Below are 128,142 nucleotides of genomic sequence, written 5' to 3' on the forward strand. Positions count from 1 at the left end.
TTTACACGATTCACAGTAACCGATATATCGTTTTAGGTCTGCGTTCATTCGAGGCCAGTAATATCTTCTCTTAACCCTTTCAATACATTTTTCGAACCCAATGTGCATGCTTTCATCATGTTCCTGTTTCATTATTTGCTGCTGCATCGAATCAGGAACACACTCCTTCCATTCGAACCTATAATCTAATAAATCCGACCGCGCGGACACAAATTTGAATAGCTTCCCATTTTCGATTTTGAAATCCATATATTTTTCCGGTTGACGTTCCACCGCTTTGAATAATTTTGGATACCACCCATCTTTTCTCTCGACATCTACAGCTTCGACTGATCGCGACAACGCATCAGGGACAATATTGCCCTTGCCTTTTCGGTGCTTCACTTCCATGTCGTACTGTTGGAGTGTTATGCTCCACCTACTAAGTCGGGAAGAAGATCTCCATTTCGCTTTCATAATGAAAGACAACGCTGAAGAATCTGTCACCAGAGTGAAATGCGTTCCTTCTATGTAACATCTAAATTTTTCAATGCAGCGGAGGGCAGCTAACCCTTCCTTTTCCGCTGCATGATAATTCAATTCGGCTCCTTTAAATTTTTCCGAGTGATACGCGATTACTTTTTCTGTACCATCCTGAACTTGCGTGAGGACTCCCGCAAGAGCGTTGTCGCTTGCATCAGTCTGTACACAAAATGGTAATGTGAAATCGGGATTGACCATCACTGGCGCGGAAATCAAACGTTCCTTGATATCGTTAAAAGCCTGCTCTGCTGCACTGTTCCACTGTACCCTTTTTGGCTTATTTTTCAACAAATTTGTCAAAGGTACAGTGAGTTCACTAAAGTTTTCGATAAACCTGCGGTAGTAGTTTACCATACCGAGGAATCGCCTTAGAGATCTCACGGAATTCGGAACCTCATACCCCAAGATCGCTTGGACTCGATCTGGGTTAGGTCGAAGACCGTTTCGAGATAAAATGTAGCCTAGATATGGCAGTTCATGGCAGCAGAACTTTGATTTCTCCAGATTGATGCACAAATTAGCATCTTTCAATCGTTTGGCCAACTCCCTTAATTTCGCTAAGTGGTCATCAAAAGTGTTGCTGACCACTACAATGTCATCCAAATAGACAAAAATGGATGGTTCCAGCACTCCAAAACCCAATACTTGGTCCATAAGTTTGCTAAGAGTTGCTGGACTATTTATGAGACCGAATGGCAATCGCGTAAATTGGAATAAACCTTTACCTGGAATTGAGAATGCGGTATATTTTCGCGATTCTTCCATTAAAGGCACCTGCAGAAAAGCTTGAGTCAGATCGATTGTCGAAAGCATCCTGAATGGTCCTAACTGGCTGAGTATCCTGTTTTGGTGAGGGAGAGGGTATGCGTCCCTTTTTGTCCGCTCGTTAAGCGATCTAGCGTCGAGGCACAATCTTACCTCTTCGCTATTTCTTTTCTTAACTGGGACGACTGGCAATGACCAATCTGACCTTGAGGGTTCGATAATACCCTCTTCAAGCATGTTGTCCACTGTACGATGTATTTTCCTTTGTATTTCGGGACTCCAAGGATAAGGATTACGGACAGGTGGTGAATTTTGGTACTCTTCTTTGAGTTCAATTTTATGTGTCATGTAATTGGTTTTCCCAAACTTACCAGGTTTTGCGGTTAGAAATAGTGATTTGGTATCCTCTAACTGTCTTTGCTGTTCATTATTTATTTCTATTGCATTTTCTCCCTCTTGTCCAACAATTTCTCCTACTTCGCTGCTATTGATCGTGGGTTCAATTCTAAATTTCTCCCAAAAATCATAGCCCAAAATGCATTTTCTATTTAATTGTGGGGCAAACAATACCGGTAAGATTTTAGTTTTTCCATTGAATGTGATTGGTACATCAGCGCATCCAATCACTTCTAGGTTCTGGCCCGCAGCTGTTTTCAAATTGATATTCGTGGGTTTCAGTTTTAGTTTCAATGCTTGAACTATTTTCCTTCCACCTATCCCTAAAATGGTTCTTGAAGCACCACTATCCAATAATCCTATCACAGATATCCCCAACATTTCCACCTTTGCAAAGGGTCTGTTATCTTCCCTGACATTAATGAATGCAGTTACTATTTCTGCATTCTGATCTCTACACATGCTTACTTGTGAATAGCCATGTTGTCTTAGCTGTTTTGGTGGATCAGCTATTGAAAATTTGTGAGGACTTGAAAAGTTTGTTTTACGACTGCGTTGCCTCACTGGGCAGTCGGTTTGGTGTTTTTTGCTTGGCAGTAAGGGCACTCCTTTGTGATAAAACCTGGGAAACCACACACTTCACAAAAAACGTTCCTTTGCTTAGCGCAACTTTTGAAATAATGCCCATTTTCATGGCAATTGAAACAAATCCCTCCCCTCACCGGGATGTACGCTCGAACAATCCTTTGTAATGCACTTGTTCCACTTGGTCCTGGAACTGGACTCTTAGTCCTATAAGGATTGCTCGGATGCGTACTAGAATTGTAATAGTTTTTTGTACCAAATTTATTCTCCTGAACTTTAAAGTTCGATTGTGGTTTCCAAAGCTCTTTCTGGAAACGCTGCTCAAAATCCTGTCGTTTATTATCATTTTCTTTAATTTGTTCTTTATTAGACCGTTCTCTTTTTTGAAATCTATTTTCTTGATAATTTGAATTCTTTTCCTTCCTCATTTGCTCGATTTCTTCTGTTTTATGTACAAATCTATTTTCTCGTCTTTGATAATACTGCCAATTTATTGCATCAAATTTCTTGCCAAATTCTTTCATTTTAGGTATAGTGGTAATATTCGATGCAAACATGGCACAACCGTTTCTACTTCCTTATCTAACTCTTCATCAATGTTCATTTCAACCTCACTCGTATCACTCTCTACCTCTTCATTTGGATTAGCATTGTAATTTCCATCCGTATTTTCATTATCCGGTCCATCGTTCGAACTATTTTCTTCGATTTGCTGTCTCAAACTTTCATTGATCATCTTCAATTCGGCCTCTCTAACCTCTGCTAGATGAGAGGAAGTTGAGAAATAACCATTCAACATGCTCAAACATTCCCCAGCTATCACAGCTAGAGAGTTCAAATCCTCCTCTCCACAAGCCTGACTTTTTAGTCTTTCCATTCGTAGAAGAATATGAATCAACCTAGTTTTGTAGCTCTGCTCTGGCGCTCTTTTCCCTTTTCTAATTTCCAACGCGTTTTTAATACTGTAAATTTTATCTCTACAGCTCTCTAATTCACCCATCACTGAATCCGCAATAAAATCTAAAAAAACCTCTTTCTGATTTTTTTCTTCTTTCAGGTGTGTTCGCAGTGTTCTTTCCAGTTGATTACGCGACCCATTTACTGGAATCTTGCGTATCTTCAGTTCATATTCCAACTCATCTATTGTTAAGTGAGCGGCATTCATAGCTCGATATTGCGACACAAAATGAGACATCGCCATTTTTGAGGACTGCTTGCACAAAAGGACACCAGGACAATGAATAATACAGAATTTAAAAAAATAACACTTTTATTTCATACACAATTATACAATTTAAAAACACGATCAATGAAATACTGTTACAAATAGATTAAAAATTGTTGTAAATTTAAAAAAAAAATAGAATATTGAATTAATATTATTTTTGACTAGTATAAGTAAAGATTTTAAGCATTGTAATACAGGTACTTATGTTTTTGGTTTCAATTTTCTTTATAGTTTGGAAGAACTCACATTGACTTTTTTAAGAACGTTTTGCATTTAGAATAACTCCATTCGAAATGTAAAAATCTAGTTTTAATTTGTTTCACTTGATTGTTGGTAGTCACATTAATCTTTCGCGTTCACTCAAGCTCATTCCGAACCGAAAAATTGTACTCTTCTCGTCTCCACTAACCGTTCTGTTATGTTATAGCTCAATACTAGCTCTTGAAATAATGGGAATTTTCCCAGAGACTTCTGTATGAACCAATAACGAATCTCGAGTTTTTCCCTTGCACAAATAGTTTTGAAACTAATTTTTGTTGGGCGCCAAAGTGTAACTTCGGGTTTCGGTGCTCGGTGGCACACACGAAACTCCCTTTAAAAATGCCTCAGGGTCGGCATACGCTTTATTATTTGCTAGGGGAAAAACCTCGCGTTTGGCTACGTTGCCTTGCCACCCACTTCCTTAACCTACACTCACCTGGAAGCTGGGCTGCGACGACTCGATGTTCCGGTTGTAGAAGGGATAATAATAATTCGTCGTCTGTCGGGAAATCGCGAATTCCCGGAAAATTCCGCGAGCACTCGCGGATAACGCACGATCGCACCTTTTTTCTCCATCCTCTTAAACCTTGATCTCCTTCTTTTCACCAATCTTTTCACTGATCTTATTCGCGCGAACAATCGCCTTTTTTTCCACGCGCGAAATATCCTTTTTTTTCTCTTAAAACTCGACCGTTCCGTCCAAAGGTTTCTTTTCCAGTCCCCTTTATACCTTTTCAAGCCTGGTCGTCAACCTCTCGACCCGGTCATTACCCTCATGATCCCAGGTACAGGTCCGAATTCCCATTTTCGGACCTATCTAAATATTTGTCGCCCATGCCAGTGCCATCTGGTGGCGGGTGCTGGTATCACCGGTTAAGGGCCGTGTACCCAGTTGTGGCGGTGCAAGTGAGGCGTGAAGCGGTGGAAATTCACGCAACCCCACGCTTAGCTTTTTCCCGACGGTGATTCATCAAAATTCGCGAACTAAAACACGCTAATTTCGTGTGTCTCAAACGTTCACCTCCATGAACAGTCACATGTTGCTTTTGTGAAATTTTATTTATCGTTTCGTCGAATCCGATAACGATATCCTTGCAATTTTCTAGTAAACGAAGGATGCCATTCAAAAAATATGGCACAATACCGTATGCAATTTGGTACCATTCCACTGTCCGGAAATATATGTGCAAAGAGCTTAGCATTAGAGCACTAGAGTTTCATGGGATCTTGTCTGCCACTTGCTGAGGAAGATTGCCCAAATAAGCTCACGACCTCACTCGTGCGTGTATTCTGCGTTTCAGTGGAAATGGACTAATTACAGTCGCTTGAATTGTATCCACGACTGCGATTTTCGTTGAATCTTCTTTGGCAGCACCTATTCCGTCTGCTGGGAACTAGGGGTGGACTGTATGTAGGATGCGTTGATCCACTCTTGGACACAACGGGTGCGTGGAAGGAACCCTCGTGTTCCTCACGCCTTAATCGCCGGGTGGGAGCCCCAATGGCTCCGCTCCTGGCATGGAAAACTCTCTACATGCTCTGAAAAGAGCATTTTTACTCTTTCGGAAATGCTTGAAAAACTCTTCTTTACTTTATGGATTTTGGGTTTGAGTAGTGCGAGATGGAGACATGGGTTATGCTTTATTTACACTGCTTTCATTGTAATTATTCTCACTGAATTGTTTAAATACGTTAAAATTCACTCGCTGCTGCTGACGCAGTACAGCCGCTGATGCAATACTGCTTCTTCGTATTTTTCTTCTTCTGCCACTGCTGCTGACGTAACACTGGATCTGATGTAATGCTGTTGCGACGCAATATAGCTGCTGACGCAATGCTGCTTCTTATTCTTCTTGCTCTGCCATTGCTGCTGACATCATAATGCTGCTGGTTCAATGCTGCTGCTATTTATTCCGCTACTGTTGATGGTGTTCACTTTTCCTTGTTGCTTGTCACACGGTCGAGATAAAACTGAATGAAGTTCGCGGTTAGTGCATCGCCTTATATACCCTCATTTGGGCAAGTGCATCGCGACAAAACTAAAGTGGGCGTGGCTTACGGAGCGAATACTTTTCAGTGCGTTTTTCGGACTGAACAGCACCTATTTTCCTTTTTAATTATTTTTATTATTTTTGGTAATTGATTTCTTAATACTCACGTTTTTCAACAGCCTGAATTATAAATTAATCGAAAGAAATGGTGTAATTCTTTATGGTAGTGTTTGTTGGAAGATGAAAAATGAATCTTGCTCCGACTAGAGACTCTGACTGTAGACGGGACTCAAGTGTCGACGAAAATTCCGTTGGTTCTCTGATTGAAGATCATTGTATATAAAACATACAAGAGCACTACATTTAAATAACAATTGAAAACATTGATCCTTCTGATTTTTTCTGGTTTTAAATAAAAATTCCTGGTTTTACTAGTTTTCTTGCTTGAGTTTCCACCCTGAATGGTAAGACACTCATCGACTAATTTAATTCAAGAGATTACAACGTGATTACACAGTGAAAGTGAACTTAAATGAAGTGATTAAAAATAATTTTAAAAAGCGTAGCGTTCAGGATACTTGTCACCGAAAATTATGAATGTTTGGTTTCCTTGGTTTTCGTTTTTTACGTTGATTGGTGCCTTATGCAAATTTTCTATACAAAACTGTTCATTCGCCACATTAATTTGATGCAAGGTGCGGCTACTTGATGAGTTTCCCCAACACAGATTTCAATGGGCTTGGGGAAATCGGCATTGCGAAATAGATGCAAGATGCGGGTACTTTTGTACTCGCATGCGTTTCTGCAGACCGGAATGAGTTCCCCAACACAGACTTCAAAACCAGAGAATCTGGAGAAATCGGCATTGCATTTTACACTTGGGAATATGTGCAGACTTCAAATGCGGTATGAACACAATGCTTTGGCTCGGTTATTCATTACTGCATTGGAAGACATTCCTTTCCAATTTGCTGCGATAACGTCGATAACGTCGATTGAACAATATGCGTTCAACTTACATGTCAAAATCAAAACTGAGTGCTTGAAGTTCAACAAATCAAACAAATTTGCGGTTCAAGAAGTACGTACACTTGGGAGATGCAATAAATGCAGGGGGAAATGTAAGACACATTGATCGTTTAGCCATTCTTTCGTTGACATATTTTGTAAGTCCACGAGAAATGAATGAAATGAACAAGGCATCATGCCATACGGCTTGCAACAAAGAAAGTAATCTTTTCACAATATATGAATTGTACTAAATTGGGATTTGTTCGCATCTGAATTCGGAAATTGTTTCATTTAATCACTGGTTTAATCAATAATTTAATCAATACACTCAAATGTCTACTAAGCCAACGGTAGTCCTACGTCAACTTGCGGTTGTATTTTAGGTATAACCCATCCATAGTTTTTGATGTAGGATTACGTTTTTCCGGAACATATTTTTATCTATACTTTTAAAGTTAGTTAGTTTCAAAAATTAATTACCTATTTAAGTATTTGTAAGTAAGGGGTCTATCGCCCAAAACAGTTTGAGATCCCCTGCTTTAGACGATACGAGAAATTTTGAATGCTTTATCAAGACGCTGTTTTGTAATCACTTTTGTCTAAGCCTTTTCACATTGCTCAAATTAAGGCAACGAGAAGACTCACACACTTACAAAGGTGGGTGCGGTTGAAAGGGACATTTAGTTTTTAGCGCGATGAGTTTTATTCTTTAGCCCATAATATTGCCATCGCAAACTGACAGCATAAGCGGAACGGAGATGAAAAGATGGTGGCTCTACTCAATTAATACTTAGACTAGCCTCAAACTGTGATTCAAAAGTCTGAACTTGAGTCAGACTTCATTCACACCTTCTCCCAACTCATGTCCAATCAAATATTCGTTAAATGCGCTTCTTTTTGTTATTAATTTTGCCGGCACCAATCTAAGCTTTTCCATAGCATAGGTTATCACAAACTAAACATTATGTATGATATTGTTATTGTTATTGCCAGATCGAATTTAGAAAGAAAACCAAATGTGCCACCGAGAGATGTGTTGGTTAGGTTAGAACTTGATTACATGTACCAAATCTATGTTTTCCGTAAAACTATTGATCTTCGTGTAATTGTCCTTATATCCTTACAACCCTCTTTCTTCGCATATAATCGGTTCGCTTCTTAGCTTCTCAGCAAAAGTATCTACTCATGATACTGATCCTGTAAACGTGTTAATCATTTTTAATGAAAGTTTTATTGCTGTATCATTGTAACTTTCAGCATTCTGGCTGATTCGCCACTCGGACTACGTCTCTCCGTGTTTCCGTGTTTCGAGGTTCATATTTGGATTTTTGTTGTTGTTGTTGTTAACCTTTTTCTCCGAGCCATGTGCATTCTTACGATGTGCGAGTCAGTATGATGGTTTGTCAGATAAACATTTCCTGTGATGAGGGAAACCCTGTAGAGGTTTTACACGAAAGTAAGGTAATGTTCAGGTGTTCGAGGTTCCTTTGCGTGAACTTTTGTGTGTCTTTTGTTAGTCTTCGCTGGCTGCAATGAAGTGCCTATAACTTTGCATACAAATAATTCGTTTTCACCGTGAAGTGACGTTCATGATCAGACTCCTTGTCATTCACAAAGTAGCGGCATGTTTACACACTGACATTCTCAGTGTTTCCTGAAATGAAATTCCTTTTAGTTGTTCCACATTTTCAGGTACTCTTCAACTCCTATGTCGTCCATGTTTCTTTCTTAGAAATTTGTTTCCTGTAACCGTCAAATCGGTTAACCACGTTCGAAATGTGTTGGCATCTGAGACCGATTCAGCGTGTGCAATTTTGAAATGTCGACGTGTCGCAATCACTTTTTGTTTGTTCACGAAACCCCAATACTCAGCCGACCAAGCCTTCATTGTGACTGCACATGGGGCCACAAGACAAACACTGTAGCATGGACTCGTTCTTTCTAACCCAACCTTCTGTAATAATATGTGATTTTATAACCCTATTTCGTTTAATTTAAAGTATTCCCACATACATGAATACACCTTGACATAACCAATACCGCCATGCATTTGTCTTAGGGACAGTTTTATTATTGGCGATCTAACGTACAAATCTACACCTAGGCGGCGCTGCGGTAAAAGTGATGATGGTTTTAAATTTTGCCATGTGAGCTTATGGAAGGTTTGTAGATCTTTCCATAAATTACAATGTTATAATCATAAAAGATTATTTCATTACGATGAGTTTTTAAGAAATTTTATTCTGCGCATTTTTATATACGAGGGTCACTATTTATATTTCGGGAATTGCCAACACTGATGTCATGTGAGTCCATCTGACGGTTCCATCGTGAAGTTTGACATTTTTGACGATATACGTACTCAGAACATTTTGTCATACGGACGCTATTTGTTTATTTTATATTTAGTTGAAAGTTTGGTCTCGGCAAAAAAATGGAACTGAATCGTGAACATTTTCGTGCGATGATTTTTTACGACTTTCGACGTGGATTATCACAACAAGAGTGCGTCAATCAACTTAATTTAACTTTTGGCGATGAAACTCCATCAAAAACCACTGTGTATCGCTGGTATAGTGAATTCAATCGTGGTCGTAGTTCGCTGTCCGACGAGTTTCGTGAAGGTCGTCCAAAATCGACTGTAGTGCCAGAAAACATCGATGCTGTGCACGAAATGATTAAGCAAGATCGTCATGTAACCTATTGTGAGATTGAGGCATCCCTAAGCATTAGTTGCACTAGCATATATGCGATTTTACATGAACACTTAGTTGTGTGAAAATTATGTTCACGTTGGATCCCACATAATTTGACAATCGCTCAAAAAAAAGGCTCGTGTCGATTGGAATAAATGCTTTGAAAATTGGTTTAAGCGCATGCAAAAGTGTATCGATCATCGTGGCGAGTACTTTGAAAAATAATTAAAATATATTCGCAGCTTAACTATTTGTTTTTGTTCCTATTCCCGAAATATAAATAGTGACCCTCGTAAATGCTTTGAAAATTGGATTAAGCGCATGCAAAAGTGTATCGATCATCGTGGCGAGTACTTTGAAAAACAATAAAAATATATTCGTAGCTTAACTATTTGTTTTTGTTCCTATTCCCGAAATATAAATAGTGACCCTCGTATAACATGTTATTTTTTATCTCTTTCAGTAGTGAAAATTGTATAAATATTGACAATGGTTGAATCAAAGACGGAAATTCGAGAGCACCATCAAAAACAAGTAGAAAAATGCATGATTCTTGCATGTGAGAACTAGCTTGGAAAGTCCGGAAGTAAAACATACGTGATTTGTTATTCAATTTTAGGTTACCTTATCATCATTTTCTTAGTTCAAAAACAGAATCCAGATGTCTCATCGATCGTTTACGTTTTGCGTTAGATCGCCAATTGACGAATTTACGTTGGATTTACAACCAGATGGCGCAGCGAGTAAAATGAGGATGTTTTGTTTTTTTGGTATGAACTTCGTTCAAATTTTTTAGAAAAATCAGAATTTATCTTCAAATTTTCCGGTTTCATGTAACTTTCCACGCTGAAAAGGTTAGATTAATAATTACGACCTAATCGCGCTTTTCAGTGCGTAAAATAAACAAACACCCTCACTTTTGTAGTTCTGAGCCATGAGCTCTAAGGTGTCGCATGAACTGATTCAGCTTTGTGTAAATTCGTCAATTAGCTAGCGTAGTTAAGCAGCGTCACTCCACACCATGAATATTGGCGATCTAACGCAAAACGTAAACGATCGGTGGGACATCTGGATTTTGTTTTTGTACTAAGAAAATGATGCTAATGTAACCTAAAACTCAAAAACAAATCATGTATATTTTACTTCCGGGCTTTCCAAGGTGACCAAGGTGACAAGGTAATGTGAATGCGTTAAACTTCTATTTAATCATAAATGAATAAGGTTTTATTTTTAAAAAGCTGAAATAATTATTGTATGAAAAAAAACATGAAATAAACAAAACTATGACTATCAAAAAAAAAAAAAAGGTAGTTCTTACATGCAGGAATCGTACATTTTTCTACTTGTGTTTGATTGTGCTTTCGAATTTCCTTCTTTAATTCAACCATTGTCAACATTTTTATAGTTTTCACTACTGAAAGAGGTAAATAAATAACATGTTATATAGAAAATTGCGCAGAATTAAATTTCTTACAAACTAATCGCAATCAAATAATCTTTTATGATTATAACATTGTAATTTATGGAAAGAACTACAAACCTTCCATAAGCTTACATGGCAAAATTTAAAACCATCATCACTTTCACCGCAGCGCCGCCTAGGTGTATATTTGTACGTTAGATCGCCAATACTCTTTTGTGATGTAGAAGTGAAATAAAATCAACTCTTTAAACATGGTGTCAGAAGTGAAACGTTTCGAATCGTAGAAAATCGTTAATGCTACTTCTGAATTGGAATTGAACTGGTGAAGAACAAATAACATTTGTTTGGATTTCGTTGCGACGTGCAACAGAAAGCGGAAAACTAGTTTTGCATACAAGCAAATCAGAGGAGGAAAATGGCGTCCGGATTCGATCATCGTCTGCCGCAGCCACTGGATTATGTAAATCTAGCGAAGGAGTGGCCTCGCTGGAAACAGTTGTTTATTATCTATCTCCGGGCCAACACCAAAATGAAGGAAACCGAAGCAAGTAAGATCGCTACATCGCTACAACAAAATGAAGGAAACCGAAGCAAGTAAGATCGCTACATTCTTATGGATGATTGGCCCCGCGGTGTGGAAATTTTCAATTCGCTTTTTCCTAACAATGGAAGTATGGAGAGCATGTTCGGATTGGAGGAGAATGATGCCGCTGCGGGTGATGATGGTGAAAATGGTGCCGATGAAATTTTTGAAGACGCTCAAAATCAAGCAGCCACACACACTCTCGCAGAGATAATCGCGGCGTTTGACGAGTACTGTCTCCCACGTAAGAATATTGCAATGGAGGCCTTCAAGCCCCGGGCAAGGGGATATGATCCGCGAGTCAAGATGTGCTACAAATTTAGCTGTCATTGCCAAACCTATCAAATTACTCGGCGAACTCAAGGCAAATCTATGGAACAAGGTGCGCACATTCGCTAACTAAAAAAAGAATTGTTTTTTGAAAAAAAAATTTATGTGAAATGTAATGATCATGATGATCACAAGGGTCTGAATGATAATATAAAACGTAGAACCCTAGGTTGATCATGCGTGCTATTGAATATTTGATTAGTTTTTTTTAGTATATCTTTGCAAAATAACATCTCCAACGCTCATCATCAAACATCATTTCCGTAAAAATCTAATCCACAATTTATACTATGCAGCACCATTCACAGAATGACAATCGAAAATTCGAACCGGATCAGTTGTGTGACGACATCACTCGAAACGAAACAAATTTTTAGCTTTACTTTTCAGCCGAAGAACACAGCTATCACCGCACTAAAATACCTTCTTTACATCTGGCTTAAAACGCACGTAAACGTAAACGTCATATTTAACTCGAAACAATCGTTAAATTCGTGAAAATTTAAAGAAGGTAGTTTTGAAATCTTATAAATAGTATGTAGATTTTTAAGTTATTCGATTACTTAAAACACGTAGTCCTGACGCTTACTTAGCCATTTGGTTGTATATTTCCAAATATTTTACAACACAATAATCACAAAAACTCACCATTATAATATAAAATCAGCATCAAACACAATTTCAGTTTCATATTATTTCACAATTTTCGAGGAAACGTATTACTCTATTACATAGAATACATATTGAATACAGAAAAGTAAATTTTCATTCATTATTTTTTGTTCTAGAAGTGTGTTAATTTCGTCCTTAATTTCGTTTTCCAAATGGCGCAAATCATTATGGTGCCTTCAACGCAAAGACAATAAATGAAACGCTTGCAGCGTAAAACGTAATGAATATAATGAATATAGCAATGAGTATTTCATAAAGTATCAGTATATTCCACAAATTGTGCTCAATCGTCTTAATTTACTTTTGTGTATTTTTTAAATGGCTGCAGAAAACCACTTCACATTTTGACCCACCTGGTAGTATGTTAAGTGCCTTGTTTTACACCAGCTTGAGAGTTTGGCAGTTCTCGCGAGTGACAGTGGTCGCAAATTGCATTTGCGACCCGGACATGTTTGACGCTGTCAAATCCTATGTGCTAGTATACGGATGCCCTCAGGCTGGAGGCCTTCAAATACAATTCCATTGCGCAGAAAGAGAAGCAAACTTTTGCGGAGTTCGAGACTGAGTTGAGAACGCAAGTTCAATATTGCGAATTTAGTTGCGCTACCTGTCAAACATCCTACAGCGATCGTATGCTGCGAGATAGAATCATCATTGAGATTCAGGATAAGAAGCTGCAACTCAAACTTCTGGATGGCAGAGACGACCCTTTATCAAAGATCATCGAGTCATGCAAGATTTTCGAAGCCGCATCCGAGAATAAACAGCTACTGGATCGGAAGAGTAATTTTTTGGAAGTAAAGGTGGTTTCGAAGGAGCAAATTGATTCGAGTGCCAAGACCGTGGATGCAGTAGCACGTAATCGTCGCTAGAATTGTGGAAGGCCGTACAATCAAAATCATCGGAGGAATTGCCCGGCATCGACTGCTGTGTGCCATTCGTGTGGAGAAATTGGCCACTACAGCAAGTGTTGCCGCAAGAAGACAACGAAGCAGCCAGGAAGTCATCAACAGTCATCGAAGTCAACTGGAAGGAATGATAAAACGATACATACGGTGAACTGGAATGACGCTGGTAAGTTGTCAGTTTTAGGTCAGGTAGACAATGTATGCGAGGCTGAAAGTAACAAAGATATTATGAATTTTTATAGAGTGAATTCCAATTCCGTGTGTGGTCGCTTTGATGAATCCCGTCCGTGGAGAAAAGTTTTTCATATCGATGGCGAAGCAGTTAAGTTCAAACTAGACACACGTTCTGATGTTAATTGTATTCCCATACAGATTGTTAGGAAATTGTGTCTTCCACTTGATGATGTCCGGAATGCCAAGATTCTTGATTACAGTACGAATGAAATAAAAATCCATGGAAAGGTGAAGCTGGTTTGTGTCGATTCTGTCAGTGATCATTCGTATGGGGCTTCATTTCTTGTCGTTGACAATTCTTTTGAACCTTTGCTTGGTTAACAGTCGTGTATTGAAATTGAGTTAATCAAACGTCTCAGCGCAATAGAAAGTCATTCGGAGTTCCCAAAGAAAAGTAAAGCGTTTATAGAATGCTTCCATGGAATTTTCGAGGGATTAGGAAATTTTCCTGGGAAATGTTCGATTGTTTTGAAAGAGAACTCTGCTCCGTCGTTGCACTACAGAAAGTGAATTCCATTAGCACTACATGATCGATTGAAATTGGAACTAGAACATTTGGTGGAACAAGGCGTGATTTCTATTGTGGACTATCCAACAGACTGGGTCAGCAATATGCAGTTAGTGGAAAAATCGAACGGAAAATTACACATCTGTTTAGATCCTAAGTCTCTTAACAGGTGCATAAAACGTGAACATTTCCTGATTCTAACTCAAGAAGATTTGCTCAGTCGCTTGGCAGGAAAACATGTCTTTTCGGTTCTTGACTTAAGTAGTGGCTTCTGGCAAATGGAGTTGGATCGTAAAAGTTCGGATTTAACTACATTCATGGCACCTTTCGGGAAATATAGATGGAATCGTGTTCCATTCGGTTTGAATAATGCACCAGAAATGTTTCAACGACGGATGGTGCAAATTTTTGGCGATATTCCGGGCGTTGTAGTTTATTTCGAAGATGTGTTAATCTCGGGCAAAGATGAAATTGAGCATGACAGAGCCCTAGCTGAAGTCATTAAGCGAGCTCAAATCAACAACGTTAAGTTCAATGCTGCTAAACTACAGTACCGCCAAGCCAAAGTTACATTCATGGGAAGTGTCATTGACTCTGGGAGGACGAATCCCATCGATAAAGACATTCGGACAATCACGTGTATGCCTAAGCCTTCGTGCATTCCAGATGTTGCTAGATTGTTGGGCCTTCTGAAGTATCTAGCCAAATACATTCCAAACTTGTCGAAACGAACACTCAATTTGCGTAAACTAACTCATCATGGTGCCAAATGGGAGTGGAATGAAGAGCATGATACGGAATTAAAGGATTTGCTCTCATCCATTAGTTCTACACCAACCCTGGCGATATATGATCCAAGTAAAGCTTGCATTGTTCAGACGGATAGTTCTAAAGATGGACTTGGATGTGTTTTATTGCAAGACCATGAACCCGTAGCATATGCATCACGAACTCTGACAAATTGTGAGCAAAAATGGGCTCAGATTGAAAAAATTATAGGAGGTTGTGTCCAAGATACGACCGCATTGTTGACGTAGAACTACGCTGTTATTTTATATAAGTCGCTTGTTTATACCTTCGGATATTATTCTATAATGCTGTGAAATTTTCGAAACAACTGCTTAGTAGAATAATCTTCGAAATGGTTTTTGATTGTAGAATCGATTGACGATAATTGATTGATGATTCATTCTTGCCCTCGCAAAACAATACACTAGCTGATCGTATGTCGCAATTTATTTCATGTCAATGCATTGAAAATTTACCTCGAACGTTATTCCGGTGGCCTTTTTCGCAATTGACATAGTCTCGGCTACAGTCGATTATATACATGTTGCACCAGCACCATTATTCCACATCTCATAACTACATCAATATATCTTTGGCACCGAGTGGAAACAACAACAATGACAACACTTACAAGTATCAAATATCATGCTACATGTTATTTAGTATTGCCTCAAAGCAATCGCACCTCTAGGCATCGTTCGTACAACGTAAACCAAGCGCCAAACAAGCGTTCGCCATAGCATGCATACAGAACCATACATTAGTGGCTTGAAGCTACTAGGAATACAATACTTTTGTTAATATTACTGACCTCAAAAAAAGTTGCATTACTTTCTCATGCTCGAGAAAAGCGCAGCTGTCACCCTTAGTGGAGGAATTTTTGCTACTGGTAAGCGAAACCTAATCACATACAAAACACCAGAACAACATTTACTTTTTTGGTGCCTAAACAAGCGAAATAAACTTCTTTCGTTAATATCAACAACCTCGAAAACAGTAGCAATGCTTCATTATGATCAATATTAGCGCAAATGCAATCCTAGTTGAAGGCAGTTTTGCGACTGGCACTCGAACCTAAATAACTCATAACATTCCAGTAAGACATTCAAGATGCTTGGTATTCCCCAAACATTTTTGACGTAGGACTACGTCTTTCATTTCTATACTGGGGTGTAAGTTCAAAGTTTCGAAAACAAAAGCGTTACGCCGGAGAACGAGATTTTGAGCGTTAATAGCTCCTAAGCAATTGAACTAAATGGTATGATAACCACTTCATTCGAAAGATAAAATGTCTACGTGTTATATGCTTGTTACTTTTTGATCCAAAAACTTGTTTCAATAGCCTAAAATTGCTTTCAAAACAGGCTATTCAAATTACACCAATCGGTATATAAGCGAGTGCTGCTCGGAAATCCACTCAGTTATGATTGTGCAACGATTGAGGTACGATCGCTGGAATGGATGGATGTTTCCCTAACACAGACTTCAAAACCATGGCGCCTATGGTAATCCGCATAGCAAATTAGATGCAAGCAGCAAGAACATTTGTACTCGTTTGCGTTTTTGCAAATTGGAATGTGGAATCATGAAGCCTGGGGAAATTGGCATTGCAAAATAGATGCGAGCAGCGGGTACATTTGTGCTCGTTTACGCTTCTTCAAATTGGAATGTTTTTCTAACACAGACTTCAGAATCATGAAGCCTGGGGAATTTTTTTTTTTATCCAAAATATATATTTTTATTAAGGCTCATATGGCGTCAGCCTAACGGGGCTGGGAGTTCAATATTTCGACAATGTTTGCTTACAACTATGTTAGTAATATGTAACCGATTAGCCTGGGGAAATTGGCATTGCAAAATAGATGCAAGCTGCGGTTACTTTTGTACTCGCTTGCGTTTCTGCAAATTGAAATGTGTTTTCGCAATGCAGATTCCCAAACCAGGAAGTTTGGAAAATCGGCATAGTAGATACATTCAAGTCTGCAATACTTCTATACTCCCATGTATTTTTACACTCCGGAATTCGTTTTGATAACACGGTCTACAAAAACGGGTACAAATGCAACGCTTTGGCTCAATTCTTCAAGACTTCAAGACATTCAAGACAACGGCCATATCGTACCCAATGAGGAACATCCGAGGTGGGATTATTGCTAATTATACTATTGATTATTGATACTATTGAAATACTATTGATTACTAAGTCAACGGCAGTCCTACGTCAACCTTGCGGTTATATCATAGGTATAACCCACCCTTAGTTTTTTGGAGCATAACCTTAAAGCCTGCTTCGCCATAACGTCAGTTTAATGCATTGATGCAATCTCAAAGGCACCAAGCCGTTAACATTTTTGACCGACGCGCCGAAATCGCCTATTTTGCTGTTATTCGATGCGGTGTAACACTCGCGAAGGCTCGGTTCAGTGCGAGCGCTTTTCACTACACCAACATCGCGTGCATCATTAGATGACGCTTGCCTCGAAATTTCATTGCTCCTGGCAATGCGTTCGATTTTTGCAGGGCTAGAGCCTGCCTTTCTCTTCTTCTTGCTCATCACACACTACGCGAAACTTCCAATTTATGACGCGGGAAGAAAAACACACGATACGAATAACGAATAACGAACAGAAAAAGCAAACGACGATATCCAAGTTGGATTACCACTGGTGGGGTCCAATCTTAGATCGAAGCGCAGCGAAAGCAAAGTGAACTGGATTGCTCAACAGTCCGATGCCGAATGAAAGTTTGTCTCAGCAAGATCCACTGTTTATACTCAAGGCAAATATTCCCCTTCATTCTTCTACTTTTCATTTGTTCACGGCGACTTCAAATCCTACGATTTCCCCTTCGTTGGTCGTCGATAATGTGGTATCCTAGATTTAATGTGTAAATCAGCTATTAGAGTGTGTTGAATACTACATTGAGATGATAATATATATTGGTTTTTGAGCATTTAATAGTGCTGTGTGTCTTGTATGTCGGAATATCACATTGGCGATCCTGCCATACAAGATTCGCTGGATAGGAGAATTAATTCAATCAAATTCTCCGACTGGTGAGTGATAGAAAGAGAAATATAAATAATGTTTTTATTTCTGGCTTAGACGGATGAGCAGATGGAACCAACGAGATATATATCCAGGTGGAGTGGTAGGCGATGTGTATTACTATTGGTAAACAAAATATGATGTCCTAATTATGTATGAATTCTATATGGATAAATGGAATTCTATAAAACGGAGCAATGTTCAAGGTACTCACGGTTTTATAACCCTTCGCCTACTGCTCAGTGGAAACTAGGATCTACAGGGTCGTAAATAAGAACAAAGGTACATCACTCACACTTATACATATTATTCTGTCAGATGTAATTCACATAGGATCTGGCAACAATCCTGATCCGAACAAGGAGGTTGAAACTGCGAGCGGATTAAGGTTTCTAATGCTCAAAGGCCACAGGGTCAACTGTTCTATGCCGAACCGCACAGTGAGGGAGGCATGAAGACACCTTTCGTGTCCGAAAAACGCAACAAATAGTGAAATGTAGTGATTTTTCAACACCATGAACGGTTTCAAACTATTCTCATTATTAACATCTTTACTTGGAACAACAAACAACAATATAATAATCTTTTGGAATAAGTTAACTATCCTATATAAGGTTCTTCTGTATACTTATTTTAAATCTAAATGTGACGTCACATGCTTCTACTTGCGGTTTTATGAAGTTTATCTAGGAATGTTAATGCCATTTAAGGGAAGAAAGAAGAGAGGAAGTTCCTGAATCAACACATTTTGACACAAAACACGAATCGCCCACAAACGATCCTAAGAAACCCAGTTTGTCTGAAGGTGCATTACCAGATAACAGAGAATCTATCGCTAAGGGCTTTGACACGTGGCAGATCAGGAGACCCCAGAGATTCCTTAATGTGATCAATGAAGCTGATGAATAAAAAAGATCATTCTTGTACGGTGCTTTCTAGTATCGTCATTTTTAATGTGAGGGGAGGATGTGGTATCCTAGATTTAATGTGTAAATCAACTATTAGAGTGTGTTGAATACTACATTGAGATGATAATATATATTGGTTTTTGAGCATTTAATAGTGCTGTGTGTCTTGTATGTCGGAATATCACAGATAAGTTGCTCGTTATTGACAGCTCTGTTCGGGAAAGCACACAAATGGACAGAACAAATGTATGGAAAAAAGGAAACGCCTACAGTTTTCTTAAATTTTAACCATTTACAAACCAGGGGATTCTAATGTATAGCATATTAAACAAATCTTAGGGAATTTCCGATTCGTTTAGTATGTAAATCGCTAAAATCCGTTCGCGGCAAAAATAGTTATTAACGTTAACATTATTTCATAAAAACGTGACCTGTTTTCTGATTTGGCACCCTTAATGAAAGACGTAGTTCTACGTCAAAAGCGCTTCTTGCCGCAGTTTTCGCTTGCCAACGGTTTCACCACTTCTTATACGGACGTGAGTTTACGGTTCAGTCGGACCATAAACCTCTTGAGACGAGGTTTGATGATGTCACACCTCGGTTGCAGCGTATGTTTTTGATTCTACTCAAGTATCCTGGGTTATCAATCTTGTATACGCCTGGGAAAAGAATACCTGTCGCTGATTGTCTTTCTCGAGCTCCGTTACCAGAAGTCGATGAATCAAATGCTGAACTTGAAAATGTTTTCCACTCGTTGACAAGAAATGCCTGTATGTCAAAGGAAAATTATGATCGATATTTGCAAGCTCTCGTCTCAGATGAACGTTACATGCGCATAGTAAAGTATGTCGAACAAGGTTGGCCTTCGTTTCATAAGCTCGATGATCTCAGTCAGCTTTTCTATAAGTATCAAGATGAGATGCATTATGAAAATGGTTTGTTGTTCAAAAATCATCGTTTGGTTGTACCTACTGCTCTACAAAGGCTGATTTGTAAATGGTTACATGCCGCACATCTAGGCATCGAGAAAACGCTCTCCAAGGCTAGGACACAATTCTTTTGGCCTGGAATGACTAATGACTTAAAGGAACTGGTTTCTTCTTGTACAATATGTGAGAAGTTGCGGCGTAACAACTGCAAAAAACCTCTGGTGCAGGATAATATTTCAGAGTATCCGTTTCAAAGAGTTTCAACTGATATCTATGAGTATGGTGGATATGATTGGTTGGTAGTAATAAATGCTTATTCTGGATTCATTTGTTCTGATCAATTGCAAGATAAGACCATTGCTAGTGTATGTAAATTGTTCGACAAGATGTTCAATTGCTATGGATATCCGACTCTTATTCGAAGTGACAACGTACCGTTTAATTCCCTCGAATCCGAAAGATACGCGAACAGAAATAACATCAAATTCGAATTCTCTAGTCCTCGTTATCTGCAAAGCAATGGTTTGCTGAAAAGGCGGTGGCTTTTGGCTATAGCCAAAATACTGAAACGATGTTATGAAGTTGGAGAGGTTGAACAGTTCCAATATCGACTGCTTGAATATAACACGACACCTGTCGCCAGCATGAAGCTTTCCCCTAGTCAGTTGTTTTTTGGAAGGCAAATTAAAACACGCTTACCTATGAATGAAACGCTTTTGATTCGAGAGTCGCTTGATGAACGTGTGGTACGAGAAAGAATATCAAAGAAACGAGAGTTGCAAAAAGAATACTACGATCGCTCTGCTAAGAAACTCCCACTATTGAAAGTTGGAGAACGAGTTCTGTTTAAGAAAAATTCTAAGGAATGGCATTATGGGCAAATTGTACGTGATGTCAAAGGTAGCTCTTTTGTGGTTAGAGACAATTTTGAAAATCACTTTCGCCGAAATCGCAGGTTTATAACCCAAACCACTAATAATGAATTGAATACCAGTGAGTTACTTACTGAAGATGAACTTCCGAAACAACAACATCTGCCTGTACCAAGTCCTTCGAATCACAATCATTCTAAATCGAATGGTGGTCCTTCGGAGATCTCAGTTTCGGGTAAGACATCAGCTAATCCCCGTTCCCGTGATAATTTTGGTGTGCTAGATGACTCGTTCCCTAGTGGTGAAGTTACAGCTAGACCTTCAAGTTCCTCTACACAAAATCTTCATGATTCATTACAGTCTCATCAGTCTTCTCAAGACGCTTTGTCCCCTGTAGTTTCCCCTCGTGTAACACGTTCAGATCGTACAGTTATTCCTCCAAAACGCTACGGTGAATGGGTAGTTTAGTAGTTTACTAACCCCGAGTTGGCCGCGGGTTAACGGTCCCCAAATGCTAACCATAGGCTAAGTTTCAGCAAACAAAAAAGAAAGCCTGTAATAATATGTGATTTTATAACCCTATTTCGTTTAATTTAAAGTATTCCCACATACATGAATACACCTTGACATAACCAATACCGCCATGCATTTGTCTTAAGGACAGTTTTATTATTAGCTAGCGTAGTTAAGCAGCGTCACTCCACACCATGAATATACTCTTTTGTGATGTACACCAGTTCGGAAGTGAAATAAAATCAACTCTTTAAACACCTTCCCTGCCATCACCCTATGAAATCAAAGAGTTCTTTTTGAACCACCTAGTACAAAGGCACAGCTACATCCCATTACAGTACATTCTATAGACAATGAGGTATCTTGACTGTACGATTCACTATTTATGATTTGAGGGGGACTATAAACGCAATAAATTATTTTTTGTTAATTTTAAAATAATCATCATGAAAACGATAAGCCGCATGATTAACATTAAACTTTGTTTCTAAAATATGATTGAAAACTCTATTGACGAATTTACGCCAGAATTGCCACCAGATGGCGCAGCGAGTAAAATGATGATGTTTTGGTTTTTGGTATTGAATTGGTTGATTTGTTTTGAAAAATCAGAAATTTTCTGCAAATTTTCCGGATTCAAGTTTTCTTTCTACGTTGAAAATCATCATTTTACATTGTTTCATTCATAACATATGACGAATGATTCGGTACAAGTGTTATAATTTACATTTTTTCACTAGGCAAACGATGGGTGACATTTGTTGCGCTTCAAATATTGCAGATCCTTCTCGTATCGGCCGAAAGGAATCCCCTGCATAATCAATTATATCAACCAACTTGATATGATATCGATTGCATCGTCATTATTCACAGTTTAAGCTTTTGAAAAATGTCGGGAAGTTAGTACTCATAACCTATGTTCATTATCAAACATAAACTTTTCGAAGATTATCTATGGCTTTGGTCCAATCGGGTGCTGATACCATTGTAAATAGACAAAAATATAATTTTCTTACCACTTACTGATGATATTGATTGGCTAAAATGATCTTAAATAGAAATTAATGAAAATTATCACGACCGAATCGCAAGTTGGAGTTGGAGTTTTGTATATTTACGATGGTTTCAACACGCGATTTGACTAAAGTCATAGATAATCTTCGAAAATTTTAAGTTTGATAATGCATACCGGTTATTGATACTATGGATAATTGCGATGAAATCGATATCATATCAAATTGTATGATATGATTGATAATGTAGGGGCCGATACGAGAAGGATTTGCTGTATTTTTAGCGCAAAACACCCTATTTATCGTTAACTTAGTTAACGTTAACCACTGAAAAGCAAGATTCGGTGGTGATTAACATTTTATTTCAATTTAGATTCATTTCAGCCATTGAATGTCGTCAGTATATGGTAAGAAAGTTGGAGTTTCGTATATTTACGATGGTTTCAACACGCGATTTGACCAAAGTCATAGATAATCTTCGAAAATTTTATGTTTGATAATGCATACCGGTTATTGATACTATGGATAATTGCGATGAAATCGATATCATATCAAATTGGCCGATATCATTGATTATGAAGGGGCCGATACGAGGAGGATTTGCAGTATTTTTAGCGCAAAACACTCTATTCATCGTTTACATAGTTGAAAAATAATAAAGTTATGATACTTATACCAAGCCATTCCTCGCAATACACATAGCACATTGTAAAATCATGATTTTCTAACCTTTTCAACGTGGAAAGAATACATGAAACAGGGAAATTTGAAGATAAATTCTTATTTTTCCAGAAAACTTGAACGAATTTCATACCAAAAAAACAGGAAGTGGGTTATATCTATGGTATAACCGCAAGGGTGACGTAGGACTATCGTTGATTTAGAGATCATTTGTTTGAAGTTGAATCTAAATCCATCCTGAATGAATGAATAAATAAATATTTGGGTGACTTCAAAAACGAGAGTGTTACGTTGGAGACTCAAGGTTTTATGCATCCAATATTGGATACAAAAAACCTTGTTCTGAAGAATAATCTTCAGAAGCTTTCCTGCTAACTGCACTTGATTGACAAATCACAAAACCAAATGTATGTGGTCGCAGTATTATATGGATAGAAAATATTAAAATAAACTCGCTTGAATGTAATTTTCAATTCCAAGGGGAACTGGCAGATTATTTTTCAGCAACGATCATTTCTTTCCAGGTTTCCTCTCGATAACCAGCAAACGAAAAAAGTTGCGCACGTGTATGTGTGTGTGTGTGGCGGCTGCTTCTATGTCTTCCCGAGGAACCGTATTTCGATGCTGATACTCTCTTGGTCACGAGAGTATCAGCATCGGCTTTTCTGCGCTCCCTCACAGTTAAAACAAACTGATTGCATTTCAGGTCAGGTCAGGCCAGGTAATGAATCCCTCGATCCCTCGCGGTTCAGCTCGTTCAGTAACGATGTTGTCTTGTCGATGTCCTCAGGCGTCGTGCACAAATTACGTAACGCTAAAAATCCGAATTCTGAACCACCTCTCCCCCCCCCCCTTTCGTAACGCAATTTCCTATCTCTAATAAACAGAAAGTAACGCAACATCTACCCCCTCCCCCCTTATCATGTTACGTAATTTGTGCACGACGCCTCACGAAAAATGAATCGGTTTCACCACCACAATATCATTTCAGTATGCTTTTCGTGCGTGATTGAATCGAGAGAAGGTGTGGTTTACGATGGCAATTTGGAAGGCAAACTAGAGGAGAATGAACTCTCTGAATATGAAAATTTCGGCGACTGAGCAATAATCGATTGAAAATTATATAATTTTCGCGATACGAAACATTTTCCGTTTTTCAGGTTATGCATCCAATATTGGATACGAAAATATCCTACTGATGGGAAAGAATAATCTTCAGAAGCTTTCCAGCTAATTACACTTGATTGAAAAATTACGAAATCAAATGTATTTGGTCGCTGTGTTCGCCAAAACATTAAAATAAACTCTTTCGCATGGATGTATTCTTCAATTCCCAGGGAACTGGCAGATTATTTTTCAGCAACGATTAGATCGTTCCGGAATTTTCTCGATGCTGTATGGCATCCACACGAAAATTCTCGTTTCAGTTTGGCCTGTAAAAACTTTTCTAAACTCTAATCCATCAAATTTGGAGCCCTGAAAAGGGCCGTTGATATCTGATAGTCATTCGGTGGTAAGGCACACGAAGTCAGCTCGGATAAGCGCACCAGTAGCAGGATAGGTGGAGAAGCCACATCGCTATCGACCGGGAACTTTGCGTGAAATTCATCGCTATCGGAAGTCGACCGAATTGCTGATCCGCAAGCTACCTTTGCAGCATTTGGTTCGTGGAATTGCTCAGGACTTCAAAACCGACTTGCGCTTCCAAAGTTCCGCGGCTATGACGCTGCAGGAGGCTTATTCGAAGATACCAATTTGTGTGCTATCCATGCAAAACGCGTCACATCATGCCCAAGGACATCCAGCTGGCCCATCGTATCCGAGGAGAGCGTGCTATATTAGCTTAGCATATAATCAACGGCCCTTTTCAGGGCTCCAAATTTGATGGATTAGAGTACAGAAAAGTTTTTTACAGGCCGAACTGAAAGGAGCATTTAGCGAAAATCGTGGTTTCGATAATAATTCGTTACCGGTAGGTGCCATGGATATGGATTTCTTAATGAAGAATATGAAATACATGAGATGATGTAGTGAATATATCCCCATATCGAAGAAATCACTTTGGTGAAACTGCATTATAAAATTATTTGTGTACGAATGCCGCAATCGATAGTCGACTCTAATTTGCGCTGGGTAATTTCCTCGGAGGACTCGATTCCTCCTTTGAGCATTAATAATCTCTTTCTGGCAAAACGATGTGGTATTAATCACATTATTTGAATGATAGAATGAAGAAGTTTTCTGCCAATTTCCTTCAACCTCCAAACGTATCTTTCTCCCGTTTGTCGTTTTCGCGTTCGCTAATCCTTTCTCACAACACCCATTTCTAGTTTGAGAAATTGTTGAGTAAACATTGTTTGCCAGTGCGCGTAGGGCGGGAATTCCTAAAGATTCATTGCACCTCTAATAAATTGCCGAAAGACGTAGTCTTACGTTGATCGCACTTGATTGAAAAAATCAAAAACGAAATGTATTTGGTCGCAGCATTATATGAGTAGAAAGCAAATAATCGCTCGAAAATGACTTGATTTTCGCGATGTGAAACATTTTCCGTTTTTCATGTTATGCATCCAATATTGGATACGAAAATTTCCACTGATGGGGAAAAAAATATTCAGAAGCTTTCCTGTTAATTGCGATTGATTGAAAAATAACAAAACCAAATGTATTTAGTTGCAGTGTTATATGGATAGTAAACATTAAAATAAACTATTTCGCATGAATGTATTTTTCAATTCCCAGGGGAACTGGCAGATTATTTTTCAGCAACGATGATAGCAACGAGAATTCCGCGCGTGTGTGTGTGTGTGGTGGCTGCTCCGATGTTTCAAGCGGAACCGTGGCATCACTCTCCTCCTGATGGATTCCCTTTTGGCCTTAGGTGCACAAACAGGCTCTTGGTGACACCGTTCATCACCGCTTTCATGATAAACGAAATTAGCTTTACAACAACAGCGACAACATGCTCCAATCGCTGTTCAATCATAACTGAGTGGGTTTACGAGCGGCGCTCGCTTATATACCGATTTTTGATTTCAATAGCCTGTTTTGAAAGCAATTTTAAGACTATTGAAACAAGTTTTTGGATGAAAAAGTAACAAGTATATGACGCGTAGACATTTTATCTTTCAAATGAAGTGTTTATCATACCATTTCGTTCAGTTGTTTAAGAGCTATTAACGCTCAAAATCTCGGTCTCCGGCGTAACGCTTTCGTTCTCGAAACTTTGGTTTTACACCCCGGTATAGAAATGAAAGACGTAGTCCTACGTCAAAAACAAAACATCCTCATTTTACTCGCTGCGCCATCTGGTTGTAAAATCAACGTAAATTCGTCAATTGCAACACGTTTTATCGTTTGAATTTTAAGTACAACCTTACAGCGCAATACGCTTTTCACTCTTAGATGGCGCGCAGAAATATACTTTTGGCTCAAATTATTTTTCGACTACACTGCAGGATCCCTTCGTATCAGGAGCGTTACTAGTGGTTCTTGATATTGTAAACAAAACAACCTGACCGGCTGCTATCCGATAGGAGGAAACCCTACAGATTCACAAGATGACTTCGAAAGTATTTTTAAACAACATTTCATCCTTCTCCGCAAGGCAAGCTTTTTTCGTGAAATTTGGTATGTTGAATTCCTGCGAATTGAGAAAGGAGAGGAATTTCAAGATATATTTTTTGCAGTTCCGTTCTTGACATTTTCCTCGAAACCACCAACGGAGAAACCGCTTAGTCCTAGGATGGAGCAGTTCCAGAAGAAGTTGCGCGAGAAGACTCCTATTGGGAAATTGGATGAAATAGTTGGTAAACATCCGTACCAGGAAAAGGAACCGCTTGAGCCATGGCCCAATAACACAAATCCGAATACCGGTGAGGTTGGAGGACCTCGAGGACCAGAACCAACGAGATACGGTGATTGGGAACGCAAGGGAAGGGTTTCTGATTTCTAGAACAAAGCAATAAGTATAACTAACAGATGTTTACAGAATTATTTAGGTATAGCCAATAAATTTCAGAAACATTTCGATTAAAGAACTATTATGCTATTATAGCAAGCTATTATGCAACTATAATTGACAATTGAGATGCTAAAATTTTAGGAATACGCGTCTAATAAAACAAAAATCTTCATGAACAAACCGTTTCCCGATTATATCTATTTGCATAACGTCTAACGTGACTTTGAATTTTAGAAGCCAGAGTATTTTGAGACGTGTATTTATATTGGTTCTACGAACTTAAGCTCTGTTTACCACTTCGATTCCTAATAACACGTGCAATGTCTTAAACGCTACTAACGTAATATCGATTTTTTATGCTAGGTATGAAACCATGTGGTTCTCAATGCTAGCCAAATAAGTTGGCTGCGCTTCAACTTAGGGTGAATACATTCACGGAATTGACCAAGCAAAAGTTTAAACGATCGATGAATAATTAGAAATCACGTAATATCTGGTATCTGGCATATCCGGTCAATATTTTCTATCCAACCAAATTCCGGATAGTGACCTTCTATCAATAATTTCTCATTAACAAAAGATAAATCATATTTTTTTTCAAAATAAATTTTTTATTAATTCATAACATTAGTTCAATAACACTATTCCTTTTATTAACTCATTTTTCGTTATCACATTCACGTTTTCTTATTAAGCGCACGTTCAAGGGTCCAATCGCAGAACTGTTCATTTTATAATCTACCTTTTAAAATTACCTTTTACTATGAAATTCCTATTACTTCTACCAAAACTCATCATTATATCAGATTATTTTCAGACACAATTCTCGTTCAAGATTTTTCAACCACTTGCAAATAACATGTTTCTCCGAAATCGAATCGAATCGAATAAAGTGCGATTCACATACAACATCCACGTCACGTTGCGTCAATTATTCTTCCAAGCAGTTCTTATGCAAACATTCACATACACCGGCAACGACAATTTCGACTTGCCGTTGCTGGTGTATGTGAATGCCACAATAGGAATTGCATGGAAGAATAATTGACGCAAAGTGACGTGACGGAACGTGACGTGGATGTTGTATGTGAATCGCGCTTAAATGGTTGAAACAGAAAATATGATAGAATGAAGACAGCCCTAAATCGGACAATTCCAGTCTCGAGTTTTTCCCTTATCAACACATTTGGTGATCCATTTTATTTATATAGATAGAAGAAGATATAGGAGTGCGATGTCATATTAAAATCCATTTCCACTTTCGAACAAAAATCAATTTCGTTAACGCAAACATCACATTGGACTAACTACGCTTGTCACTATGTAACTGTAGAACATATGCGAATTGAGTTTCCCTTAAATCCCTAAAACCTCTACATGCCAAGTGTCTATTTACTAAGCCAGTGGTTTTCAACCTTTTCTGCTCCATTCCCCCCTTTACAAAAATTAATCCCATTGCTTATTTTGTAAGAAAGTCTGTAGCATATTAGTAAAATAATGAATGAATACAAACAGCTGTCAAGTTATATTCGCAAAAAATATGATTTTGTACTTGTATCTGATTACAAAAAAGTTATATAAAGTCAGTATGGCATCTGCGTCTGGATGATTTCCGCCAAAATCGTAATTCTTGAGCACGTTTTCGAAAAGCACACCTCATGTCATCTTCGATATCCACTCTGTTACGATGTTTTCTTTCCATCAGCAGCATCGTAGGAAATCCAGACTCACATAAATACTACACACAAGACAACAACACTCGTAACGCTTAATTCGCATATCAGGACGAGAATCGATCATTTGCATATCAATGAGTTTGTTCTGAAATTGATCCGAAACTTTCGTCACTGCCAGTCGAAAGGGGAATTCAAACCATGTCCAAATCTTGTTCTTTGATATAAGGAAAATATATGGGATGTAAAAACATAGTGAATAAAATAAATAAAATGTTTCAAGTTTAACTTGTTGTACAAAATCTTGACAAATGCTGTACAATTTCCTTTTCAATGGTGTTCTGTACTGTTTCGTCGTCTGTTCCATCATCATTCTCCGACGAAAGTCTTTCAAACATTGTTAAGTTGTTCAATCGAACATTACATTCCCGATTTGAAAATGTTTGCCGAGGACCGCAAATTTTAGCGTTTCCAATAAAGTTTTTGTGGCAATTTTTGTTAATTATTGTCAAATTCAAAGCGAAGTAAATGTGCAATAGTCCCTTGCAGAATTCCCCCTTTTAAATGACCAAATTCCCCACTTGGGGGGAATTACCCACTGGTTGAAAATCACTGTACTAGACTTTCCGAGATCTCGGGAGCTGTCTGTAACAAATGAGCGAGGCAGAAGGCAGCCGAGCGAGCACACTTCCTGTGCGCTTTAATTTCGAGAGACGAGTATCGATTTTTTCTTCCTAACACTCTTCCATGTGCAAGCGATGAGACCGGGCTTTAGCACGCGAGCTTGGGATTGGCTCTTTCTCTTCTCTTACTTAAAATTTTGTGATCCGTTCAGGAATGCCTTGTCGCGTTTCGATGCGAACGATACACATGTGTTGTGTTCACGAAGAAATGCTCGTGCATTAGTACTCGCGAGACTTTCCCGTGTAACTGCCTCAAAGTGACATTTGGTTAGGCTTTCTGAGATCTTGCACAGCACGTAGATGAGACAATATGATATGCCCTATTCAGCCTCGTATCACCAAATCATTGCGAGCTGTGTGCAACAAATGAATGAATTGATTGGATGACTTTAGCAGCGATATTTTTGCGAAACAGTTCTCGCGTAACTTTTGAAAAGGTCCTATGTAACAAATGTAAACAAATCGAATTAATGGATGCACGCTATTAGTTTTCAATCATTGAATGTATTACAAAAACAATAGTTCACGTATCTATCTTCTTCATCTTTTTGTCGCCGATACAAAAAATATCCAATGTACAGATTCGAATTTTAAGCACCCGGCTGTTACTTCGGACGCCACTTTCCTCCGACGGCCGAAACGTCCGAAGTAACAAAGCAGTCAATACAACTCGCAGTCGTACTTCGGTCGTTTTGGAATTTGTTTCTTACAGGTGTTGTTATCGATTTCAGTGCAATTCAACTAGTGATAACAATAATAATCAGTCTTTAGAACGAAATGCTGATATTTGGATTGTTGTTTATTAGTTAGTTTCAAATTTTTATAGTGCAACGCAATATGTCTATAATCTAAGGAACTGGAGTTCCCTAGATGCTTGCTATGAAGGCAAGACTTTTCGCTCGTCCTCTCTCGAGCGCTTCGTGATTAATCTAGGGAACTTATTTCCCTAGATGTCGGCAATTGAGGCCTGAGAATCACGGTTTAAATTTATTAAAGCCAGGGATCTATTTCCCTGGACTTGGTTGGTCTCTTATGGGCTAAGCCCCTTTGCGTGAACAAATCCCGGCTAGGGCAGCCACAAAACTTCAACCTCTTCCGGCTCCAGTGCGGTCCGGTGAAGCGAAGCAAATGGTCTGCTTTTCGGATTGGGATTTGTTCCTTTTGGTTATACCTTTTATAGCGTGGCGCCTGGTTGCCAACGCTTGGGTGTATCCGGATTCTGATGCGTGACGCCTGGTTGTCAACGCTTGGTGGATTTTCGGATCACGAATTGAACTTTGAACTACGAACTTTGATTTTGAACTAACGAATTAGACTTCTGATTTGAACTGTTTGATTTGAACTGTTTGATTTGAATTTTGAAATGGACTCAACAATTGGACTGACTTCATTCCGTCCTGACTTAGACTATATATACAATTTTTAAGGGAGAGAACAATCTCCCTTTCCTATTCTCACAGATAACCAACCACGTGGTTATCTGCCCTCGAATTTCTCAGCGTGGGATTTTTCCCAGCTGTTTCCTACTCAGATAGCCGAAACACATCGGTTATCTGTATTTACCACATGGAACCTTTTCCACTTGTTTGTGGCCCTATGCTTCTCCCGTCATTCGCGCTTATCTCTGGTGCGCCGAAGAGGACGGGTCCTAAACAAATTAGTGCGCTTCGCGCATGTTTACGCCTATCGTAAAACATATGCCTGATTATTTTCCCGCCTGTTCTGTGCGGTCCTAATCTAATCTACCAGCGTGAGAATTTCTGTTTCTCTTCCTCCACTACGCCACCGCGTAGAGTCCCAAACAAACATATGCCCTAAATTGCGTGCGTCATAATTTTACGCCGCTTATCGCTTAAACGCATGCGTTTAGCGTCCTATTTGGTCTTCGGTCCTTCGCTCTCAAGCGATAAGGCGCGAGACCATGCGGTTAGCAATTAGGTTTTGACTCCCACATGGGAATCTAAATAAACGCTGTGGTTTACACGCCTTTTCCTTTTTCGGCCCTTCGCACATTTCATGCGATAAGGCACAAACCTAACTTTGCTAATTGCCGTCATTAAATATTTATTTTTGTCTGGCTCCCGGTCTGGGCCGCACTTGATCAAACTAGCACCCCTTGGGTGGCCCGGTGCTCTCGCTTGGGTCTTATCTAAACTCATAAGGCTCGGATGTAAAAACATCTGGCACGGTAATCTTGTTGGAAGCTAAAGACGGAAGAGAAACAGTCCCTTTTCGCTGGTATTGATTTTTATTTGCGCCTGTTGCGCTTATCTCATACAGACCCAGGCTGAGTCAAAACAGATGCTCGCCTGAATCTGTTTACAAATAAATTTGTTCTTCTCTATAATTGCCAAATGCGCTACAATATCAAAATTTACATTGCGCCTGGAAGCGCTCCTATCTTTTTATTATTTTCAATTTTACTGGGTCCGTAACATTCCGGCCCTGATAAATCAACTAGATTTATAAATTCTGGAACGGACCCTATGCTATCTGTATCTTATGTATAGAGTTGTTACATTATTTCGGAAGTTTCAATTTATTTTACATTGATCCTTATAACCTAACAAAGTTTCAAATCACTTTATTATCTTCTTCGGCATTCGCCTGATCCCAATGGATGTCCCTTCAATGCTTGGTCCTTGGAAACTTCCTTCATATTGACTCTGGTACGAGTTATCTTCATTGACTGCAACTTTCGGATATTAGACAGCTTGTCCTCCTCAATGCTTAGTCCTAGGCTCTGGCACGAGCTTACTTCAGTTGGCTGCTCTTCTTTCGGATATTGGTGCTCTGGTAGTGAGCACTGATATCTTTTCCTTGGTGGTTAACTTAATTTGGTTGACCTCTGCGATTGTTGTCCATTGCTCTGGCTTCGAGCTCCGACATCCTCATGGGAATACTTGATAGGCGTACCTTCTTTAGGTTACGGTACGCAAAAAGGATCAATATTATCGTGATTAATCCTGCAATTGACGATACTCCGATCCAGATATGGTGATGCTTGATTTTCGGAGAGTCGTTCATCTCCGTGTTCTCTTGTAGATTTTTATAAGGGTTGATGGACCATGGCGTGGTTGTTTTTACTGTTGTTTTGGCTTCTATTTCTAAGCTGACGTCGATATGGCTCCGAGGTTTAAAATATGTCAGCATTCTTTTGCTGTTTCCGTTTAAGGTTGCGTATATTGTTCCGTTCTTTGTCTGCATTCTGCAGTCTGGTGTCATTTCTACGATTGCTGCTTCGTACGGTGGAGATATTATGGAGTTCTCGCAGCTTATGATTATTGTACTTGGTTTGCTTGTATAGTAAACCACTGAGTTTGGCGTTGGCAATCTTTTCAAGATCGTGTAGTTATCGGGCATCCGATGAACTGCGCATTTTGGCCTTGTATTTTTATTCGTTAGTGTCGCAGATACACAATCCGGAACTTTGAAGATTTGCGGTTGACTTATTATCGTATGACTTTGATTCAGTGGTGCCATGTCGTTTGTGGGGTAGAAATATTCTCCATGATCGTTGATAGCTATGTATGGTTTCTCCACCATAATTTGAGTTCTATTGATGGGATCAGGAATGGCCGTTACTTCGAACACTTCGAAACTTTCCTTGCTGATTAGGATTGTTGTCATGACCACTATTATAGTATCATTAACTGTTTGATACTCGTACTTAGTCGCTAATGGGTGATCTAGTATTGCGTATCCAGCTGGTAGTTGATTGGTAATATTTACGTGTATTTCGTGTAACTCCTGCTTGCTTAACGGGTACGAGCGCAATGTTCTATACTTCGTAAGTATCTCGTCTATAGTTTCGCGGGCTAACAAAGCTACCTCCATTGCTTTCCTTAAGGATATTTGTACTCGATCTTCTGCATAGTTTTTCTTCACGTATTCTAGACCCTCATGAAGTGCTGAGATCTTGGTTGAAAACGTGTTTCCCATTTCTAACGCCCTGTTGTTCATGATGTCGATGGAATGGGTAATTTTATGTATTCTTTCGTCCTCATTAATACGCATGGCTTCGATCTCATCATCAACATCGCTGCTTCCAAATAGAATATCTTTCAGGAACCCAAATATTCCTTTACTTCGGCGTACTCTCATGGATCGTTGCACTTCATTACGTGCGTTGATGGCTTGGCGTTGCAGTGACTCGAATAATTGGTCCAAATTTTCATCCTGCCTTATTCTTTTCATTTTTTGGAAAGTTATGAACAAGCTGTCATGTATGTTATTTATGGTCTTGACGTCTTCTGGGGAACGTACCTTGGTATTTAATTTGGTTTCCCATGTTCCTTTTTTTATTATGCAGGTACTTAAATGGCTGAATATTAGTCCACTCTCTTCTATGGGCTTTATTTGCAGGGTATTACCGAATGACAGTATGGCTGCGACAGTAAGTATTGTTGTAGCGATTTTGGAGGCTGGCTTTATTTTCCTTTTCCGTGAAGGCTTAGTAGTTGATTTTTTTAATTCATCTTTCCCCAATTCGGGAAATTCATGTTTACGTGTTTCCTTTTTGTGGTTTTAGGGATATTCGCCTTGCTTGTCGATGATAAAACTGCCGTTGTTGGATTTACTTCTCTTCTGTTTATTTTCACCACGTTACTTATTGGCTTCTGTTGTATACCTCTCGGAGTGTCTATCTCTACCTGACGTAGTTGGTTATTTGTTGTAGCAATTACTTTCCCTTTTAGCCATTTGCCTGGAGGGGCTTCGTCGTCTGGGGTTAAGACGAAGTCGTTGATGTTTATCGGATCGGCCTTTCGTGTGAGCTTGTCACGCTTTACCAGGGTAAGCAAATATTTATTTTTCCACTGGTACCAAAACGTTGAATGTTGGGTAGTCTCCCGCGTGACCTAGCAAACGGTGAAATGGTGTTAATATTTCAGCTTCCATTCGGGAGATGGGTATTTGTGTCAATGGTCGAGAGTTAATTATATACTCTGCCCTTGATAATGCGGCTTGAGCACTTAATGCTGACATTCTTTGCTTAAATACTTTTGCTAGCGATGATTTAATTATCTCGCCTAGCTCTCCATATTCTAATGATGTGGACGCATTAGTTTGCCAGAATAACTCTTTTCTTCTGGCTTCCCCATTCTTCATTCTTCCGTCGATCTCCGTCAACATTGTTCGTAATGCTTGTTCTGAATCGGTGAACGCCGTTTCATTGGAACTTTGAAGACTAAAGAGCCTCCCTCCTTGTTGATGAATCTTATCTAGGATAGCCATGAAGGTATTGAAATTGAAGCTTGCGGCCATCTTGAGTTGAACAGCCGTGGTTTTGACGCAAAAAATTATTGCACACCATCTTTTTTCAGTTCTTCCTTCTTCCGTTACTTCGAACGGTCCAAAATAGAAAATCTCGCATTTAGCGAACGGATGAAGCTGATGATCGTTGTTAATTGGTGTCGCAGTTTCTTGCAGATCTCGTTGTACGTTAATCAGTATAGATTTGATATTTGGAATCCAATATGTTTTTTGTAATTCCCTTATGGTGGCCTTTTCGTCGTGCTGAAGATGCTTGTACATTGCCTTTACTATTTTAAGTACGAGTTGGTGTTTTTGGGGCAGTATTATCGGATTTTTATTATCCTTACTCCTGCTTCTTATTATTCCGGCTTCATCTAGAAAAGGTTTGTAACTGGATAGAATTCCTGTCTTTATAATCTCTGCCTTACGGAGTACTTCCAACTCCGTCGAGAAGGATGTTGATTGAATCTTCTTATATAATTCGGTTTCAGCTTGTGGATGACTTTGTACTTGCAATGCCGAACAGGAGCTGAGAATTTTCCATGAATCCATTTCTTCATTTGTCTCCGCAATTGTTTGTGTCGGTACGGTGTCTTGATGGATCATGATGTGTCCGCAGTCCTCTGATGTTGAAATGTTTCCGAACATAAACCAGCCTAGTTTGGTACGAATGGCGATTGGTTCGTCTTCTTTTCTCATTCGCCTCTCGAATGGAACTAAAAGGTGACTATGACTTAACCCTATCAATATGGTGGGGCGTACATCTGTATAGCTTGTTAAGGGTAGGCTTTCCAGGTATGGGTATCTTTTCTCCATTGTCTCTTTTATAAATGTTTGTTTGGGTAGTTGAAGATTTTTTATGGTTCTTACTCCCTTCAATACATATTCTCTTTGATTGACGCCGCTGATTCGTACCTGGACTCTACGGCTATTTTCCTCGTCCCTGGTTACGTTCTGCGTCCACTTAAGCTTTAATGGATCAACCCTTCCGTTGAGCTCTAGCTTGTTCGCTGTCTCCTCGTCTATGAGCGAGAGCGATGACCCTGCATCCAGAAATGCGAAAGTCTCTATTATTTTTTCTCCGTTTCTTAACTTAACGGGAACTATTTGATAGAGTACACTTGTCCTTGTAAGTTGCTGATGACTGTGTACTTCTCCATCTATTTGATTGCTTGGGCTATCTTGCCCTTCCGATTGATTTGTATCATTTGTATTTCTCTCTTGAGATTTATGAATTAATGGATGATGTTTATAGTTACATCCATTAACTCCGCATCTTTTTGCTCTTTTGCAATCTCGCATCACGTGATTTGTGAATGCAAGGCAGCTCAAGCATACCTTTGCCTTAAAGGCTAATTCATTTCGCTTTTCAGGCTTCATAGCCTTAAATCTGGTGCATTCGAGGAGTTTGTGGTTTCCCCGACATGCTTCACAATTGCGTTTTATTATTGTCGATCTATTTTCCTGATGCGTATTTACGTTAAATCGACGCTCAGGCCTCGTGTCTCGCGGCTGCGATCTGTTAATTTCTCGCGGCTGCGGTCTGCTTGTTTCTCGCGGCTGCGGCCTGCTGGTGCCATTCAGCAGTCTATTGGTTCTCGAATGAGGCTTCAGCCACTCATTGAGATCAGCTAAAGTCTTTGCCCCGTCGTACATTTCTTCAGTCCACTTCACCTGTAGACCGTAGGGCATTTTCCTTATGATCTCTTCCACCAATCGGTGGTCAATCAGGAATTCTTCTCTATCCATAAGAGAAACATTACAGACGAGATTATCCAGTGCTTCGGATATCTCGGTAATCAAATTCCGACTCTCCCTTTTGATATTGGTGAGTTCGGCTAGTAGTTCTTTATAGACTAGTTCGGGTCTTCCGAAATTATCTTCTAGTCTATCAATTATTTGGTCCATATTATTTGGATCCATCATTAACTGTCGGACGCTCCTCTCTGCGTTCCCGTACAGCACTGTTTGCAGGCGATTCAAATTTTCAAGCCTGTTAAATTGACCTTGTTTTGTGGTCTCATCAAAGGCTTTTTTAAATTTCGGCCATTCTCTTGCCGCACCTCCAAATCTTGGCAAGCTCATCAATGCCTGCCGCTTCAGATAGACAGTCCATTCTGGCTCTGCCTCCTGATCTTGACCTTCGTTACTTTCATTCATTTTTGGAATCTGCGTTCCTAAATTTACTGTCCTCACGGACTTCACCAGAGCTTCCATCGCTGCTCTGTTCTCTTGCAAAATTTCTTGCAAACTATTTCCGGAAACTGATTGTCTGACTTTGACTTTCAGTTCCATCATTTCCCTTTCTGTGCTCATGCACTTAGGGCATACCCACCTTTCATCTTTCTTGGGTAGGTATGTGAGTCCCACACATGAAATGTGGAACCACCGATCGCATTCATCGCATGCGACCATGTCCTCTTTCTTGTCTTTGTCCGTACACAGACGGCAGTGCCCATTAGGGTTGGCTTTATATGCATATGTAGCCATTTTAATTAACGTGATTCCTTCTTGAATACACGTGAGTTCAATTCAGATCTTTTTTGAGTGCTTAAATTTTCAAGTCTTATCTCTTTCTTATAAACGTGATTCCCTTTTGAATGCACGTGTGTTCAAATCAATTTCTATGAGTGCTTGAGTTCCAAGTCTTATCTCCTCTTACAACGTGATTCCCGTTTGAATACACGTGAGTTCAATTTCACTCTCTGGCGCGAGAGTTCAAATTTCAATTCTTGACTTCTTAGTCTTTTCAAAAAGGCGTGATTCTGAGCCTCCCGATTTACTCCTCTTGCGCGAGGGATCGTGGTTCTTGTCTTGGCGAAGGTGTGAGTTTTAAATCTCCTCTCTGGAGCCACCAAAATATAATCTAAGGAACTGGAGTTCCCTAGATGCTTGCTATGAAGGCAAGACTTTTCGCTCGTCCTCTCTCGAGCGCTTCGTGATTAATCTAGGGAACTTATTTCCCTAGATGTCGGCAATTGAGGCCTGAGAATCACGGTTTAAATTTATTAAAGCCAGGGATCTATTTCCCTGGACTTGGTTGGTCTCTTATGGGCTAAGCCCCTTTGCGTGAACAAATCCCGGCTAGGGCAGCCACAAAACTTCAACCTCTTCCGGCTCCAGTGCGGTCCGGTGAAGCGAAGCAAATGGTCTGCTTTTCGGATTGGGATTTGTTCCTTTTGGTTATACCTTTTATAGCGTGGCGCCTGGTTGCCAACGCTTGGGTGTATCCGGATTCTGATGCGTGACGCCTGGTTGTCAACGCTTGGTGGATTTTCGGATCACGAATTGAACTTTGAACTACGAACTTTGATTTTGAACTAACGAATTAGACTTCTGATTTGAACTGTTTGATTTGAACTGTTTGATTTGAATTTTGAAATGGACTCAACAATTGGACTGACTTCATTCCGTCCTGACTTAGACTATATATACAATTTTTAAGGGAGAGAACAATCTCCCTTTCCTATTCTCACAGATAACCAACCACGTGGTTATCTGCCCTCGAATTTCTCAGCGTGGGATTTTTCCCAGCTGTTTCCTACTCAGATAGCCGAAACACATCGGTTATCTGTATTTACCACATGGAACCTTTTCCACTTGTTTGTGGCCCTATGCTTCTCCCGTCATTCGCGCTTATCTCTGGTGCGCCGAAGAGGACGGGTCCTAAACAAATTAGTGCGCTTCGCGCATGTTTACGCCTATCGTAAAACATATGCCTGATTATTTTCCCGCCTGTTCTGTGCGGTCCTAATCTAATCTACCAGCGTGAGAATTTCTGTTTCTCTTCCTCCACTACGCCACCGCGTAGAGTCCCAAACAAACATATGCCCTAAATTGCGTGCGTCATAATTTTACGCCGCTTATCGCTTAAACGCATGCGTTTAGCGTCCTATTTGGTCTTCGGTCCTTCGCTCTCAAGCGATAAGGCGCGAGACCATGCGGTTAGCAATTAGGTTTTGACTCCCACATGGGAATCTAAATAAACGCTGTGGTTTACACGCCTTTTCCTTTTTCGGCCCTTCGCACATTTCATGCGATAAGGCACAAACCTAACTTTGCTAATTGCCGTCATTAAATATTTATTTTTGTCTGGCTCCCGGTCTGGGCCGCACTTGATCAAACTAGCACCCCTTGGGTGGCCCGGTGCTCTCGCTTGGGTCTTATCTAAACTCATAAGGCTCGGATGTAAAAACATCTGGCACGGTAATCTTGTTGGAAGCTAAAGACGGAAGAGAAACAGTCCCTTTTCGCTGGTATTGATTTTTATTTGCGCCTGTTGCGCTTATCTCATACAGACCCAGGCTGAGTCAAAACAGATGCTCGCCTGAATCTGTTTACAAATAAATTTGTTCTTCTCTATAATTGCCAAATGCGCTACAATATCAAAATTTACATTGCGCCTGGAAGCGCTCCTATCTTTTTATTATTTTCAATTTTACTGGGTCCGTAACAATGTCCAATGTGCAAACACGGGCAGTCAAAACGTCCAATGTAACATTTTTCGCTCCGAGGCTTCAACCTTAATCTCAAATCACGGAACAATAGTTACGATTGGTTTTACGGAGTTATTCTTGACAGCTAGTGGTGAAAACAGTGATAAAGATTGATAGCTTTTAAGACAATTCGCGAAATAATGTTCGGGTCTTCAACTACGTTTTTCTCGAGTTGGCGAAAATGTTACATTGGACCTTTTCAAAAGTTACGCGAGAGTTCATCATCACTAATTGTTCTACGTGCCATATTACGAAGATTCAAATTTTAACACCAGAAACACAACTTCCCCCGACAGCACCAGATGTACCTGCGAAGCAACAGAAGAACCGAAGTTCCGATATTTTAATACAATTTATTTCACATAATCGATGAAAATTTTCCTGCGGTTTACAATACATTGGTTAGGTTAGGATATCAACAACAGCCTACTAGAAAAATTCTGATTCCTGTGTTCTACTGATTGCTCGGTTAGTTAGGATACGATCCCTTAGTAAGGTCCGACCGAGCTTTTGCGAGCTGGTAGACTGTCGTGAAATTACGCTTTTTTCTCTACGATTATTTCTCATGTCATTTAAAGTTTACGATGGTTTTTAAGACAATCGGATTTTAGTACATATGTTGGAACATGGAAAAGTGCCGTCGACCATCGCAATTTAAAATTTTATTATCGAGCCGCGTAAGTAAACAGTTCTCTATAGCAACGGAATCAACCGTTCGAAGAAAATTAAGAATTTTGGGCAACTTTTGGTTGCATGCACATATAATTCATATTATGATAGACTGCGACTAGAAGAAGCCGATTTGTTTGGGTTGACAGTTGCATCATGACTAGGTGACAGCGTATTTGTGATTTGTCCCACGCGCAAATGTCGTGAAAATACATTTCAATCACCGTGGGAGTTACCCGGTGGGCCAAGAAAAGAGTCTTAGACCGGAAAAAGAAAGAACGACTATCCGCGGAGGTGACCAGAGGTCGTCCGAGGTTAGCTCGGATTCCGAGGGTTTTCGCTGCCATCAAAAGGAAGATTCGGTCGAATCCAGTGCGTTCAGTGAGGAAAAATTGCGAAGGAACACGGGATCAACGAATTTACAACACGGAAGATCGTGAAGGACGATTGCGAGGTGAGGTCGAGGACACGGAAAAAACTCACATGATTACCAACCGCATCCGGCATGAAGCCCGAGATAATCGCGCTAAAATTTATCGATAGTGGATCGGGATGACTGCGCTGGATTTCGTCGATAGCGGATCAGGTTGAACGCGCTGGCTTTCGTTTTTAACGGATCGAGATGACCGCGCTGGATTTTGGGAAAGAGGATATGTGGTGCTACAAGCTTATAATCATAATCGTTCCAATGACGCCTGCTATGTTTTATTGAAGCATCCCACCTTGTATGCCTTGTATGCTAAAATTTATCGATAGTGGATCGGGATGACTGCGCTGGATTTCGTCGATAGCGGATCAGGTTGAACGCGCTGGCTTTCGTTTTTAACGGATCGAGATGACCGCGCTGGATTTTGGGAAAGAGGATATGTGGTGCTACAAGCTTATAATCATAATCGTTCCAATGACGCCTGCTATGTTTTATTGAAGCATCCCACCTTGTATGCAAATACTTGGTGCGTTACTATCTTCGAGATCGCACAGTCGGTTGCGCCGCACCAAGCAGAACCCAATCTCATACATGCAGCAGTATAAGAGGAAGCGATACAGTGTCACAGAGCGTGGTGGGTGATTCCTCGGTTCTCGGAGCTACACAACACCCAAGATGGTCAATTGAGGTCAATTGTGGCTGCAGCCTGGTCTGAACTAAGACGTACCAAATGTTTTGTGGTACCATCAATTTGGACATCGTATATGATGTTGTTGAACCGGAATCGCAGAGTCACAAGCGATGGCAATCTGCATGCTTACCGCTGACGGTGGCGTGGGCAAGTTTCGTTTGATGTAGACGCCTTTTTCTAATTTTTAATTAAAGTATTGTTTTATATTAGTCTTACTCATACAATTCAAAGCAGAATTTATAATTATGACTAAATGGACCAAAACAATATCAAAACTAGAAAAACTACCCAATTTCCGCCATGTTTTTCACATTTAACAAACTCTCAAGACTCAAAAGATGCTCTTCAAAACTTCAAAACTCAAAAGATAAATCTTCTCGAGCTCGTCGCCATCGATTACAACGCTACTACTAAGAGGGATTCTGTGATGATCAGCTCCTCCTGCTAACATGTATTTGAACTCAGCCCAAACAACCCTGCTTCGTGTTTTAGTCGAGTATACAAGTGTACAACCGCCGCATATGTTCTTCCAATTATGTCCACGACATCATCGAAGCAGATGAACTGGTTGGACTTGTTGAAAATCGTAGCTCGCATGTTGAAGCTCGCTCTCCGCATAACATCTTCCGGCGCAACGTTGAAGAGCAGACAGAAGAGACCATCGCCTTGTTGAATTCCTCTGTAAACCTCAAACGATTCAGACAGCTCCTTGATATTCGCACCACACGCCGTTCATAGTTGCCTGAAATTTGTCAACTTTCGGAGAAAGCCGGGTTCGTTCATGATTTTCCATAGTTGTCGTCGGTCAATTGTATTATATGCAACTTCGAAGTCGATGGAGCTGTGGTGCGTAGGGACATGACACTCGTCGCACTTTCCAGGATCAGCCACAATCTAAAAATCTGGTCCATCGCCGAGCAACCGGGCATGAATCCGGTAGGATAGCTCCCAAAAATCTGCCTACCATTGGCGAAAGACGACGAAAGAGGATCTGGAGTAGAATTTCATATGCACCATTCAAGATCGTGATTGCATGGTAGGTCTCACAATCCAGCTTGTCCCTTTTTTATAGATAGAGCAGATTGTCCCTTCTTCCCACTTCTCCGGTAGCAGTTACGGATTTAAAGTCTTGTCGTCTCCTGTTATCGACTCGGGTATAAAATAAGAGGTAAAGCATAAGGTGACTTCAAGAATAAAGCGAATGACTTTTTTATCTCACATCACTCGGGGTACAATACAGGGCTTATATTAATTACTAGTGACCTCTAGTTTTCATAGTCAAAACCGATTTTGGCTCACTATTTCATGCATTGCAAAACACATGTCAAAATCGTACTCTACTTTACCATTGCCTCCATCCTTCAAAATTAGCGAAGTGCGCCGGATTACTTTGTACTGTGGATATAGGTGTTAGTGCCTTCGCGCACCCCATCGCAGTCATCGTACGTAGCACGTGAAATGAAAGTTAAAATAGTTGCTTCATTAGTCAAAAGAGGCAAGGAAATAACTCAGAAACTAACAACTAGACCAAAAAAGGTCGGCCTCTGTTGTGTTCTGAGTCTGTTCAAAACTAGTAAATTGTGATTTTTGCGAGGAAAATCGCGAGTGGCACAGTGCACAGCAAAAACAAAAGAGAATTCTTGTCAAAAAAGGCCGTCATTTCCCACAACGAGCGAAAACTGGAATAAGGACGAGAAATCGTAAGACTAAATCATTCACGTTGTACGTATCCGTAAATTAAAAAAAAAATATTTCATTGAATATAGCCAGTAGTTGAAAGCTAGTTTAACACGGCTCTATGCTGTCCTTTCCAAATAGTGTGAATCTGGCCTTCAGAATCATAATTATTGACAACGTAGCAAGTTAGAGCTCAACCAAAAAGTAGCAGCTATCGCAGTACTTGACAACTCAAGACTTCGCTAACCATTGGAAAGGTAGGCATTCGGATGATCCCGTATTTTCGATTTCTTATCCTAGTGGCAGAATGGAAATTGCATAAGACAGCTCGCATTAATTGCCGTGGTTTTCCTCTAACGAAAGGGAAGGTGAAACTAGTTTTTTTTGTTCGAAGTTTACCTTCGCCTCCACTTCATAATCTTTCTATCCTGTGTTGCAGTATTGGTTGTAAACTGCGTCTTAAGCCGAGTTTCAATTTTAGCAGATATGAATCGAATTGTTAGGTTGGAATTTAAAATTTGCAGCGTTAACGTGTCAAGTAGACAGTTCAGCAGCAGAAGCAAAAAAAATTACCTGTTCAGGAAGTAGGCCGCGATGTGCTTGGTAGTAGGTCACATCACATCATTTGTATAATTGTGGAATATAAGTTATATTAACAGATTCGATCGATCATTACTCGTGACATATTTTTAGTTCGATATTATAGCATAGCTGACGCGTGGCTAATGTGATAAAATGCATTCCTTTCACCTTTATGTTAGCAATGACCGTGACCTTGTTCATCGTGTTCCAACCGAACAATTCCTGGTTTAGGACATTTTTCCCGGTACTTCGATGTTTGCCGTTTTGTTTACATTCACACACTTATGATTAAGTTTTATGGAGAGTCCCATATTATAAGTGCAGGATATTATATTTCCCAAAACGGCACGGCTGAAGTCATACCTTGTCATTCGTGAATTCAGATCATATACCCGAATATAAACTAGGGATGGTCCTACAGGAAGTAGAAGACTTTCTACGTTGCCACGCTTCGATTTTGGCAACATAAAATTTTGAGTGTTGCCAAAACGGGCAATGTATTTGTAAATATTTGATATTTAAAATTCTCGATTTGAATAAAAAAATAAGACGGTCCCACACGTAAGCATTTTTTTTTCAAATGCGACGTACAAGCAGAGTTGGCAACCTTCCATTTGGACATTGTCAGATATTGTCGAAACAGCCAAAGGCAAACATTCTCCAGTTTCGTTTGAATTTTTACAGTTTTACACAATTTTTCAATTCTCTTGTAATTTTCATGTTTTTACTCCCCCAAATTATATTCTTTTCTCCCAATTATAAGCATCCTATCTCGCCCCACTCACATCGAAGACTTTTATAACGTTTATCGTCTTTCTCTATCTACAGTGTGCAAAAAATAGTTTATCCACCCCCAATGAGAAAATAGATTTCTTCCAAAAACTCACCAGAAAATTAAAACACGATTAGTTGTTGTTCAGTTTATTATTATTCATGTAAAAACAAAGCCAATTCATGTTAGTTAAAAATAAAAAAAACAAATTCTCTTGCATTTGAGACATGTTTAAAAAGGTAAAAAATAACGCTAAAAAAATATACACCCCTCCGGCTCTCATGGTTTTAGTATTTCATGTGACCACCTCCTGCTTGGTATCGTCGTAGTATCGACTTAACAAGCTTAGCAATTGTTTCCGGGGTGATTTTGTTCCATTTAGTTGAGATTACCTGCCGAAATTGCTGAATGCTTGTTGGTTTTTGCTCCTGGAACCGAATTTTCAAAATAGACCGGAGATGCTCAGTCGGATTAAGGTCGGGAGACTTGGTTGGCCATTCCATAACTTCGATATGCTTTAGCTTTTGCGCAGACTCTGATAGTTTTCGCTTCAAAACGTCCTTGGTCATGATTCCATTGATGAACTGAAGTTCTCCAACACCGGATGTAGCCATAGATCCCCACACTATGACCTGCATAAAAAAATCAATGTCATGCTCAGTTGGTTGAAAATCAATGTTGGTAAAGTGACTCACCATCGCCATGCTTGACTGTAGGCCGAAAACACTCTTTTTTTCCAAACTTTCACCGGTTTGCCGCCATTTTCTAGTGATATTATCAGATCCAAATAGCATTATCTTCTTCTCGTCTGACCAAATCACGTTATTCCAGTCATCACTGGACCATGAAATGTAGTCCTGGGCTCACTTGAATCTTTTTTGATATTTTTGCGGACAACCATGGCTTCTTAAGTGCTACTCTACCCTTACGACTTTTCTTATGAAGACGATTTCGTACGGATTGTTATGTCAGTTGAATGAAAAAACGCTTTTAATCTGTTTCGCAGTTTTCGGAGCTGATAGTCCCCGATCAAGCTCAACCTTCTTCACGATAGCTCTGTCAATTCGGCCAGGTGTTTCTGAAAGACGGCCCGATCGTGAGATAGAATCACGCTTTTTATTCATCTGCACGATTCTAGCGACCTGATCTCTGTGAAGCTGGACAGTATCGGCAATATCATGATAGCTTCTGTCAGTTTCATGATGTTCAATAATCAAATTTCGGATGCTGATCGATATTTGTGCTTTTTTGGACATTTTGCAACAAATAACTTCCAATTATGAATACGAAACTGAAATTTTAAGCGCGAAATCTTCAAGAGCACTAAATGACAGCTAGACACAATGTTTACATTCGAGAAAGTGGCAGAATACACACAAAAACTCTGTAAAACACGTAAATCGTGCTTCACTTTTATTGACATTCGCGCGTTCGAGAAGGCGCACTTGGCAAAAAGTCTTCGACAAAAAGACGGGTGGGTAATGTTGGGGACATAACCGGAGAGACGTAGGACTACACCAAGGGGTGTCCATTATTCGAATATCATGGAGCACAGATCCCAGAATGAGCAACTTTTCATGTACAAAATTACAGAAAAAAATCAAAGGATAAAATAAAACCTCAGCACTCAGCAAACACTCAAACGTTTAGATTGAAATACGAAAAAATTAAAAATTGTCGCGTTTCTGAGACGAACCAGCCCAGGAGGCTGAAAGTCTCAGAAATGAAAATAAAAAAAAAAATTGTCGTGCAAATGTCGTGCGGTGCAAATGTTGCAGGGGTTATTGTTCAGCCGGCAACAAACACATACTTGATGGCAAGCATATCGTAATAGGAATTTACCGTCTGGTATCGTGATATAATTGGGCTTTGCACTCCTCATGAATAACTGTGTTTTACTAGTCAAGTCCTTCATTTGATACCCATATTGATGGGGCTTTGAGAAAATATGTAATCCGCCATTTTGTAACGGTCGCCATCTTGGATTTTCAAGATCATGAAACACACAGTTTTCTAATGACTGCAGAGATAAAGGTGTGTTCCAAATTTCTGATCAACCGGTCAACAGGAAAGGGGTCAAATTTCAATTAATGTACGACGCCATAGACAAACATGTTACATACAAACACTCAAATATATCACAGCTAAATAAAACCGTTTAAAAACTCCAGCATTCTATCAAATCGAGCGAGATTAGCCTCTCCTTCAACCGGCGCGACGCTTCCACCGCTTTCAACACACTTCGATAGGCTCTCCTGCTCCAAATCCCATAGAAACTCCTGTCTCTCACCCTTGCGGTATCGCACCGCATACATCGCCTGCAAATGCAGCGACTTCTCTTATGCTGAAAATCGATCTCAAGATAGCGTCTTTCCTGCTTGGCGTCCGATGATAGAATGTGGTCAAGCCCCACCATCGCTCACTTTATATAGCCATACAGTTAACGTTGTAGCGACCGCCTATATTTATTTATAATCTCTTTTTTGTCTCCCTCCTTCACCTTGTCCATACGTTTCGCCCGTACCCGTGGTTGCTTGTAATGAATAGCTGTTTGCTGCGGGAGCGCAGAAAGTAGGGAATTCTTCCTTCCGATTTTTCATCAATTTGAACTTTCTGTGAACTGAAGAACCGTAATGTGTAGCATATAAACACTTGCTGAGGTTATTTCCGATCAATGTGTGTATTTGGAACCAAAATCCAATCATTAATCGAGGAGGTATTAGCGTTCAAAAACTGAACACTTTTTCACACCGAAATACTGAAATGGGCCCCTATATTGAAAGGTTAGACGTAGTCCTACGTCAAAATTAATAATGGGCCTGACCACGACGCCACTTCACGGTGAAAACGAAATGAATTCTATGTAACCTTGCATACAATTTATTTCGTGTTCACTGTGCAGTGGCTTTCGTGATGGAGCCCGATACTACTTACTGTCATGTTTTTGTGGAAGAGTACCTTGATAATGATCAGGCAAACTCGTTTGTAACACCACCTATGATCAGTCCCAATATCGTGGATGCATCATCCAGTAAGCTGAAGCAGTCTACAGATCCTGGACATGATGGCATTCCCTCCATTATTTTGAAGAAGTGCTCGACAAGCTTGTCTCAAATACTATGTATTTTATTGAATACATAGCATTCAATGTGACATCTTTTCAAAAATATGGAAGAATTCCTTAATTTTTCCTGTTTTCAAGAAGACTTGTAAAAAGGATGTTCGAATTGTGCTGGATTGCATTTCTCATTACTGTTTCATTCATAGTCAAAGAGCAACATTCCTAATCATTCCCAATCGATCCACATCAACGAATTTGATCGTTACACATCTTTAATTACCCTGGCTCTACAGTCGCATCAACAAATCGATGCAATATATACTGACTTTTCAGCAGTTTTCGATACCACCAATCACCAGATAACAATCACCAAACTTCAATGTCATGGCTTCAGCGACTCCATTCTGGGTTGGCTGGGTTGGGTTATCTGACAGGCCGAAAATGTCACTGTAAATTGGCGACACCATCTCTAAGCCCTTTCGGGTTACTTCAGGAGTTTCTAAAGGAAGTCACCTCGGTCCATATATTTTCTTGCTTTACCTTAACTACATCAATTTCTCTCTTGAGTGCCAGAAATTATCGTATGCGGATAACTTCAAACTATACCAGTGAAAACTTCAAACTATTACGAATTCGTTTTTGTTCAGTTTCAACCCCAGTGCCACACTAACTGCTGTCAAAATGTTTTTTTATTCACTCAGTTTCGCACTAGTTCGCCCCGAAAGCTGTTAGTTTTGCACTGAGATGTTTCACGGGTTGGCACACGGGTTCACCAATACAACTATACTGAACTGTCAAGTTTCGAGTATTGTTTTGGAAAATCTAAAAATAAAGACTATGAAAATGGAAAACCTGCTGCTTTTGCTTTTGTTTTATTGGAATCGTAATCCAATTCGGATTCTGATTTTGAATAGTATATTCGAGCAGACGGCATTAAGCTACATGTGCATTCATCGGGAGGCGAAAATAATGATGGATATTCAGGTGGAATAAACCTGCTTTCCAACTCAAAATTATGAATGACAATTTACTTTAACGTATCGAATATTCATTTTATGTGATGAAATAAGAGGTTTTTTCCCGATATCACAGAAACATATTGAACGAAAACTGTGTCTAATGATGATTTTATATTATAATAGTGATTATTTGTGGAACAAACAGGAAATGCATCGACAAAAGGATAAGTGAGTGTCAGAACTACATGTGTTAGGTAATCAAACAATATGAAGTAAAAGTTTTCATTCAAACTTTTATATTTTTACACTGCAATTGGCCCTCTGATCTGATGGAGAATAATTTACCTCCCAAGCACTAATATCACCACCAGACCTCGACACTGTACATTTGTCGTCGCAAATATAAACAAATCAGACTATATAACGCACACCAACAAACCACCGCATTCGTGAAACTGAAAACGTTTTTTTATTATAGAGTCAGTTTGGCACTGACTCAGTTTTAAAAACGAATTTGCTATATATATATATATATATCAGTGATTTCTTTGGGCTTGACAATTTCGAAACTAAAATATGAAAACGACTTTTTCACTTCTTCCTTTATCTTCTGCCAATTTCAATTTCGATTGTGTGTATGCTTACATAACATGTGACATGTACACGATTAAAATTCGGCTCTGTTACAGCTAAAATGCTGATGAACGTAAAATAAACAAAAGGGATAAAAAATAATATAAACAAAATTGAGAAAAACTAAAACTACGCGCGAGTACAGGAGGGTTAAAAACTCTCGAACTACATATTTTTTATTCATTCAAATTGAATTTCAATTTCGCCGAGAAACTCCTTCAATATTTCTCGAATAGACGATATGTTTTTAACCTGAGAAGGTCACAGGGGAAATTCCTGTCGAGAGTTTATCCATTTCTTTCTTTGCGTAATAACCGTGGATAACAGCTATAACAACGGTCCTCCTTATTAGGGACCTCCTGCTCTGGTTCTCAACGGTTTCAGGTTCTTTTGAAGACATGCTGCTATAGAGATCCGTCATTCGCAGGCGGAGTTGGATTACAGTAACATTTTAGGAGTAAAAAAAGTTAGTGTTTTTAAGGTGTTATTTTATTACAAAATGTACCGCCCTATAATTGGTTTTGTGACACCCAACTCCTTTGTATTCTAATTTCGCTACAATATAATTTCAGACAATTCCTGGTGAGTCTCCAACTAGACCCTTCAAACATCACGGTTTTTACACTACTGTGTTTATAATAGTCCCTTAACTTTAACCTTAACGTTGAAATATCATTTTGCGGTCCCAGTTGCAATAAAAATATCGGTTTTCAAGCACCACACAGTTGTAGAAAGCATGCGAAATCAGATATTTTTTGATTATCTTCGACTATTGCACATGCTTTCAAATGTCTGCAATCTTTCCTCTCCCGGTTGCCATACAGAACTGTAGCTCAAGACACTGTTTGAAGTCTGACTTGACGCAGGTTTCGTCGTCAATCACCACGCAATCGAACTTCATCAGACCTCCTTTGAAAATTCATGATATTCTCGTCATCAGATATTCCGCGCGGCGAATCACGTGAGATAGCAAAGTTTCTCGCTTTATTATGGAAGTCACCTTATTTCAGCTTCTTTTGGATAGTCGAGCCGATAACATATGAGGGCACGACTTCAAATCTCACCTAAGTGACAAACTATAGTCACGCCATTCCATTAGTACTTGTATGAGTCGTCGAAAAACATATCTTGGCTGTATTTTTCAGTGACGAATTCAAACGCACGCGTTTATCGACACAACTCGAAACAAAATACACAATTACAATCTCTCTTATTTTGATCGATGAATGACGTGAGATGGTCCGAGTCACAGTATTCCCGAAGACGGAGAGCGTGACTCTAGTTGTCATTAGATGAGATTCGAAATCATCTATTCTTATTCTGTAAATGAGATAACAAAGACACTAGCTTTATTCTAGAAGTCACCTTACTCCTATTCTATACACCAAGCGATACAGAAGAGGGCACGGCTACAAATATTTTATGACAACTATAGTCACGCCATTCGCTTTCGAGAATACAGTGACTCGAGCCATCTCACGTCATTTGCCGTTCAGAATATAGAACAAAAACCACAATACGCTCTTTGAACTGAGTCTAAAATTGAAAAGAAATTAATCTGATAGCATCATTCGAAGAATTCAAAAAAGTACTTGATTGGATTTCTTCGTTATCGAATAGACGGCACGGTCGTTGAATTTATTGCAAACTTGTCGAAAAATGCAATCAGTGAAACTCCATGAAACAATGATGTATACCCGGCGCAAGTCTCATTCATGAGGATATTTACATGCAGGAAAATGGAAGAAAGAAAAAAGAAATTAGATCACCGCACCGAAAAGTGGTATCACAGCTACCACTCATGCAACTGATCGCGAGTGCTTTTCACGGCCTGGCGGTGCTAGCCGACTCGAGCTGCATCCAATTCATTGCACATCACAATACACAAATATTTTCCATCTCTTATCAATAAAATCATGACATGGATCGTTCACATCGCATAACTCATTTTTTGTCATGCAAATCTTCAAAACCAAAACAATTCCCTGATTGTTTGTAACATTTGAGCAATTAGACAACCAAATCTCCAGATCGCCAGAAATGATTCAGAGTTCATATTAGAGCATTTATAAACATGTGCACGCCTACATCTATGGATAGAACACCGCGTAAACCGAGCATAGAACAAACAGTCAACACTGGATTTTCTCGTGTAAAACGAGTGCAATAACCTTGTTGTCCCACAAAATTCATACTTTCAAAATTTGCTGCAGCAAGATAATGGCGGCGAGAGAAATGAGAATGAGTTTCGAGAGTCGAAAAAATGAGATACCAGATTAGATCATCATCAATTTTGGTGGTTGCATTCGACTTATTTTCGTATAAATGTAAACCCGAGTTCATTGAATTTGAGATAATAGCGCATCGAAAGATAGCAGCCAATTTTAAAATAAATTTGTATACTAGTATAAACTTCTACGCACCTATTTGCTTGTTTCAGGTTTTCACCACATTGAAACATTCATGTACCTCGGTCAGTACTAGAGGGGTACGCCCTTGAAATTGACGAACATTCTCGCAGGTGCTGACCCGGTGGCTTATTTTTGTTTATTCATGTATTTCGTCACCATGGCATGATTTTTTTTTTTACTTTGGATATTATTTCCAACCAAAAAATGGTGTTCATAATGATTTGTTTATGTGTTTTCCGCTCATTTATATGAATTCACAGACGTACACTTCACTGAATCATTATATGATCTCGTATGATTTTTATATCATATAAAAATTGCCTGCAAATTGCTCTATAGTTTAAAAATAATTTAAATAAGTATTTAGAACCATAATATTTGAGGAATACTGGTTGTATAAAGTTAGCAACAAGACAATTCAAGAAATAGCTTTTTTAAACGTTTTTTAAACATACAATTCCACACATTAATATAAATTGCATGAATCCCAGCCATGGATGATATCAGAAAAGTTCAATCGATTGATGTCTAGATTGTGTATCTTACTCTCATGCTTACGGTATTTCCTTCAGAAATGTTGGCATGCGTGATTTCAGAATCTTCAACAAAAATGTTAATGCCCCTCATTGGCTCAGAGTTTCTTTTTAATCTATATTCAAATATATTTTCCGAGACAGAAATTTACCGATCGATCGACACGATCAACGACACGATTGTTTCATTCGAAACGATATTGCCAGCCTAATTGAGATTACACATACGCTGCACTCATCTTAATAATATGCTAAACTTGAGTATATTCGTCGAGAAAGTCGAAATGTCATTTCTGATGTCGTGTCCGGAACCTTTGAGCTAAACTTTCGTGAAACAAAATGAACTGATCTCTACGTCAAATCGACAAAATCAAAATAAAATCCTGAATCAATAATCCAAATGATGAACCGCTTTGGATCACATACGATAGTGTAACAAATTAAACATTTTCTCCCATCTAGTTGTTGAACACCGTTCCATTGATGCGATTTGTTAGTCTGCTGTTTTGCGATTTCTGTTATCTGCTATATTTACAAATAGACATCTGTGTACAAAAGTACATCTCGTTACGAATTTGATAAATCACCTACTGACACAACTTCATTCTTTCCAAAACGTATATACATTGTAAACAGCACATTCATGTTTTATTGCCGGCTATCACCATCACATTTTTTTGGAGTGATAGCACAACACACAATTTACTTGTTCGCACTCATTGTAACATTTGGTATGTTATAATTCAATGGGTGAAGTGTCTTTCATATGATATTCAGCAAAGTACATATCAATAGATACCAATTGATTTATTGTAGTTTGAGAAGGGGAAGTGGGGGGTAAACATGGTAAGAAGAACCTTGGGGGTTGTCCACATACCACGTGGACAGAAAAAGTACGATTCTGAACTCCCCTCTCTCCCTCCGTGGACAAGCGTGGACATTTCTTATACCCCTCCCCTCTTCGTCCACTTGGACATTCCTTTTTTTTTTTTGGAGAAAAAATCTATTTTTTTTCTTATTCGTTTTTTTGCCAAGAAAGTTGTAGGGTTGTATCCGAACCATGACCACATAGTTGACGTAGGATTACGTTACGATATTTGTTGTATGTTGATTTTAAATATCTTCGAACAAGATGAGATTCTAGATTCGAACAACATCATCGTGAAATAAACAAGGGGCGAGATTGTGTTACTTGTTATGTTTCAGGGGTATAGCTTGCGATACGTTGAGGAGGAGGGAGGTCCAAAATCCATATTTTCTGGCGTTATGCAATTTGTTAACAATACCATAATGTCGATCTATTCACTATTCTTTTCTTTCTTCAATATTACCCGGAATATTATTTGGATGACATTTTGTATTTGTATGACATTTATGTTGTCTACATTTAGCTTCTGTGCATGGAAAAAAATAATGCTGTAACTGTTCCTGATAATGCGTATACATTCAGCATCTCGAAATTGTTCAGTCATTTCATTTTGAATTTACGAAATGGTCCGCAGTTAATTGCTCTACTCTCGTTTGTGCGAAGCTCCCGTTTTACCAACATCCCAAAATCAGAAAAGTCGCAAATTAACTCAACTCCTAATCACACTTTCTTAAAGCTTACGCTTGTCGAATGTTCATAAATGCTATAGTAAGTGTATTTGATAGTTCAACCACATGGTTGTCGAGCTGTATTTATTGGAATTTATCGACTGATTGTTTGTAAGAAGCTCATAACAGGAACGTCAGACCTCATGTCTCCTCGACAATCTGGCAAGCAATTTTGGAGTTTAACAGGGATGTGCTGTTCCTGACATAGAAGATGACCTTTTGCGGGTGAGGGCTGACTTTGGGAATAGATAACGGTAATCCCATGAATTTTTCATTCAAATTGTTGTTAATTATAAGACTTTTCACCGCCCATCACGATTTTTTACAAAAACGGCGTTTTTTAACGTTTATAGAACGAGTCGCAGATAAAGATGTTATTCATTGTGTTTATTTCGGTCAAATAATGTGGAACCCATACGCCGTAGCAATTTGCTAGCTGCACCAGATGCTCAGGGACGGTGGTTTTTGGATATTTGCAGTGAATCTGTTAATTGACCTGTCGTGTACCGAATATTATTTTTAATGGATTCCGGCGGCACGAACTTTCCGGTCCAACCCATAGAAGAGTATTTCACAAATTACCACATTTCAATAGAGGCCAAAAGGGGGTCTCCGTAGCCACATTGGTTGCGCGTTCGTCTAGTAAGCGATCGATCATGAGTTCAAAACTCAGGGCCCTCATTGACCATCTTTGTGTTGTTAAAGAATAGCTACGTCCACGCAACAATCATCAGCGATGGAGATCGATCCACGGTCGAAATAAGATCGACTCATCCATACAATTGCTCTGCTCTGCAAGACACATCGGGCTGCTGTTCTATAAATAACTCAACAATGATGAATCAACTGTCTCCGCTGTTCGGTGGTCCAACTGGATTGGATAATGGAAGAACAGGAAGAATACTCTTACGCCTAAATGGCTACTGTGTGAATGTACCATATGTAATGGTATAGAAGGAATACTGGCGAATGGCAAGTGTGTAATGTGCTAATTATAGATATGATAACCATGTACACGACATGTACACGATTAAAATTCGGCTCTTTCACAGCTAAAATGCTAATGAGCCTTAAATAAATAAATGGGATAAAAAAAAATAGAGGGCAATAAAGAGCTTCGCTGTAACCCTAACCCTTCTTCAAAGATACGAGCCGTGCACCTTTGAAAGAATTTGTTTTTCGTTTTCCAATTTTGCAAAAGTTTGGAAGTTCTGAAGAGATAGAAACGAAGTGGTTTTTGTATCATGAATAGCGCCCGCATCTAAGAAAATAATGTCGACCGTTTTTTATATTACAATACTAAGCCTGTGATGTTATCTTCATCCTGACGAAATAAATTATCCTTTACTAACAATGAAAATAAATCGATCGCTCACAATTTATGTGCATTAGTTTCAGCATATAGATTTCAATGAGAAAGATCAAAAAGTGAAAAAAAAGATGTATGGATGCCCGACCGGCACTCTCAGAGTCTCTTTACACAGTGTCAGCAACTGCTGAATCGGTCGAATCGATTAGAAACGAGTGCGAGTCGGTTTTGAAAATTACAAATTACATTTTACCTAGTTAAACTTTTTTTTTTGTTTTGACACGGGCCAGTCGCCACATACATGCATACAAATTAGACGTAATGTATTTGAGGGAGTATTCTAGTCTAGAAATTTGAAGAAAATCAAAAAATTTTTCCTTCATATTTCTGTAGTTTAGGCATTCAAGAATATACCCTAAAAAGGACTTATCGAAAATCCTATTATTTACCGAGTTAGAGCCATTTTAGTGATACGATATTCAACCTGGTGTGGTATTTTTCAAACGGTCGCCATTTAGTCAAAAAGAATGTTTTCGACTTGTCCGAGGTTTATGCGATAGCGATTTACTGATTAAGAATCTGTTCGATTTTTTTGTTTCAGACAATAAGGTCTGGAATCGTGTACGCCAAGGCACAACTTTTTATTTGAACCCTCTCACTTCATCAGCTTTTAACTATTCTCGTCATAAATATTTTTTCTTCGTTCAATTTTTGTTTTATTGTTCAAAGATAGATGAACTATTTGTTCATGATAAAATGGATAGAAAAAATATTTTTTGCTTTTTTTTTACGGAGCTCGAAAAAATGTCCGAAATTCGTGTCTCTACACTAGAATACCCCCTTAAAAAAATGTGTCCACGTGGAAATTATCCTCTCCCCCCTCACCGTGGACAAGCGTGGACATTTCGTGCTCAACTTTTTTACTATTGGTTGCAGTCAGCTACTGGGCATTCCACATTTAGCGATTTGATTTTCGCTTATAGAGTAAGATTGGGCGATTGGGAATGATCGACGAAAATCGGTTGGTTGTGCCGTGGCTTCAGACAGGAATGGTGATAAAAATTCTGGGGATAATGTTTACAAATTCAATACGAGCAATGATTAAACTAAATTGGGATGCGGTGGCTGCGCGTATAACGCAAAATATCTGGCTGCACTCGCTTCGGGCTCTCACACTTACACAAAAAGTGACTCTGCTAAATAAGTTTGTGTCATCGAGAATGTGGTATCTAGCATCAAACATTGGACCGAATAATGTCCACATAGCAAAAATCACGTCTGCTTTGGGGTCATTCTTGTGGAGAAGTCTACCAGCACGTGTCCCGATGCAGCAACTAGCGCGTAGTAAAGAAAACGGTGGATTGAGCTTGCAGCTACCAGCGTTCAAATGCAAAGCGCTGCTCATCAACCGACATCTTCAAGAGGTCGACTCGATGCCATTTTATAATTTCATGCGAACTCGATGAAATCCTCAGATAGCAAATATGTCTTGTCTAAGAGAAATAGTGAAACAAGTACCCCTCCTTCCACTTTCACTCCAACAAATCCCATCCAGTGAGCTGATCCACCGTTTCTTTATTGAGAAAACAGAACTTCCAAGAGTGGAAATAAATTACCCAGCAACGAATTGGCGTCGAGTGTGGAGAAATATATCGTCGACAGGACTATCCTCGAGCCAAAGAAGCTCAATGTACCTTTTCGTGAATGAAAAAGTGGAACACCGAAGACTGTTGAACATCATGCAGCGTGCTCATGGATCTAACTGCCTTCACTGTAATGCGGCAGTGGAGACTATTGCCCACAAGTATAGTGAGTGCCCGCGTGTGGCAGCAGCGTGGATCTTCATTCAACGAAAGTTATCTACCGCACTTGGCGGTTGGCAGAGACCATCATTCGATGAAGTGATGCGTCCAACACTAAAAAATATTGAACACAATAGACGGAAAATGTTCCTAAAAACAACAATAAATTATGTTAATTTCGTGAATAAGGCTGACAATAACGTTGATGTGAATGCTTTAAACTTCTATTTAATCATAAATGAATAAGGTTTTATTTTTAAAAAGCTGAAATAATTATTGTATGAAAAAAAACATGAAATAAACAAAACTATGATCATAAAAAAAAAAAATCTTTAGAAAAAGATTGATCTTGGTAAATCGATTTTCTTAACGGCGTAGGGATCGATTCACTGATCAAATCGGTACCCGAGAATCGATCTTTGAATAATCGAATGCCTTTTCCCATTTTTTTTACTGTTTATTCTAATAGGAATACCGGCAAGTTTCTTGTTTTTTTTCAAAAATTAATGCTTTATTCTGCAAAAATGGTTACAAAATCAATATTGAAAGTATTTCCATCGCTAGTCACAACTTTTTCCCATCTTTCTGGCAATTCACGGAAAGTTCCCTTTGCGGAAATAATCGGCCGGTTTGTCGGCTAACCACGAATCGATCCAATTTTTGATTTCATCAAAATTGGAGAAGTGCTGGTCAACCAGGCCATGTTGCATGGATCGAAAAAGGTAGTAATCGGACGGAACAATGTCGGGAGAATACGGCGGGTGTGATAGGACCTCCCATTTCAGCGTTTCCAAGTATGTTTCGACCGGTTTCGCGACATGCGGCCGAGCATTGTCGTGCTGCAAAATAACTTTATCGTGTCTTTACTCGTATTGTGGTCGTTTTTCCTTCAGTGCACGGCACAAACCCATCAATTGCTGTCGGTAGAGGTCCTCCGTAAAGGCGCGTCCACATTATGCCGAATGATGCCGATCGATCTGTGCCAGGCGGCATATTCGATTGTGGACGCCCCATCGGGTGCACGAAGCCGAAGTCCCGTCCGATGCACGAAGTCGTCACGAACACACAAAGCACAATGTCGTCAACGCTAATTTACTTCGTTTTGTTTTGGTTCGACTTTCTCGAACCGGACCCACTTGTTTCGGGTTGGGTTCGGTTTGATTCGAGTCGGTTTTCGGCACGTCGGCAAGCCCGGGCGGTACGTCCACATTTAGTAGGCTTTACCGGGCGGCCAAGGCAGATTGGCGTAATGTGGACGCGTCTTAATGGTTTCATTCGGTTTTAGCAGCTCATAGTATACCACTCCCAGCTGGTCCCACCAAATAGACAGCATATCCTTCTGGCCAGTAACGACTCGATGCAAAAAACCCTTTCTTTTATGCCGTTGGAGCAGTTGTTCGCACGTGAAAAAACGGCGCTCGACGTCTCGTGGCTTCCCAATGTCCTATCTTTCGGATCATTCCCATTGCTTTTAAACGATCGGATATAGTTTGCTGAGCTACTCCAAGTGTATCTGCAAGTTCTTGTTGCGTTTGTGACGGATCTTGATCGAGTAAAGCCTCCAATTTTTCATCTTCAAACTTTTTTGGCGATCCGAAACGTTCTTCGTCATCCAAGTCAAAATTATCACTTTTAAACCGTGCAAACTCAATCTGGCACGTTCGCTCAGTTGTAGCATGGTCACCATAAACTTCCACCAAAATGCTATGACTTTCCGCAGGCTTTTTCTTCATATTGAAGTAATCAAGTAACACTCCCCGCAAAACACTCGTTGGTACGAAGTTCGACATATTCGAAGTGGCAAAAAACTATGTTGTTTATGTTTCAACTTTTTGACATATACTGAAAAAGACGCGCAATGACGGTAGCTTTCCAACGAATGTCTGGAAACTTGTTTCACTGAAATAATAGTCAAGTTACGCCATCTGTTGTAAAACCGAAGAAACTTACCGGTACACCTAATATATACAGGGTTTTCCAACTTTAAATTCCGAAAGTAAATTGAAATAAAACACACTTAGAATTCGAATTTGGATGAAACTTTTATTTCAAATTAAAGTTTGGTTTATGCCATTATGTGTGAAATACAACATCATTCAAATGTCCACCTAGGGCTTCCTCGCACACCTTGATCCGGAACAGGTAATTTTCGATGACTTTTCGGCACATATGGGGCGGTATCTCGGTCATAACTTCACGAATGTTGTCTTTCAAATGTTCAAGAGTTTGCGGAGAGTTGGCATAGACACGGTCTTTCGGGAGTTCGGTATGAGCAACGTACCGGGTAGGATGTGTTCATTTGTGTTTTTATTCGTTTCGATGATAGATTCCAATTGAAATGTGTTAAAAGTTTGCCTTCTGCCCTTGTGAATTGAAGTGAGAATTAAAATTATGGAAAAATAATCAAAGTGATGAAATCATAAATCGGGCGGAACCATTTTACGCTTCGTATAATTGGAGAAAACTCTCTTAGTTTTCGGTGTGCTATCTTACTCAATCGCGTGTGAACGATATTACGAAGCACAATTCGCATGGCTTAGTCAAATTGATCCAGACAATCTACAATATGAATGCCATTTTAAATGAATGTGAAGTTTTTGTATCGTAGCGCAAATATAATATTTGTGATAGATGTAGAAAGTGTGCATATGAAATGAAAAATCATTCGCCTCCGTCACTTTTAGCTGTGAGGAAGTAGCTTTTAATTGAGACTCTCCCGAGAAGAGATAAAAGTAGATCAGAGAAAGAAAATGGAGCGATAATAGTGGAGTGCTGGGAGAATGTTTATGTGTGACAGCGAGAGCGATTTCCGTACTGGGAGTAGAGCATCTATGGTCGTGAGGTTTTTTAATGCCATTATGATGAGAGTGAGCGAAGGGTTGTAAGTGGGAATGCAGTAGAGCAAATGAAACGCGGTCATCGTCCTCGCTCATCATGTGTAGTTTTTTCCTCTTATTATTTCTTATGCATGTGTTGTGTTTGTTTGTGCGGGGGCTTTTTTTTCTCCGCTCATATGGTGGCACTCTTTTCACTACACTATGCCGCTCTCTGAGAATGGCGGCCTCGCAAAGCTAAGCCAAGCTAACACATTTAGGGTTGTTCATGTTTTATTCGTAATAATTGACGGTAGTTGCTTCTACATTTGACTTCCCGCAACAATAGTGTAGTGGGGAAATGTTGCTGAACAGTTCAAAATATTTAAGGTATATAGTCTAACATGGTCTATCATGTCTTTGCAATTCGCAATTCGGGCGTCGGCCTCCGTTCTCTCCTGTTCAGTATATAATTTGATATGTTTAGTATGTTTAGTATTCCAACAGGCTTTCAAAATCTTCTATTCTTTAATTCTTCACCGAGTATATCTACATACGATAAATACTAGAATATATTAACCCTTTGTCGTTTGTCTGCTCTCAGCCACCATATCAAGGAATCATACTCCGACCGAAAAGGGTTAATATAATATCTTACATAAAATATATCAATTTTACAGGTTTTCCTTCTCAGGATACCTTTTTAGGGTTTTTGTTTCATGGAATAGTCAATCACATTTACATAATCACATCACTTACCGCAGTGAATCCTGATTTTTCTTAACCATTCCCACTAACAACTATCCCTTCCATGATAAACGCTAGGGAACCACGCTATAGAGGCGACTCTTCTGGCCTTCGGGCGGCGAATATCATACTAACATTCCTTCCCTTCCCCTGGTGACTGTAAGGACGTGGCCGGCGTCGTTATTGACCATTTAAAGCTCGAATCACCGAAAATTGCACAACGAGAATGATTTGCTAGTCCCAAGCGTCATTCTGTGTGTTCTTTGTGCAATTTGGTTGGTTCAGGTCAATCACGGAGAGCAACTACGAATTGTACAGTCTACCCAAGCTCAAGCTCAAGCTCAAGCTCATACTATTCTGTATCAGATTAGAAGGCCTGAGGTCAGTTTTAAATTTTTACTTGACGTTATTTAATTACTTGAAGCTCGTAGTATTGACTTAACCAGTTTTCTTTAAATTTTCCGTTATCGCAGCTTAACACATATCTTTATGATATAAAATGCTCTATTATGTAAATCGAATCGAGAAGTCGAGGCAATTCCTATCACTATTACACCGAACAATATTGTATTTTGTAAATCGAGATAATCCTACCGAGCCGAGTTCTTGTTCGAACTTCATGTGTTGCATATATTTAGTCGTTTCTGAAATGTTCACCAAAGGAAAATATCAGGGACGCAAAGCAAAACAAAATAATTCTCTAAAGATATGCAACAAGCAATCCAATTAACTCGAAAAATTATGACACTTGTACCGATAACTTACACTCGGTCGATGCTATCGACTTTTTTTCGGTATCTATAGTAGTGAAATAGAGCTAACGAGCAAATTTATCTGTTCGACTTACAAGATTCTTCAATGAAAATATTTCCCGACCAGTACGGATCAAATTCGAAGGTCCCGGTATGAATGTGACGCTGACCGTTCGAGGACGATGACCACTAACGGGCATCTTGGACTCTACAAATCTGGCATTACCTTTAGATTTTAAGTATTTATTTTGACTTAACGTCTTTACAACATGGTCTGATTCACAAAAAAACGGATTCAGGGCATCATCCAATCGCCAGGTCACTGCAGTATCACAAAACCCTATGCTTTCAACATTCAACAGAACCCAGGGTATCAATTTGACTAAAAGTCGAACACACTTGGCTCATAGCTTTCCTTAAAGAAGCCTATCTGTACACAAAATCATAGCCTAAGTTTTAAGACGCATTTCAAACACTGAAACACTTCACACTTCATTCGTGATAATTCGAACTCAACAAAAATCTTCACACTCCTAAAAATTGGGTGGTTATGAATTGCAGGGTATTTACGTATTGAGGACACCCGATTTATTCCATTTTTTCATTTCTCTTTTTCTTCCAGAACTCAACAACGCATCATAATACTGCCAGATCTACACACCTCGTCACTACTCGTCGCTAGCCTAACTCGTAGCAAGCGAGGCCATATTTCAGTGAGATCAGGTTCTCCAATCCTGCCATCGAGAACTTAAGTGCGAATGAAAAATCGTGATTTTTTTGTCTTTACACTATTTATATAACATTTTGTAACGTATATCAGGAAATCCAGTCTAGTTAGTTCTAAGTAAATTTCAATTGCAATCAAGCTCGCCAATAACGCCGAAACACGGAAAAACCATCTGAATTGTAATTTGTCCAAAAAACACTGCCCAAGATGGCCGACGTCATCAGCGATCCGGTAGTGGAAAGCCAATCTGGGCAGCCCCAGGAAGACAACAATAATCAAATCGATTTTACTAATTCTGTCGCGAAATTGAATGTTAACGGAGATTCCGATCATCAGCAACAAGATGATACTGAGGGCAACAACAATTACATTTCAACCAATAATAATACTGCTGATAGTAATAACCTTGATGGCAGCCACAAGTCGATAGGCATACGCATTCGTCGAACGTCAGAGAAAATGTTAGGAGAAGAAACGGGTGGACGCAAGAAATACTCATTGGATCAACTGTTGTCTCTGAAGGACGCCGCTATTTGCAGAGAGAAGCCAACAACTATACCGGATGGGTGCAAGTCGATTCTCAAATCGTTTCATCATAATCCAATGATGAGCACAAATTTTGGCAACCAGGATAATTCGCTGCTGCCAAACTTCATGAAGGGTGGTATGGATAGTGGCGGCATGATGGGTAATCGGCCGTTGCCGGTGAAAAGGGCACCTTACCAGGGGCGTCTGTCAGCCAAGGAGATGAGATCTAGTGGTCAAGATGACGTGGACGCCGGAATAATCAAGGTCAACTTGAACATCACAGAGGAAGTTAAACTTCGAGAATCAGCCAACGCATGGAGGCCCAGGTTCCTTCAAAAGCAAGAGGAATGCGACGAAGTCACGAAAAAAACTAACGAACTGCTGAAAAAGTTTCGCAGTGTGCTGAACAAACTGACGCCAGATAATTTTAGCGTTCTTGTAGAGCAAGTGAAGACGTATGAGATTGATTCCGAGGAACGTTTGGATGGGTGCATTAAAATTCTTTTCGAGAAGGCAATTATGGAGCCCAATTTTACGGACACTTACGCACAAATGTGCAAGGAACTAGGAACTATTATTAAAATTGAAACGAATGACAACCAGCAACCTAATTTCAAACGAAAACTAATTACTCAGTGCCAACGTGAGTTTGAGAAACATCACACGGATTCAAAGCAGAATGGCAGCGAGATGGAAAAATCGAAAACAAACTCAGAAGAGGAAAGAACTGATGAAATCGATGAGCTTCAGTATGAATTAGAAGAGAAGAATACCAAAATTCGGAGGCGAGCTATGGGCACAATCCGCTTTATTGGAGAACTTTTCAAACAGGAACAGTTGACATGTAAAATTATGTACACGTGCATTAACATATTACTGAGCGAAACCATGCTGGACGAGGAGTCTCTTGAGTGTCTTTGCAAACTGCTCACAACGATTGGAGGACGAATGGAGAAAGATCCCGTGCAGGATTCACAGGGTTTGCAATATTGCTTCTTGCGCTTGCAGGAGATCGCAGATAGGAAGTCCACACTGCAGGTGTGCAATCGAATCCGTTTCATGATACTTGATCTGATCGAACTGAGAAAAAATAACTGGCAACCCAGGAGGGTGCAGGCGGCCCCAAAAACCATGGAAGAAATCCAGAAAGAGGTTGAAACGGAAGAGAATAAAAACAGAATTCTGAACTTTGTGCTTTCCGGCCCTGGGCGTGGAGGAAATAACCGTCAAGGCGGTGATCGCGATCGCGATCGTGATCGTGATCGCAATCGCGGTGGGGATGGCGGAAGTGCGTCCAAGAATAAACAACGCTTCGTAGATGATGACGGATTCATGCAAACGGGATCAAATAAAACGGCACGTCCACTGCCAACATTCGATCCTAAAAAATTGAACTTAACGGTAAGCTAAAGCAGGTGAGGCATTCCACCAATCCACACGAAACCATTTTAACATATTTTTGATTTAGTTGAAACCTTGCCGAATTTTTCGGCACTAGGTACGATGTCATTTTACGGTACAGGTCGGACTCGATTATCCGGCGTATTTTATTTTTGATTTTCGGAAATTTAAAATAATTTATATAATAATCAATAAGGGTATAAATTAAAGGGCTTGGCTAGTAGAACACTGTCCCATTTATTTATTGATTAAGCTCATTGGCATTTTAGCGGTAACAGAGCCGGGTTTTTAATCGTGTACATGTATTTATGTTTATGTTTCTATAAATTGTAAATTACACAGTATGTAGTAGTAGTCATTCAGACGTTAGGTTTTCTTGTTCCATTACACTATGGTAAACTACGTAGTAGTAGCCATTTAGGCATAAGGGTATTCTTTCTGTTCTTCCATTGTTCTGCAGACCGAACAGCGGAGGCAGTTGATTGTTGGGTTGGGTTATTTATGTTGAGTTATTTATAGAACAGCAGCCCGATGTTTATTGCAGAGCAGAGCAGTTGTATGGATGAATCGATCTTTGTTCCACCGTGGATCGATCTACATCGCTGATGATGGTTGTGTGGACGTAGTTATTCTAAAACAACACAAAGATGGTCAATTGAGGGCCCTGAGTTTGAACTCATGATCGATCGCTTAGTAAGTGAACGCGTAACCAAGTGGCTACGAAGACCCCCTATTTTTTTTTTTTTTTTTTTTTATCTGTATTATAGTGATTTTCAACTCATTTGGCTGGTTCGTCACTTTTACTTCCATTTTTGGAAGAATGTCGGGAGTGAGAATTGAACTCGTGACCTTTAGCGTGAGAGGCATGGATGTTACCACTACGCCAGATCGCCTCCGAGACCCCCTAGTAGAACACAGTTATTTATGAAAAATGCAAATCCAAGACGGTGGTCACTACAAAATAAAAATACATAGTCGACCATTTAGTGGCGGTGACCTTTCTGAATTTATGATGTTTATTATGTTTTGTGTTCTCCGAGTCAAGTCATTTAGCGACGGCCAAATTGAATTTTTCAAGATCATGGAACACGCAGTTTTATAATGACAGTAGAAATAAAGGTGGCAGATCAATCAGTCAACAGGAACGGGGTCAATTTTCTATTAATGTAGGACAACCCTATAAACATTGAAACATACATATAAACAGATCAAGCTGAGTGAAATCTCGCGTAACTTTTGAAAAGGTCCAATGTAACATTTTCGTCAACTCGAGAAAAACGAAGTTGAAGAGCCGAACATTATTCGTTGAATTATCTCAAAAGGTATCGATCTTTATCACTACTTTCACCACTAGCAGTCAATAATAACTCTGAAAAACCTATCGTAACTGTTGTTTCTTGATTTGAGCTTAAAGTTGAAGCGTCGGAGCGAAAAATGTTACATTGGACGTTTTGAATGCCCGCGTTTGCACATTGGACATATTGTGTTGCACGATAAGAGTTTGAAACTAACTACTAAACAACAATCCAAATATCAGCATATCGTTCTAAAGACAGATTATCATTGTTTTCACTCGTTGAATAGCACTGAAATCGATAACAACACCTGAAAGAAACAAAAACTCAAAACGACCGAAGTACGACTTCGTTTTGTTTTGACTGCTTTATTACTTCGGACTTTTCGAGCGTCGGAGGAAAGTGGCGTCCGAAGTAATAGCCGAGTGCTCAAAATCCGAATATGTACATTGGATATTTTTTGTATCGGCGATACAAAGATGAAGAAGATAGATACATGAACGATTGTTTTTGTAATGCATTCAATGATTGAAAACTAATAGCGTGCATCCTTTAACTCTATTTGTTCACATATTTTACATAGGACTTTTTCAAAAGTTGCGCGAGAAATCATTTAAAAAGTAATTAGTAATCCATTACCTGCTATGTTGTACTAGTCAAACACTTTCATTATATATATACCACAAAATGACGCCATATATATATATATATATATACATATATATATATATATATATATATATATATATATATATATATATATATATATATATATATATATATATATATATATATATATATATATATATATATATATATATATATATATATATATATATATATATATGGCGTCATTTTGTGGTGCGAACATTTTGGATATTTTTCATAAATAACTGTCCTACTAATCAAGCCCTTCCATTTGATATCTATATTGATGGGATTTTGAGGAAATATGTACATAATTCGCCATTTTGTAGCGGCCGCTATCTTGGAATTTCAAGATCATGGAATACGCGGTTTTATAATGACACCAGAAATGAAGGTGTGTTCCAAACTTCAGATAATAGGTCAACAGGCAGGGGGTTAAATTTCTATTGATATGGTACAGCGCTACAGACAAAGTAACAAAGTCACAAACTTACAAACGGGTCAAGCTAGATCAAACTGTTTAATAAATAAGTGCAAATCATAATTATATCTACATAATTATGTCAAAAGGATCTATTTTTCTTTGATCGATTCTCTTCATCTACATTCTCGTTCATTGTTGTTGTTTCCATGCGGTGCCAAAGATAGAGTGATGTATGAGATATGGAATACTGGTGCTGGTGCCAAAAGTATATAATCGCCTGTAGCCGAGGGTATGCCAATTGCGAAAAATGCCACCGGAACAGCGTTAGAGATGTTTTTTTCAATGCATTGACATGAAACAAATTGCAACATACGATCAGCTTGTGTATAGTTCGGCGAGAACAGAATTGAATTATCAATCAATTATCGCCAACTGATTTTACACCAAACCATTTTACTAAACAGTTATTTCTAAAAATAATGTTCGAAGTCATAAAGAAGTGAATTGAACAAAACAACAGCGTAGTTCTACGTCAACAATGCGGTCGTGTCTTGCACACAACCTTCTATAACTTTTTTGATAATGTTATTAAAAAAAATTGTATATTTTTATAAAAAACCAAACAATTTCCTACATTTCATCCTCTGACGAGCTTCTGTAGGTATAATGGTAAAAAACATGCCATAAAAAATCATTTTTCATTTGCACAAGATCAAATAGAAAACCACTTGTTTGAGACAAGATAAGCTTTATTGTTTCAAAAATTTAGATATTTTAAAATTTTAAGTGTGTACTTTTTCCAGAACCGCAAGATTATAATCTATAACTTTGCCTGAGACCATTTCGATCAATTAACCCGTTTTGGCGTTATAGTTTATTTTCTGAAATGATACCATTGTATAAGCCCTTTTTAAAAATTAGTTGTGATCGTATTTGAAAAAACTTTGAAAAAATAAAAATTGGCATCATACCTAGTGCCGAACAAGTTGGAACAGCTAAATAAAAAATATGAAATTATTTTTTTTCGAAAATTCGTGTTGATTGGTGGAATGTTTAGAACTACGCTGTTGGGCCGATTTTTAATCATTGTCTTATCTTTACAGCAAAAATCTCCTGAAATGACTCGTCTGGGATCGGCATCCATGTTCCAGTGCTGGGGAAAGAATAACGCATTCGCAACTCTAAACGATGAACAGCAGAGTACACCACCGCCCAGTTTCTTCGGCCCAGGAGGCATTGGGAGTGGAGGGTCCGGAGGAAATAGCAGTCAATCGTCTGGCGGCGGCGGCGGTGGCGGTGGTGGTAATAAAGGTGGTGGAGGTGGTTATGGTGGAGGGAACAAAAAATCCGTTGGAGGTGGCGGCGGTAGTGGTGGAGGCGGAGGCGGTAAGAAGCCACTTTATTATGGAAGAAATAGCAGTCGATTCTGATAATAGGCCGAGTGTTGTGAAAACATGGACATGGATCAGTTTAGAAGTTTATTTTCTAATTTTTTAAGATGGTTTTCGTTATATATTTTTGAGAAGATAAAACGACTTAGAATGAAAGCAAACACGCCTTGTTCTATTTCACATACCGGGCGAAACCCTGCTGCAATCTGATTATCGAAGTTTGAAAGCACAGTTTGTATCTTCTATATGGAGTGAGCATTTTGCTGGTCTGATTGCCAAAAATGCCACTTGTAAGGGTGCATCTAGTTTAAAACAGTAACATTTTTGTTGATAGATTTTTCTTTTGTATACTCTCACAAATATCATTTTTATATACCGTTATTTAGTACGATGAAATTCCTATACAAGTTTATGGACTCAACAGAAAATGACGCTGTTCTGCGATTAACTGTAAAGCAGTGAAGCAAATTGTCGGTAGTGTATAACAGTTAGTTAGAATTCACAGTTCATAAATAGGAGCCTCACTAGTGACACAATAACTGAACAGCCAATATTACTAACTGAAGTTCCTTTTTGCAATATTTGGTGAGCTGAGAACGTGAGAAACATATTGAATGCTGCAAAACTTCTGCAGAGACTTAACTGCGAGAGAATCACAACAAATAATAATACGAACAATGAATGTAGAAGGGCAAGAAAAATGAGCGTGAATTGAGATTAACAAACGAAAAAAAAAATTGAATATATATGTATGTGATTAACAACTGAAACTGAATTATAGTCAAGGTATGCTAATCGTTCAATGAAATTAATCTGGCGAGTAGAAAAGCTAATCAATGAATAGATTACGATAGTTTGTCATTCTTGTCGCCAATTGATGCGCTGTAGTGGAGTGGAATAGTCTAGAATAGAATATAATAGAAACGCAGTGAAGTAAGATTGGAATATCTGGAAAAGTTGGTGTTGGAAGTTACACAACCAAGACCTTCAAGACATGCTTTATGGGAGCGATTTAAATTTAAAAGTTATTAAATATAGGAAACATGATACTACCTTAAGACAAGCTGCGGGAAAACAAGTATTCATGCTCAACACACAGATAGATGGTTTAACCATATTGCCGACAAATATGGTAAGCCCTGAAACAATATAGTAAATAATAAATTTTAAAATTAATATTCTTTAGATATTGAGATGGGGACATATAGATACTTTTACCATTGAATTGTGTAGAATCACGTGTATCTTTTTTTCTAGTTATACATAAATCAACGTATAAGCAGTTATGTAAAGAAGGGACAAGAAAGAATCCATTATCCTGGAGAACCAAACCAATGGATGTTTTATTTGTGACATCCTAGAGGTAATATCACATCACCGGCTCAGCTATACTGATTGAAAAGAGATTTGTACAGCATTTTTTTGCTTAAAACATGAACAATGAATATAGTAAAAAAGTAAACAATTTGACGATTAAAATGGGTATGTTATTTCGATTCTACTAGCCACTCGTTTTCCCCCACAACGCAACGTGCAATTTTGTTGCCTACATACGGGCGTTAGCTCACATTGTAAGTGTATGCGTATCACGAGTTATTGTCCATTTTTCGGACAAACAAGCATTTATAAGTTGGCAGAATCATTGGAGGGATGATCTTGGAAGATGGCTCTACTCTATTATCCTCAAAGTTCAATTAATTCGGGCTCAATTCACGTCTTTATCGTGTAGGTCTTGCTACTAACAATTTATGTAATAGTGGTCCAGGATGTCATAATATCGAGCATGATGTTTGGTTATGTAAACAATGCAATTAATGAATACTGGCTGCTGATTTAGAAGTTCGATAGGATATACTCACGCATATCAGATAATGCTAGCTTGAGTAGTCGCAATCTTAAATCTATGTTCCTGTGAAACACCTTCGAGAGCATTCTATGTCACGGTTATAGCTAGGACTGCTATCAGAATGAACAGATTTAGATCTCGGGAAGTGAGTCTTCATCAGTAAGTCCAATACTTCACAAAAATTTTGTGAACGAACCGTCGTCCTTTTAAGGGAACCTAGTCCGTTCGAGTAGTCTTTTGCAAGAGTCTTGCAACGATTGGGGTACTTTCAAAGCTTTCGTAGTTGTTTACCCAGGATTTTAGATTGGATCGTCTCAGTTCCCGGCTATATTCGGTTAGGGCGCTCCTGTATTGAGACCAACCCGAAGTAATTTTAGCTCTGTTGAACAGTTTCCGCACTGTTTTGCGAAGCCGCTCGAGTCTTTTGTTCCACCAAAGAACGTTTCTTGTCGAAGAAACTCTCTTTAGTGAACAATTACTGTTATAGACAGTAACTATCGTATTGTTTAATTCTTTTGAAGTTGATTCAAGCTGTTGAATCGACCTTATTCTTATACTGAGAATTTTAGACTCAAATTCAAGTGAATATCCTTCCCAGTTGTTTTTTTTTTGGATCACGATATTCCCTCTGTACTGTCAAGCCTCCATCCCATTCAAAAATAATGTGTCTGTGATCAGACAAGGACGCCTCTTCCGAAACGTGCCAGTTGTGTATTTTCTCAGAAATAACCGAACTGCACTGTGTTAGGTCCAGGACTTCTTGTCTGATAGCGCTTGTAAAAGTTGGTTCATTCCCTTTATTGGCAATGTCAATGTTGTTTGAAGAGAGAAACTCTAATAGACATTAGCATCGATTGTTTATGTCAGAACTTTCCCTCACAGTGTGATGAGCGTTAGCATCACAGCCGATTATGAAATTTTTGTTGATTTCTCTGCAGTAAATAAGCCGACGCAATTATTCTGTCGGATCTTCCCTTGGTGGTTGGTATCTCAACTCTGATCGCGACGATGTCCCGTTTAATGAACTCTGTTATAGGAAAGCATTTAATATTTGCATTTACTAAGACAGCAGTTCTTGGAGAGTCATGCTTGTCATCGTCGAATAACTAACATGAACTTGTTTGAATCTCATGTATTCTTCCTTTGTGTACCATAAATCCATAGCGTGCTTGATAAACGTCCTGAACAGCACACTCGACGCTGCTTTAGCGTGATGAAGGTTTATCTGCACAACCTTAGTATTCTGCATTAGTTTTTAGTTTTGACATTTGGGAGAGTTTCTAATCCTATTGCGGTAGCCGCTGATTCGAACCGCTTGGCCTAGGAACTGCCAGATTGTCCAGCTTCGCGGATTTGAAAGATTCACCGTGTAGAATCTTCTCTTTACCTAAATCTATGATGAGGTCCATGAATTTGCAACCACTTGTTCCAGATGACTTCAGATTTTAAGGTTTTTGGAGTTTAGAGCTTCCGGGTTGCCGGAACCCGAAAAGTTTTGATTGTTGGAATTATTCATAAAGGGCCCACGAGTTCAGGGATAAAGAAAGTACGCTGCATCAGAGACCCGCTTAATGCAGTAAGGGCACAAAGTAATGTGGAGGGCGCCCTAGTACTCCGCAGGCTCCATAAGTGGAAAGGTATTACAATAACCCCCCCCCCAACCATTCATCCCTCGGCACGGATCGCGTCACACCTTAGCTTAGGGGTTTATCCATTACTTTCTTTGCGTAAATTAACAAAAATAAAAATTAATTTCTTTTCTCCGCCTGCGAATAACGGATCTCTATAGTAGCATGTCTGAAAAAGAACCTGAAACTATTGAGAATCAGAGCAGAGGCCCCCTAAGGTGGATGGTTGTAATAGCTGTTATCCATTGTTATTATGCAAACAAAGAAATGGAACCTCATCACATCACTCACCAGCTGGTCCAAATCTGAAATCCAAATCGCATTTGCTCGCAAAGAACAAATGGCTTCCGTTTTTCTCGATATCAAAGGGGCATTTGATTCAGTTTCCATGGAAATTCTCTCAGAGAAGCTTCATAATCGTGGACTTTCACCAATTCTTAACAATTTCCTGTACAATTTACTGTCAGAAAAGCACATAATTTTCTCTCATGGCAGCTCGAAATCTTCTCGTTACAGTTTTATGGGCCTACCACAAGGCTCCTGCCTAAGCCCCCTCTTGTACAGTTTTTACGTCAATGATATGGATGATTGTCTAACTAGAGACTGCACGCTGAGACAACTTGCAGACGATGGAGTTATTTCCATCACGGGTACTAATCCCGTCGTTCTGCAAAAGTCGTTGCAAGATACCCTGAACAATCTGTTCACGTGGGCCCTCAAGCTGGGTATCGAATTCTCTACGGAGAAAACTGAAATGGTCGTTTTTTTCTAGGAAGCACGAACCCGCCCAATTCCAGCTTCACCTATCCGGCAAAACGATCCAACACTCTATGTTTTTCAAATACCTGGGTGTATATTTTGATTCTAAGTGTACCTGGGGGAGACACATTGCGTATTTGAAACAGAAATGCCAGCAAAGAATCAATTTTCTCCAAACAATTACCGGAACATGGTGGGGTGCCCATCCAGGAGACCTCATTCAGTTGTACAAAACAACGATATTATCAGTGTTAGAATATGGCAGTTTTTGCTTCCGATCAGCTGCCAGGATTCATATTCTCAAGCTGGAGAGAATACAATATCGTTGCTTGCGTATAGCCATGGGGTGTTTGCATTCGACACATACGATGAGTCTCGAAGTTTTGGCAGGAGTACCCCCGCTTACTCTTCGGTTCACAGAATTATCCTACAAATTTCTCATCCGTTGCAAGATCATGAATCCATTGGTAATTGATAACTTCGAAAATCTACTCCAACTGACTCCTCAGTCAAGTTTTATGTCTTTATACCATGAGTACCTTACCCACGACGTGCACCCTTCACCAGGCATCTCGAACCAAGTTTGCTTCCCATACTTTTGCAATTCCTCTGTCATTTTTGATCTGTCCATGCGACAAAAAATCCATGGAATCCCAGATCATCTACGCTCCGATTATATTCCGCCGATATTTTCGGCAGAATATGGGAAAGTTAGATCTGTTAAAATGTTCTTTACTGACGGTTCATACATAAACGGGTCCACTGGCTTCGGCATCTTCAATGAAAATTCCAGTGCCTCTTTCAAACTCAAAGATCCTTGTTCCGTGTATGTCGCTGAACTGGGTGCGATATATTACGCATTAGGGATTATTGAAACATTGCCCATCGACCACTATTTTATTTTTTCAGACAGTCTCAGCTCAATAGAGGCAATCCGCTCAATGAAAGTTGATAAACGCTCATCTTATTTCCTAACAAGAATAAGACAACTATTGAGTGTTTTGGTCGAAAAATTATTCAAGATTACCTTAGCATGGGTTCCCTCTCATTGCTCGATTCCGGGGAATGAGAAGGCGGACTCGCTAGCTAAGGTGGGCGCTTTAGAAGGCACACTTTTTGAAAGGCAAATTGCTTATAATGAATTTTTCCACATTCCTCGTCAGTATACGCTCGTAAGTTGGCAGCGCATGTGGAGTGGTGATGAGTTCGGTCGTTGGTTACACACGATTATCCCTAAGGTCTCGACGAGTGCATGGTTCAAGGGATTGAATGTAGGTCGTGATTTCATTCGCGTGATATCTCGGCTTATGTCCAATCACTACAACCTAAACGCGCATCTCTATCGCATTGGGCTCGCAGCAAACAATCTTTGTGATTGTGGCGATGGCTACCACGACATCGAGCATGTTGTCTGGTCGTGTATCCGGTTCCATGCTGCTCGCTCTCAGCTCTCTAGAGCACTGAGAGCACAAGGCAGACAATCGGATATCCCCGTCCGGGATATCTTAGGTAGCCGGGATCCTGATCTTCTGCTTCATCTATACCTGTTCCTCAGAAACGCCGATGTCAACGTTTAATGATGTTTCCTTCGTTGTATCCCCGTTTCATATCCCTCCTGTCCGATCGATAAACTTTTACTTAGTCGCGGCAATACATACACACACTCTTTACAGATGCACGGGCCGAAGGTTGTGCAGTCCACTGATTATTCAACAAGAGTCAAAGGTTGTACCGCTCATGACAACTCTACACGAGCTGATGATTGCGCCGGCTAGTGACCATTCTATCCTGGATTCCTCGAGTCGAGAAAGACGTACCACGCTAGATATGGGGTACAGACAAGGGGGGCGTTGCTGATTAATGGTCAGCTGCATCCCAATATTAAGTATCCCGTGTCGGGCACACGTACAGAGCATCGAAGACTGCGACATACCAATTATGAGAACACTTGTAATACTAACCTCGAGTCAACCGCGAGTAATCGGTTACATATTACTAACATAGTCTAAGCAAACATTGTCAAAATATTGAACTCCCGGCCCCGTTAGGCTGACGCCATATGAGCCTTAATAAAATATATATTTTGGATAAAAATAAAAAAAACATCACTCACCACAGTGAATCCTGATTCTTACCCTTCCCCCACTAACAACTATCCCTTCCTTGATAATCGCAAAGGAATCACAGTGTGATTATCACATTATAGAGGCGATCCTTCTGGCTGTGAATATCATACTCGCTTTCCTTTCCTACCCCTGGTAACTGCAAGGACGTGGACGGCGTCGTTATTGACTACTTAAAGTTCGATTCACTAAAACTTGTACAATCTGAATGATTTGCTACTTCCAAGCGTCATTCGGTGTGTTCGTTGTGCAATTTCGCTGGTTCTGGTCAATCATAAAGAGCAACTACGAAGTGTACAGTCTACCCAAGCAAAAAAAAAGCAAAGCAAAACAAGCAGTGATTGGTATTTATTGGAAGTAAGTGATATAATTGGATGAAAAAGGTGCAGGAAATATTTTTTCGCTACAATTAAATGAAGTGAAAAAAAAACATTTTTTCTTCAACTTTATTTAGTTTTATTTGTCATTTAATCCACCCTCCTCAGCGCGAGTATAGGAAGGTGAATAAAAACATTGCGCTGGGTGTATTTATATCCATGGTGTTGATCCGCATCAGAGTGTTTCTAGCCTACTTGTGACATTAAGCTTTTTTCTAATGGTTTCATTTCTTTCCCTATTTTCTCCGGGAATTGCAAGGAATGTAGTAGAAAGGTAGTAGTTCGATGTGATGAATGAGTGAGGCACAAATATTCCGCCGTTTCATGCCTCACACTGTCACGACAACGACGTTTATTTTTGACCTATTCTGTATTTCGATCGCTTCGAATTATCTCGAACGAGTTGATAAAGGGCCCTATTATAGAAATCGAATCGAGGATTCGATACAATCACTATCACTATCACACCGAGTAAAATCTGGAATTATAGAAATCGAGGAAAACTGCTCGATTCGTTAGCAAGCTCGAATGTCAGCGGTTGTGATGAAATATTTTGAAACAAGTTCGAAATGTTTCACGAAGCACTATAGAAAGGATGCCAAATTTTTTTTTGAGGCATCTGCTATGAAAATGTATTTCCAAAAGTGTTAATATGGTTATGTTTTGGAGTAAATTGATTTTCCCTCAAAGAATAAAGCTTAAAAGGCGTAAAGCACGCATGCATGTGTAATAGAAACGACAGCGTGGAACAATTTGCTTTACAAAAAATATAATTATCAGAAAATGAACTTATTCATGTATTTTCATGACTGCAATCTATGGAATTCCGAAAAGAGTCACGCACGAATTTCACTTTTTTTTAGCAAAACAATTTTTGTTATTCATGTAATGCAACATGTAATTCTCTTTTAGCGTCGATTTCTTGTTGTAGCGGCATCAATAGCTTTATTGTATTGGGACCACCACCTCTTGCTCTAAATTCTCGCTTGTTGTGTGTTAGTGTTTTCTTTACGTTTCCCCTCATGTCAATCCAAACCTGTAATTTAAATAAAATCATTATTGTTTTGCAGGATAGCTTTAGCATATGGTATAGAAAGTTTGGAATCTTCTATAGGAGCATTGCAACCACTGCGACCATTAGTTTGATCTATTGTAGTGAAAGTGGTGTAGTTTGGCATAGTATAGCAATAAAAAAGAAAATTGCTGCCAAAAATAACGTACTAATGTATGCTAGTAGGGGTAAGCAATTTTTAGGTAGGAAATTCGGTTGAAAGAAATTCAAAGAGTATGATAAAATTTACTTATGAAACCTATGTGTATCGTAAAAGAAATACTTACTTTCTACCATTCTGAAACTAGATGCATTGGTGGTCTCAGTGATTAAGCTCCTCTCTGAATTCCTCTAACTTAGACCGGGATTATATTAGGGATTATATTATATACAACGAGCAATGTCTACATTCGCTTTCATTGGATCAACGAGCCGTTCCAACTGGTGGTGATTTGGTTTTATTTTCTTCTGCCACTCATTTTCAGCCACTGAAATATGCGCTGGAAGTAAATTCTGCATTGTAAATTATAACATGATTAATATAAATAATGCTGGACTGAACACTTACCTTGTATACACTATTCTGGCAGCACAGTTAAATAAATGCTGATCAAAACAAACGAACATGTGTTGCAAATTGCATATATTGAAGCGTTTCTGAAATGTTTCCCAAAGGAAAATATCAGGGACGCAAACCAAAACAAAATAATTCGCTGAAGATATGCAACAAGCGAACCAAACAACTCGAAAAGTTCTGACACTTGCATCGATAGCTATCACTTGCTCGGTGCTATCGAATTGCTCGATTTCTATAATAGTAAAATAGAGCTAACGAGCAAAATTCTTATCGCCTCGATTTCTATAATAGGGCCCAAAATTTCATTCTGTATTCCGTTCGAGTAGTAGCATTTCGTTCGATCTCTTTCTCTTCGAACATTAAATGGACAAAACGTTCAAAATAAAGAACATTAAATTATAACTCGAACGAAATGGAAATCCGCCGGAATATAGAATAGGACTGTGTGTCTCAAAATCAATTTGACCAGATAAACATATGCCGTCCGACTCGGCTCGGTCGAACTTAACTAAAGGATCGACTCCTTTATTTCAAACTAATCGGGCAATCGGTAGAACACAGGTTTGCTTGCGAGAGGCCGCCGCTTTTGACGGCGAGTAGCTTACTTTTAAGAAAACGGTCTACGTCATCCATATAAATGGATGAACTTCATAATACGTTATAAAACTGCATTCTTTCACTTTTCATTATTTTGAAAAGGATTTTTATTTATTGTATTTAATTACTAGCTAACCCGGCAAACTTCGTCCCGCCCATTTACTTGATTAATTCTCGAGTAATGCAGAAATTTGTGTTTTATTTGTATGGCAGCCACCCCTAAGAGAGGGGGGAGGGGTATCTAACCACCATAGAAACATTCATTGCACCCTAATGTTTCCATATGCCTAATTTGGTTTAATTTGCTTGATTAATTCTCGGGTAATGCAAAAATTTGTGTTTCATTTGTACGGCAGCCCCCTCTAAGAGAGGGGGAAGGAGTATCTTAACACCATAGAAACATTTATTGCATCCTAAAACCTCCACATGCCAAATTTGGTTTCATTTGCTTGATTAATTCTCGAGTAATGCAGAAATTTGTGTTTCATTTGTATGGCAGCCCCCCCTTTGAGTGGAGGAAGGACTGTCTAACCATCATAGAAACATTTATTGCACCCTAAAACTTTCACATGCCAACTTTGGTTTCGTTTGCTTGGTTAATTTCCGAGTAATGCAGAAATTTGTGTTTCATTTGTATGGCAGCCCCCCCTTAGAGAGGGGGGAGGGGTCTCAAAATATCACGAAAACCTTCCCTGGCCCCAAAAACCCCTACATACCAATTATCATGTCGATCGGTTCAGTAGTTTCCGAGTCTATAAGAATCAGACAGAAAGACAGACATCACTCCATTTTTATATATATAGATGTATTAATTATGTATTGTATTTAATTATTGTATGGTCAATGATCAAAGGATTTATATATTTATTTATCAAGCAAAAAAAGTTGATTAGCAAGCAAAAAAAGGAGTTCTCTCGGTTACCTTCTCAGGTTTCCCACTGTAAAATCTCCGCCAGCGCGATTTCGATGAAAAGTACATACGATAAATACTAGAATATATTAACTCTTGGTGGTCGTTTTCTGCCCTCAGCCACCATAGTAAGGAATCATACTAAATACTTTATTCAACGATGTAATAGTTTACATTTTTTCTAAACAAATTGTAATGCCTAGTGAACTTTTTCACGAATGTATAAGAAGTTCCTATGAATAATAGGTAACGGTACTCAGTATGAGGAAATATTATTAGCGTGGAAATATAAGAGAATCCCTTCCAAGAGAAATTAATTCCGACCGAAAAGGGTTAATATAATAAATTACATAAAATGTATCAATTTTACAGGTTTTCCTTCTCAGGTTACTTACGTTACAGGATGACTACCTTGATAGCGTCGACAGTGTAGATGAGGCGGTACGGAGAGCGTCGGAATTAAATTGATTCATGCTCGTGGCGGATTCCATTTGAGAGGATGGATATCAAACTCTGGTGAATTTCTCTCGCGAATGGTAGAACAGAAAAATCACATGGAGAAAAATCTCACATTCGGACAGGTGGATTCAACAGAGCGCGTACTAGGCATGTATTGGCGCCCAGAAGAGGATGTATTTACCTTTGTGACGTGTATGCCATCACTGATGAATCACCCTACGAAACGACAAGTGCTCCGTACGGCCTTGAAGATATTTGATCCTCTTGGACTTCTATCATTTATAAAAAAAATAAAAAAATAAAAATGAAGTGTAAAGCCTTAAATTGTGAGCGAAGGACGGATACTCATCCTGAGTATAAATTTTATCGGTTCCCTCAAGGCAAAAATATTCGGAAAGAATGGATTCGATTTTGCGTGAACAGTGAATTAGAAGTTCCATTCTTTGAAATCAAATCAAGCACAAGAATATGTAGCGTAAGTATTAAAAACTAATTCTAAAACATATCCTAATACTAGTATATATACAGGCTCATTTTGTTGATGGGAAATACAATGAAAATGGAGTTACGAAAATTCCGACCTTAGCTGCATCCGCGAATGAGGAATGGGAAGAGATACAAAGTATTGAGAACAATTATGATTTGGTTGACGTATATGAAGGAGATAAACAACTACAGGAAGAAATATTTCGTTTGAAACATCAAATTTCCAAGCTGAAAAGGTAGTGTGTCAAAAAATATGTTATTTTCTAATATTTTATATTGATGTAACCGTTAATAGAATTGTAAAACAATGGAAGAAAAAATGCGGATATCTGACCTCGAGAATTCGTGGAAAACAACCCTTGAAGAAGCTTTTCAGAGAAGATCAAATTAAGCTATTAACAGGAGAGGTTAAAAAAGTGAAACGTTGGTCCAATGAAACGATTACGGAAAATTTACAAATTCGGTTTGCATGTCAAGGTGGATACGACAAGCTTATTCAAAAAGGTTTCCCGTTCCCATCCACGAGGACTCTACTACGCCAAATTGAAGGAGTTCGTTTCAGTCCTGGTATGTAATTATAATCATATGTCTCATCGCATGTTAATATATGAAATGATATTTTGTAGGTATTCTTGAAGATATATTCGAGCTGCTACAACATAAAGTCTCCACAATGTCGGTTGAAGAAAAGGACTGCGGATTGGTTCTAGACGAAATGAGCATAGACGAGGCAAATGAGTTTTGCCAAAATACGAAGCAGTTTGTTGGAACAACAACGCTTCCTATGTCCCAAACTTTAGCCTGTAAAGCTTTGGTATTCATGCTAGTTGGAATCGCAGCGCGCTGGAAACAGGTGGTTGCTTTCGAGTACACCGGCAACTCTATACAAAAAGAGTTTTTGAAGAATGCTGTATTGTCTGCAGTTTCAAGAGCAGAGGGAATCAGTTTGCGTGTCCATTTTATAACAACAGATTCCGGGTCCGAAAACCAGCGCATGTGGAAGGATTTGGGGATCGATATTCGTCGCAAAAATGAGACATTAAATGCTGCGATACCTCATCCAAACGCTGAGAACAGAATGCTAGAGATCATACCCGATCCCGTACACGTATTTAAAAATACAGTACATAGCTGGTTGAACAATGTCTACCTGAAAGTTCCGGATTGGTATGTTCGTGAAAAAAAGCTAACATCCAATATTGTTCATCGAGACCATTTAACCACAATCGTGAACTCCGAAATAAACAACACGTTGCGGCTTTGTCACAGACTCGCCTCGGATGTGTGCTTTGACAACAGAACATCTTCAATAGATAAAATGAAAGTATGCAACGCAACAAAATATTGCAACAGGACGGTGGCTGCAGCATTGAAGTTTCATGCGGAAATACGAGAATTACCGGAGCTTCTTACTACCGCATGCTTCATAGAAGACTTTGCTCGATGGTTCGAGCTTATCAATAATAGGGCAGAAGAAAAAGTATTTTGTTTGAATGATCCTATGAAATATGACGAGGATATCGCTCATCTGAAGACCATGGTGCGGTTAATGTATGATCTCCAAGTAGGACACGGACATTGGAAACCATGGCAAACAAGTGTAATCGTTTGCACAAATGCAATTGTGAGGTTGACAGATCGGCTTTTGCATGAAGGACACCCACAAATATTTACATCGCGGTTCGTCCAAGATTGTCTGGAGAGTCTTTTCTCATTGATTCGTGCAAAGCAACGACGCCCAACTCCATTGCAATTCAGCAATAACTTGAAAATTGTGACTCTTTCGCAATACATGACCGTAGTACCGAATGCTTCGTATACAGCCGATACATAACAACATCTTATTGGATTGATAGATTTGCTATCAAAGCGGCGTGAAGAATGTTCAGCCCAGAAATTGATGGACAATGAAGCAGCATCGACATCATATCGAATTTCAGCTTCATCTAATTCTAGTGATAATGTGGATGATATGAATATTGAATTCGACTATGAGTACACCGTCGATGAAGCGAAAACTTTTCTCGACAGAACAGAACAAAATTCGTTGTTCTATATAGCTGGTTTCATCATCAAAAAATTTTTCAGCGGGAAAGAACATGTCAGCAGTGTAACAAGAGATTGGTAGTCAGCAAAACACAACCTGGATTGTATCAACCGTCTCTTTTTTCATATTTGCGAGCTACAGCTTCTAACTCTCCCATCTGCATAGTGAATGATGAGACTTTTAATTTCTTCTTAGCAATGGAAATTCTATTCCGAAATATGAAATCGCATTTGGAACCTAACGAAGCTGATTTGCCGAAGAAAATGGCAGGAGAAATGTATGTTTTGCCATCCACTTTATTCCATTGTGAAAAAACAAGGAATGACATTATAAAAAAATTTATATCTTTTCGTTTAAAAAGCGGAGAAAACAAAAAAACAAGGAAACGAAAATTTGATAGCAGGAGCATGGCATGGTAGAAATAAAATATATTAGTATCAGAAACCAAATAGATTATTATTAAACTAAACTTATGTCCATTTCCATTTTAGTGTTGTCCGAAAACTCATTTTTTCCACTTTTTCCCAAAAATGACTTTTTCAAAAAATCATAACTTTTGAACCTCTGAACCGATTCAGATGATCAATAAATCTAATTGAAGCCAATGAGGTAGATTTTTAATAGAAAAAATATTGAAAAAAGTATTGAACTTGGAAAGAGGGTTCTAGAGAGGTGTTTTTTTCGTTTTAGAGTCATTATTTTGTAAATTTAACATGTTTTAAGTCTTCGTTCAATATTCTTATGTGACTAGACTAGACCTATGCGACTAGAATCCTATCTTTCCGGTAAGTGTGATATTTTTTCAAAAAAGATTGGCTTATTGGCTTCAATTTAATATGTCGATCATCTCAATCAGTTCAGTAGTTCAAATGTAATAAATTTTTGCAAAAAATTATTTTTGGATAAGAGTGGAAAAATGATTTTACGGACGACCGGTTAACTTTGAAAAGTCACTCAAAAACACAAAAAAGCCTATCTGATATCGAGATATGTTATGTAATAAATCCTCAGCTTTCAAGAAAAAACATAAAATATAAAAACATAAAAACAAAAAACATAAAAATAACAAAAAACAACTACAATCAATAGTTACGAAAACAAAATTCGATTTCTTGGCAAGCCTAATATTTTTCCAAAAAAGATTAATTGGCTTCAATTTGATATATCGATCATCTAAATCGGTTCAGTGATTCAAAAGTTATGAAATTTTAAAAAAGGCACTTTTAGGAAAAAGTTGAAAAAAATGATTTTTCGGACCACCCTAAAATAAGAAAAGGTCACCCTAACGAAAAAATAAAAAATACGGGTCTAATATTTTGCAATAAAGAAAGAAACTACCACTTTTCATGGAAATCTGAGGAGCACTATATCGGTTTGACATGAAATGGATGTATATATATATATATATATATATATATATATATATATATATATATATATATATATATATATATATATATATATATATATATATATATATAAATTTTTCAATTCAATCAAAATATAGTAACAAAATAATTAGGTAAAACGTGTATACAATTCCTTCACATTTCCTCTAAACTAAGTATCGTAATATCAATTAAATTCATTTTTTAGACCCCCTATTGTCTGATCTTATCTTAGATTCGATACGATTAATCGCCCCAAATAATCGATTAATCGATTAATCGTCACACTGAGCGAAATAATTAGTTAGACTAATGTTCCTCATTTGCTAGAAAGCCATCTGGAATCAAAAAAGTGTTCATTCCGCCTGAATATCAATTATTATCCTTTACGCTCCCCTAAACTCGTTAACGAAGCTTAATTCGCATTGACGCCATTGAGCTTTGTTTACGATCCCAGAGGAGCGTCAAAGATAATGATTGAATTTCAGTATAAAACTGCAGCGGCCATACGATTTTTTTTCTCTGGGTTTGGATCGATTAATCGACGTAAACTATTCGTTCGCTTCGATTATTGCCCACCCACAATCCGTTTTGCCTGCCAAGATCGGGTCGATAAAATGTCAACAATCGACCTCAAATGCTGCCACCTTGCAATCGATTTATCGACCTTTCATATGCATTCATCGAACAACTTGACGCCACTTTTTTGCCAACATATGCAAGGCGTCGACCTGCATGTAACGCTGCTTCCAACACTGATCGTCTCTTGTTTGTATTGGTTTGTTATGAAACATGAAAAGGAAAAACATTGATCGATTTTAATCATTTTATTCAAAAAAACACAAAATGCATATAAAATATAAACAAGATATATAATGCAATCGGTGCATTCGGGTTGTCTGGATTGACGATTCGAATCCAGCTCCTTTTTCTCCTTGACACACATATGTGGCTGAGGAGGTTTCTTCAATGTGCGTGAAGCACGGGATCTCCGATGGGGAAAATTGCTCGAAATACTATCGATGGCCAGGTCCTGCTGCTGTTACTGATGATGCTGTTCCCCGGAATAGCACCCTGGACTTAAAGGATACTGCTGCGGGAAAGCTGATGCTGTTGGCTGGCGTGACAGAAGTGGAAATAAGCAATGTGGTGATGAGGGAAATCATCTTTCTCACTCGCCGATTGATTGAGTCGGATGTATTCATAGCTGAAACAAAATAAAATGATTAGTAAGTGAAAAGCAGAAATGAATTCCCTACTCACCAGTTGTATGATCCGGATAAAAATGCGAACTATTAAAATATCATGCGATTACGTTCGCTTACCTCGCCTATTTTCATTCTACTATACAACGGAATCAGTGCATTCGGGTTCCTCCGGGTGGTAATTCAGCTGAGCAAGTTGATAAATACCTCCTTGTCGTTGAGTTTTCGTGTCTGAAGAGGATTTTGAATGTGCGCGAAGCACGGAACCTCTAATGGGGAAAGTTCTTCGCAATACCATACCATGGTCAAATTCTGCTGCTGCTGCTGTTGATGCTGTCCCCCGGCATTGCCAACAGGGGTTATAGGTTACTGCTGCAGGAAAACGGATGTTGTTGGCTGCTGTGATAGAAGTGGAAATCCGCACTGATGGGAGAAATCATCTTTCTCACTACCGATTGATGGAAGCAAACGAGTCGAATGTATTCATAGCTGATAAGATAAAATAATTAATAATTAAAAAGCCGAAATATATTTCATACTCACCAGTTGTATGATCCATTTGTTTTTGTTTGAGATGACAGTTTAGCGGAGTGGAAAAAAGAACCACCAGTGATGCCATTTGGTTTGTTTAATTATTCAGTATTTTCGACTAACGAACTATCCGCGTTGACGATATTGGGTAATAGGCATGACAGTATGGATTTGCAGAAGGAATCAATACACTTTTAAAATGAAAATTATGAATGAACATGATTTTTCCTTAATCAAATTAGTACTCTATGTAAGTGAAAATCACCATTGCCTGCAAGTGGTGAAAAAACGTCATAAAAAATATGTTTTGAGATAATTTTATATTATAATGACAAGTTTTTTTGAGAATATCTGAACGTCTATAGAAAATAATTCAAATTAGGGTCATGACAACGTACTTTAAGTAGAAAAAATTATGCCAAGAAAAAAATTTCATACAAATTTTAGCAAATATAAACTGATTCGGGCCGACTAATATGATAGAGAATAGTTTGCCTCATACAAACTAATGCCGTATCCAGATGTCGATACCTAATCGTCGTCATCGTGAATAGGTAACAGCGTTACGGTCGTTGTTAGGTCGATGTTTTTTTCGTCGATTTGATTGTGCCCATTCTCTATCATATTAGTCGGCCCGAATCAGTTTATATTTGCTAAAATTTGTATGAAATTTTTTTCTTGGCATAATTTTTTCTACTTAAAGTACGTTGTCATGACCCTAATTTGAATTATTTTCTATAGACGTTCAGATATTCTCAAAAAAACTTGTCATTATAATATAAAATTATCTCAAAACATATTTTTTATGACGTTTTTTCACCACTTGCAGGCAATGGTGATTTTCACTTACATAGAGTACTAATTTGATTAAGGAAAAATCATGTTCATTCATAATTTTCATTTTAAAAGTGTATTGATTCCTTCTGCAAATCCATACTGTCATGCCTATTACCCAATATCGTCAACGCGGATAGTTCGTTAGTCGAAAATACTGAATAATTAAACAAACCAAATGGCATCACTGGTGGTTCTTTTTTCCACTCCGCTAAACTGTCATCTCAAACAAAAACAAATGGATCATACAACTGGTGAGTATGAAATATATTTCGGCTTTTTAATTATTAATTATTTTATCTTATCAGCTATGAATACATTCGACTCGTTTGCTTCCATCAATCGGTAAGTGAGAAAGATGATTTCTCCCATCAGTGCGGATTTCCACTTCTATCACAGCAGCCAACAACATCCGTTTTCCTGCAGCAGTAACCTATAACCCCTGTTGGCAATGCCGGGGGACAGCATCAACAGCAGCAGCAGCAGAATTTGACCATGGTATGGTATTGCGAAGAACTTTCCCCATTAGAGGTTCCGTGCTTCGCGCACATTCAAAATCCTCTTCAGACACGAAAACTCAACGACAAGGAGGTATTTATCAACTTGCTCAGCTGAATTACCACCCGGAGGAACCCGAATGCACTGATTCCGTTGTATAGTAGAATGAAAATAGGCGAGGTAAGCGAACGTAATCGCATGATATTTTAATAGTTCGCATTTTTATCCGGATCATACAACTGGTGAGTAGGGAATTCATTTCTGCTTTTCACTTACTAATCATTTTATTTTGTTTCAGCTATGAATACATCCGACTCAATCAATCGGCGAGTGAGAAAGATGATTTCCCTCATCACCACATTGCTTATTTCCACTTCTGTCACGCCAGCCAACAGCATCAGCTTTCCCGCAGCAGTATCCTTTAAGTCCAGGGTGCTATTCCGGGGAACAGCATCATCAGTAACAGCAGCAGGACCTGGCCATCGATAGTATTTCGAGCAATTTTCCCCATCGGAGATCCCGTGCTTCACGCACATTGAAGAAACCTCCTCAGCCACATATGTGTGTCAAGGAGAAAAAGGAGCTGGATTCGAATCGTCAATCCAGACAACCCGAATGCACCGATTGCATTATATATCTTGTTTATATTTTATATGCATTTTGTGTTTTTTTGAATAAAATGATTAAAATCGATCAATGTTTTTCCTTTTCATGTTTCATAACAAACCAATACAAACAAGAGACGATCAGTGTTGGAAGCAGCGTTACATGCAGGTCGACGCCTTGCATATGTTGGCAAAAAAGTGGCGTCAAGTTGTTCGATGAATGCATATGAAAGGTCGATAAATCGATTGCAAGGTGGCAGCATTTGAGGTCGATTGTTGACATTTTATCGACCCGATCTTGGCAGGCAAAACGGATTGTGGGTGGTTGCGCAGTATTCGTTCGATTAATAATCGATTTCTGTAGGAAGTATTCGATTAATCGATTAATCGAACGATTATCGGGAATCACTACGCCAGGCGATAATCGAATCTCACTCGTTACAGATCACCCAGACTATTTTTTGGTGTGATTCGAGAACTGTCCTGGCTTGGTTCTATGCATCAGATCCGAAATCAGACACGAAAGAAGAGCTTCGGCACTGTTTCATACATAAAACAGATGAAATTTGTGAAGAAGTTGATTGGGCGAGGTTTTCCAACTGGAAGCGACTCTGGCGTACCGTTGCATTTATGCGCAGATTTCTGACTATACTACGGGCTAGAGATGTGCCATCCGCTCATGAACTGTTCCGAAGAATCGACTCTTTGAAGTGAGTTGACGCGGAACAGCTCGCAAAAAAAATCAAACAGCTCTTCAGCTCACTTTGATGATGATGAAGGAGAGAAAAGAGCTGTAGAATTGAAGAGAGTGTGTGAGCTGTAAGATTCAAATGAACTGACCGTCTCTCGCTCTTCGTGTTAAGACATCAGTTTAGTTTCATTTGTCCCTCGTCTTTTCAACTGTTATATTCGCGTTGACGGCATTGAGCTTTGTTTACCAGTTTAGGGGGCGCCAAAAATAATAATTGGCTCTCAGGCAGAATGAACACGTTTTTAAAATTCAAATTATTAATGAAAATTAACTTCTGTGTATCAAATGAGTATTCTATTTCAATGAAAAACACTTTGTTTGCAGGCGGTGCAAAAATCTCATAAGATTTTTTTTTTTTTGAAGAAAACTTTCTATTGTAATGTAAAGCCTCAGTAAAAATGTCGGAAATGTTGTACTCGCCGAGTCTGTTGTAAATAATAGTCTGGAATACGTGTTTCAAGTAATTAATAATATGGTGTGAAAAATTTCATTTGAATTTTAACATTTTCAAACTGGCTTCGTGGCTATCGAGTTTGGGACCCAAATTGAAAGTCGGCTCTGACAACTGAGCTGAAGAGCTGTTCATAAAGAACAGCTCATTTAGATGAGCTGATATGATCAGAGCTGTTCATCATGATGAGCTGATTTGCACACCTCTACTACGGGCACGAGTTTACAATTCAGCGGCTCCAAGTGGGACTTTTACACAAGATGATTTCAAGGCAGCTGAGGTTTCTATTTGGCAGTATGTACAACGAGAGACGTATCAGTGTGAGTTGATGATACTCAATGACGCCAGCAGAAAACTGAAATCGCATAGCAAACTATACAAACTTTCACCTTTCATTGATGAAAACGGCATTATACGATCTGAAAGTCGACTTCTTGCCGCAACATACCTATCATTTGATACTGTTTGTCCTGTAATTATACCGAAGAACCACCAGGTAACCTGGCTGCTTGTGAATTGGTACCACAAAAAGTATTTGCATGCTAACGTTGAAACTGTTGTGAACGAAATAAGGCAACGTTTTCACATCTCAAACCTTCGTACATTGGTTCGAAAAATAGCGCGGCAGTGTCCACAATGTAAAGTAAAAAAAGCTCAACCAATACCACCACGTATGGCACCCCTTATTCCTTCTAGATTAAAAGCACATTTTCGTGTGTTTTCTTATGTGGGTGTCGATTATTGTGCGATTCACATAGAACGTTACGGAAAAGAACGTCCACGTTCCGTCACCGTCTCCACCAATTCACACATGCAGTCTACGCTCGCAGCAGCACAGTCACGTCAAATGTCAAACAAATCTTGCGTAACTTTTGAAAAGGTCCAATGTAACATTTTCGTCAACTCGAGAAAAACGAAGTTGAAGACCCGAACATTAATCTGCGAATTGTATTGAAAAGTATCGATCTCTATCGCTACTTTCATCACTAGCAGTCAAGAATAACTCTGTAAAACCAATCGTAACTGTTGTTCAGTGATTCGAGCTTAAATTTGAAGCCTAGGAACGAAAAATGTTACATTGGACGTTTTGACTGCCGCGTTTGCACATTGGACATATTACGTTGCACGATGCGAATCTGAAACTAACTACTAAACAGCAATCCGATTATCAGCATTTCGTTCTAAAGACAGATTATTGTTGTTATCACTCGTTGAATTGCACTGAAATCGCTAACAACGCCCGTAGGAAACAAAACTCAAAACCACCGAAGTACGACTTCGTGTTGTTTTGACTGCTTTGTTACTTCGGACGTTCCGAGCGTCGGAGGAAAGTGACGTCCGAAGTAACAACCGAGTGCTTAAAATCCGAATCTGCACAATGGATATTTTTTGTATCGGCGATAAAAAGATGAAGAAGATAGATACATGAACGATTGTTTTTGTAATGCATTCAATGATTGAAAACTAATAGCGTGCATCCATTAACCCGATTTGTTTACTTTTGTTACATAGGACCTTTTCAAAAGTTAAGCGAGATATGTTGGAATGAAAAATACAACCAAAATCAAAACAAAAGCCGAGACACAAGGCCCAGACAAAAACCCAACGAACCATCCTCCTCAGTCAATTAAGTGCGATTCACATACAACATGCACGTCACGTCCACGTCCCGTTACGCCACGTTACGTCAGTTATTTTAGCATGCAATTCTTATGGAAACATTCACATACACTGGCAGCTCAACGGCCCGTCAGCATACGTCCGACGAAAACGACCGGCAGGATTGGGTCATTGGGTTTTTGTCTGGGCTGTGTGTTTCGGCTTTTGTTTTGATTTTGGTTGCATTTTTTATGCCCCGACATATCTCCCAATTCCATAGTCTCAGTCAAAATCTTTCGCGACTAGCTGAGAAAAATAGTCTATGTATTATTATTGTTGAATAAGGGTCGGGACTATGGGGTTTAAGCATTCAAATAATATAATTCAATGATTTTCATTGAATTTTTCTATATAAGAACTAATTCTAGGCATGCTGATTCGAAAGAGGGCATTGCAATTTAAAACTGACGGTGCTGGTGCAAGCATTGACTGCATGTGTGAATTGGTCGAAACGTTGACGGAACGTAGACGTTCTTTTCCGTAACGTTCTATGTGAATCGCACATTATTCTTTTCTACAAATCCTGCTGGGTGCTTTCGTTGAACGTATGCTGACGGGTCGTTACGTTGCCTGTGTATGTGAATGTTTTCATAAGAATTGCATGGCAGAATAACTGACGTAACGTGACGTGACTGGACGTGAACGTGACGTGGATGTTGTATGTGAATCGCACTTATTTCGGATGGGTGAAATATGGGTTCTTACGTTGCGTGAAATTTATTTAAATATCTTTTGTGAAACAGCTATTAATTACATTGTACAATTATATTGTAAGTACCTACACGAAAAGAAAATGTGTTCTGCTTAGTCTTAATTGGTTTTCTTTTTTTCTCTAATTTTGTATTCGATATCGTTGGCAATCGAGATGAAAAATAGAAGGTGGGAAGATTCACGGGTTTTGGTTGTGTTGAACTTTGATTGCATTAGTAGCCAAGAAGATACGAAGTTCACATACCAGACATACCAGTCAGTTACTCAAATGGTACAAAATTGAATGTGTCAGCGAATAACGTTGAAAGAGGATATACAGAAGCTAATTACAGATTTCCAAATCATATTTTTCGCATTATGGAAAAAGCAGAACATATCTCGAACTAAAATGTTTATTTTTTTCTTTGATTTCAGGAATAGTATTCTTATGTGTTTGGACTCTAGAGTAACTTCATGGAAGTTTGACTTTTGTCAGAAATTGTAATTACTTTTTTCACAGTTAGGGTGCTGAAAACTTCAGTCGTCTGAAACGAAGACGCAAGCGAAAAACTTTTCGTTTCAATCTAAGTCACACGGAGTCAATTAAATTTATTTTTCAAGATTATTTTATATGAAAAATAATTGCAACCTTTTCTCCCATGCACTGTCAAATGTTTATCCGTAAAAGGAAAGAAAGATTGTGTGACTCTGACTTTGTTCGTTTACGTTTTTGGTCGACGTAACGAGAAGTAAAATTGAATTGAAATTAAGTTTAGAACACTTCAAAAATACTGTAATTTCAGTTTCTGTTAAAATGTCGGGCCGTTATAATTTTGAACGCTAGCATTGATTTAGGGAAAAAAAACTAGTTCGTTCATTTCATTTGCTTATTTTTACTTTTATTTACAACACTTTTCATATGTAGTGGACTACCATAAGAAAAGTAACATACATAGTTCGTTTATTTCATTTGCTTATTTTTACTTTATTTACAAAACTTTTCATATGTAGTGGACTATTATAAGAAAAGTAACATACATAAACAAGATCTGTGACGTCACAGATGTAAAAAATATTCCCACCTTTCATTTTCCATCTCGGTTGGCAATGCTGTCGCTTGACAGTTCATCTTACGCTTTCGAGGGGTCCTCGAATCCACAATTATCTTTATATAAAACTCATCAGAAATAAACATACAAATATTTCCTAATAATAAAATTTGCGTATCATTCGAATATATCCTTCTTTCGGGTAAGTGTCGCATTCAGGTAGATGTTACATTAGGGTAATTGTTACATTCGGATAACTGTCGCATTCGCGTAAATGCACCATTCGGGCAACAGTTACATTCGGGTGATTGTGGCATTCGAGTAAAGTGTCAGTTCGGGTCGATGTTACATTCGAGTAGCTGTCGCATTCGGGTATTTGTTACATTCGGGTAAATGTGACACAATCTTACCAGTTCACATAAGCACCAATTTCCTTAAGGTGATAATCGATTACGCTGACATAAAGGATGTACAGAAAGTTATAATCCACAGTTTGCTGTGCGAAGCAATCTGTTCATCATATATTATCTATGTTTGGAAAGAGACATGGAAGCGACAATAGAAAATAAACCTAATGAAACGAAGGTACTACTCTTTTCAACAATACAACAACAACGGCGCTCTTTTATCAGTGTTCGGGGAAATTCTAGCTTTATCAATTTCTGTCGATAGACAAACATTTGACGATGAATGTAAGTTTTTGGGTTCTGCTAGATTGCTGAACCCTCACGACTCTCAAAATAGTAGACATTTATTTTTTTCGGATATTTGTTCACATTAACCAATACGTTTTTCATATGAATATACTTTATAAATATTCGTTAAACTAGTAAATTATTGATTAATTCTATATAATTCTCTATTCTAATTAACAAATGTAATTTATCAAGTGCATCTCTGCTGTTCGTCATCAAACTCAAAACATTTCGAATCGCTTCTAGATCAAACCGAATGTGATTTCTTCCTAACGAGTACTTCTGAAACTGCAACAGTTTTCCGTTGTTTACATATGCACTGGCACGCTTGTCACAAACATAGCTCAGTACATCAAGAAAATCTTCAAAATTCATTCCATGTGATGCCTTCAACATCACTTGACAATGCTCGTCGAAATCTGGCATATCCTTACAATCTTCTATTTCTCTAACAACATTCTCAAAAGCCTCATTCAGACTCAACCAGATAGATGTGATGTTGCAACCGTTGAACCAGTTGTGGTTCACCGATATAGTATCCTCCTCATTCCGTACCTGATGGTACCATCCGCTAGGAACGAATATGGCTTCACCTGCCGATTGAAAAATTGTGTAATACAAGATCCTCGCTTCGTCTAGCAACTCTTCGGTTATTTCAAATGGCAAATTCCCCAGTGTATCCTTCAGCTTATTTTCTTCGCCAGGTGGTAAAAACAACCATTTTTTCACGCCAAATATATTTACTGACCAGCTGTAGGATGAAAAAACATCAGCGTGAAATGATGTCCACGTCCCCTTGGGACCCATATACACAAACATATAATCATCAGTTCCAGTGTCTATAAGGTATTCGTTCAACCAGTCAGATGCAAAAAATATTGGCGTTTCGTAAAACGGGTAGTCCGGAAGTAACTTTCGCAGATGCCAATCTTTGAGATAAAGTGAAGATGATTCTGCACCACTTCTGTCGGTGCTATTCCAGCAGTCCAAGAAGTCGTGGAATTTCATTTCAATTTTCTCATGCGAATTATAATACTGCTTACCACAATCCGCCACGGGAACAGTCACATTTTCAATACGTTGTTTTAGAAAGTTTATGTCTATTTCATCAGATCCACCGGTTCCAGGCGAAATCCAATGACGATAACATTCCCAATGGTCGGCGACTGAAGTTAGGATAACAGTGATGTTAGGCTTCATGAACCGGTGAAAAAAATCATCATAAGTCAACTCGGTTGCACAGATTCGTTCGATCCCCAAGGGAAACTGCGCGGCCTCACAAAGCGGTCGATATGGAGTTATTTCAATGTTTTCCTTCTGTGGCGCCATTATATGTATTTACGATGTGTTTATCACGTTTATCAACAAGACTGTAAACATGCTTATCAGGGGTGCCAAATGGTTTTACTCAGCCGGGTGCTATGATTGATGCCAAGACGGGTCTATGGTACTAGGTGAGGCCGTTTCGTCACTAAGTTGGTTAGGGGAGCGGTATATGAAAACAGTACGGAAGAAAGCAGAAGGGGAATTATTTCCTTGAAGCGTGAAAGAGACAGACTGATCAGGAGCGAGCTTCGGCACTAGCGTATTGTGTTTTGCTTACAAACAAAACACAGTAGACTTCCAAGATGGCTGAAGAGTGGTTTTAGCAAGTTGGCCCACCTTAGGATATACTTCTACGCGCCTTGATTGATGCTAGGATCGTTAGCAAAATCTCAAGCAGAACTGTCAGTGGGATACCCAATTCATATGAAAACACAAAGTACGTAGAATAGAAGGTAGTCTCCTCCCTGCTTTGTTCAAGTAGTGGTAGGCAAAGAAAAAAAGCAAAACATTGTGATAAACCATCGATTGAATTCATATAAATTCGAACATTCTTGAATTTTTTTAAATTGTAACAAAAGAACTGTCTCAAAATATGTTTCCAGGGGATGAAACAACAGTTTACTTAATCATTTTAAAATTAAAAACAGTGAAATTATCGCACCTGTATTATAAAAATAGCGCAAAAAACGATGAACAAATGTGTGGAGAGGTTATATCGAAGCAGTGTCGTTCCTGCAATTGATAATATGATGAAAGATGAACACTGCTGATTTTTTTGTCTTTCATTGAAGCGTCCATCATGAATCATCGCGACGCTTTCATTGGTCTCAGTTTGGAGTGTTCAGCCGTAGTGGGGCCACTTGAGGGACCAAACTGGCGTTTCTGGAAAACTAAAAAAACATTTCATCCATCCCGGGTCATCTTCCGAAGTGATTGCAAATAAATATTTTGCACTTTCGCAAGAAGTGAATGTATAAATTTGGAATTTCGTATGAAACCATTGGAACGGAACGTTTTGGAAGATCCAAGAAGCGAATGCATGGAACAGCTGAAAACATCTCCGATTAGTTTATCTCATCACAATTAATATAAAACACACTTACCCCCAGTACGAAGACGTCTTCTTTGCTGATTATAGGTTAAACAGTATCCCCAAAAGAATCCGGCGAAAAATGAAGCAAACAAACAAATATGTTTCGCGTATCGATCGAGCTTTTGTATTCGAAAAAGTTAGACTTTCTTCAAAATTTTTCTGCTCCGGCATCGCGGGACGTTGCACTTCGACACAGTGTTGGAAAAAATCATCTTCGCTAAGATCAAATGCATAGATTTTCGGGCTAGGTTGCATCAAAAACTTATATATTCCAAACGAAAATTAAAATGACAGATCCTGGCAACCATTGAATATGAGAGAATGAACTTTTGTCCTTCAATATGTTTTGATGTTTATTTTTTCCACCCAGTGTCATTTTCATCTTGATTATCGGAAACGTCAGAACTGAATTTCATTTCAGCCAACTGAATATCAGCTGTTGTTAACTTCTAACCTGAGGCTGCTGTGTGCGGTTGGGTTTTGCAGTTGCCGGATGCCGTAATAGGAAATACCTTATGAAATTCCCGATGTCGCAAATGACTTGACGGTAGCTAAATAAAACAACTCGTTCCATTCTGCATATGCCGTTGCTACCGTCTCGCCAAATAAAATTTATTTTGAACTTAAATTCACTGCCAGAACGAATATCGTTTCGGATGTGATGAATATCAATTTGTTGCTTTTGATATCCAAAGTATAAATAACAGCGAAGTTATGAACCCCACTCAATGTCGCATTCATTCATTATAGCAAATTTGTTCATGCAACAGCGATATGAACAAAATGAACTCGTTTGTTATAGTCATCAATATAATGAGGGCAGTGTGTTTCAAGCTGAAAAAAAGTCATATACACTGGAACAAAAGCATATTCGTTTCTCGTGAATATTTGTTGATATTCTAAGACACTGCTTCGACATATTGCTGGAATAAACAAATACTGTTCAGTATGAAATCGATAAAAAATCCAGGGGTTAGACATCAATTGAATATAGGCTACCCAAAATCAAAATCAATATGGCGTCATTTATTTATCAACATATCATTTACGAGAATTGAAATCGAAAAATGCGCTGCTTTATATTAACTGCATGAGCGATTTTCATATTTCTGTTTCATATGGAGGTGTTCACATTTAACATGGAGTTTGAAGTTGGCCACTATTCGACTATATAACCGGACCGAGTTGTAAACAACAGTAATTGATAGAACCAAAATGTCAGTGAACCGCAGCAATATTGGGTTCACTGGCAATATGAGGGATTTGACGTTTTAGTCGTACCCCTGAAAAAATCACATCAAACCTTACCTGCAGTGAAAATGCGATACACTATCGTGATTATCGTCGGCTCGACCTACGATTTGGTCACTTTTTACGATTTTTTGAACTTTTAAAAACAAGAAATATTGCAAAAACTTCCGAGCATCGAACAAATTGAGGATTGTTTATTACTATCTTCTTTGTGTGTGCGCTCCGTGTGTATACATACGTAATATAACTTACCTTCTATTCTACGTACTTTGATGAAAACAAAGAGAAAATGTCAGTGGGATACCCGATATGTTGGCTCCTGTCAGTTCAATGGGGGTTCTCTAAAGACGTCACCCACCTGCTGTGGGCATTCATATTAATATGTTAATATCGTTAAACGCGTTAAACAGAAGCTACAATTAAACACGCTTCCGTCACGTTACTTTTCTATCACAGTTCTGAACAGATTCAAATCGCAATCATGAGCGGAAACGGCATGGAAACATTTCACGAGAATCCAGCAAACATGAGCACTGAATTTGACAATCAAATGCAGCGGGACTTTTGTGATCCTGCCTTTAACCGCTACGACAAGGGACCTGGCGCAGATCTAGATGATGGTCAGCAACCCGGAGCTATTGCTGCGGCTGCTGCTGCTACAACTTCATTTCGCTGCTACGAAAACGGAATGAGCTGCAAAGACCCCTTGGCGGTAAAAATTCGTTTGAAAAACACCGCTGACCTTACCGAGAATGGACTTCGGGAACTTTGCCGACCGTACGGTACGGTTATGAACGTTTATAAACCTAGGCAGGGCAATGGTAATTATGCGTTCGTCGAGTTTGCAAATCAAAGGTACGTCTTGCTTTGATCATGGCAAAATCCCTCCTATTCTACGCGGCGAATGACGTAAGATGGTTCAAGTCACGGTGTTCCCGAAGGCGAATGGGCTGACTATAGTTTGTCACTAGGTGGGATTTGAAGTCATGTCCTCATATGTTATTGACTGTGGTATCAAATATGAGCTAGAAAGTAAGGTGGCTTCCAAAATAAAGCGTGAAACTTTGCCATCTCACCTCATTCGCCGCGCGGAATAAAGCGGAATATTACCTATCCATCTGCGTTATCAGACGTACAAATGGGTTCTGAATCAGCTGGTAATCACATACCCAAAACAAACATTTAACTCTTAATGCTTCTTTTTATTTCAGTGAAGCCGGCTTTGCTATCCAAGAACTTAATCAAAAGTTAGGATTTAATTTTTATCCCGCGTTTGCGCGCGAGAAGAAAAGCGTAGCCATCGAAGCACCCCCTCCACCATTTGAGGCAACTTCTAACGAGAAACTTACCCAAACACTCGAAACCAATGGCGAAGAGAGCTGGGAGACAACGTTGGCAACGCGTAGAATCAAAACGGGCTTTTCAATTCCACTCAAAATCAAATATCCCGTACGGAAAAGTCTCGCCACGGCGCCGCATTATGTGCCTAGGCCGAGCACAATTACTGCACTGTCGAGAGTGGATGCGGATCAGATTTTCAACGTCGTTACGATGGTGGAGAATACCCATCGACGGTCCACGAGAATGTATGCTTTTTCAGTCATTTCGATATTGATTTCATTCTTGACTTTTCCGCAGGACTGATGCAAAAATTCAAGAGCGGAACAAAATATGGCTCAAGCGAACTAGCGTACACGGCGTAACGCCAGTAGGTAAATTTAATGATCGTACACTATATGGGTACACCAGTCTTCCGGAAGAGCAAAGTCGTCTGTTCACCGATACCAAATGCGTTGCGTGCGGCTATAGAGGTTTCTTCAATTGTAGCACCTGTGGAACGCCGTACTGTTCTAAATATTGTCAGCAACAGGATTACCAAACTCATAAAACTCTATGTCACTTGGAATGTGGAAGCGAAAAAATATATGAGCAAGAAAAAAACCGAAAGGTCTCGTTTGAGGATCTAGAGGATGCTTGCTTGGTGCAGGAGGTTTTCTCAAAAGGAACCCATGTGACAATAGTGGCAGTATTAAGTGCTGATCGAGTATTTGTTCGCGCTTTGGAAAAAGAGAGTAACAGAGAGTATTTGCAAACGGTGAGTGACATTGCCAAAACAGGGATAGGGGCAGAAGATTTGAATGGAATCCCACAAGCTGGCGATATATGTCTAGCTTATTACGAGCCCCTCGGAGTTTACGGAAGAGTGCTTATTACGAACATATCCAAGAGGCAAGCTCATTGTGTGTTTATTGAATTTGGACTGATAAAACTATTCGACATACAACATTTGAAACAATTGAAAGATAACAAATTGAAGTATAAAAAGGTTCGGATTCATAAGATCCATTTGAAAGATATAACCGATGAATATGGTCATATCGAGAGAGCTATGTCATATCTGAATGATTTAATTGATCAACCATTGGAAATGAAATCTCAACTGGAAGGATGCAACCAAGTGGACGCTCTGTTACGAACAGCCGAAGGCATCAGTGTCAACAAGGAAATCAATCGACTTATAACAATCCCGACAGAGCAAGTGGCTGAAAATTCAGAATCCTTCGTCGATTACAAGGAAGTTTTGCACAAGCAGCTCCCCATCAACCAAGAGGTGGATGTAGTTATTCTTAATCGTACCACTATCAAACTGGATTTCCGCGTGACACTTATCGCATACGATGACTTGTTCTTCCTGGAGGACCTGCAGAAAAAACTTCAGAGCTACGGCAAGAAAGTGGACAAGTTTACCGAACACTACACTCCCCGGTTGAACGAAGTTTGTCTGGTCAGAAACATGGACACTTGGTATCGCGGGGTCTGTCTCGAGTCCGTGGGAGATGGAAGACCATCCGTCTTTCTCTGCGACTTTGGTTGCCTAGTGATGGCCAAGCTGGAGGACATTCGTAAAATTCCATCCAGTTTGGTGCAGGAAGTGCGGACGAACGATGCTAAAATTTTCGGCTTGGAGGAAGCCCAGAAAGCAGGTGTTAATATAGATTCCGAGTTTTTGGACATTTATCTGGAAGAGAATGAGCGATTGACGGTTCAGACCAGTGAGGAAATGGAATTTAAAGAATTCGAGGGACTGCTAACAGCACAGGAATCAGCAATGCTCACGGTTATAAAGGTTCCAGATTTGGAAGACTTTATTGGAGACAGAGTAGACTGTGGATAATGAAACGAGTTACGATATGAAACAGAGTTTCGGTCGTGAAATAAAGTTTAGAATCTCGCTCAAAACAATGCGGATACATTTAATAAATTACTTTTTGACATGTCTCTTTATTTGTTTGTCTTAGGTTTACGAGCACTTTCTATGCGGATCCCATATTCATTTATAAGAGTCACTTCTGGGGCTTACCACTCCCATTCTGTACTTCGATCGATTCGAAATATTTCAAACGACTTGATAAAATTCCATTTTGTATTCCGTTCAAGTTGTTTTTGCATGTCGGTCGATTAAATTGGCGAACCTTCGAAATTGGGAAAGCGAAATAATGGGCCCTATTATAGAAATCGATTGGATAAAAATTTTGCTCGTTAGCTCTATTTTACCATTTATAGGGCCTTACTTTAGAAATCGAGTCGTTTAAAATTTTGCTCGTTAGCCCTATTTAACTATTATAGATACCGAGCAGGTGGATAGCTTGCTTGTTGCATACCTTCAGAGAATTATTTTGTTGTGGTTTGCGTCCCTGATATTTTCCTTTGAGAAACCTTTCGGAAACGCCTAAATATATGCAATCGCAACACATGAAGTTCGAGCTCGGTACAAGATTATCTCGATTTTCAAAATATGAGATTTTGCTCGGTGTGATAGTGATGGTGATTGCAACAAGCGGACCAAACAATTCGAAACATTCTGTCATTTGGTATCGATTTGCTCGATATCTATGGGCCGTATTATAGAAATCGAATTGAGGATTCGATACAATCACTATCACTGTCACACCGAGTAAAATCTGGAATTATAGAAATCGAGCAAAACAGCTCGATTCGTTACACTGCTCGAATGTCAGCGGCGGGGCTGAAATATTTTGAAACAAGTTTGAAATGTTTCACAAAGCACTATAGAAAGGATCCAAAGCTTTTTTTGAGACATCTGCTATGGAAATTATAAATATCTATATTTCCGAAAGTGTTGATATGGTTGTTTTGTCTCGAACTATCATAAGAACCTTCCCCGACTTTAAAAACCCCGATCGCTTCAGTAGTTTTCGAGTCCATAAAAATCAGACAGATAGGCAGACAAACTGAAATGCATTTTAATATATATAAATGAGCAGAACAGCACCAAAAGCGTGAAAAAGTCCATTGAACATTAACAAGAATAACTGTCAGAAGCAAGGCTCTGCATCGAGATGAAAAATAGAAGGTGGGAAGATTCACGGATTTTGCTTGTGTTAAACTTTGATTGTATTAGTAGCCAGGAAGATAAGAAGTTCACATATCAGGCATAACAGTCAGTTACTCAAATGATACAAAATTGAATGTGTCAACGAATAACGTTGAAAGAGGATATACAGAAAATAATTACATATTTCCAAAAAATATTTTTCGCGTTACATTCATCATTTGAAAAATAAACAGAACATGTCACGAACCAAAATGTTTCATTTTTGTTATTTCTTCTTATATCAGAATTAGTATTCTAATTTTTACTATGTTTGGATTTTAGAGCATCTTCATGGTAGTTTATCTCTTGTTAGCAATTGTAATTCCTTTTTCCACAATTAGGGTGCTGAACACTTCATTCGTCTAAAACTAGGACGGAAGCAGAAAACTTTTCGTCTCAATTTAGGTCATATGGAGTCTATTCAATTTATTTTTCAAGTGCATTTTACGCGGAAAAAAAATTTGCTACTTTTTTCTCATGCGCTGTAAAATGTTTTCCGCCAAAGGAAAAAACGATTTTGTAACTCTGACTTTGTTCATTTACGTTTTTGGTCGATGTAACGAGAAGTAAAATAAGATTGATATAAAGTTTAGAACACCTCAACAATACTGAAATTTCAGTTTCTGCTAAAATTTCAGTTGGGCCCCTATGATTTTGAACGCTAGCATTGATTTAAGAAAAAATACTAATTTGTTCATTTCATCTGCTTATTTTTACTTTTTTTTTACTAACAAATTGAGGATTTTTTATTACTAACTTCGTTGTGTGTGTAGCACATGCGTTCTCCGTGTGTATACACAGGAAATATCCCTTACCTTCTATTCTATGTACTTTGGTCATAGTCAACTTAAGGCTGATTTAGACGATGCCAGTCAGCGCTCTAGTTGAAGTATCCAGTGAACAGAGAACAGACACTCTGTTCAAGTTAGAGGCCAATTACTTGTTCGATACTGGTACAAGTATCTTGAACAGAGTGTTCACTGGATACTTCAACTAGAGCGCTGACTGGCATCGTCTAAATCAGCCTTTACGATAGTCAGCTGACTATCTGACTGACTATAGCAAATAGAGATGTCTAAATTTTTCGTTTATTCAATTGTCGATTAATCGTGGGGTCATTTTTAAATATTCGATTCATTCGAATAATTGTTTTTCAGTATTCGATTAACCGAGCGAATATTTATTTCTTGTAATCAAAAAGAACAGACATATTTGTAATAAAAAAGTATGATGTCATAATTTTAAAAGTTACATTAAATATAATTTTGAAATAAACATGGTGCAGAATAATTGTTTTTGAATGAAATGGTATTTCAGTATATTGATAAATTTACCATTTCATGATTTTTTGAGGACGATTGAAAAAAAAGTACACAATGAGAATGATGCACACTATTATTATTGTACCAAAATAAATTTTTTTCTGTTCAAAATTACCTGTTCTTTGAATGTTGAATGAAATAGCTGATTTGTTTGAATATTTCTGCTTGGTCCTTATAGCTACTAGTTCAAAAGAGGTACATTTATAGAATCATTGACCACTAGTATGGTATATTTTCCTCGGCACTCTGAATTTGAATACTACTATTTTAGAACGGGAGCTGAGACCACCTTCTTTAAGTCCGCATTTTACTCCTGCAGACCCTAAATTCTTCTTCCCAGTCTCCTCCACCACCAGGGAATCATTTTTATGGTTCAACCGTAAATGATTTAGCATATCCGAAGAATTTCAACGAAACACCATGACGGTTAATACTCCTATACTCGCGCATAGATCTGAGAGACCAAGAAATCAATAATTCGTTCGTTTCTCAGAAAACATCAACACTACGACATTGCGATTCTCTCTAGCTTCGTCATTCGTTGTTCATCATCGTTTAGCGTATCGTATAAGTTGGTACGAAGGGGACGTATGTCACTTTTTCACCACCTTCGGTCTGAGACACCGACGCGCGTACAGGAGTAACTTTTTTGGACAAGTGACTTTTTTTCATATTTTAGAATATTGTTCAATGAAATGTATAAATTAATGTCAGTGGCGTGGAATATTTATTAAATTTAATGCATAATATCATTTTCGGACTATTCTTATTTGATTTTAGTCCTTTTGTCACCGGATTGAACGGATTCATATATTATTCGTCGATATACTCGTCGTTAGATTCATACGTGCAAAAGTAAAGTACAAATGTTTGACATTCGTTTAGTTGTTCACTAAATATAATGGTCACGCATATACACACTTGTGAAATAAATGCACTTGCGGAAGAATTGTAAACTGTAAATTATAAATTAATCGGTGGCTTATGGTTATTTTACTGTTTAAAAGGTGACGGAAAAGGAAGAAAAAATACCGATAATGTAAGATTCATTAATTATAATCACCTTTATATTTATCGGAAAATACTGTAAAATAAATTTCAGCTTGTAGCTGCTTAGTAACGCAACTAGAGAACGGTGTTTGTTCTGACTTCGAGAACAGGCAACGATGAACGATGTGCGGTGCAGTGTGCGGATCTCAAGTAAGCTGTCGGAATCATTTGAGACCCACAGGTGACTTCGACAAGTCGATGAACTTTCCTGTCTGCTCTTCAACGTGGCGCTGAAAGATGTTATGCGGAGAGCAGGCTTCAACATGCGGGGCACGATTTTCAACAAATCTAAGCAGTTTATCTGCTTCGCCGAAGACGTGGACATAATCGGAAGAACACATGCGACGGTAGCCGACTTTTATACTCGACTGAAACACGAGGCAGGGTTCATTGGGCTTGGGATCAATGCGTCTAAGACTAAATACATGCTAGCAGGAGGAAGTGATCGCAACAAAGTTCTTCTTGGTAGTAGTGTTGTGATCGGCGACAATGAGCTCGAGGTGGTAGAGGAATTTGTCTACCTTGGCTCGTTCATAACAAGTGACAACAATAACAGCCGTAAACTTCGGAGACGCATAGTCAATGGTAATCGTGCCTACTATGAGCTCCGCAAATCCTTGAGGTCCAATAAACTCCGACCCCGTACGAAGTGTACCATGTACAAATTCCCAATTCGATCGGTTGTTCTCTATGGGCACGAAGCATGTACGATGATTGAAAAGGCGCTTGGTTTTTTCGAACGCCGAGATATTCCACCGAATATACAGGAAAACGGAGTATGGAGAAGGAGAATGAACCACGAACTGGCGCATCTGTTCGCATCGAATCCGGTAGGTATCTGAGGGAAAGGAGCCCAGCGAGCGAGGGTGGTTGGACCAGATGGAGCAGTACTTGGCGAGATTCGGTACAGCCGGGAGTTGGAGAACTGCAGCCATGAATCGGGTTTATTGGCGAAAGGTTGTGAATCAGACCTAATCTCTCAATGGGATATTGAATCATTGTAAATAAATAAATAAAAATCACGGGTAGGATTGGTTTTAAAAGGGAGTTTCCTCGGTTACCTTCTCAGGTTTCCTACATTCAATCGAGTGGTCGATAGTTCGCATTTACATAATCACATCACTTGCCTCAGTGAATGCTGATCTTTACCTCTTCCCACTAACAATTATCCCTTCCATGATATTCGTTAGGGAACCACGCTATAGAGGCGACCCTTTTGGTCTTCGGGCGGCGAATATCATAGTAACATTCCTTCCCTTCCCTTGCTGACTGTAAGGCGTCGTTATTGACTATTTAAAGTTCTAATCACCGGTAATTGCACAATGACAATAGTTTGCTAATCCCAAGCGCCATTCGGTGTGTTCTTTGTGCAATTCTGCTGGTTCAGGTCAATCACGGAGGGCAACTACGAAGTGTATTCTACCCAAGTACAAGCAGCTCACCGTTAAACTAATCGAAACACAAATATATTTCCTGAATTCCTCCAATGGATATATTTTTCTATATATAATCATACAAATGCAAAAATTGAAGTGTCTTGAGAAGCTCTCTGTTTTAATAACCTGGAAAGTGTATACAGAACAGTACATACAGTAGGATCTCAATGACTTAATGATATATTTTTTTAGATATGTTCTATCACTGAAAAACTCCAAAATATTATGTTGACATTATCCATACAAGTGAATGGACAAAATTTGAATTGTCTGACTTATGCATACGAAAACTCGTGACCAATGTTCAAACTAATGTGAGAAAAACAGAGTAATGTGCAGAGAATTGATAATGTGAATGAATGTTACGATAGATGGCTATGGTGGACTTGAATATGTCCACCATAGCCATCTATCGTAACATTCATTCACATTCTTAAACAGTTAACATACCCCCAATCATCCGCATATTTGTATCATATTCCCTAGTGCAAAAATATTATTGATCGATACCCTCTCATCCGCTCTAGATTGAATTAATATCCGATTACAGAAAAACACGCTTGTAGTCAGTTACGACCATCAATTTAAAACTGAACACTTTTGAGTTAATTGACTTGCTATCTACAAGTGGGACACAATATCTAATAGCATTTCATCTAACAAATAAAATTCCTTACATGACTAGTTATAACTTCGGTCGTGTTGTGAACAGTACAACTTCCTTTTCATACAACTTTTTGACATCTTCAGATGTCAATCCCACTTCACCTAGAATCTCCTCTGCAAGTTGAAATTCATCTCTGGCCGGAACCAACGTGCCAGACCTTGCGGGGGTTCTACTGAGTTTAGGAGCAGGTGCAGGAATAATCTCATCCTCTCCCGCTTGGTTCCGTTCCAGGAAAACATTTCTTTCGCGATTATGTGGATATTGATGTGCCTCATCGATTTCCAACACCGGAAAAACGCACGCATCTTCATTCTCGAATATTTGTGACCATTCTGCTTGAGTTTTAGTTAAAAAGATTGCCTCCAACAGGTGTCTGTTTTTCAAATCATCTCCATACTGCGATATGTCCAATGGTAAATCCAAGCCTTCCAGCAATTTTCTGTAAAATTGTGGCTCTATCGCTCCGATAGACATAAATTTTCCATCCTTTGTTTGGAAAGTATCGTAGAAGTGTGCTCCTGTGTCCAATACATTTTCACCTCGCGGTTTGCCCCAAATAGGAAGCTTTCGCGAGCGAAACAACCAACTCGCAGCATAGGCAGCCCCATCAACCATTGCATGGTCTATGATTTGTCCTTTTCCTGAATGATGACGTTCCAAGACCGCCACCAATATCCCGAACGCACAAAGAAGTCCACCGCCAGCGAAATCTGCTGCGAAATTTGTCGGAGGCGTGGGTCGTTCAAATTTCCTGCCGAACATTGAAAGCACGCCCGAAACTGCAAGATAGTTGATGTCATGGCCGGCGCGTAACGCATGCGATCCATATTGACCAAATCCTGTTAGACGTGCGTATATAAGTCTTGGATTCTCTGTCATCACATCACTTGGGCCCAAACCAAGTTTTTCCATTACGCCAGGTCGGAATGGTTCAATTACTACATCGGACTGATGGCACATGGAACGTACTATTTCGACCGCTTCCGGTTTCTTGAGATCAAACGCTATTGATCTTTTGCCGGCTTGTAAAACATCTAAACTGTTGGCTGGGGTCTGAAGTTCAGTTTGTTGTTTTTCATTAATTCCTCTCATCTGGGCAAATATTTTAACTGACCTTATCAATTCTTGTTACGGTGGCTCCGAAGTCGGCCAGCAACATCCCACAAAACGGCCCTGGAGCTAAACCGACGAACTCAATTACCTTCAAACCCTTCAAAGCCATGATTGGTGAATGGGATTAATGAAAAATTCGCACAAACGATAGACCAGAATGACTACGTTCATTGATAAATATTCTATCGGGCAAAGGTCATCACACGGCAGCTCTAATGAAGAATCAAAATAAAAGGCAGTGATGCCAGATGTTTTTCTGGAGGACTGTGAGAAATGTCTGCACGGTGAGAAAAAAAAAATTAAATATTGTATTTTTAATACGACATGCCGAAGCACCGATCAATTTGCATTGGAGGCGATTTTGACCTGTAATTGGACATTCGCGAAGATAGTGGCACAGCTTTGCATCTGGTGGCGACTTTCAATGTGGGATGATAATTTGGGTCTCAAATTTGATGTTTACAAAAGTGTCCAATTAGAGGCGAAAATGTCCAATTATTCGTGTCGCATTACATGTTTCAACAATGCCGTGCAACATGCCACATCGCACGTGCTGCAGTTGATTCAAAAAACTTCGGCAAACAAATGTGTTCGCGTAATGAACCCGTGAATTGACCTTTAAGATCGTGCGATTTAATTCCGTTGAATTTTTATGGGCTATGTGGAGTCTCTGGTCTACGCCGATAAGCCACTGACGATTTACGCATTGGGAGACAACATTTGCTACGCTATCACTGATATACATACTTCATTACAAACAGTGTTTAGAAATTGGACTTCCCGATTGGACTCCTTTCTAAGTGACCGCGGTAGTCCTTTGTCGGAAATCACATGCAAAAAACACACACACATGACAAAGAACCGTCGTTCGAACAAAGCCACGTTCATGAGGATTAACACTATATTTCTGAAAAACTTGTAGAATAACGAGTTATCAATTTTTTTCTGTATTATAGTGACTTTCAACACTTTTGGCTGGTTCGTCACTTTTACCTTTCATTTTGGAAGAATGTCGGGAGTGAGAACTGAACTCGTGATCTTTGGCGTGAGAAGTATGGATGTTACCACTACGCCAGATCGCCTCCGAGTTATCAATCTTTCTAACTTTTCACAAAAAATTGATACAAATTCATTTACTCATCACATCGATCTGTTAAATTCATTATTCGAAAAATATTTCTAGGGGCATTACGTTCCTCGAATTTCGAACATTTATGAATGTAGCTTGCGGCTTTGAGACGCCTAGAAATAGCTTGCTGAGTTACATCCAATGATTCTGCATACTCTTATTGCTTTGGATACGAATCTTAACCCAAAAATGTCTCTAATTCTACGTCTTCAAACTTTTTTGGCTGACCAGGACACTTTTTGTTCTTAAGGGTGGGCCTAGACTAGTGATATATTCATGTGAAGAAATATGATGAGCTTTATAGAAATCGCATCAACCGTTTACACTAGCGTGAACTTCTGTAATGAATATATTCATATTTTCGATGAATTTATTCACCTGAAGTAGAACTGCATCCAACTTTAGTGATTTCTCGCCAGTGAGAAATTCACAAGCGTTTACATATGCTGAATGTATTCAAGTTATATATACCTCGAAAAAGTGTATCATATTTATTCTTACCCTTTTACACCTATTTTCACGTTAATAAATCCATCTATAGCTATAGATTTCCTAATATAAACCCGCCATAACATTGAAGTCACCATTTTTAAATCGTCCAAACCATTTCCTACAAAATCTATTCGATGGTGCACCATAAACTTCTACAACATGGCTTATAAACAATATTTGGTTGACACCCAATATAATAACACACAAAGATGATCGAATTGACGGTACTCAGTTTTGAGCTCACAATCGTTCGCATAGTAAGTGGACGCGCAACCAATGTGGTACGAATACTCCCTCTTGGGCATGGTAGTTTAAAGTAGAATTAGGAATCATTTGGAAAAAATATTTTTTTTTCAAGAAAATCTTTGTGTGGTTCCCTTCGTATTTTTTAAACCCTAGCAATGAGAAGGCGAGCTCCCTGGCAATGGTGGATGGAAGGAAGGTGAACTTTTGATAGACCGATTTCATTGGCAGCCGATTGAGGAACTGGATGTCTTGGGAGGTGGTTACTGTGAATAACCGGGCTCAGTGGAGTATTCTATTTTGCCTCGGGACTCGGAAAACACATCTGCCCTCTGCTATGGCTGGAACACCGGAGCTGCCGTTTTCGTGTGTCGTCATCGGATGAGCTGCCAGGCCGCGCTCGAGGTTTGCTCATCGGGTTGCTATAAAAGGGGTATATATGAAAGGTGGGATGAACGAGTATGGCGAGACAGTTATAGCGGGCAGTGATGCCAATACGCATTCTGAAGCCCCCTTAATTATTCCAAATGTTTCTTCGAGAGCGTGTTTCAAAGGTTTGGACGTTAGTTAATTCATTCGTGTAATAAGTAGACTTATGTCCAACCACTACCCGCTAGATTTGCACCTCTACAGAATAAATTTTGTCCAAAGCAATGTCTGCCGGTGTGGAAACGGAGATACGATGACATCGATCAAGCAGTTTGGCACTGTACGGATAATTTACGCAGCTAGAGAGCACCTTTTATATCCTCGAGGTAGACAACCGTATGTTCCTATAAGATACTTTTTGTGGACTCACGACTTTTGCTATATACAGTTGATTTATTATTTGTGAAAAGGGGTAGTATAAGAATGTAATGTCTTTGTGTTCTTCTTTTTCATTATAAGTTAGTTTGTCTTGTCTCCTCATTTCACCGTCACCCACCTCCGACAGCCAGTCGAACACCAGGTGTTGCAACCGCAACGGAAGAGAAACAATTTTCCGGTTTTTTAAACGTTTATTTCAATACGCAATACAATGGCGATGGCGATGACGACGACGTTAAAAAATCCCTACCGTAGGTATAAATCAATACATTAAAATGGTTCTATTGTACATAGTAGTTTTAGGAATAGAAGTAGTTTTAAATTGTACATATTAATTTTAAGGTTTTTTACACTATCATAAGTTTTTCTGTGTTGCAGCTAGATTTAGATTTAGAGAACTTACGTTTAGTGTCTCGTTTGTTTAGTTCGTTGGAGGTGGGGTTATTTTTAAGAATCTTCGTTCTCTCGATTTGCAGCTGTAAATTTAGTTTTAGCATTAGACATAGCACAATCGATTTACTAGCTTACTTACAATAATATAGGATATACAATTAAGAATAATTACGCTTAACGCTTTTGTAACAATCAATTTAGGACTTTCTTTCACTTCTGACTATTTGTTTTTGAATCATTGAATCATTGTTGTGTTTTCTTTTGATTCTCGGTGAAACACAGTAGCGCGCCGAAAGTGGGAACGTTTTATTTCTCTCAAGGTGTTTGGGAGCAGGTGCGTCGCAACCGCACGTTGCGACACTCTCCCCCAGTGCATCAGGGCCATTGATCCTATGTACTTACGCTTGCACCTACGTCCAACACAGCGATCTTCACGACTGGCCTCTCTAGCACTCCAGTCGAGGTCTGTACCAGAGCACGACGAACCTGTCCATCCTTGGACCGAATTGCGTGGACAACTCGACCTTTCGGCCAGCAGTTCCTCGGCAGAGTCTCATCAACGATGACGACGATGTCCCCTTCTGCGATTGGCTTGACGTGGCTAAACCATTTCGTCCTCCGAGTGAGAGTTGGTAGGTATTCAGCTACCCAGCGACGCCAAAACCGGTTTGCGTAGACTTGGGAGGATTTCCAGGTGTGTTTCAGAGCGTAACTGCTGTCGTCAAACGTGAACGGGGGCTTTGAACCATCTGATGACCCGATCAGAAAATGATTCGGAGTGAGAGCTTGGGAAAGCTCGTCATCTAATGGCAATTCCGTTAGAGGTCGTGAGTTGATGATTAGTTCGATCTCTGAGAGCATGTTCTTCAATAGTTCATCGGTGGGTGTGCGTGTGACTTGGAGTTGCTTCAGGGTTTTCTTCACGGATTGAACAAGGCGTTCCCAGGCTCCTCCGAAATGTGGAGATGCAGGAGGGTTGAAAGACCATTTCGTATCAGTGGTGACGAAGTGCTCTATCAGCTTTTCGTGGTCCATTTTTTGTAACGCTTCTTTCAATTCTCGACTTGCTCCGATGAAGTTCGTACCGCGATCGCTTACTATCTCCAGAGGGGTACCTCTCCTGGCGATGAAGTTTCTGATGGCGAGAATGCATGAGTCGGTTGTGAGGCTGTGAGCAACTTCAAGATGTATCGCTCGCACCGTTAGGCATGTGATCAGCACTCCCCATCGTTTCTCGGTCCTCCGGCCAACAACTACATGTATTGGACCGAAGTAGTCGATGCCAACGTAGGAAAATGGACGACAGAAAGCCTTCAGGCGTGCGGGTGGCAGAGCTGACATTTCTGGAGCAACTGGCTTCGCCTGGCGATTCTTGCAGTGCTGACACCGTGCTCGTACGCGTTTGTAGGCCGACCGTAGCTGAGGCACGTAAAATCTACGCCGAATCTGGTTGAGTGTAGTCTGGTGATTCATGTGACAGAAATGCTGATGAACACTGGATATAATGAGGTCGGTAACGGGATGACACTTCGGCAACAGTATCGGGCGCTTCGTACAATCATCGACGTCTTCACAAGCATCTATACGTCCTTTCATTCGCAGCAGCCCCTCTTCATCCAGAAACGGACTGAGCCCATACAGCGAGCTACTCTTGGGCAATGCGTTCTTCCATGGTGCGAGCTTCGGTTTCTGTAATGCAGCTATCTCTGCAACGAATTCAGCATTCTGAACCAGTTTGAGAATTAACAACTCTGCTTTTCGAAGCTCTTCTTGTGTCAATGGGCCGGTGACGATGGGCTCCTTCGATAATTTCTTGCGCAGATTCGATGGATACCGCTGTACGAATGCAACATGACGCAGCAGCCGCTTCCATTTAGGGAAATCTTCCCACCTAAACAGGACACGCTTGACGGAATGATGTAGCACATTGGGTCGCTTCTCTTCTGCGGTGTAATCGAAGCTCGATACTGCAACAGGCCACTCTTCCTTTGCCTCCCACAAGAATTGTGGACCACGGAACCAACGACTAGCAGGAGAAAAATCCGGGAGTTTCTGCCATTTCGTCGCATCGTCAGCAACATTCAGTTTCGTCGGAATCCAATTCCATTCGTTAACCTCGGTCAACTCTAGAATTTCACTGATCCGCACTGCGACGAATTGATTGTATCTCCGGTGATCGGAATTCAACCAGCAAAGAACGTCACGCGCATCCGTCCAGAAAAACTGTTTTGTTGGTTTAAGCTGGTGAGACATCATGATACCTTTCGCCAAACGGGCACCGATAACTGCTGCCTGAAGTTCAAGTCTGGGAATCGACACGAATCGCAACGGAGCTACTCTTGTTTTCGCGCCGACGAGCGCACATTCCACTTCGCCATCTTCTTCGAACCGGAGGTAGGCAACTGCGGCATATCCGTTTTCGGATGCATCTACGAACACATGGAGTTGAATTTCGTTTTGACCGCCTGTACTCGTTTTTATCCGGTAACACCTGGGTACACTGACGGATTCCACTTGCGGAAGAACTTGCAACCATATTTGCCATTTCTCCCACTGTTCGCTCTTAATGGGTTCGTCCCAATTTATGCCACTACGCCAAATTTCCTGGAGCAGGATTTTCAGGAACATAAGGAAATTCGCAAGTAGTCCAAGTGGGTCGTAGATCGTCATCAGCGTACTCAAAATCTGCCTTTTGGTTGGCACAATATGACCTTGCAGTAGATCGACATTTATCCTCGAAGACACTTTGAAGGTGAAGGTGTCGGCTGCGGTGCACCACCACAATCCCAGAACTTTCTCGGTTCCCATTTCGCTCAACAGATTCAAGCTCTTCTCTCCTGGATTTGCCTTCAGCTCCTGCAGTACTCGATTCGAATTTGACAGCCAATTCCTTATTTCGAAACCTGCCTCTGCGAGAATGAATCGGACATCTACAGCTAGCTTAATCGCCTCATCTTCTGTCTCCACACTGGACAGCATATCATCCACGTAATGCTCTCTAATTATCGCCTCCGCTGCCCTCGGGAACTTATCCTGAAATCGTTGCGCATTGTGGTTCTTCACATATTGTGCACAGCTGGGTGAGCAGGTTGCCCCGAAAGTCATTACCTTTGTGACATAGACATCTGGGCTACGATTTGATTCTCCGTTCCGCCATAGAAACCTCAAACACTGTTGATCGCGCCAGTTCATCAACACCTGAAGAAACATCTCTCGAATGTCGCCCGTTATGGCAATGCGAAATTCTCGGAAGCGTTGTAAAACGGATAGAAGAGAAGTAAGTTGATCTGGTCCAGTTAGCAGGAACGAGTTCAGCGAAACACCCGCCACCTTTGCGGCTGCATCCCACACTATGCGCAACTTTCCCGGCTTATTGGGATTGACAACAGGGAATATTGGAAGGTACCACACGCGTTCGAATCTCTCGGCTAGTTGGTTCTCCGTCAGTTTTACGATGTACCCAGATCGCTCGTAATCCCTAAGTTTCTCCTTCAGAGCTTCAGCTAGATCAGGGTCCCGTTGCATTCGCTTTTCCAGACATATCAGCCGCTTCATTGCCATTGATTTGCTGTCTGGCATTCGAACATCATCATACCGCCAGAGTAATCCAGTTTCATAGCGCCCCTTGTTCACATTAGTCAGAGATTTCAACAATTTCTCGGCTCGCTCGTCGTCCTTCGACATCAGTGGTTTAACGGAACTTATTGCGATGCTGTCTAACGAAAAGTACGCTTTTACTGCGTTGTGTAGCTCTGCGTCGCTCTGTTCGGTACATGGACACACATGAAGACTGTGGTGTGCGACTAAACTAGTCGTTGTTTGGGATTCTATAGAGCAAGGCCCGAATACTATCCACCCCAGGCGTGTTTTGGCAGCGATTGGTTCGTCCTTTCTTCCTTCTCTGCTGTCGAGCGCGTGGCCCAAGCGGCAATTATCCATTCCTATAAGTATCCGTGGTCGAACATTGCGATAGGAATCAGCCGGCAAGGCCGTCAAATGATGAAAATGTCGCGCTAATTCCTCCATCGCGAGAGTTTGCTGGGGTAGAGCGAGACTGTCCACGGTGTGCACTTTCGGTATCCAATATGTTCTCATGTCGTGCACTCCGGAAATATCTACCGCTAACTTCACAGAATTCATTTCCTGACGTTGATAATCCCCTGTCCAGCCCAGACACAAGGGATATGATTCACCTTGAATGTCTAGCTCCTTCAGCAAACTATGTTCCATCAGCGTCACTGACGAACCGTCGTCCAAAAAGGCGAATGTGCGTACAATCTTCCCTCGTCCGTGAAGTAGCACCGGCACGTATCGGAAGAGAATCTTGCTAACATCGTTAATGTGAAAATTACAATTCTCGGTAGGTGTAATTGCTTCCGCCTGTAGACTCGATATCTGAGGATTCTCCATTCGCTGGTATCTGGAATCGTCGTGTAGCAACCTGTGATGCATGTATGAACATCCGTTTCTACCACAGGCTTGCTTTACTGCACATGCTCCGAAATGTTTCGACAGACACTTCCGACACAATTTATTCTGTTTCAGCACTGCCCATCGCGCCCCGATATCCAATTCTTGAAACCTTTGGCACAACCCTACACTGCTGCATTCTCCGTGACAAATAACGCATTGCTTGCTGGCTGGTTTCGACGTACTTTTGGAGGACATCGTAGAGTTTGGAAAATGATTTGAGTCGGACTGAATGTGGACATTAACTTCCTCCTTTCGGACACGCTTCTCAGTTCTACCAACGTACATACTGATCGTCGATGGAATCGTTACTACGCAAGCTGCTTCCACTAGCGTGCCCAACCAGCTACTGAAATCCGATAGTGTGACCGCTGACATTGTTTGACGATGCTTTGCCCAGTCGAGCTTCACAGTAGGTGGCAGTCTCTCAACGAGTTCTTGAAGGAGTGCCACGTTGCATAGATGCTCGTTCAAACCACACGCCACAATCGTTGCGCACATGTTCTGGACTGCTACGCCGAAATCTATCAGAGTTCCCAATTTCTCCGCCTTTGGCGCTGGCATTTCCCGAATCTTGCAAACTAACGAGTGAACGATGATTTCAGGACGGCCAAACAGCATACGAAGCGTATTGATGACACCATCAAGTCCTGCTGGATACAACAACCGACTACGAACTGTCTCAAGAGCTTTGCCTTTCAAACTGCGTTGGAGTCGAAGCAAATTTTCTTCATCGCTAAAGCCGCATATCCTTGTGGTACTCTCATAAGTGGCGATGAATAAAGGCCACTCTTCAGGGTTGCCCGAGAATGTAGGTAACTCCTTTGCCACCGCGTGTCGCGCAGCGAGTTGACTCCTGCTGAGTTCATGAGAAGGATTCACTGTCGAAGATAGATGAAGGCCGTTAGGAATGAATGGATCCGCATCCGCATTCAAACCATCATTCCTCGCTGGGACAGGTTCGCTGCTGCTGATTTCCATCGCCCTCACTCGCTCCTCAAGACTCTTCGTTTCTGAATCCTGTTTTCTAGCCATCTCTGCGAGTTGTCTTTGCATCTGCTCGATCGCCTTGCTGACGTCATCTGTCTGACGATTCTCAGTTCCCAACGTTGTCGAATTTGCATTCGGTGGATGAACAACTACGGGAACGCTCAACTCCTCTCGTATCTGCTGTTCTCTTTTCTCCATACGACGCTGGAACTGGGACTGCAAATCCTTAATCGCATTCTGCATTTCGCGGTCCTTTTCCCGAAGCAGCTTTTCGTATGCCTGCTGTTGTTCTTCGAACCTACTTTGCATTTGGTCCATTCTCCTCTGGAATTCCCTGAGTAGCTCAACTTGCCCCTGGTTATCCACTGGCCTAGGCTCCGCTTCACTCTGTGCATGATCTGTAGTGATGACCGATGGGATCTGGTCTGCTCGTTTCGCCTCACACTCTGAACAGCTCCAATCAACTTCTTCGATTCCCTCAGTTACACCCACGCACACGAAATGGAACCATTTACCGCATTCGTCACAACTAACCATCCGGCTGTTGTCGAGATCCTTGCACAGCGCACAACTCACACCTGGTTTTGCCCGATTATTTCTCGGCATTATTGCAACCTCGATAAAGCTTCCCCGATCACGAACTAAACGGATTTTTTAAAATGTTGCAACCGCAACGGAAGAGAAACAATTTTCCGGTTTTTTAAACGTTTATTTCAATACGCAATACAATGGCGATGGCGATGACGACGACGTTAAAAAATCCCTACCGTAGGTATAAATCAATACATTAAAATGGTTCTATTGTACATAGTAGTTTTAGGAATAGAAGTAGTTTTAAATTGTACATATTAATTTTAAGGTTTTTTACACTATCATAAGTTTTTCTGTGTTGCAGCTAGATTTAGATTTAGAGAACTTACGTTTAGTGTCTCGTTTGTTTAGTTCGTTGGAGGTGGGGTTATTTTTAAGAATCTTCGTTCTCTCGATTTGCAGCTGTAAATTTAGTTTTAGCATTAGACATAGCACAATCGATTTACTAGCTTACTTACAATAATATAGGATATACAATTAAGAATAATTACGCTTAACGCTTTTGTAACAATCAATTTAGGACTTTCTTTCACTTCTGACTATTTGTTTTTGAATCATTGAATCATTGTTGTGTTTTCTTTTGATTCTCGGTGAAACACAGTAGCGCGCCGAAAGTGGGAACGTTTTATTTCTCTCAAGGTGTTTGGGAGCAGGTGCGTCGCAACCGCACGTTGCGACACCAGGTGTTAGCTCTGATCATAACGTACAACTTTAAAGTACGTCTGGTAACCCTCGGTTATTCACATTCTTTTTAGAGCACCCGGTGGTTTGCTATAAACGTTGGTAATTTCGCAACTTTAATCGTCGCTATTTTAGATAGCAATTCATTTTCGCACCAGTAACCACTTTGAAATGGTCCTCAAACAGCACTTTTTTTTCTTTATTATGAGTTTCAACACTTTTGGCTGGTTCGTGACTGATCAGCCACTGTATCCACATATAGAATACTGAACTAATGCTTATTAAGCGCTATAAACCAATATAGGGTGGATATAATGCTAAAAAAGCAAAATGTAGGACTCTTTAAATGCTATCTGGATCACTGTTGATATATATGAATGAATTGAAAATAGTCCTATTGAAACAACCGCTCAGGTACCTGCTCAAAAAGCGGGTATGAGCGGGTTTTGCTGGCCGGCTTGGAAGCAAATCTTTGGCCTTAAATTTCCACTTTTAAAAGTATGTTTCCAACTCTGTTAAACATCCATGTTGTGTTTATTTTTAGACAAACAACAAGTATTACAAGTGTTCTCATAATTGAATGTTGCAGTCTGCAATGCTCTCTACGTGCGCCCGACACAGGGTACTTCCTATTGGGATGCAGCTGATCATTAAGTCTGTACCCCATATCTAGCGTGGTGCGTCTTTCTCGACTCGAGGAATCCAGATATATGGATATAAACATGAATTTCCATTCATGTTTATGTTAATATAAGAACTATAAGCCTACAAGCACCGCGGATCATCCGCTCGCACATCCACACTGTATTTAGAAAAAAACCCTCGATTGAGAAAACGATACCTCATTTTCAAATCCCTAACCTGATCAGTTCCTCGAAAATTGTTGCCTCCATAATCACGAGTAAACCGCGAGCAATCGGTCGAATCTTACTGAACGTAAATTTAAGATGAAATTGTTTGAAAAACATTCGAATTAGCGGTTCCGAGAAGTTATTGCGATTGTTATAAAATAGAATTAACCGTAGTATGTGGACAATCTCTTATGTGTTGAATAGTTTTTTGTACAATACAAGAAATCTAGCATACCTGTGGCGACTATCAAGCCACTTCGGGATCAGGGGTTAGACATCAATTGAAAATAGGCTACCCAAAGTCAAAATCAATATGGCGTCGTTTGTTTATCAACATACCATTTGCGAGGATTGAAATCGTTGAAATCGCGGAAATTGCGCTGCTTTATTTCTAACTGCATAAGCGATTTTCATATTTCGGTTTCACATGGAGGTGTTCAGATTCAACATGGAGTTTAAAGTTAGCCACTATTTAACTATATAACCGGACCGTGTTGTAAACAACAGTAATTGTCAGAACCAAAATGTCAGTAAACCGCAGCAATATTGGGTACATTGGCAATATGAGGGATTTGACGTTTTAGTCATACCCCTGTTCGGGATTCGTGGTTTGATTTGACATTTACCGACTTTATCGTTCAAAGAAAATGTGCAAAAGTATGGGTGGCACTCATCAGTTTGTACACACCCGTATCGTGGGTATTGGTGCGAGCTTTACCTAACAGTAGCAGCAATTCGTTTCAGATCGCTGCTCTCGGGTAGCGGAATTTATCGTATAATTTCGTTTATTTAGCATTGTTTTCTTGTTTTTTTAGTGTTTCAATTCAAACTTTAGTTCCGTTTGTGTGTCAAGAAATAGTTAGTAACCACGCACTACAAGCTGGGAAGGCGGAATATTCGAAACAATCGAGGCGCTTTTTCCGTGGTATAGTTGGCTCGAAAGAATTCAGGACACCACCAGTGTAAAAGAGCTACGAACGAAAGTATAGGGGAAGAAGAGACAGTGCCGTCGTAATCATAGCAACATAGGGAGGAAAACTTGCGTGTGTATGTTTGTGTTTGTGCTCTTGGTGTTGAATGGAGTTGACGACGTGATGATTGGAGCTCGGCCCTTTCTACGTCGTCATTATGAATGGCGATGATGATGAGAAACACATCGAGCAGTTTCCAGTAGCGGAATCACGGAATCGAATCACAGGATGTGGAAGTGATCATGATCATCGATCACCCAGACGGAGCTATCCTTTGAGTTTAGTACCCATATTCTACGACATGTACAGCTGCTTTAACTCGTAAAATTATGACGAAAGTTGGTTGCGTATCATTCGCAGCTTCGGAGACATCTCAATTGAAACTACCGAGTCATCGAAGAGAAATCGTCAATTAAGAAAACCATAATTTCTTGACTTCTTGCATCTGTAATATTGCGACTACATTCGCGAAAAATGGTGTATGAATTGAAGAACCGAGTGCCTAACAATACATAAGACTTATCTAATCAAAGAAACAGTAAGTCGGTTGTCTATAAGCCCCATGGATGTCAGTGCTTAAGTATCATGGAAAGAAGAAGAGCTCAATCACGCCAATAGTGTACATGTGTACACATTAATATGTGCCTCAGTTATGTAGCGTAAATGTGTGAAATACATTAATTATAATCAGTGTGTTTCGACAGAAGGTTTTATTCGTTATACTTCGCCGCGATGTTGTCTACATTGAACGCTGGCGATGATTCACATAAGCTATTTCAGTGACCGCTACTAGTATACTGGAGGACCTCACAAAGAACTCAACATGGGGGATACTAAAGTGAAGCAACCTTCTTTCTTCGGTAGCTCGCCCCAGCAACAAGCGACTACATCGAAGGCAGCGTTATTAGACGCCCAAAAGGGAAATCCTGCTTTGAAAGTGAACGGCAAGGAGGATGGCTCTGGTAGAAATGTGTCCAAATATGATCAGCTCAAGGCTCGTAAGATGGAGCTTGAAAGAAGGCTCAATGAAAAATATGCCCAGCTTCAGCAAATCAAGCGCGAGGAGGCTCAGCTTATCGGGATGTACCCTAGTGATTTCAGCGCCGGTGTCGGAAGCCACGATCAGAATGGAGCAGCGCCTACATTGCGGCGTAAGATAGGGACAAGTTTCAAGTTACCCGAAAACTTGTTGAATAATAAAGAGGATGACATCAATAAGCTTCTTTTAGAGAAACAAATTCAGCAACAAATATCCGAGGCCTCCCTCAGGTTGGCCAACGATACCTCTCAATCCAAATCTGTTCGAAGGACACATAAACAAAATTATGAAACGGCACAACAAAAATTATTAGCTATAAACCAAAATCTGAGCGTACTCAAGAAGCGTCAACAAACGGCAGCCGAGCAGCAGAAACCTCCTCCTGCTACCAGAGATGATATTGATCTTCATAAAAGTAATAATGTGAATAGATTCCGGTCGAATAGTAACAGTAGCAGCATGATGATGATGAACCTGTCGGAGCGAAGAAACTCCTTGAAATCAAATACATCGTCGAATCATTCGAGCACGCTGAATAGCTCGATCGGTTCCGCGAGCAAACAGCAACAGCTTCTTGTACAAATCCCCAGCCAGCATCCTGGCCACTTTCATTCGCAACAATTATCACCGTATTCTTTACACTCGGGAGCCCTCTCCGTCATGCCATCGGGTTCGCAGAGTATGACTCCAAGTGCATCGGCTGCGATGGTGTCGCAGTTAAGTATGCTGCGACAACGACCGCGTCATGATAGCTTTAGTGGGATTATTAATTACGACACAACATCGGTGGATGCTGCAAAAATGTCTCCCGTGAGTGGCGGAAGCGGACATTACCATTATTCTCACTCACATCAACATTTTCAACAGCAACAGCTGCAGCACCAACAACAACAACAACAACAGCAGCAGCAAGGCAGTAGACTGAATAAACTGATGCAGCACCAAATTTTGAACTATAGTCCTCCTCCTGGACATCATCCTCATGGGTATATACTGTCACCACCAGCCAGTGCATCATCTGCCGCAACTAGCCAATCATTTGTGTATGATTCGAAGGTGATCTCTAGACTGCAGCAACCACCTCCCCCTCCACCGCCACCTTCGCATGTTCCGACGTCATTCCACGAACAACATTATTACCCAAACACCCAAGCATCCGGCAGTAACAGCAGCTACGAGCCCCAGCAGGATATGACGGCTGGTCTCGGGGGTTACTGGATGATGTTGGAAACCGGAGAGAAGGTCTGGTGTGCCGTAGATGCTCGGTTCTCCAGTTTAGATCGAAAGAGTGGCGGTAGCATGAAACTTTCACGATCGAAACTGAGTCAATATCAACATGCGATTCCCACCAAAAGCAATTCCATGGGTAATTTCGATTTCGTTAATAAGCAGCAACAGCAGCAACAACAACAGGAAGATTCGATACATTCCGATGCCATCTCTGTTACTTCTGGTTCCAGTGAACACAAGAAACGTGAAAAAATTTGGAGAGAAACTTCGCTAGACAGCCCAATTGTGAAGCACAAGACGATTCCTTCGCCAACGGCACCTGTGAACACCACAACGCTACCCGCGTATCCTCAACCACCGCCAGCTCCTACTCAAGTGCAGGTCTCGATTCAAACTCCTCTGCATATAAATACCAGTCACAATTATGGTATTTCCTCGTCGTCTCCTCTGTTACTATCGCCTCAACAAATGCGGTACTATCAGCAGAAGCAGCAACAAATTCTGGAACAACAGCGACAGCAGCAGTACAGAATGAAGCAAATTGAAGAGCAAAATCATCATGCCTATGTAATGGAACAGCACCAGCAACAGCAACAGCAGCAGCATTTGCATCGCCAAAAGCTTCTTCGTTCACCGCCACATCTTCCAAACCATCGAAACCCTTATACTCAACAAGTGCAGCAGCCGGTAAACCACCAGCATCAGCACCAGCACTTGGATCTTCTACCACAATCACCTCAACTGTACGATCGCGAAAATAACAACTATTTTCAATCCCAGGGACCACCACGCCAGAGCAATCTCTCGTCCCGCCACCCTGACCTCCTTATTTCACCCACACTTTCGGTTTCATCTTCCAACACCCTAACGTCCCCGAACTTACGACATCAAACCTCAATATCACCGACACCCTCGACCATCACAACCACATCAACGGGCGCTGGTGTCATTATCCAACACACTCCCGACATCCAAACGGAGTCACCAAAAAATGTCACAGTAGTCCAGCAGGGGAAAATCCTTCCATACAAGGAAGTTACCAAACCCTTCGAGATGTCAGATTTCTACAAGTACTCCACAAAGTACCGACAGAAACAGCAACAACTGCAACAGCAGCAGCATCAGCAACCATCCGCCGCCGTCGTTGTCGGTCAACTAAGTCCCAATGGTAACAGCGTGGGGTTGTACTCGCATCACGTCGCCTCAAGCCATGGCAGCGGCAGCAGTGCCGGTGAGGAAATGATCCAGAAGGCTACATATCACCCGCCAAATCCGTCGATATGTCACGCAATCAACTACAATTGAGTAAGTGTTCTGAGAGAAAAAAAAACATGTAAGTTTTTTGGATAGTCAGTGTGGAATTTTCCTGGATGAAAATTTTGTAGCTAGACAGCAGAGGTTATAGGTTCACCAATCGTATTTGATGTTCAATAAATTCGCTCAGTTTTTAATGAAGGTGGAATAGAAACACTTTAACCAATCCAAAACAAATCCAATGCAATTGAAATCACGATTGCTCATAAGTAATTAGGCGTGATACACAAAATACGTAACGCAAAAAAAATGCGGATTTTGCATGTGTTTTGTTTAATACGCATTGATTCACTCTGCTTCGTGCTTAAGTCTGGTGTAATGTTCAGCTAGCGTCTCAAATGTTCCGCCGACTATGTATATGTCATAAGCGAATTTTCTGGATCTATTTAGAATCGTACCACGCAAATTAAACGCCGCTCGTCTCATAACACCCTCCAGCGCAATGTTGAATAGCAGGCAAAGGAAGCACTGTATCCAGCTGCTTCAGCATGACCAATGTGCCCTAGGTTTATTCTTTATCCGGCGTTATCCCCCCCCCCCCTCCTTTAATGCGTTACGTAATTTGTGCACGACGCCTCATTACGCATAATGTCTGATGTTTCATTGCGTTATTTTAGCTGTCTCAACCAAGTTTTTTAGGACTCTATCTATTTACATCGTCACAATTACAGTCACGAGTGATGATTTTGTTGAATAAAGGACAAATATATTAAAGAAAAAAACAACATTTCCATGAGAGAACGAGAATTAATTGTAAATAAAAAATCTGTAAAACCTACATCATCAATGTCAGAAACGAGATGTTGTTCAGACTGACTGCCTCAGATTTATATGGAAGATGTGAGACTTTGGTGTCGCGCTCAGGCGACCGCGCATTTAAATAACAAGCAAACAAAAAATAGATAGCATATGTATTACTGTTAACTTTGTACAGAGAAGACTGTTAGCTCATATATAGTGTTGATGTCTTTGGAATAGCGTTAGACGTATTCGGACATGGAAAAAAATGGACATACCATTTGAGAGTGTTCCATTGGTGGCCTTTTATACGAGTTTCTATCGTGAGTGTTCTGAATCAAATAATATATATTTTGAACAAGCAATGAACAATGAAAAGTTTAAAAATCAAAAACGTACCTTGATAAAATGTAGATTGATAGCCATAGGTAAAAGTTAGACAACATATATACAATTATAGAGAATATTTTTTCCGTAACTTCCTTAATAGTTTCCTTTTTGTGTTTTTTTTTTCGAATCTAAAGACTATTTCGCAGCTTGTGAATTTGAAGAAAACGTAAACATGTTCGGGATCGACTCCTTTCCAAGCAAAAGCATGAGAAAACATATTTGAAGTGTGAATTAATTTGTAGCGCAGTTCTTCTTACTCAATCATTAAAACTATTCTTTTTGTTGTTAGTTTTTCAATAACATTTGTTTGTTTTATTAATAGTTAGCTTATACTGTAACTCCACGACAGCATCTGTGAATAAAATATATTGGTTAATTCGTTTTAAGAATTTTCTCGCTCGCTGCTGTAATTTCCCTCTATATATTCATTCCCATAAATAATTTCGAAATAAATGGATTTATTGTATTGAATGAAATTTCGAGTGTTTTCATGAGTTATCCGAAACTTTCACAAATGTTCGATCTCGGTGTTAAACAAACACCGTACTTTCATTTGAAGACCAACTACGGAGATATGTTTGGTATCATATATGTCAACGGAACTATATTTCAGTTCCTGATGTACATGAGGTATCCAACTAGAACCGACTATCCACGAGCAAAGCTATTTCTTGTCGACAAGATGATGCATCACGCTCGTATTATGAAGCAAACCCTGAGAGAAACTAGCTTCGATGAAGTCAATTACCATTAATTGGCGTTTTATGAGGAAATGAAGAAGGAACATGAGATCAGTGGCCTTAGGGCTCGGAAGATCGCAACGAAAGATTTCGGGGCGCAGTCGAGGATACGGAAAAACAAATCACATGATTACCAACTGCACCGGGAGCTACGAGTCGAGCGATGTAAGAGAAACTTGAACTTCCTCAAGCGAAAAAATCCGGTAGTCCTGTTTACCTATGAAAACATGTTTACCGTCGATCCCTAATCAATTTTTAAAACCGATCGCTATATTAGGTCTCTTCCGGTAAAGTATGAGGCAGACGAGCATTAAAACGTTTATTTGACCAAGTATCTTGTTAGCGTTATGGTGTTTGGCTGTCCGGCTATCTTGCTACATGCCCTGCCCATCGCACTCGACTTTCTGGATGCTGGGTTCGCCGTAGAGTTGCACCAGTTCATTGTTCATTCTCCTTCTCCATACTTCGTTTTCCTGTACACCACCGTATATTGCTCTGAGCACTCGGCGTTCGAAAGCACCAAGTGCTTGCGAGTCCTCTTCAAGCATCGTACATGCCGCATTGTTCACGTAGAACTACGCTGTTATTTTATATAAGTCGCTTATTTATACCTTCGGATATTATTCTATAATTCTGTGAAATTTTAGAAACAACTGCTTAGTACAATAATCTCTGAAATGGTTTCTTCATTGTAGAATCAGTTGACGATAACTGATTGATGATTCATTCTTGCCCTCGCAGAACAATACACTAGCTGATCGTATGTCGCAATTTATTTCATGTCAATGCATTGAAAATTTACCTCGAATGCTATTCCGGTGGCTTTTTTCGCAATTGACATAGACTCGGCTACAGTCGATTATATACATGTTGCACCAGAACCATTATTCTACATCTCATAACTACATCAATATATCTTTGGCACCGCATGGAAACAACAACAATGTCAACACTTGCAAGTATCAAATATCATGCTACATGTTATTTAGTATTGCCTCAAAGGAATCGCACCTCTAGGCATCGTTCGTACAACGTAAAACAAGCGCCAAACAAGCGTTCGCCAGAGCATGCATACAGAGCCATACATTGGTGGCTTGAAACTACTAGGAATATAAACACTTCTCATCATTTTGCGCTATTCTCAAAAAAAAAACGCTTCTGTTAATATTACTGGCCTCGAAAAAAGTTGCATTACTTTCTCATGCTCGAGAGAAGCGCAGCTGTCACCCTTAGTGGGGGAAATTTTGCTACTGGCAAGCGAAACCTAATCACATGCAAAATTCCAGAACGACATTTACTTTTTGGTGACTAAACAAGCGAAATAAACTCTTTTTGTTAATAACAACGTCGAAAACAGTAGCAATGCTTCATTATGATCAATATTAGCGCAAATGCAATCCAAGTTGACCCTAGTTTTGCGACTGGCACGCGAACCCAAATAACTTATAACATTCCAGTAAGACATTCAAGATGCTTGGTATTCCCCAAATAATTTTAACGCCTGATTCGCCATAACCTTAACGCCTGATTCGCCATAACGTTAGTTTAATGCATTGATGCATTCTCAAAGGCACCAACGAAGACCTTATGATGACGGAAAACAAACAATGTTAACTGCTTGGAAAAAGACTGAATTATGCCACACAGCTTGTTCTCTACTGTAACACCCATCGATGCAAATTCGCTGATGAGTTTGTCAAGAGCGACCGCCTTCACCACCAGCAGGGGGAGCTTGATTTTGATTTTGTTAACGGCGTTTACATTTTCGACCGACGCGCCGAAATCGTCTACTTCGCTGTTGTTCGATACGGTGTCACACTCGCGAAGGCTCGGTTCAGTGCGAGCGCTTTTCACTGCACCAACATCGCGTGCATCACTAGATGATGCTTGCCTCGAAATTTTATTGCCCCTGGCAATGCGTTCGTTTTTTGCAGGGTTCGAGCCTGTCTTCCTCTTCTTCTTGCTCATCACACACTACGCGAAGCGTCCAATTTATGACGCGGAAAGAAAAACACGATACGAATAACGCGAAAAACGAACAGAACAACCAAACAACGATATCCAAGTTGGATTACCACTGGTGGGGTCCAATCTTGGATCGAAGCGCATCGAGAGCAAAGTGAACTGAATTGCTCAACAGTCCGATGCCGAATGAAAGTTTGCCTCAGCGAGATCCACTGTTTATACTTTAGGCAAGTATTCCCCTTCATTCTTCTACTTTTCCTTTGTTCACGGAGACTTTAAATCCTACGATTTCCCCTACGTTGGTCGTCGATAAGTTGCTCGTTATTGACAGCCCTGTTCGGGAAAACACACAAATGGACAGAACAAATGTATGGGGAAATGGAAACGCTTAAAGTTTTCATGAATTTCAACCATTTACAAACCAGGGGATTCTAATGTATAGCACATTAAAGAAATCTTACGAAATTTCCGATTCGTTTAGTATGTAAATCGTCAAAATCCGTTCGTGGCAAAAATAGTTATTAATGTTAACTTTAGTTCATAAAAACGTTACCCTTTTTTCTGATTTGGCACCCTTAATGAAAGACGTAGTTCTACGTCAAAAACCCTCGATCGGACGGCACTGCGGTAAGTTGGTCGGATTACGTTCCTTTGGCTGTACGGTATCTTCCTCAAGGTACGCCAATGTCTTATTGACGTAAAGACGACGCCCTGTTCGGCCAGAAGACGTACTTCCCGTCTTAATGATGCTCCTCTAAAAACCAGCATCTTCTCCAGGCACTCCTCCTGTCACACCTTCTGTTGATGACAAGTCCGCTCGACTTGTTAAACCAGGGCTTTGAAATCCCTTTGTCGGAGATTGCAATATACAGCATAACATTCTTCTCAAACTTATACTTGTATTCGTACTTCAGAGGTGTAGAGGTGTTCAAGGGTGTAGACGCCTTGTCGCTGGTATAGTACCGGTCATTGCCGGGAATGTGTGACTTTGGCAGCGGAAAATAACTCTCGTCGTACAGTCGTTAAGTGCGATTCACATACAACATCCACGTCACGTTCACGTTCCGTCCCGTCACGTTGCGTCAATTATTGTTTCAAGCAGTTCTTATGCAAACATTCACATGCACCGGCAACGGCAACTTCGACTTGCCGTTTCTGGTGTATGTGAATGCGTCAATAGGAATTGCATGGAAGAATAATTGACGCATCGTGACGTGACGGAACGTAAACGTGACGTGGATGTTGTATGTGAATTGCGCTTTATTCGTATCGTGTGTTTTTCTTCTTCCGCGACATAAATTTGACGCTTCGCGTAGTGTGTGATGAGCAAGAAGAAGAGAAAAGCAGGCTCGAGCCCTGCAAAAAACGAACGCATTGCCAGTGGCAAGAAAATTTCGAGGCAAGCTTCATCTAATGATGCACGAGATGCTGGTGCAGTGAAAAGCGCTCGCACTGAGCCGAGCCTTCGCGAGTGTGACACCGCATCGAACAACAGTGAGGCGATTTCGGAGCGTCGGTCGAAAATGTAAACGCTGTTACTCAGGCAACAATCAAAATCAAGCTCCCCCTGCTGGTGGTGAAGGCGGTCGCTCTTGAAAAACTCATCAGCAAATTCGCATCGATGGGTGTTACAGCAGAGTACTAGCTGTGTGCCATAATTCAGTCTTTTTCCAAGCAGTTAACATTGTTTGTTTTCCGTCATCATAAGGGCTTCGTTGGTGCCTTTGAGAATGCATCAATGCATTCAACTGACGTTATGGCGAAGCAGGCGTTAAGGTTGTGCGCCAAAAAATTATTTGGAGAATACATCTTGAATGTCTTACAGGAATGTTATAAGTTATATGGGTTCGCGTGCCAGTCGCAAAACTGCCTTCAACTAGGATTGCATTTGCGCTAATATTGATGATAATGAAGCATTGCTACTGTTTTCGAGGTTGTTGATATTAACAAAAAGAGTTTATTTCGCTTGTTTAGTCACCAAGAATGTAAATGTCGTTCTGGAATTTTGCATGTGATTAGGTTTCGCTTGCCAGTAGCAAAACTTCCTCCACTAAGGGTGACAGCTGCGCTTCTCTCGAGCATGAGAAAGTACCCAGCAAACATAAATCGTATAATTTTGCACGTACTAAGTCTTACAAGAAATCAGAATAAATCATAATCGCATATATTATCAATCAAAGTATGTATCGTGTATATTTGAAATCGCATAAAATGTAAAAACTCGATTTTTTTTATCATTATCAAATTAAGTCGCAATTTGGTATAATAAACATCAGTTTTATGATACACATTGTCATAAAATATATTTAATCCGCATCATATGCGTATATTACGCTGATGCAGTTTGTGTGTCGTATAAGCGTATAATGCAAATCGATTCATAACTGCAGTAAATCGTGTTGCATGCTGAAGAAAATCATGAAACAGTAAATCATATTAGATCCTAATAAAGAACATATTACATCATATTGAAATGTCAATGAAATGCTTTAACATTGAAAAGTTTCATTTCATAACAGCAATGTAGGGGGTCTTCGTAGCCACTTGGTTACGCGTTCGCTTACTAAGCGATCGGTCGTGAGTTCAAACTCAGGGCCCTCAATTGACCATCTTTGTGTTGTTATAGAATAACTACGTCCACGCAAAAATCATCAGCGATGGAAATCGATCCACGGTCGAAATAGGATCGATTCATCCATACAACTGCTCTGCTCTGCAAGAAACATCGGGCTGCTTTTCTATAAATAACTCAACAATGATCAATATCAACTGTCTCCGCTGTCCGGTCTGCTGAACAATGGAAGAACAGAAAGAATACCCTTACGCCGAAATGGCTACTACTGTGTAATTTACCATAATGTAATGGAACAGAAAAACTTAACGCCTAAATGGCTTCTACTAACTACTGTGTAATTTACAGTTTATAGAAACATAAACATATGTACATGTACACGATTAAAACCCGGCTCTGTTACAGCTAAAATGCTAATGAGCCTAATAAATAAATGGGATAAAAAAAAAAAAACAGCAATGTAACACATTACAAAAATGAACTTCTGAATATCAGCACTCGAAATTGCTGATGTTCGATGGAAGTAACAACGACAAACATCCCTTCTAATGAAACATGCAGCAAAACGAAGTGAACTACGCCATTGAACGCCAATCTTAGATATATACCACATCGAATTTGGCACATTGCATCGCATCGCTTTGCAAGATTGCCAGATTGGTTTATTATATTCATTATAATAGTGATCAGAATTTCGTTTGATATGATTGAGAAAACATATTGTACAGTGAAAATTGTAATAAAAATAATTTAAAATTGCGATGGTTTCATTGATATTCATTTATTTTTTATTATTCCAGTTCAATGATATTATATATTTGGTTTCTATGATAGGGAAATCAAAGATCCTTTTCTTAAATAATAAAATCGGGAACCAGGAATGACTGATGCTACTGCATAGAATGTATTAGGTTGTATCATATCGAATCATACGTACGAGTTTTAACCGCTGTTGATTGGCCTCCACTTTTGCATGCATATGCCAGTTAGGCGCATTATATGACAACCAAATTTTAGGGCATATGATGTTATATATACGCTTGTTATGCAATTTAATGTTTGCTGGGTAATGCAACTTTTTTCGAGGCCAGTAATATTAACAGAAGCGTTTCTATTGAGAATAGCGCAAAATGATGAGAAGTGTTTATATTCCTAGTAGTTTTAAGCCACCAATGTATAGCTCTGTATGCATTCTATGGCGAACGCTTGTTTGGCCCTTGATTTACTTTGTACGAACGATGCCTAGAGGTGCGATTCCTTTGAGGCAATACTAAATAACATGTAGCATGAAATTTGATACTTGCAAGTGTCGTCATTGTTGTTATTTCCATGCGGTGCCAAAGATATATTGATGTAGTTATGAGATGTAGAATAATGGTTCTGGTGCAACATGTATATAATCGACTGTAGCCGAGTCTATGTCAATTGCGAAAAAGGCCACCGGAATAGCGTTCAAGGTAAAATTTCAATGCATTGACATGAAATAAATTGCGACATACGATCAGCTAGTGTATTGTTTTGCGAGGGTAAGAATGAATCATCAATCAATTATCGTCAACTGATTCTACAATGAAGAAACCATTTCAGAGATTATTGTACTAAGCAGTTGTTTCTAAAATTTCACAGCATGATAGAATAATATCCGAAGGTAGAAACAAGCGACTTATATAAAATAACAGCCTAGTTCTACGTCAACAATGCGGTCATATCTGGGACACAACCTCTTATAACTTTTTTGCGTTTTATTTTTACGGATGACATGCAGTAGATGCAGCCACCTGTTTCACCGGAAGACCATCGTGCAGAGCTCCATTTAGAGTCCCCGCTGACACGAGGACCGTGATCATTCGCCCCTGACATGAGGAACAGACACTGTTTTGAGTCGCACCTCCATGGTGAACAGACGCTCAGATAGGCCCCCTTCCTTGTCAGCATACGACCAAGATCTCACCGAGGTTGGTTACCCGATCTTCACTATGGTCACTCGTACCCTAGCCAGCACCGCGGGGAGGTAGGGATAGAAGTTTCTGGACAAAGGTACTAAAGGGCTAAAGGTACGTGATGGTACGCATAGTCCATTCGTTTAACAACCCTGTTTTTACACAAGTATTGTGAAAAATTCCAGTTTTTTGAGCCCCGCAAGAAACACAACCGAATCGCACTGGGCCACGAATGTGTTAATGGCCTCCTCAAATTCACTGTACCGTTGTAGCAGAGATACCAGGTTTGAAGACATATATTCATTTTGAAGACATTTGACCTACTGTGAAGACATTTGATTTTGTGCAGACATTTTGAAGACATTATGAAATATGTGAAGACATTTCAGTGTGATACCATACGTGGATTTTTGAGAGATATTATTTCCATGAAATTCACTCACTTTTTCACCAGTTCACTTGTTTACTTTTGTTCTTAGTAATCAACGAAGACTTTTGTCTCGGGGTTATTCACTTGCTTTTGTCAAACTTTCCCAAGCAGAAAATCCACAAGAATGAAGTCAACAACAAAGCGACTTTCACTTCAAATTCTGGAGAACTTCAAGCGGTCTGAATACATATTAACTCTAGAAGACATTAGCTCATTTGCGCTCGAGAATTCGAATGACATGCGGCTATATTGAACCATGTTCCAAGCGAACACTTCACAATTTGAAGGTTTTCTGGTTACGTACCGTTTTATGGATATGGTTTGAGTTACAACCAAAACATCAAAGCTTAAATAAATCAATTGAGTAATCACAGTTCCATTTTTCGAAGGAAATGGGTCTATATTCACTCACTCAACGGTTTTCACCCAATTATAATTTCGATACAAACAAAATTTAATTCGCAGTTGCGCAATATATTCTTTGTTCACATTTATTGAAATAAACTTCAAA

The 128,142-nt window shown here is 39.6% G+C and overlaps 7 protein-coding genes and 4 long non-coding RNA genes across 19 annotated transcripts in view; 7 read left to right on the forward strand and 4 right to left on the reverse strand.

Moving 5' to 3' along the window:
- The window catches only part of LOC129780461 (uncharacterized), a 5,168-nt gene extending 1,494 nt beyond the window's left edge, over positions 1-3,674 (forward strand). The window contains exon 4 of the long non-coding RNA XR_008743929.1: positions 3,326-3,674. This is a non-coding gene — a long non-coding RNA (uncharacterized LOC129780461). The remainder of the gene's footprint in view (positions 1-3,325) is intronic.
- A 9,148-nt stretch (positions 3,675-12,822) lies between these two features.
- Positions 12,823-13,838, forward strand: LOC129779262 (uncharacterized). The gene is made up of 2 exons (XR_008743611.1): positions 12,823-13,537; positions 13,614-13,838. It is a non-coding gene; the product is annotated as an uncharacterized LOC129779262 (long non-coding RNA).
- A 12,485-nt stretch (positions 13,839-26,323) lies between these two features.
- LOC129779261 (succinate dehydrogenase assembly factor 4, mitochondrial-like) lies at positions 26,324-27,010 on the forward strand. The gene is made up of 2 exons (XM_055786648.1): positions 26,324-26,495; positions 26,555-27,010. The coding sequence occupies exons 1-2, from the start codon at positions 26,426-26,428 to the stop codon at positions 26,818-26,820; spliced, it is 336 nt and encodes a 111-aa protein (XP_055642623.1). The 5' UTR covers positions 26,324-26,425; the 3' UTR covers positions 26,821-27,010.
- A 15,106-nt stretch (positions 27,011-42,116) lies between these two features.
- On the forward strand, positions 42,117-68,116 carry LOC129777746 (eukaryotic translation initiation factor 4 gamma 3-like). Of its 4 annotated transcripts, none has more exons than XM_055784207.1 (4): positions 42,117-42,446; positions 42,543-42,658; positions 60,994-63,027; positions 66,498-68,116. In XM_055784207.1, exons 3-4 carry the CDS (start codon positions 61,306-61,308, stop codon positions 66,822-66,824), a joined length of 2,049 nt encoding a protein of 682 aa, XP_055640182.1. In that variant the 5' UTR covers positions 42,117-42,446; positions 42,543-42,658; positions 60,994-61,305; the 3' UTR covers positions 66,825-68,116. The 4 variants fall into 4 exon arrangements, with proteins under 4 accessions (XP_055640182.1, XP_055640181.1, XP_055640180.1 ...); XM_055784206.1 differs by having other exon boundaries at positions 42,117-42,424; positions 42,491-42,658; XM_055784205.1 differs by lacking the exon at positions 42,543-42,658.
- Positions 68,117-81,845: 13,729 nt separating this feature from the next.
- Positions 81,846-83,283, reverse strand: LOC129777953 (uncharacterized). 2 transcript variants are annotated; one of them, XR_008743331.1, is made up of 4 exons: positions 82,782-83,283; positions 82,691-82,727; positions 82,297-82,610; positions 81,846-82,240 (listed from the first exon to the last, which is right to left on the reverse strand). It is a non-coding gene; the product is annotated as an uncharacterized LOC129777953 (long non-coding RNA). The 2 variants fall into 2 exon arrangements; XR_008743330.1 differs by lacking the exons at positions 82,691-82,727; positions 82,782-83,283 and having other exon boundaries at positions 82,297-82,682.
- Positions 83,284-83,584: 301 nt separating this feature from the next.
- LOC129774705 (uncharacterized) lies at positions 83,585-84,794 on the forward strand. Its single transcript, XR_008742757.1, has 3 exons — positions 83,585-83,857; positions 83,912-84,343; positions 84,400-84,794. It is a non-coding gene; the product is annotated as an uncharacterized LOC129774705 (long non-coding RNA).
- A 3,576-nt stretch (positions 84,795-88,370) lies between these two features.
- LOC129774700 (2-oxoglutarate and iron-dependent oxygenase JMJD4 homolog) lies at positions 88,371-91,488 on the reverse strand. The gene is made up of 2 exons (XM_055778573.1): positions 91,045-91,488; positions 88,371-90,594 (listed from the first exon to the last, which is right to left on the reverse strand). Exons 1-2 carry the CDS (start codon positions 91,328-91,330, stop codon positions 90,128-90,130), a joined length of 753 nt encoding a protein of 250 aa, XP_055634548.1. The 5' UTR covers positions 91,331-91,488; the 3' UTR covers positions 88,371-90,127.
- Positions 91,489-93,979: 2,491 nt separating this feature from the next.
- Positions 93,980-98,290, forward strand: LOC129774698 (uncharacterized). The gene is made up of 3 exons (XM_055778571.1): positions 93,980-94,526; positions 94,883-95,257; positions 95,310-98,290. The coding sequence occupies exons 1-3, from the start codon at positions 94,153-94,155 to the stop codon at positions 96,844-96,846; spliced, it is 2,286 nt and encodes a 761-aa protein (XP_055634546.1). The 5' UTR covers positions 93,980-94,152; the 3' UTR covers positions 96,847-98,290.
- A 3,682-nt stretch (positions 98,291-101,972) lies between these two features.
- Positions 101,973-103,865, reverse strand: LOC129774701 (alpha-methylacyl-CoA racemase). The gene is made up of 2 exons (XM_055778574.1): positions 103,657-103,865; positions 101,973-103,595 (listed from the first exon to the last, which is right to left on the reverse strand). Exons 1-2 carry the CDS (start codon positions 103,762-103,764, stop codon positions 102,561-102,563), a joined length of 1,143 nt encoding a protein of 380 aa, XP_055634549.1. The 5' UTR covers positions 103,765-103,865; the 3' UTR covers positions 101,973-102,560.
- A 2,521-nt stretch (positions 103,866-106,386) lies between these two features.
- LOC129774691 (uncharacterized) lies at positions 106,387-114,441 on the reverse strand. Of its 4 annotated transcripts, none has more exons than XR_008742755.1 (2): positions 106,859-113,442; positions 106,387-106,802 (listed from the first exon to the last, which is right to left on the reverse strand). XR_008742755.1 is itself a non-coding variant. In XM_055778552.1 (2 exons), exon 2 carries the CDS (start codon positions 112,783-112,785, stop codon positions 107,110-107,112), a length of 5,676 nt encoding a protein of 1,891 aa, XP_055634527.1. In that variant the 5' UTR covers positions 112,786-113,172; positions 114,313-114,441; the 3' UTR covers positions 106,388-107,109. The 4 variants fall into 4 exon arrangements, 3 of the variants coding, with proteins under 3 accessions (XP_055634527.1, XP_055634526.1, XP_055634525.1); XM_055778552.1 differs by adding an exon at positions 114,313-114,441 and having other exon boundaries at positions 106,388-113,172; XM_055778551.1 differs by having other exon boundaries at positions 106,388-113,172; positions 113,229-113,442.
- A 578-nt stretch (positions 114,442-115,019) lies between these two features.
- On the forward strand, positions 115,020-120,431 carry LOC129774696 (myb-like protein AA). Of its 2 annotated transcripts, XM_055778568.1 has the most exons (2): positions 115,020-117,122; positions 117,180-120,431. In XM_055778568.1, exons 1-2 carry the CDS (start codon positions 116,097-116,099, stop codon positions 118,845-118,847), a joined length of 2,694 nt encoding a protein of 897 aa, XP_055634543.1. In that variant the 5' UTR covers positions 115,020-116,096; the 3' UTR covers positions 118,848-120,431. The 2 variants fall into 2 exon arrangements, with proteins under 2 accessions (XP_055634543.1, XP_055634542.1); XM_055778567.1 differs by having other exon boundaries at positions 115,020-120,431.
- Positions 120,432-128,142: the final 7,711 nt, after the last annotated feature.

Source organism: Toxorhynchites rutilus, chromosome 3, assembly GCF_029784135.1.
Source record: "Toxorhynchites rutilus septentrionalis strain SRP chromosome 3, ASM2978413v1, whole genome shotgun sequence".
In the NCBI taxonomy this organism is placed as follows: domain Eukaryota; kingdom Metazoa; phylum Arthropoda; class Insecta; order Diptera; family Culicidae; genus Toxorhynchites; species Toxorhynchites rutilus.

Excerpts from the sequence above, each read along its gene's own strand:
- LOC129779261 (XM_055786648.1), top strand. The coding sequence starts at position 26,426 with ATGACTTCGAAAGTATTTTTAAACAACATTTCATCCTTCTCCGCAAGG. Across the intron at positions 26,496-26,554 it reads AGCTTTTTTCGTGAAATTTG|TTCCGTTCTTGACATTTTCC; the intron begins GTATGTTGAATT and ends TATTTTTTGCAG.
- LOC129777746 (XM_055784207.1), top strand. The coding sequence starts at position 61,306 with ATGGCCGACGTCATCAGCGATCCGGTAGTGGAAAGCCAATCTGGGCAG. Across the intron at positions 63,028-66,497 it reads CTAAAAAATTGAACTTAACG|CAAAAATCTCCTGAAATGAC; the intron begins GTAAGCTAAAGC and ends TTATCTTTACAG.
- LOC129774700 (XM_055778573.1), bottom strand. The coding sequence starts at position 91,330 with ATGGCGCCACAGAAGGAAAACATTGAAATAACTCCATATCGACCGCTT. Across the intron at positions 90,595-91,044 it reads TGTTCCCGTGGCGGATTGTG|GTGAAGCCATATTCGTTCCT; the intron begins GTAAGCAGTATT and ends TTCAATCGGCAG.
- LOC129774698 (XM_055778571.1), top strand. The coding sequence starts at position 94,153 with ATGAGCGGAAACGGCATGGAAACATTTCACGAGAATCCAGCAAACATG. Across the intron at positions 94,527-94,882 it reads GTCGAGTTTGCAAATCAAAG|TGAAGCCGGCTTTGCTATCC; the intron begins GTACGTCTTGCT and ends TTTTTATTTCAG. Across the intron at positions 95,258-95,309 it reads CATCGACGGTCCACGAGAAT|GACTGATGCAAAAATTCAAG; the intron begins GTATGCTTTTTC and ends ACTTTTCCGCAG.
- LOC129774701 (XM_055778574.1), bottom strand. The coding sequence starts at position 103,764 with ATGGCTTTGAAGGGTTTGAAGGTAATTGAGTTCGTCGGTTTAGCTCCA. Across the intron at positions 103,596-103,656 it reads CCGTAACAAGAATTGATAAG|ACCCCAGCCAACAGTTTAGA; the intron begins GTCAGTTAAAAT and ends ACTGAACTTCAG.
- LOC129774691 (XM_055778552.1), bottom strand. The coding sequence starts at position 112,785 with ATGCCGAGAAATAATCGGGCAAAACCAGGTGTGAGTTGTGCGCTGTGC.
- LOC129774696 (XM_055778567.1), top strand. The coding sequence starts at position 116,097 with ATGGGGGATACTAAAGTGAAGCAACCTTCTTTCTTCGGTAGCTCGCCC.